Source organism: Alligator mississippiensis, chromosome 4 (genome assembly GCF_030867095.1).
Source record: "Alligator mississippiensis isolate rAllMis1 chromosome 4, rAllMis1, whole genome shotgun sequence".
Classification (NCBI taxonomy): Eukaryota; Metazoa; Chordata; order Crocodylia; family Alligatoridae; genus Alligator; species Alligator mississippiensis.
Genome location: NC_081827.1, coordinates 175,134,442 through 175,242,862, shown reverse-complemented (window position 1 = coordinate 175,242,862; position 108,421 = coordinate 175,134,442). Strand labels below are relative to the sequence as shown.

General features: G+C 43.8%; 3 protein-coding genes across 5 annotated transcripts; 2 read left to right on the top strand and 1 right to left on the bottom strand.

Annotated features, from left to right (window-relative positions):
• The first annotated feature begins 964 nt into the window (after nucleotides 1-964).
• On the top strand, nucleotides 965-5,407 carry FZD5 (frizzled class receptor 5). Its single transcript, XM_006265941.4, has one exon. The coding sequence runs from the start codon at nucleotides 980-982 to the stop codon at nucleotides 2,681-2,683; it is 1,704 nt and encodes a 567-aa protein (XP_006266003.2). The 5' UTR covers nucleotides 965-979; the 3' UTR covers nucleotides 2,684-5,407.
• A 4,263-nt stretch (nucleotides 5,408-9,670) lies between these two features.
• On the bottom strand, nucleotides 9,671-63,236 carry CCNYL1 (cyclin Y like 1). The gene is made up of 10 exons (XM_019492162.2): nucleotides 62,895-63,236; nucleotides 43,587-43,661; nucleotides 38,806-38,840; nucleotides 35,293-35,393; nucleotides 32,896-32,931; nucleotides 29,939-29,990; nucleotides 24,877-24,996; nucleotides 20,767-20,933; nucleotides 14,453-14,615; nucleotides 9,671-11,465 (listed from the first exon to the last, which is right to left on the bottom strand). The coding sequence occupies exons 1-10, from the start codon at nucleotides 63,106-63,108 to the stop codon at nucleotides 11,349-11,351; spliced, it is 1,080 nt and encodes a 359-aa protein (XP_019347707.2). The 5' UTR covers nucleotides 63,109-63,236; the 3' UTR covers nucleotides 9,671-11,348.
• A 26,729-nt stretch (nucleotides 63,237-89,965) lies between these two features.
• Nucleotides 89,966-96,384, top strand: METTL21A (methyltransferase 21A, HSPA lysine). 3 transcript variants are annotated; one of them, XM_019492359.2, is made up of 4 exons: nucleotides 89,966-90,049; nucleotides 91,518-91,682; nucleotides 93,136-93,247; nucleotides 93,637-93,856. In XM_019492359.2, exons 2-4 carry the CDS (start codon nucleotides 91,536-91,538, stop codon nucleotides 93,663-93,665), a joined length of 288 nt encoding a protein of 95 aa, XP_019347904.1. In that variant the 5' UTR covers nucleotides 89,966-90,049; nucleotides 91,518-91,535; the 3' UTR covers nucleotides 93,666-93,856. The 3 variants fall into 3 exon arrangements, with proteins under 3 accessions (XP_019347904.1, XP_014449698.1, XP_019347903.1); XM_014594212.3 differs by lacking the exon at nucleotides 93,637-93,856 and adding an exon at nucleotides 95,634-96,384 and having other exon boundaries at nucleotides 89,967-90,049; XM_019492358.2 differs by lacking the exons at nucleotides 89,966-90,049; nucleotides 93,637-93,856 and adding exons at nucleotides 90,088-90,184; nucleotides 95,634-96,384.
• The last annotated feature ends 12,037 nt before the right edge of the window (nucleotides 96,385-108,421 follow it).

Here is a 108,421-nt window from a genome sequence, read left to right as displayed (position 1 = left end):
CACTCCGTTCAGTGGGTAAAGGGGCAAAGTTAACAGCAAGAGCAGAACAAAAGCATCGCCCCTCTGGGGGTAGGATGTGGAGAGAGCAGGGAGTGGATAAAGGAGAAAAGGCAACAGTCTTTCCCCTTCCTGGGAGGGCCAGGCTGCCCTTCCAGCGGTAATCCATGGCCCTGTCAGGCACTGATAACTCCCCTTCTGATGCATAAGCTAAACTGAGAGCTGTTCAGTACTTTTTATGAAAGAAGGTGTGATGAAGGTGTCAGTCAGGCCACAGACTGCTGCTGAGCAAGAGGCAGGCAGGCGGAGGCAGGCAAAGGTACCAGCGAGTTGGGGGGGCAGTGATAAAATGTGGGGGGGAGAGAGAGTTGAAGAAAAGGGTTTCCAAAAGCGTCCCTCCCGCTCCTTGGGAGGGCACTGTGTTTCACAGCAGAGGCAGAGAGCAAAGGCAGCTGGCCATGCTGTTCCCGAGCAGATATTTCAAGGAAATGGCTAAGAAACCAGGCGGCACCACCGGGCTGGACGGCGCGGAGCGGGCGCTGCCCTTCTGCCCCGCCGGGCTGCAGTATTGGCACACCCTTCCTGTGCCGGGACAGCAGCCGTGCGCCCGCGGGCGGCTACCAGCACCCAGGAGGGACCAAGCAACCAAACGACAAGGCACGAGGAAGGGCGCGGCGCTGGGCAGCGACCCCCGGGGCCGCCGCCCCCACCCCGCTCGCCCCGCGCTCCGGCTCCGGCTCCGGCTCCGCGGGTCCCAACGCGGGCCGCTGCCCCAGCGCCACCAGGAGCCGGAGGGGTGGGCGGGGCGGGGGGCGGCGCCGGGGGCGGCGCCGGGGGTGGGCGAGGGCGGGGGCGGCATTAGAGCGCAGGTGGCGGCGCTGCCCGCACTCGGCCCGCGGCAGCGGCGGCCCCGGCGGGCGGCTCGGGGCCGGCTGTGGGCGCCCCGCGGGGCCATGCGGCGGGCGCGGGGCGGCGGGCTGCCATGAGGAGCCGGAGCCGGAGCCGGAGCCAGAGCCGGGCCGGGGGCATGGGCGGCGGGGCGCGGAGCCTGGTGCTGGCGCTGCTGGCGGCGCTGGCCGGGCGAGCGGCGGGCGCGTCCAAGGCGCCGGTGTGCCAGGAGATCACGGTGCCCATGTGCAAGGGCATCGGCTACAACCTGACCTACATGCCCAACCAGTTCAACCACGACACGCAGGACGAGGCGGGGCTGGAGGTGCACCAGTTCTGGCCGCTGGTGGAGATCCAGTGCTCGCCGGACCTGCGCTTCTTCCTGTGCAGCGTCTACACGCCCATCTGCCTGCCGGACTACAGCAAGCCGCTGCCGCCCTGCCGCTCCGTGTGCGAGCGCGCCAAGGCGGGCTGCTCGCCGCTCATGCGGCAGTACGGCTTCGCCTGGCCCGAGCGCATGAGCTGCGAGCGCCTGCCCGTGCTGGGCGACTCGGAGGCGCTGTGCATGGGCTACAACCGCAGCGAGGCCACCACGCTGCCGCCCTTCTTCGTGCAGCCCACGCCGCCCGAGCCCGTGCTGCCCGAGCCCTGCGCCCGCGCCTGCCGCTGCCGGGAGCCCTTCGTGCCCATCGCGCCCGAGTCACACCCGCTCTACAACCGCGCCCGTGCCGGGCAGGTGCCCAACTGCGCCGTGCCCTGCTTCCAGCCCTACTTCAGCGCCGACGAGCGCACCTTCGCCGCCTTCTGGATCGGGCTCTGGGCCATCCTCTGCTTCCTCTCCACCGCCGCCACCGTGGCCACCTTCCTCATCGACATGGAGCGCTTCCAGTACCCCGAGCGCCCCATCATCTTCCTGTCCGCCTGCTACCTGCTGGTGTCGGCCGGCTACCTGGTGCGCCTGGTGGCTGGGCATGCCCGCGTGGCCTGCAGCGCCGACTCGCGCCACGTGCACTACGAGACCACGGGCCCCGCGCTCTGCACGCTGGTCTTCCTGCTCGTCTACTTCTTTGGCATGGCCAGCTCCATCTGGTGGGTCATCCTCTCGCTCACCTGGTTCCTGGCGGCCGGCATGAAGTGGGGCAACGAGGCCATCGCCAGCTACTCGCCCTACTTCCACCTGGCTGCCTGGCTGCTGCCCAGCGCCAAGGCCATCGCCGTACTGGCACTGGGCTCAGTGGATGGCGACCCAGTGGCCGGCATCTGCTACGTGGGCAACCAGAGCGTGGACAACCTGCGCGGCTTTGTGCTGGCGCCCCTCGTGCTTTACCTGCTCACCGGCAGTCTCTTCCTGCTGGCCGGCTTCGTGTCGCTCTTCCGCATCCGCAGCGTGATCAAGCAGGGTGGCACCAAGACGGACAAGCTGGAGAAACTCATGATTCGCATTGGCGTCTTCAGCCTGCTCTACACCGTGCCCGCCGCTGCCGTCGTGGCCTGCCACGTCTATGAACAGCACTCACGGGAGCGGTGGGAGCGCGCCCATGCCTGCGCCTGCCCTGGCGAGCCACCACCTGCCAAGCCTGACTATGCTGTCTTCATGCTCAAGTACTTCATGGGCCTGGCTGTGGGCATCACGTCCGGCGTCTGGATCTGGTCGGGGAAGACGCTGGAGTCCTGGCGTCGCTTCTCAGGGCAGTGTTGCCGCAGCACCAAGCCCGCTGGGGCCACCCTGGACAGCAGAGCACTGGCAGCCAGGGCGGGCGCTGCCTACCACAAGCAGGTGCCCTTGTCGCATGTGTGAGCCACTGGCACTGGGGCACCTGCTGCTTAGCAAGGCCGGGAGGGCAGGGGTGGCGCGGGCAGCACGGTGGGGTCTGCCCAGGGCTGCACCCGCCTCCCTCCCTGGGGATGCCTATGCGTATCCCCAGCCCTGGCTGCCTCCTGCCAGTGGCAATCCCTTTGGGCTGCTCGCTCCCCTCCCTGCAGCGGGAGCGTCTCACACTTGAGCACTCACCTCAACTGCCCCTGTGGGCTGTGCTGGGGTGTCCCAGAGGTAGCCGGAGGAGCTTGGCCTGTGCACGTGGCTGAGGGACAGGAGGGATGCAAGGCTCTTTCTGTGCGGGCACTAGATGGAGGGGGAGCAGAGCTGGTAGGCTTTTACTTTATCCAGGTTGGTTCTTGTTTTGCACCTCCCCCAGCCTCACTGCTGCCCCAGGGGTGGTAGCACCACTCTTCCCCCCCCTGAGGGCACTTCCCCTCCCCGAGAGGCATTAGCTGTGCTAGCAGACGCTCTTGGTCTGTAGCCACCACTGCCCTGCCTTTGGACTGACGCAGCTAACTACCTCTCTCAGCCCATATGCTGTTAGCCAGCCCTGTCCCTCATCAGAGCTGTGCTCCTGCTGCCCACCCAGAGCTGCTTGCATTGTTGTTGGGTTTTTTGCCCCTGCTCCCAGGTCTCTCCCTGGGCTGATCTGGGATCTCACAGCTTCCCAAAGGGCTGGTCATGCTAGTGGGGACCCACCCAGGAAGGGGCAGCCTGGCAGCTCCATCCTGCACTCCCTGGAAGTGGAAAGAGGGCCAGGGAGGTGCTGTCTGAACAGGATTTGTCATTTTCTCTCCTGTCTGGGGAAGGGAGGAAAAGTCTGAACAGGAGGGGAAGGGAGGGGCAGAGCAGGGCGGGAGTGCAGACGTTACATGCCCTCTTTGCTGTAGAAAACGGGTCCGCAGGGAAACACAGGGTGACTCAGGAGGAAAGGAGCTGAGGGGATCTGTAAAGCCCAAGGAAAAAAGCAGCAGGACATAAATGCATGGGACTGCTTTCCTGGGCCTGGCCCTGGTCGCTTTCCTGCACCTGCAAAGGCTGTGCTGTGGGCTGCTGTAGCACTCCCGCTCCAGCACCCCAGGACAGCACTATCCCTTCCCCTCTTAAACCTCCCTGTTTTGCAGTGGCCAGCATCTCTCACTACCCAGGGTAAATGCTGAAGAGACTTACCTGAGGCTACTCCCTGGTGGCTGTTGTCGGCAGCCAGAGGCCGTTTACAAGTTATTAGGCTCCAGGTTATATGCGCATCTTGCATAAGAGGGGGTATCACTTGCCTACATGACACAGCATCAAGTGCTATGGTAATAACCAAGCAAATAGAGCAAGCAGCTTGTGGGTGGGTCATTTGCCAGAGAGACACGTGCAATACTGGCCGCACCGCACTTAGGCAAGCCCTGCACGTGGGGACCTGTCAAAGTAGTGTCCTTTCTTAAACTACAACTCTGAGTAGAGGCCTTTTCACTTCTGTGCCCAACAAAAGGAGCTGTGGCAAGGTGGCAAAAGCTCAGAAAAAGCTAGGATCTCTCTCCATACTCAACCTGTGCATATCCCCTCAGAACTCAGTTTAGGTCTGTCTATACTACCTCAGGTGATCACCCCAACACAGGACATTAGAGAACAACTGCTCGGGCAACCCATCCCCCTCCCAAAGGGACTGCAGAACTTAAAAGCTGCCACCTCACTTTGAGGAAAAAAGCAGGGGAGGTGAACCATGGTGGCAGTACCCAAAGGATCGCCACACCTTGCTTGTGGGTGTGTGCATGCACACAAATGAGAGAGTCTGAACAGGCAGCCAGGTAACTTAGCTCACCGCCATTGTCATCTGCTCCTCAATAACAGAGGCTCCCAGTAGCTTTGTGACAGGCTTCATTTAGTCCAGCATGCTATAGTATTTCTCCCTGGCTGAACTTCACCAGGCTCTGTTACAAACTGTATATACTTGTAGTATTGGATCCATTTTGTAAATAGGACAGATTTTGTGAACTTTGATACGGGTTTGATACTGGTGTAGTCAATGAGGCGGCTTTGGCACAGATCCACTAAGCAGTAGTGTCATATAGTCCAGGGCGTTAAATAACGTTACACTGACTGCATCCCCCTCTAGGAATACTCATCTCTCTTTAGTGCCTTTTGTAGATACAGCTCAGCACACCTCATGCAATAAATGAACAAAATCATGTCAAAAGTTCACTCTTTCCATGTGTGTGTATAACTGGCCCTGCCTAACCTTTAAAAACCCATCATCAGCTACAAACTGCCAACTCTACTGGGGGTGGGAAGGGAAACAAGTATGATTTCAGCTCTGGTCCAATGACAGGTTGGTAATGCAAGCAGTCAAAAAAGCCAAAACACTGCATTTGGGGCTGGATTCTAGGTTCCTCAGAATTGTAGCCTGTCACACCGCAAACCACCGCAACAGAAAAGGAAGTAGAAAAGAGCAGCTATTTTGTGCCCTGTATAATAGCATAGGCAAGGTGTTGAGTCCTCAGCTACTTCTATTGCTGACACTGCTCAACTTTAAAAAAACAAACAAACAAACAACTATGTATTATATTTTGTGAACAGTTGAAGAAAATGAAATTTTATTCAAAGAAAAAGTATGAAGATTAGTTATTTATGAGAAAACAAAGAAATGTCTATTTTTGTTTGTCTCTTTGTTCCTAATCCTGGTAGAGCAAAATAAAAATAAGGGGGGAAATGAGACCACTCTGGCTGAACGTGTGTTTTCTCTCTTTCCTACTGCCTTCCCTCCACTGCCGGGAGTAGCTGTAAGTCTATTAGAAAGGGCTGGTTAGCTGCATCTACATGTTCATTCATGCACTGTAATTACAGGACATAAGGTAGTACCCGTAATTACAGGTACTACCTTAATACTTAAAGGTACTACCTTAATGCGCCATAATTGGCACTACTGTGCATTAGTGCCAGTGCACACTTTTTTTTGGTGATGCTAATGTGCAGTTGACTATTATTCTACTGTGCATTAGCACCAGGTTTACCCACTGTGCTAATGCAGTTGAATTAGCCTATTGCGCTTGAAGCATCTCATGTAGATGCATCCCTTGTGTAGAATATGGGCGCATCGTTTAGTCAAGTGGGTCCTTTTCCAAGCTCATGACACTGCATAGTCCCCAGAAGGAAACAAGAAGTGGTACAGATCCTTGTAGGAAAAGTGTAATAGAAACAGGCCATGGGGAAACTCAGGGCTAATCTGATTTTAAAAAATAAACAGACAACATTTTAAAGTAATAGGTAGAACAGAAGCTACTGTGAAGCAAATCCGTTGCCCTGGGCTTGTATCTGTAACTGCACCCATAGAATGAAGGAGGCTGACGTGCAAAATCACAGTCCACCATCTGTATGTGGGCCCTAAAACAATTTGGAACAGGCTCGCCTTATCACCAGACAAAGAGCTGCAGAACAGCCCTCTGATACTTACCAGCCTGACAGATCTCAGGCAACTGGGTTAGGGTACTCTGTAGTCTCAGGCCCATTCCTGGCAGCTTGCAGATACAAAGCCTGAACATTTTCCAAAGCTTGAAGGAAGCTTCAAATATTCCAAAAGATTCAAAGTGTGAAACTACCCCAGCATGTAGGAAACACATTTTAAATAGGGAGGCAAGGGGCTAAAACATACTCACTTGTGATTATCTAGATCCATCAAGCTGGTGCCTACACGTTTAACAAGTTGGCAAGATTTATCTAGGACAGAAAGTAGAACCAACAGACACACTGACCCAACATGGTTCCGAGGCCCCAGCCCATGGTTATCCATCCCCCTTCAGCCTCAGTATGGCTCACTGGCAAAGAGTCTGATCGTATCATGTGCCAAGAGCCACAACTCCCACTGGGGATAGAGGGCAAGCAGCATCTCTCAGGACAGAGTCTTTACAATATAGGAAGTGACAGCGTGCCCTTGGTTCCTTTTAAATGCTTGCTGTCTGCATTAAAGGGAAGGATTAGAACAGTTACCCTGCTCGGGACTTGGAGGTCTCAAACTGCTCACACAGCATTAGAGCCTGTATTAAGAGACTGAAAAGTCTCCAGGTGCCAAGAACTGGACCCAGAGTTAGTGACCAGCATGGAAACTGCTTCTTGTAAGTAGTAAGGTGCTGATCATATGGGGTAGACAGTATTGGAAAGTTCTGTGCCACGATTAAGTGCTCCCTGTTTGCCACTGTGTTTGCCACCCATCACTGTATTTATTCAGGTTCATCTTGGCAAATTGCTTTTTTCCCTTCCCTTGCATTGCACCAGTCACAGACTTGAGAGCTGTCATGACCCATGCTGTATGTTATAGCAGCTGCTTTAGACAGCCCTGCTTGGCATGGCTTGGTTGTGTCCCCATTTACTAAAGAGTAAACGTATTGCACTTGAGCTCCCCCCTCAGTTGCATTTCTGTCCAGAACTGCCCACTTGGTTCTTAACATTCCTATTCTCACCCAGAAAAGATGCACTTTAAGGATGGAGTAAATATCAAGATCATGTCCCTTTACCTGCAAAAGCCACTTTTAAAGTAGTTCTCATATGGAATTGCCTTAGAAACTAAACACAGTTCTTTGTATACACAGGAAAAGGACTGTACTTGTAGCAAGTTTGTGCCCTCTGGATTCAACTAGCATCATATCAATGAATGGTTGGCATGGTATTGATCTCCACCCCACCCCACCTACTTGTGGACAGGTGTTGTGTTTACTCTAGATAGCCTGCAATGAGGCCAGCACATACCTGGGCAGCTTGCTGCCAGCTAATGAGTGCTGCTGCCATAGTTAGGACTAGAAGTTGACTCATAGCACATCTCGATACAAATCAAAGTATACAACTGTTGATTTCAGCATTTAGTTAAACTTTACCCAGTGCACGTTACAGCCTGCAAAGGAGGTAAGGAAAGATAAACTTGTCTATTCAGGAACAGTAACATTTAAAAACAGAGGGTATTTCCAAACCATGGCTTTGAATAAAATTTCCTTTCAAGCTTGTGGTTTGGAAACCAAAGTGGTTGCTATTCACCGTCCAAGGAGCAATGAATGATGGAGGGGAACCCATTTTTGGGCACATCTAGAAGAAGCACATGGAAGACATTCCCCTGAAGTACATACCAGGCAGGGCTCTCTACCCTTTCAATGGATGCAACATCATTTTTACCTTTTTGTTATTTGACGTTAAAGATACAAAAAAATTAATAAACCAGTTCTCAAGAGCAGATTTCTAGTTTTGCCTTTCTTGTTACTGGGTGGAAGGAGGCACCACTGAACAGGAACCAAATTTCTACTTAAGATGCGTCAGTGTCTTTAGTTTCTTCCTACTACTTAACTGCTGAATTGACCAAAATGCCTTAAGATGCTCTGGCTACAGCCTTGTTACAGCATCATCCTATTTCTCCCATTAACCACAGAATAGTCTTATAAAAATTAGGCTGGGAAATCTATCCCAGGCCATTTTACATCAGGAAGCAACATAAAGATCACACCTTATTTCCATTTCAACTGTTTTTGGTAACCTTTAAAATACCAAAATATCCAACAACGGGTCAGGAGATCCAATCATCTGAAATATGGTTGTCTCTCCGGCTAAATGAAAGAGACTGGAATGCTCAGTTGAAACAGATGCAGAGAAACTGCTGAAAGAAAAAAGTTGTATAAACTTATACCCTCTCTCTTATGACACTGAATTCACACACAAGATAATTTTTACAGAACCAAATTGCACCTGCACTGCTTGGTTACTAAGGTCCAAAGGAAACACGGCGGACTTTTTTTTGGGTGAGGGAGGGAAAGGGAGCATCTACAGTATGGCAAATACAACCTGAAAGAACAATGCTTTCAAGTTGGCTAAAGAGAGTAATGCACTGATAATTAAATAGTTTATGAAAGTAACAAACTATTTTAACATTTTAATCTTTTGTCTGTTTTGTCACAAAAGGGGTCTCAGATGTGCTACAATGTTGCAGCACCGCACACTGCATGCTGCATTGCTTTAAGCAGCAATTCTTGGTACCTTACAATGCCCTAGATCAAAGTACTTCCTGATGTCAATCAGCTTTGGTAAGTCTGATACACTCCTAAGCTTCTTGTAGGCAACTACACTAGCTGAACACAGGCAACAGTTGGTAGCACATCCTCTAGGAAAGCAGGTTCAGATCACCTCATATCAGGCTGTCTTGTGATTTTACAAGTAGAAGCACAGTCCAGGCTGTCAAGAAGTCATGCATCTACAAGCAGAATTATGAAATACTTAACATGACTATTCCAGTTTCCATTATTTTATCCGGCAAAGAGGTGAATGACTGCCACAGGTGGTCCTTTTCTTATAAAAGACCGGAAGCTTCATGAAAGCTATATCTCAATTAGCAAAATAAGCAGCCCAGGAAAAGAACATTGATAGTCACCTCACATAAACCAGAAAGTTCAAAACCAGGCTTCAGGGTATTAGCCAACAGCCACAGACTTGTAAGAAATGGGTTACAGTTCACTCAGAGTCAGGGATTTAAAGATACAGAAACTAACTTTGTTCCAAAGTAGATTCATAAAGGGGACTAGCACAACACCGTGCATCAAAATCACCTCTAGAAAGAATTTGAACGAATTTAAGTGCAAGGGAACATTATTAGTCCTGATCAGTTGTTTGAACAGTTTTGTTCAGATTTTAAATCTAAATAAGATCTCGAATCACAGAAGTGTCCATTTAAAGTAATACTTTTCCTTCAGCTCGCACCCCCTCACCTCCTCTAGTACACAAAGCTGTTCAAGGTCTCCAAATAATACTCTTTATTGGCTACTAAGACATATTTGAAGATAAACCTGGTAAAATGACAATGCTAGTCAGCTGCGACTGGGGATGGATTAGAACAAACTACTAACATTTAGTAAGATTCCAAAGTACCCAATTCCTGTTCTCGAACTTGCTTAGAAAGCATTTTGAGAAGAAAGTCATGTAAAAGTACAGAACACACTAACTCCCTTTAACTTTAATTAAAATAGAGTTTATTAGCTTTTCTTTTAATACAAATATGAGAAAGAAAAACCACCTGAAGATGTAGCATTATTTTCAAAATTGAATTATGATCAATACCTGAAGCTCCAAGTTCCATAGATCGTGGACTAGGGACTGGCAGATTTGCAAACTTCAGAATACTACGTGTTGCATTTAAATAATTTGAGTGCTGCCAAACTGACTGTTACACTCAGGAGCCCCTTACTCTCAAAGGCATATGGGCTTGGTATTAAGCATAGCTTTCTGGACCCTGGCTGGAAGTGAGGTGGCACAAATGTGCCATACTGAGTGAGATTTGTTCCTAGGACAAAATGCCTAGAATCAATTTACATCCAGGAGGGGAAGGTATACTAGGATTTATAACAGGAAGAGCTTATTAATACTTATTCTGTTTAGAGTTCAGAATTTCAAAGCTTGAAAGTAAACTCCACCCCAAATTCTCAGTGAAAGTGTCAACTCAATTCTGAAGAGCAGCAGAGTTGCACAAACTAAAGTTCACTTCTCAAAAAAAAATTTGATAAGATACGCATTTGGGTTTTCTGCAAGTAATGTGAAAAATATCTTATTACTAAATTGAAAATAGCTGTCTACCTCTGTCAGTCAATTCAAGATCCTCAAAACTCACTACTGTCACATCATGAATGCAAACCCTTGCCTGGAAGCAGAAGTCAAGGGGAGCACAAGCAGATGCACAATGCATCTCACTTGTCAACCTTGTAAGAATCTGTAGTGAAATTCAGAGGTGCATGCAGTATACCATCTATTCATTACTGGCTTGCTAAACTGTTTGGGACAATGCCAGTTTCCAATTTAAAAAACACAAAACCCCCCTCTCATTCGGATCTTCAAAAAAAACCAAACCAAACTGCGTATCTTCCAGAGCAATAATAAAAGTATTAGAAAGTGAGAAGCACCATAGTTCACAAGAAATGCAGCATGGACCCTATGTATTTTAACAATCAATATGTAAAAAACATTTCTCTGCTCCCAAGCCAAACATTCACAATCCTTTGACAATCTCTCCTGGAGCGACACTGGTGGTGCAGTTAGACCTGCATCTTGCTCAGTGGCTTCTTGGCTTAGAACTGATCTCCAATAGCAGAAGCAGCTTTTTAGTAGCAAAACCAGGAGAAACCCTTGGACACTGATCTTTGCTACAGTTTCAGCTCCAGAGTGGCTGTATACTTTGTTAGAATCCCAGGTATGTATTTTTTTTCTTTGTTAGCACCACATCAGCCTTGAAAGGCAAATGCAGCGGTGTTCTGGACAACAGGAGAAAAGGGAAGAACATTGTAACTATCGTCACGTGGTTAGTGTTTAAATTCTAAAATTTAAAACTACTCATTATTAAAAATTCATAGTTCACAGCTATAGGCCTACACAGTAAGCAAACATCTGTGGGGGAAGGGAAGCTGGTTTTTGCACCTCTGGATACATTAAAAGGAGGAGAGTGCTGATCTGACAAGGTCCCATTTGCTGCATGGAATACACTCTTCAAGCCCTGGGGTCCCTTGGCTAGTTTTACCCATCCTCCCATTGCTGGAAGACACCATCACTGCTGGCTTGTATGCATGGAGTGGTGGTATTCCTCATTTCATGTGGATGCTGGCTTCACGGTGCTGCACTCTTTTCTCTCTCTCTCTCTCTCTCCTCAGGAGAGGATGGCATTAGAACGGCGAATACCAACTAAATTATCAGCACTGAAAGATCGTCTCATAGCAGCTTTTGACAAGTCTTTGTATTTGTCCTCACACAGTCTGGAGATAGCCTGGAAAAGACATTCAAATACCAAATAAATGCACAAATAAGAAGCAGGTAGCGTAAGAGTAATGTTGTAGCCGTGACAGTCCAGAAATTATGAGGGGCCAGGATTTCTTAGGGTCATCTCTTTTATTGTACATAAAACTATGTACATAGTTGGTCCAATAAAAGAGAGAACCCTAAGAAATCCTTGCTTCTCAAATCAGCAGCGCTCAGATATTAGAAAGCTGATACAGTGACAAAGCTCTTGACCAAGCAGTTGTGATGCCTCAGGTGTGCCAACAGAAACTTTAAATTGAGGTAAAATAATTAAGGGCCTTCTAGAGTAAGACGGCATCTCTTAGATCTCTCCCCCCCTTTACAAGCATCAGTTTTAGTCACAGCAGTTCGAGACTTTTAAGATGGTGTACCCTCTAAACAACTTCAATCTTATGCCTGCCTTTTCACAATCTAATGGAAACCTTGAATCCAACTCAAGTGTATTCAAAACTGCATCTAAACAGATGGGCCTGGTCTACAGGTTTCTAATGCCGAAGTGCAAACAACAAGACCATGTGCACAAGGCCCAGAAAGAAAAGGCTAAGAGGTCATTGCTCTTTTAGTCCGGCACAACTGCCTGGGACCAGGAGATACAGAACAGAAATTGGAACTTTAATAGGATTTCTGGTTTTGTTACCAGGATGTCAGTCAATTTTTGGTTGAAGTTATGAACAGACAGGAAGACAGCCCAGAGCCCAAGGGCATGGTATGTCCCCTGGTTCAATGCAAGTTTTTAATATTTCCACAGGTAGCACAAATTTAGTAATCCAACTGCTTGAAACAAATTGCAAAATTGATTAACTTTCTTTAGCTACTAAGGCATTGGTGTAATTTTCCAGCAGTCGGCTGCCACTAAATCTGTGGGGGAACTATGGGCTCTTCACAACGAGGCAGTCTCCCCATGTTTCTAAAACAGTTGATATGACAGGCCCTCATTTGGGGCACTCATATGCAAATGAACAAGGACGTCACTATATTTTGTATGTTGAGGCAGATTTTTCCTTCTGTGCGTTCTGTTAATAATTACCACCAGCACCAGATGAACTTGCAGAGCCCTGCATTCAGGAAAAACTTGTGCCTTCCCTTTAAGGCAGCACCCATTCTGAACAGCCCGGCATGCTGAGAGTTCAAAAGGTGAAAAGCACTTCTCAGCATGAACAAACTGCTAAGTGTATTTTAAAATAATTATTTACATTTATTTCTGTCAACCTTCTGGAGGCATTCATTTGGCTTGAGAGTGGCATTCTTTGAGACACTGGCTGCATAAGCGCCCACTGCAAGGCCAGACAGAACCTCCAGCCTGTTTTAAATGCTAGCACATCAATCATAAAGAAACCTGTGTTGACATATTAAGCCTCAGTCCCCCATATGGTATACGTCATTTTTCAGTTCACTAGGATACTAATTCACTTTATATGGGCTCCCAAACTGACTTCTGTATTTTTATCTCAAAAGGCAGGGGGGGGTGGGAAGGTTAACATGAAGTTTTTCAAACAATATTTACAGCTTCATGCCACAATTTAAAACTTAGATACACACACACACAAAATTGTGAACACTGTGGCAAGCCACAGCATACTGAGAACCATTCAATGACATAATATTAATACGAGACACCCACCAGCTCATGGCAAAGAAATACAGAACTGAGGCTCACATCTCCACACATTACACATTTTTACTTCAATACTGAACAACTCAAAAACAATTTCCTACGGAATATGAACTACACTGTAACCACATTATAAATCAGTGACACTTGGTAGACTTAATACTACTTACTTGTCAAAGCTGAGATAGAAAGAGAACGGAAAAGCAACAGCTTTAGGTAAGAAAATGTTTAGGCACATATTGCCTATCATTTTAAAGCCTCAGTGAGCCTCCCTAAGCTTCTGGAAGAAGAAAAAAAGCCAACATGCTGCATGGGTCTTGTGGGTAAATGAAAAAAATAATGTAGCAAACCCCTCTTTTGATGGAAGAGGCTACAGTACTTGTTAAAGTCTACACAAGGTGGACAGGACGCAAGGTCTCTGTTAAGAGACTCATATAACAGACTGTGTTTAAAGTTAGCTCAGAAAGGTTGGTGTTGCCTCTACCAAAAATTTCACCTGGAGTTTCCAGGTCTGCAAGATAATTCAAATAATTCCTCACACAGACTTGTGCAGTAAAAAGCAAGACCTGTTTTAACTAAATATATTTAAATACTGAAGAACAGTACCAGGGCCCCTGTGCAGTCAGCTTGGGACATGTGGGTGGGCGTATTTTTTTTTAACTAGCAAAGTTCTGCTATGTTAGTACCAGTACATGACATTCACTCTCGTGTCTTTGGCTATTTGGGATTTGTCAAAAATGTACTCTTTATTTAATTTGGACTGATGTTTCTTTAGAAAGGTGATTTTTTTTTTTTTTTTTTTTTTTTTTTTTTTTTTTTTTTTTTTTACACACACACTTGAAGTGATCTGCTACCTCCAAATGTTAAATTTAGTAAACCTTGATTAGGGGCATTAAAACCAGTCCTTTAAGCCAGCAGCAGCTGTGCAGGAGGCACTGTGGAAACCTGCAGCTGATCTAATTGAAAATGGTTTGATCATAAGTGTTTGTGGTGTCTTGGAAAGAAGAAGTGACAAGAGGAAGAGACCGAGACTCTAGTACCGAAGAAGCCAAACCTGAAGTATTAAGCAGCCTACCTGACCTAAACTCCCATAAATTAATACTCAGTTTTGAAACTAAGAACTCTTCCAGACTTCTGTAGCTTCTCTTCCTCCTCCTCCTGCTGCTCAGAATATCTGCTTTGGCAACAAAGGTTTAAAAGTGCTCACTCTTGTTAAGGGAATAAGCTCTAGTGCACCAATCTAAATGCTTTTTAGTTTTGCTAATCGCTATTTAATATGATTAGCAACAGATGTAGTTACTATGCAGGTACGGGGCACCCAGCTCACAATCTCAGACCATTACCTCCAGTTTCTGTGCTCGCTCTTTACTAAGAGGCTCCAATAGAAAGCTCAGGTTGTTGTCATCTGCTAAGGAGCGAAGGTCAAAGTAGTATTTGGCGTAAACACTGGCAGGAACATTGATATTAAACTGCAACAACTCCAAGAAGTGCCTTTCCATCTCATTCCTAAAGAGGAAGGAGGAAACCAGAAAAAAAAAGAAAAGATTCAGCATTTTCAAACGAGTCAAACTGAGCAGAGCTCAAGCTCACTTTTAAAATCAGCAAACTCTGTAAAGTCACACACGTTATATATGCTCTCTTTCAGAAAGAGGTAGATTAATTCACTAGTGTTCAAAACAAGGTTCAGCTTTCAAGTCGCAGCACCTTCAGCTTGGGGGAGAAAGGTTATTGCACTGTTGTGCACTCGCTCCGTCAACTCAGGAGGTTCATTCTTCAGAGTTCCATTAGTGCAGCTGTACAATTCATACTCCATTCTCACTCTCTCATAAGGCCCCACACTACAGCCATCAGATGAAAGGAGTGATGTACGCTGTTTATTAGCTCTGAAGAACTTGCAGACATTTTTGCCAGGCTGATAACAGGAAGGGGGTTTATTGAAGTAGAGGCAGACCAACAAAAGGAGTAGGCATATCACCACGGCAACAAATGGATCTATGAAGAGCTGCTGCTATTATTTCCGAGAAAAAAGCCTCTTGAAGCAACATGGATTCATCTCCAATAAATAAATAAATAAGCGACATTAGGTGGGAGAAGGAATTTTCTCCTCAATAGCATTAGGCAGAATAACAAAGTCCTATGTCAAAGGGCGCTGTCTCTAGTTTTGACTCACTTCGCTATTTGTGGTGGGCAAAATATCTGGAGAAAAGTGGGAAGTGTCCTGTTACATGAAAAGGCCAGGTCTGGGCTATTGTAGTGTGGTCAAGTACACCAGAAATATTTTACAGAAAAATAAACAATTTTACAAACGAACCTTAAGTAGAAACTGGTACCTGGGATGCATGATTCAGTATAACACCACCTCTGAACAGCACTATAGTTCCCACAGATAATGGAGCTTTAATTACACAAAACTCAGCAGCTGTATAAATCAACTGTTTTCAAACTGGAGTAATGATTTTTCAATGCCAAGTTGTTCTTGCTCTTTGGAAGCTTTTAAGATGGATGTTTTACCCACCAGAAAGGAAAAAAATGCACTGAGGAATCATTCAGGTTGTGTCTTGTGCTGGATGGCTAGTCTCATAATGTGAATGGCAGCTTTGTATTGTTTCTAACAGGGTGGACTCAAGGCCCATTGAACCTACTGCCAAAATTAATTTCCTGTTCATATGGTCATAAGCCTATAGAAATGTAAATCAGATAATGTTTTGATGATCAGCTGATCAGGCCTTGATTTACCCCATGAATAAATGCTCTTCACCACCCCTTTTGTACTTGACACACTAATACATTTTAATTCTGCAAAAACACAATACTTCATAGGATTAACAAGTCTATTAATAGGGTTTAAAAATCCAGCAAAAGCATAATGCCCATGTGTTTTGTGCTTTATTTACAAACATATGTAGCCAAAAGAATGAACAGCATGTGTCCTCTTTCATGCAATCACTGGATTAGCAGCTGCACAGTTAATTTTTTAGTAATTATGGATGCACTCCATCAAAGCAGGCAAGTTTCTGACAAATAAAGACTTCCAAATATCAATTTAATTTCCTTTGGTTTTTCAATTAGAAAGCCATTTTCTTAACTGCCTTAGGTGCAAACTTTATTTTGGTGGGGGGTGAACAGAGGCATAAGACAACAAGCAGAAGGTTGATGTTTTGATCAAATTGCCTCCCATCAACCTTTCCCATCAAAATTTTGCTCATAGACCCTTAATAAAGATCATTGTAACTTTCCCCCCAAAATTAATTTTCCTACCAGGTTCAGCAGCTGGGACCCCAAAGACTAAAATCCAGTAAAATTAAAGCACATCAGCAGAGTTAAGAGAAGGGGAAAAAAAAGATTTCAGCAATTTCCCTTCTCTTGTGGCTCCTTTTATTTAAGTTTGCACAAAGCTGAAAGCAAAGTGAAGTACCCCTCATCAGTTCTGCAGTTAGCATTCCCAGGTAAGTAGGGACCAAAGGATCCATCACTATCTTGGGTATCCCAATAGTCCTGAGTTCAGACAGCAGAGGAAGCCCAGGCAACACAAACAGCTACTTCTTACATCTGCACAAAGCCTTACCTCTGTCTAAACACAAAATCTGTGTGTAAGAGTGGGAAAGGATCCATGGGGTATGTGGCTCCAGGGGCAGTGGCTCACCCTGGTGTGGCCCCTGCTGACATGGCCCCCGCCTGCATGACAGTTGGACAGCCCTCATCAATAGCCAACTTAACACTTTCTACAAAGCTGTTTCCAACAGAAGAATGTGACCAATTTTTAAAAGTCTTTTTTCCAAGCACTTCCCTCAGCAGGATTACCATGCTGATTCCTCCCATCAGGAAAGTAGTTGAAAAATACAGCAGCTAAGCTGGTAATTAAAAGGATGCTGTCAAACCAAACTGGACCTAAATTAAGTTTTTCTGGCTTTGGAAGTGGTTTACTAAAGGTGCAGATCATTTTACGCAGTGCAATGACTTGGATTTATGCTTCTGCATGAACTCCAAAGCTCAGAGATCTTCTAGGTCCAGCAAAAGCCAGCTCTTGCAGTGAACAAAAAAAAAGGGAACAAAAAAATAAAACCTTCTTCTAGAACTTCAACACACACAGCTACCAACACCTTTTCATCAAAAGGTGTAAACACTTCTGCATGCACAAGGTATTTCTCTAGGACACGGCATTGGTAAGTTCACAGAACTTTCAACTACACACAGGAGAACACTGGAAAAAAAAAAATACTGCTCCTGTTTCTATAAAGCTGACTTTGGCAGGATGATATAGACACCCGACTGGCTGCAGATATTTTCAGCACTAGTTCAATTTGATTTGTTCCAAAGATAGCTAGAGGAGAAGCCAAAAACGGCACTCGCAACCAGCATCAAGGGAGTGCTTTTGGGTGCCAAATATGACATGCATTTTATTTAGAAAAAGGTTTCTCTCAACCATTTTCAATACTCTCTTTTTCATAAGGCACAACTAAGTCAAGAGGAGGAAAACTGAGCCTCTGGTATTCTTGAAAAAAAAATCCTGTGTGAAATCCTGCAGAAAAGATAGGTGCAACTAAGTCCTAGCTTGATCCTGAACAGAAGGAATAACATTTAGTGAAGATATGGAAAATACAGATCTACCAATCAACTGTTAACACCTGGAAGAGTTTAAACCATTGTTTGAAGCACCAAATCCAGTATGATGTTTACTAGATCCATAAAACATCTGTGCACATACCACCTCCTTAGTACTTATGGTACATCCATAAACTAACTAATGGAGAGGCACGAGAAACTCAAGATTAGCTAACAGCATGTAATGAAAATTTCTGATAGCTGTATGTTTCTTAATGCTAGTCTCTAAATTGCTACCCTTAAAAAAGGCAAGTGGGGAAGACAGTGAGAGATCTTTCCAGACCGAGGACTCATGCATTACACAAACTGTTCACTACCTTGAAATTTAAGTTTAGGATGTACCTCAGTCTTCGAGATAAATAAGTATATGAATTAAAAAAAAAACAACAAACAACAACAACAAAAACAGACGGGCAAGATCAGGCTGGCCAAACAACTCAGCATAAGAACTAGGACTTAATGGAGAAGGTGACGAGACAAGGCTGGGATGATGTTTTGGGCAGAAGGTACATCTTCCCTACCACCTTTAGGTAGGATGCATTCATGTCAACTGACCAAGCCCCACAATCTGGAGTCTGATTTGTGTTACGGATGGTCTCTAAACTAAAGGGCCTAATTTTTAAACCTATGAAGATTGCAGCCAGAAAATGTACTATGGAAGACATATGAACGTGAAAAGAAGCGCATGAATGCTAAATATTCTAGGACAGAGATTAGTTGCCTTTGTCTCACTCGGCAGAGATACTTTATGTCAGAAAAGCCCTCCTCCAGACTCAATGTCCAAAATTCTCTAAAATCTTTGAAGCTGCTACCTTCTTCCCAAACAAGTATTGCAGGCTTCTGAGAGCTGAAGCAGCAAGATTACCAGAGCAGTAATCTGTACATTTATTCTTAAAATTACAGTATAAAGTGAGCAAAAGAATCTTAGACAATAATGCCACCAACTGGGGATGGGCGGTGAGGAGGGAAGACACCAAACCTCTATTTCAGAGCATGTAAAGCTTCCACAGAAGCACAAACTAGATCAAGACATTGCTCCAATCAAGTACTTCAAACCAAAACAGCACAGGTTATTCAAACGAAAATGCCACAGGACTGATCTATGCTTCCTGATGACAGAGACTGAATGAACTGAAGGTTTTGACTTGTTACTTGTTGGAGTGGAGGGCAACATGGGCAAATACCGACATGGACTGTCTTGACAGTCCAGGAAAACAATCTCAAATGACAGTAGAGTAGCAAGATGATTTGGGGTGTTCCAGGAACAGCGATGTTGGTGCTCTTGCTAGGTCCCACTGGCATCCTGTCAGTTTCTGCTCCTACTGATGGGCAAGCATCCAAAATGTTGAGTGACCAACTGACTATCTGACCATTTACCCTGGACCCTTCAAGGCAAAGCTTTTGAAGAAAAATCTTCCAAGTCACCTTTACTCATGAGTCAAAAGAAATGTGTGAAATCAGAACAGCTTCAGATCCTCAGACCAGGACCCAGCTGTCTGAGGTAACTTCCTTGAGCAAGCTGTCACAGCACTAGTTATGACCTGTCTTTAGAAGCAGAACAATAACATTTACCTGCAAGGACATAATGCAGCTGCTCAGAACAATATAACCCCTCCAAACTTATCACTATGTCATTTATTTCCCCTTCCACTTGACCCACTGTGTAAGCACAAAGAACTAGAAGAGGTGATGTTTTATGACACAGCATGAACTGGGACAGTCAAAGATAAAATGCACTGAGATTGGATCCATTATATTGGTTACTAAGTTTCCTAAAACTTACAGCTGAAGTACATGAGGCAAAATATGTAATGAACAGGCAGAATGAACAGTCAAACTAAGCAGCTGGTTATACTGATCCAGGAAGTGCTTTCAAGAACTCATCTGAGAAGGAAAGGCAGTAGGCAACACTTGGGAAGTGTCTACATTAGCAGCAGATGTCTTGTGTTCAGATCTGTTGCACAAAATAGCTCTGTACTTTGAGCTTGGGGTGTTCCCGAGCATACTGGGAATACAGACCCAAGACAGAAATCACAATTAATGTTAGGAGCTTGTAAAAACCCAAGCTAAAGAGTCATTCCCAAGTATTTCATTTAAATTTCATCTTAATAGGCACAAAGGAATTCTTGAAAAAAAATCACTTTCAGATTTTGATTGGTACAGTACAGCAATGACATTCATGAGGTAATAAAAAAAAATAAAAATAGAAAATTGATAGTGTGAAAGAAAAGCTGAGAGCAGGCAACACAAATTAGTATAGGTTATTACTAACTTTAATATGCAAGTCACTAGAAACAAGTACAGGTTTCCCTTGCTTTATGCTGTACATGCATTCCTGGAAAACAGCACTTAACTCAAATTCACATAAAGGGAAGCCATTTTACAATGCAACAAATAGGGTTATGTTCCAAAACCATGACTGTACCGACCCCCAGACCCATCTCTACCACTTTTACAAGACAATTTTGGTACTCACCGACAGCAGACAGTACACACAAGCACAGGGTGGTGGTGAATGTTTAGTTGATGTGAAGAGAGGGTGGTGAAGGCTTCATTGATGGACCAGGGAGAGGGGTAAGAGATAAGCTAGGGGGATGCTGAAACCATAGTGGGGATGGCAACTACAGAAGCACGTGTTGCAGACAACGAATGAGGAGCACAGATCCACACAGGAGACTATTTTGGTGTGTGTCACTCCCACAATACACTGCACAAAGCTGCTGACTGCGGGCTTCCACCACACTGATCGCATAAGAGTGAATTTACCTTGCATATAATTAATTTTTTATATAAAAAGAGTCATCGCATAAGAGTGAATTTGCACATACAGAGCCTAGAAAAAGTGAGGGAAATCTGTATATGATTTATTTCCATAAGAGAGTTTCTGCTAGCTGCCCTGTTAGGTAATTCTCTTGCTTTAAAAAGCAATGGAAGCCCAACAACAAACTACTTCAGTTCTGTGTACTGAGCATCAGTCTTAGAATGGACCACTTGACTAGATCTCCAAAAATGATGTTTGAAAAGAGCAGCAAATTGATGACATCTTGCAACTTACATGTCCTCAACCGTAATGTCCTTTAATATTTGGCAGTAATCCACATTCCATACAGCCTGATCATCCCAAACTTTAGAAGCCAGCAGAATAGCTCCTAGAACTATTCTTTTCCAGTTACTAGGACAGATGTCAATCTCCGCATAGGTTAAGAGTCTTTCCAAGTAAACCTACAAAAAGAGAACTGATCTTAGACATCTTTGATCTCAGTCAATGGCTGTTAAGAACTCAAACCGATGTTCTCTTCTGATTTAGCTAATATTCATTCATTTAACAGAGTAAGCCACCAGCAACTATTACTTAGCTTTAAAATTTAGAATTTTAAAAAAGTTACATAAATCCATGTCAATGGAAGTCATAAAGAGAGCTGTCTTAAAACATACTATAAAGTTCTTGAATTTCTAGTAACTTCTGCTGTACCAGTGAAAAACTGAACTGAAGTCTATTATTGGAAATATCAGATTCTCACAACTGAACATCCGTAACTACTAACCACTCATTCCTAAAACTCTCTCTCATCATGGATCAGCTGCAGCATTTGAAGCAAGACAGGATGAACTAGTCTGAACCATGGTCTGTTCTTAGACAGATGTGTTGCACGGTTTTAAATCACGCAAGTCCTTAGATGGTTTGTATGAAACAGACTAAGCCACCACCACCCAACCCTTTGGCAGTTGAGCTACCTCATGTTTCAGCTTGCTGCACTCAAAGACAGGTGGTGAAAAATCCTCAGATAAAAACCTACAGTTTCAAGGTATTTTGTTTCCCCTCATATGGTTTCCAGACCTGACCAGCCCATGAAGCTTGAATCTCTATTGCTTCTTGCCAGCATTTTTCCATCTTTATACACGCAGGTTTATTACAGTTACATGCGCTAAGCAGCTGACACACACATACACACACACACACACACACACACACACACACACACACACACACACACATATATTTTTCAATTGAAAAATAAATATGTAGCGTTATAAAAGTGTTTTATAAAAAATAAAAACACCACTTTTTACACAAAAAAGCAGATTATTTAAAATGTTCCATTCACAAGTACGTACAGGAATTTGGAGGCAACTCTAGCTGACTAACCTCAGTACTACCCTTTGCATTCACTGGACTTTTTGAATGATAAAGATAACTAGGTACCATGCTTACTAATTTTTGTTTCTATTATAGTCTTAGACTGGTCTCTCTAGGAGTTTTTCTATAGGTAACAGAGCCATCTAGTGGCTGAAATCCACTTCAAAGAAAAAAAGAAACCCACAAGGCAAGCATTTCCTTAATCTGTTATTTTTCTAACAACTTTGTGACCTTGGGCAAGCTGCTCAGAACAAGAATCTTGTTTTGTAAAACTGCTTGCATGCTTTACCCAAGCAAAGCAAAACAAGAATCTATTTACATGTATGAATCTATGAAGAACGTAGTTATTCAGCCTTCTCAATCACTGTTTTTAAAAGTCAAATTATGAAATAAAGAGGTTCTCTTTTTTCCCATACTTTTTTTTGGTTATATTTTTTTCCTTCTCTACTCATCTTTTGAACTATATTTATCTTCCAGGAGTAGGAGAAATCAAAATTAATCTAGCAGACGACTGAACTCCAAATTCTCAAAGCAGAATTTTTTTTAAGCTAAGAGTGTTTTTTTGGATATTCCGTATCTCTTCAGTTCCTCCATCTAATCTACTTTTTTAAGTTTTCATTGCATCTTGCTGAACATGTATGCCTTTGTTGTTAATTTAGTTCTAAACAGTCGCATACCTTGAAAAACAGATTCTACCTAAGACTAAATTTTACAAGGATGTTAAAATAGCAGGAGCTGGTCTAAGAGTGCAAGAGCAAGAACTTTCTCAGTAGAGTACTGTTGCTTTACCCTTTGGCAGCTCTGTGTTTTATTTAGACTCTAACTAAAAGGTCCCATCTACATGTTATACATAAGGCATGGGTAACCAGTTAATTATGCCTTAAGTGGTCACTAGGCAAGATGTCCAATCAATTAATGGTGTGATAAAGAGAGAAATAAGTAAAAAAGTTATTCCACAAAATGTGTAATAACTTTGTAGCTGCTTCCTATCAAGCCATTAATTGAACATGCTTACTAGGGCCCCTGTGGCTGGGAGCCCCTGATCAGAGCTTTAAACTGGGGGGAGCCCCCCCATGGGCACTCGTGAACCTGGGAGCTCCCAGCTGATGCTGGCTTCCAGCCCCCCATGGCTAGGAGCCCCAACAGATGACAGTGATCCCACCCCAGCAGTACCCCATGCAACACCATGGCTGAGGCACCATGTCAGCTGTGGTCTCATTGCTATGGGGACCCCTGTGGCTGGAAGGGCTCCTAGTCATAGGAGTACATGGTGAATCCTCACACCTGGGAGCCCTGTTAGCTGAGGGGGCTTCCAGTCATGGGAGCCTGCTTCTTGCCAGTGCAGGGGAAACTGGGGTCAGGCTCCCCCTGCACCAGCAATAAGGAGTGATAGAATCTGATGCGCCATTCCACAATCACACCACATGTGTGGGGCATGGCAGGAGGCATGATTGTGAGGATTGTGCATTAGATCTCATCGTGCCTTTACCTGCACATGTAAAGGGACCCAAAGTAGCTGATACGTTAGAAGCAGCCTACCTCCTCAATGGAGTAAACAGAAAAGATGTTTTTTCTTTCACCCCAGGATTACCCCACTGTTTGGCCTGGCTATCCATTACTATCCTTTCTACTAACCTGCAAATTTCTGCGAGAGGCTTGCACAACCATTTTATTCTCCTCAAACAGCCCCATTGTACCACTAACATTGTATGCAGCAGCACTATAAAATAACATGGCTAGTTTTAGTGTTGCTTATAGGTTCAGATATACTAGTTCAGTGGTGCTCAACCAGATGGGCTGCACCCAGACCATCCACATTTCTGGCTGGTGGTTCCAATCTGGCACCGGGCAGTCTTGGGACAGCCCCACATGACTGCATGGAGGAAGGCAGGGGGCATCCTGGCTTCACAGCTGGGGGAAAGGGGGGGGTGGGGAGCAGAGGCAGGGACATGGAGGTGGGATGAGAGGTTGACCTGGCCCCAAAGTGCTGCACGGGGCTTGGGAATTTGGCAGCATAGGAGGGTGGCCATATTTACAGCCACTGCTCCCCTGGTACCAAAATTTCCTAATCTGTGGGGAGCCTTGTGGGCCAGATACCTAGGGCTGCATCTGTCCCACAGACCAGAGGCTAATCACCCCTATACTAGGTCTCCTGCAAAAGCCATAGGTAATTAGGGCTGCTGCTGCTTCAAATTTGCCCAATAGCGCATGTCAGCTACTTTAAACTTTAATTTATAAATAACCTTAGCTTTTACATTTTGTAAGCCTAATAACTTGTATAAAAGCATTGAACATTTTTGCCTGTCTCCAGGAAAACTTTCCTTTTCACCACTGGTGTATTTAAACCCTTTCTGAATATCCCACAGAAAGAAGTCTCCAGTAAAGTTGCAAATAACAAATTTGGAAATCTATACATGAATTCTAAATTAACATACATAAAACCCATTCAATTTTTTACTACAGCCACTCACTGGCTAACAACAAACCAGATATCACACTGCTTGTAGAACCTGTATGTACAGGAGCTGAAATGATTGAAGTCCCATCTCAACTATGCTTGGGGATGCATGAAAATAACCCACAACAATTACAATAAGGTCACAACTCAGTTAATACTTATCAGTTATAGGATGGGGACTGCTTCCAATAACAAATACGCTAAGCTACATTCAAACCAGTAACCACATATCTCATTAGCAGTTCCCTGTAACTGCATTCCTTTTCACTGCAAAATACGTAGTTGTTGCTGGTCTAAAACAAACAAGTTTCATGGGACAAGTGATTGAGCCTTGATTATTCAAGTATAGGAAAAGAACTGCATAAGTGCCTCTGGAAAGTTGTTAAAAATATTTTCTAATTTATAGTTGAACTGTAATACAGTTAATCTTTATTACCAATACAGGCTTTCAAAGACTCCTTTTTCATCTAGTTATATTTTAGATCTGATGTAGTTTAATTTCATAAATGAAAAATAGACCTTTAAAGCTTATATTCAGAACATATTTCTAATGACCAAGCATGTCTTACTAGTGTCACTATTGCACATTCAGCTGTCAGCTGTGCTGCACTAAAAAGTGTCCGTACAAAGCGGTAGATGTGCTTGTGATCAGGGTCATGCTTGTAGTAGTCATCTGGAACTTCTTCTCGCTGAAACAGAAAGAATGTGCAGTTACTGCAAGTCTTACTTACTAAAAACTTCCACTTACAAAAAAAAAAAAAAAAAAAAAAAAAAAAAAAAAAAAAAAAAAAAGGAATACAATCCTATATAGAAAGAAGAACTGGACATGGAATAATGAGCGTCCCCAATGAAAAGCAATAGTTTTATTTTTTGTAATTTGTTTTAATTCATGCTTTGCTTTTGGAAGAATGAGTTTAAATTAAAATCAGACAACTCCCTATTATCCTGAAGATGCATTAAAGTTATAAAAATTACCCCAAGAATATAAAGTGCATAGTTTTTGACATGCAAGAAGTTTGCAAGAAAGAGTAAGTTCTCTTGTTGGCATACCAAGATTTACATAACGTCCTTGCATATAACATCTTTTATAGATATATCACTACTACTGAAGATATCAAGATAGATTTTCACTCACCTGAATTAAATTCCCTAACACAATGGAAATTAAACTCATTTTTTGATCTCCAAGGCCAACTGACAGACCCATGATCCATCTCTACATGCCACCATGGAAATTAACTGTCATCTATAGAATTTCTCATGTTATTTCCAGATTTATCAGGACACACTGTTTCACTTTGGAGAAGTTGTTTCACACGCACACGCACACACCCAACACTGGCTTTTCAAAAGACAAAACTCAGAAAAATACATCAAAAGGTTCTTCCCAGCTGAGGGGACAGTGATGGAAGAGATACTATTTTAAGTAAACTGATGTCAAAGCATAATTCTTCTTATCTTTAATGATACTGGCCATGTAGGAGCCTCACTATTAATGAAAAGAAAGCTTAAGGAAACCGGCCCCCCAAAAAAGAATCCACGGGCGCTCCCCACATGCAGGTGTGTGCATTTGCTACGGCACAAATAGCAGCAGCACACATTTGTGCCACTGCTTTGTGCCCCAGGGCATGCTCCGTCACATGCCAAATTGTCCCAGGTGGAGTAGGCGAGGCCAGCAGCCAATTCAGCCACATGGAGCATGGTCAGCAGCCAGTGTGGCTCTGGACAGCCAGGCTGTTTCTGGTGGCACACACTGCTGCTGTGTGCACCATACTTTTTTGTGGCAGGTTTTTTTGACACTGGGATCTCCCAGTGTCACATTCTGGCACCACACTACGGCAGTGAATGGTTGCACATGTGCCATGTGTGGTTTGCAGTGCCTCTAACAGCTTTGAGCTACTGCAAACCACACACGTGCTCATCTGGACACACCCCAGGGGCGCATCCAGATGAGTGCGGACATTTGTTTTCCCAGGGACAAGTAGCAGCAGCACAAGGTGCTGCTGCTACTTGTCCCTGGGGAATGCCTGTGCCACGTGTGCTCTGGCACATGGCAGGTTACCCTGGGTGAGGTACAGGAGGCTGGGACCAGCAACTCTGCTGGCCCCAGCAGCCTCACCTGCGGTCCTGGGGACCTCCCGGGGCTGCAGCCATGGCAGGAAGCCCAGCTGGCAGCTGAAGTGTGGCTCCAGACAGCCCAGCTCTAGTTTTGAGTGGTGCACAATGCCACCACATGTGCCACCATGCTTTTTTCAGCATGCGGTTTTTGACCCCGGGATCAAAAAAAAACTCTGTGGAGAATGCCTGCATGAGTGGTATGGGGAGCAGACAGGGCTGTGGCGCCACATACTGCACATCTGCACTTGTCTGGATGTGGCCCCTAATCAAGGAGGAGCAAACTGTTTTAACAGCTTAGGTCAAGAGTTGCCAAACTACTACTGTAAGACCAATGACTACAGCGAGGTCTAAGTTAAAAGTGACAAAGCCAAAAATGAAGTGATTTTAAGTAAGGGAGATGCAAGATATCAGACTAACCTCTCATATCCTGTAAGACTTTTTGAAAACTTGACCAACTCCCCTAAAGGAATCTTGGTATCCCAAACTTGAGGAGGGTTGAGAGTTTGGGCTCTCATACTGAGAGTGGTTTTGCAGGATAAAAATTAAAGGGATCTCTCTCTAATCCAAATTTAAGCTAAACTGCAGTAATCAAAGGATAATACTCTCATGCCTCCTCTGCATGCTCAATAGCAATAACCATAAGGTAGGGAAAGAGCAAGAGCCACAACATGGCTTGCCAGCTGGATCATAATGCAAGGGCACTCAAAGCCAGACAGACACAGAACTGAGTAGTAATATAGTGCAAAGGTGTCATCAGAAGCAAGTAGACTGATGAAACTGGGTCATAATTTGAGAGCACTTAAGATTTTTTAATACATCACATGCTAAGAAAGTATGCAAATTAGAAACAGTTGTCAAAATGATCACCAGTACTAAACGCCACACATGATACTGCATCATGTCCGTACCATAATGCATATACTTTGTGCTTCTCTTGTGCCTAACGGAGAACAACAAGGACTGAGGGCTTTCTCCGCAGAGGTCTGGGGGAGATGCAAAACAAGCAGGTTCCAAAACACACAAAGCAGCACTAACTTTGAGAGCTAAGCTTTAATATGCTGTTCCTGAGGAACTAAGTGGATACCAAACCCTCAGCTGACTAACAAGGTTGCTGAATGTTTTCATGCACAGGTTTCTTGCACTGAAGATTTTAACAACTGCAAGTTAGTGAGCAAATGGTTCTCCTGGGACTCCAAACAAATGATACTGGAGACTCAGCAAATGTTGGAGTTTCCAATGTTGCAATGAAACTACCTGAGCAGGGCCTGTGCAACAAGTGGCACTGACACAGTCCAGATATCTGAGTCAACTTTGACCACTGCACATGTCACTTAAAGGACCACATCTTAGACTGGGAAATACCAGAAACAGTAGCTTCAGGGAAAGTGCACAGGCAAGAAATACTCAGGTGCCTGGCATCAGAAGCAACATTCAGGCCACAGCAGGGTGTTAAATATATGGCCTGCAGGGCAGATCCAGCCTGCAGAGCCTCTTTATGCAGTCTCCTGGGCCACCAGCAGTCACCATGGCAGATTCTGGGGTTCTTTGGGCCTGCTGGACATGGCTGTCACCAGGCCTCTTGCTTCTACTGCAGTGGCCACTGTTGCAATCCCCTACATCCTGAGCTGTATCTGGCCTTCAAGGAGCCCTATGGACTGGATCTGGTCTGGAGCCCCAAGCAAGTTTGATATTTCTGAGCCATAGAATCAGGATTCCTCAAAAGGTTACTGGAGCACAACACAGTGCTGATGATCCTGAAGCAGCAAATTCAGCAAGTGAGCAACAAATAATCTGACTGGAGGGCAGGGAGAGTGATGGGGGGGAAAGAAACCCAAAAAACCTGGGCATACTTGAAACTGGACATGGTAAAGTCAGTAATTAATCTGTTGGTGTAGTTCCTTCAGGAAGGACTTCCCTTGATTTGGAGCAGTCTGCTCCTCCAAAATCAAGGAGGAGCAAACTATTTTAACGGCTTAAGTCAGGAGTTGCCAAACTACGACCCAGATCAGGTCTGGCCCACAGACCTGGGCCTGCAGCAGCAGAACTGACCCAGTTTGTATTAGAGATGGGCAGGCACTAGGATCCAGCTGCCACCACCACTGCTTTTCCCAGTGGCTGCACAAGGAAAGTGCCCACAGTTGGCCTTTTTCCCTGTAGTTGCAGAGGGTTTCATCAGCAGTTGCTTTCCCCTGCTGCTGCAGGGATGAGCACCAGTTGTGGACACTCTCCCCATATACCACCGCAGGGAAAAGTGGTGACAGTGGCTGGGTCCTAGCACCCATTACATCTGTCCACAGGAGCAGAACTGAGATGCTGAGAACGTTTTACCCATCTCACAACAGGGACTCAACTCCTTTGTACTGAACACCCTCATGTATGGTATTTTTAGAAAACTCTTGCAAAATAAGTTTGATACTAGAGCTCAAAATCCAATGCTACAGATACCAACAAATAACTGTAAAATTACTTTAAAAAACCCCACATTTGTCCTTCACTAGTCAATATATACACTGCATCAAGAGAAGAGCCCAAGAGTTCTGTTTCATTCCCCTCGGCATCTACCTTGAAAGTTGGACTGTTGTTTTTATTATAAAGGTGCAGCTCCTAGCACAATGCAGTTCTTTCTAGGGAGCCTACATGATAGCAGAACGAAACTGTAGCCCTTAAGTTACGTTAACTCTAACACTTAATTTTAGCGTCTGGCAGATAAATTAACCATCATCTGCTTAAAACATCCGAACTATAACAGGCTCAACTAAATTCACGCCCGACGAAAATGAGTAAACGACCAAGACTCTGCAAGGCAGTCATAAACCCGACACCACTCAACGACTATCCGCAGAAAGCACACAGCCTTAAGGTAGAATCTATTATTAGATTTTGCACCTTAAAGATTGTATAAACAGGACTGTAATTATAGACTAACAACATGCTGAATCTCCCACACTACAAGGTAAGAAGCACTAAGTGTATTTACATTAACAAATCTGAAAAGGCAAAATTTTAAAAGGCCAGACTCGCTGTCTCCTGCTTTGTGCAATGCTTCATACACCATTTACTCCTATTTGCAGTCACTTAAAAGTAGACATATAGGTTTTCAAGGAAATACACATCTTTCTAAATGACTAGGAAACCAACTGCTTGTCATAAAGTAGCACTAAAACAGACAGGAGGAAAATGGCAAGGAAAAAAAAAAAAAAGTGTGGAAGCAACATGATAAGCCCCTAAATATCAAACCTTCATTACAATGCATTTTGTTTCATCTTATTCTACAGATACCAAAGGGAAAGGGAAAGAAAGCACGTGCTATGCAAATTTATTCAGGAACTAACTGGCTTCTGAAGGTCAGAAGAGATAGTCATATCTTTGTTTGGTGAACTGAGTACAGAGTAATTAAAAAAAAGATTTTACTCTTTGGACCTGGATACTAATGCATGCTCTCTCTTACATGCAAGGCCAATCAAGGTGAAAACACAGAACTAAAAAGAAAGAGACCCAAGAGATGTCACTTACTGTAAGAGGATGTGATTTTTCATCAAAAATATCCAATGATCTGTCTGAATCTCTATAAAACAAGGAATACATGTTTTACCAATAGGGATTAGTTATTGATGGTGTACAGCATCAATAAGCTAAGCTATTCACTCTATTAAAAGGGGATTACAGGTACATTTTATAGTTTCAACTCTTTTCCTGAAATCTGGAGCTAGGTTTTGCTGCATTCCCTTAAGACCAATTATGAAACCTGCCACAATTGAAAGTGTTTAATAATTAGAAGAGAGTAAACCACTAGCTCAACACTAGAAGTTAAATTAGGCATCTAAAATATAAGTACTAGAGGCAACTTAATACAGTTGCCAGTGTTTTTTTCTGAAGATACATTCATTAAAGGTAATCTTCATTCTGAAGATTACAAAAGGGTTCATTAAGGTAACAAATGCTATCAAACAGTTGAATATGATTTAAATCCATGCTGCAGCTAAGGATAAGCCACAAGTGCCAAACCCTTGTAGAACATTTCCAAGAGCTGCAAGTCCATTTTCAGTTAAAGAAACAGTACTAATTATCTACATAAATGAAACATGAATTATCACATTGTAAATTCCTACAGGTAGTTTTTCCATGATGTAACTACTCAAGACCCGCCCCAGATGAAGAAAGATAACATTGCTAGTCAAAGTCAGCACTAAGGTAGCAAAATGCTTACTTCCTCTAGAATTTTGCATTGAGATGGCTAGATGGCTATCATGATATCAAAACTTTGCAATAAAGTTACAAACTGTGATACGCAATTCTGTTACAGTAGTGGTTCTTGACTTTGAGTCTAACAAGGGGTGCCTTGACCCTAATGAAGAAAATGCCAGTTCTTAGCTTTTGCTGCTTTCTTGACTATGGGAAAAAAAAAAAAAAGGAACTATTCTTCTGAGGCAAAGAACTCAGAAAGACCACAACAGGTCAGACTTTTGACACTATGGATTATCTGGGTTTATCTTGATCATATAGAGAGGGAGTCAGCCAAGCTAATCTGAAGCCAGGCAGAAGGCAGGGCAGGGCAACACCTTAGAGACTTGTTCAGAAATGCATGAGCCTTTGCAGACAACAGTGTAACTTCATCATTTAATTCTTAGCACCTGACAAAGGAGGCTGGTAAACGTCTGCATTTCTGAACAAATTCTGAACAAGTCCAAGGCAGCAATTCTTAACCAGGGTGCCAGGAAGTGTAAGATCAGTAGAAAGCAGGCTCAGGCTTCAGGTGTGAGGAGACAAGCAGATATGGGTAGGCTCAGGATCCCCGGTCTAGCTGCTCCCTAGCCCTCCCTGCAAGGAGGTAAAAGCCATGTGATAAATTAGTATTTCAACTGGACTGCTGTTCAAAATGACAAGTTTTGGAGGGGGTGCCTTGAGGCTGATGAGGGGTGCCTAGAGTCTAAAAATGTTGAGAACCTCTGCCCAAGGGTACCACCCTGCTCCATCTTGGGAATCATGTGCAATTGTTTGCAGGCCTAATAGTGGTTAACACTGAATAGCACCCTATGGTGCCACAAGATTCTTTAACGGGTGAAGCAATGCCCTGATTGAGAAACACTGCCTCGAAGCTCCTTCAGGAGCACCAACCTCCTTGAAAAAACAAAGGTGGAGTCATGAATGTTTTAAATATACAGTTTAGGATATGTTGGCCTTCAAAATCAAACCTCTGGCTCTCCATGGTTTAAAAAAAATCAGCAGGCTAACTACAGCCAACTTGTCTATATTAAAGTTACCATGCTATCAAATATGTCAAATAGCATCTTTATCCCCCCCACCCCCCCTGAATTTTGTTTTTAACCATTTTAGCTTCAGTAAGTTGGCTCCTTATAGAAAAGTTCATGCCTGCTCTGAGGTCTTTATTCTATTTAGATTATGGTAGACAGTGTGTCTTGCCTATACAAAGTGTGTTGGTACATGTTGTAACACAGGCTGACACAATACCTCAAATCCAAAGCCTTAAACACCTTCATAGATCTTAAACCACAATAGGTTCAATTAAGTCTAATGCTTAAAGAACAGCCCTTCTTGCGCAACAAAAAAGGACTGTCCTCCTTTTCCAAAAACACGGCAAAAGCTGGAGGGTGGGAGTTGAGATTATAGGCATCTTTCCTCTCTACTAACCCTCTCCCCAGTGGGGCTGCCTATCCCTCACCCTTAGAATATGCTTACACTGAAGTCTAGAGAGGCTAGCCTGGACATTTCCTAACATCTGTTGTTTGCCCTAGAAACTAGTTCTTTCAGGACAGCTAATGTCAGTAGGAACTATTAGTGAACACTGGGCTCAGTGCTAGAGAAGATAACTCCAAAGAGTTAAGGGGACGTTGCTGGAATCCCTCTACCCACAGCTGTTAAGACCACTCATGAATTAAAGAAGTCAGGGTCCTTGTATTCTATTCTTACTATTCCCACTTTCTAAAACTTGAATGGGACTTGCAACTAAAACTGAGTGGAAAAAGTTTTACAAGCCTCAATATTCATTTCTCAATTCAAAGATTATTATGCTACCTCTTAAACAATTAGGTCTTACAGCCTGAGGCAATTCATACATGGTATCTATAGGATACAAAACACAGGAAAGAAGTTCTCCTACATTCACCTAATTGCACACAATTCATTCAGGAGGGAGTAGGACAAAACTTAACTTAAATACTAGTTTGAGAATACATTCAGAAAGGTTTCCCATTTTTGCCACTTTCATTTTTGTTAACATTTTGTTCTTCACCTTGATGTTATGTTGAACACAGGACTGGTTTTAGAAGGTCAGTGAATGGCACCAACAAGCAGAGGGAAAGCATGGGGAGGGGGCTTCAATGAACTATAAAGCTACCAAAACAAAACTATTAGCTATTAAACCAAAGGTAACTCAAATTATTTGGTCATAACTGACTCAATTACAGGACAGTTATTTTACTTAACGAGAGACAGATCTTGAGGGTACTTACCTGTTCTTTATGTGGTAATATATTGCTAATGTCACACTGAAAGGAAAGCAGAGGGGAGAAGAGAAGATAATGTCATTTTAATGAAGCATATTCTGTGCATTCCATCTTGACACACATGCTGCAGCTCAGGAGAGAAACTTACTGCAACCCATTTACAGCTTGAGCCATTGCTGAAGTTAAAATGAAATAGGCTCCCTGACGTACCTAAGCCATTTTTGACACAAGCTCCCCCATCCCTCAGTTCTGATGTTTGCAAAAGTGAACAGATATTAGCCAGAACAGATACCACTCAATTTGTTAAATTCACTTGAAATGCTGTGTGTATGTGTGTGCGTATTCATATCCTCTTATCTCATCCAAGAAGTGAAGTGCACAGATTAAATGCATGCTTGTTTATCAAGGAAAGAGGGGGAGTTTACGATTCAAAAAGTCAAAAAACAACTGACTCACAAGGGTTCAATATTTTCTTGATACCTTTATGGTAAATGCAGTTTATAGGTTGAAATATCTGTCCTTTATGCCAGTCAAGAAGCAGCCAGTCAATAATGGCATTTGGAGTACATTGACAAGAGAGAGTCATATCTATTTAAACAAGAGACTGAACCAAGGGAAGCTGCTAGCAACACATCTTTTCCTCTAACAGAAGAGAAGAGTATAGGGTTTGTGCCTTGGGAAGCTACAGCCTCTGGCAGTAGACAAGTTGAGGCGTGGTCAAAGGTCCCAGCAGCTACATAGGAAAGTGTCCCCAAGCCAAAAGAGTTACGGTTTTGACCTGCTCCTCCCCCCACCACCAGGTGATGCTGAATGCCATCTTGAGTGAAGATATCAAAACCCCTAATCTGATGGTACCCCCATGCCATCACCCCCAGCTCCTTCCCCTGCTCCACAGCCAGAGCCTAGCGTTAGGAAAATACAACCTTAGAGAATTACACTTGCTGAGATTTAGCTCAAGATATAGTGTTTCAACATCTGTAAGAAATATTATAATAACTATAACTGCACAGTAAAGCATCTGTCCTCTCTTAAAAGCTTTTAAAAGTTAATTTAAATGACAAAGAATCACTGATTTAACAGCCCTGGAGAGATTAAAGCCTATGTTTAGCCAGAGGAAAAGTATACGAGGGACCGCTCCAGCACATGTTGAGTCACGAGCCCAGCAAGAAACAATATTCAAGTTCAGTCTCTTGCCCTTTCAGTCCTTGTCATATTTGCCACTGTTGCCAACTAAATGGTCTGAGGTGGATACCTACATACCAGGAATTAAACTAATTTCACACAGGTAATGAAGCAGCCTTTACATAAATCACTACTAGTACTGGCCAAGAGGAAGAGGGAAAATTGTGACTGTTACATTCAGTCAACATGTCAAAGAAACATTTTCCAGCTCTTTATTATTCAGGGTCATAGCTGAGAGGCTAGCTATAAAAAAAGATTATTTTACAATTCTGAACCACGCAGTGTCCTACTAGTTCAAGTTTAGAGATTTAAAATACTTATCAAGTCCTAAACAGGGTTAGGATTGCCCAGTACACCAGCTAACTCACTGCCAGAAGGATGTGTCATGTGGCAGAGACTGGACAAGAGGAGATGGGTTAGCTCAGAACTCTTTACTAACATGTTCACTCTGGCAAAGCAGATAAGCATCACTATCAACCTTAGATTCAACAAGCCAAATCCAAAGTTTAACATGCTTCCAAGTTTTACTCAATCTTTCTGCTGACAAATGTACTGCTTTCATGAAAAATATAGGAATGCCTCTTAACAGCAATCTCAGGTAATGACTGTTCCCATAGGGAAGTGGCTTTCCCTCCACCATCGGCAGCAAGTGGACCAAAAAGCCATCTCAGATGGTGAACAACAAAGACTGAGTTGTTAAAAACATATGCATCTAAAAATAGCAAACATACTTTGAAATATAGTGGAAAGGCTACAGAACCAAAAAGGGAACCGCACTATAGTTTGCTACCATTAGAGGGCAGAACAACATCACAGCTGAAGTAAGACTATTTTCACACCACCATTTCAAGGGATTTTGCTTCTGCTTTTATTTTCAACAATTAAACAACACTTTTTTTATTCAGAGGCTGACACACCCCAGTTCCACACAAAAAATCATCAGGTGAATTGACAATGGCTGTACTGAAATATGCAGAAGTCAACAACCTTGATCTGCAGTACCAGCTGGCAAAAGAAAGCTTTCCCATCATACTTCTATAAATCTAACCTATCCCCCAGACTCTGCAGCTTTTTTCCAAGAGCAAACTGCCAAGGATGAGCAGCACTGGACTCGTACCAGAATCAAATACCTCGAATGAAATATACCAGCACAATTTACTACTCCCAAAGAAAAAGCTTGCAATGCTGCCCTGTCCCTTCTGCGATTAGAATGGTACTTACCATTTTATTGTGCTTCTAAGATTAGGCTGGCTGACAGTGCTGTCATCTATAAATATTGTTGAGCATGAGCTATACTTTTTTGTAAGCTGCCCCGGAGAAACCTTAAAAAAAAAAAAAAAATTAACACAGGTAAGAGAAGTGCTTTTACCAGTTTGGATTTTGGGTTTACAACTCCATTCACTCATCCAAAACGTAAACGTATGAAACCGGAGGTATTTGTAAATGAAGGCTCTTGTCATCTAAGCTATCTGTTCAGTCAAATTACTCAAAACACTACCCCATCTGAAAGGACTGCATGTATGTATGAACACAACCAATATTGTGAAATTTTAGTTTTAGACATGAATCAATGAACTTGAGTTTAGCTATTCATTTATTTAGCCACAGCACATACTACAGAAATCTATACCACCCCCGACATTTCCACTCTACTCCCTCCAGTGCACAACCACTACCATGTCCAAAAATTGTGAGCTTTGGTGAGGTGCATACCACTCTCCCCAGCCTCAATCCTTAAGTATGTTCTTATATTTCCTTACCCCAACTGTTTTTTGGCTCCTACTCCTGCCTATTTTTTTCCACCCTTTCTTTTACATGACATCCTAAACTGGAGACACATTTGGGGCATTGAATACCACATCACTTAAAAATTCAGTTTTACATAAAACCTCACTTTAGTCAATGTCCCACATTTTGAATTATTGTGCAAACTGCCTGGAGAACTTAACATTGCCTAGAGCTATAGCTGAAGGCTAAGGAGGAAACCTTAGAGGGAATTTCCCTCTAAGGTTCCCTTCCAAGGAAACCTTAGAGGGAAAAGTCAGGCACAATGAAGGTTTCAACTGATAAATACCATATTTAACTGAATCTAAGACAACTGTGAATTTAAGACTACCCCCCCACTAGATTCTGTAACTGAAAACATAACACATTTGTTATATTTTGCCACATATAAGATCAAATTATCAGAATGTTGTCTTAAATTCATTCCCTGCGCCCCTGGTCACTTGTCCCTCTGCCTGTTGCCCACCAATACTTGCCCCACCCCAAGTGCCTGCCCCCTACCCCTGTCACTTGCCTCACCCCCAGCACCTGTCTGGAGTACAGAGCATATGATGGCTTTAGCCCCAAGCAAGCCAGGGAGCTGCACTGGTAGCAGCTCTGACTGAGGGCAATCATCTGTTGCAGTTCTGGCCTCAGGCTTGAATCAGAACCAGAGCCACAGCAGTTCCCCTGCTTCTGCACATCTCCCCTGCGCTTCCCCAGCTGTGCATCCCCTGGGCCATACTGCCTCTGCTGCATGAGTCACTTCAGCCCCAGCTTGGGACAGGTAGTGGCTCCAACTCTGGAGCTCAGGCTGGGGCTCAAGTTGCAGTAGCTGCCTCCCCTAGGCCAGTACTTGAATCTTAAGATTGAAGGTGTCTCCCCACTTGCTGCCCCCCCTGTTGAACTGAGAAAAAACCCCCTCATTTTGGAATCGAGTAAATATGGTATATGGAAGCTGGATCCTTCCCTCCAGTGCACTAATATATATTTCACTACCTAGGCTGCTTTTAAAAAAGATTTTCCTGAATTTTAATACTAAAAGTTCAGTATTTCCTTTTTTTCTTGGAGAATACCTCAAAAACTGTACCAAACTTCAAAAAAGATGTGGAGAATCATGAAAGGGTCCAGGGAAGGGCCACAAGAATAATTAAGGGCCTGGAGGACAAACTTTATGAGGAACGACTAAGGGATCTGGGACTGTCAGCCTGGGAAGGAGAAGACTGAGTGGGGACTTGGTAGCCATCTATAAGTATGTAAGGGGTGAATATCAGGAGCTAAGAGAAAAACTGTTCACTAGGGCACCCCAGGGGAGGACAAGGAGCAAGGACCATAAACTCTTAGAGGATGGTTTCAGGTTGGATGCAAGGAAGAACTTCTTTATGGTAAAGGGTGACCAGGATCTGGAATAGACTTTGCAAGGAGGTGGTACAGTCCCCAACCTTGGAAGTCTTTAAGAGGACTGGACAGACAGACACCTTGCTGGTATCACTTGATCTCAACAGTACTCCTGTCCAGAGCAGCAGGGTTGGACTCTAAGATCTTTCAAGGTTCCTTCCAGCCTTTAATTTCTTTGTTTCTATGATAAAATCAAGACTCATTTGTTTTTGGTAACATCTACTCAATGCCATATCTCCAGATTTAAAACAGCTCTCTTGGCAAAAGCTAGAATAGCCTTCAGATTTCTCAGCTGATGCTCAGGCAGAGATCCAATTCCAGTTCTTTAGTCCTCCAGTAAAAACAAGCAAGTTGGTTCTTAAACAGGTCTTAGCAGAGAGAATTGACTTTAAATTTCAAAACAAAGATATCTGAAGATACCCTAGGTAAAATGCACGCTGTTACGTTAACAATGTTTCATTTTTAACAGCATGTTTAGACTTGTTGGGCACCAAGTAGTTTTACAAACCCCATTTTTAAAAAACAAACAGTGGGAGTTACTGGGAGGCATCCCCTTGGCCCATTTATCATGCCATTAATTCTCTCATACTGCTGGTGTTGCCAGATGTAAAGTGATATACACTGTTAATTATATTTTTACAGTCAACATGATCCTTGTCTAATGTACAATAATTGCAAGAGCCAAAATGTACAATAGTTCAGGAAGACTCAAAGACCTTTGAAAATAAATATTTTCATAGTCAATCAATTTTCCATCTTTAGAACACCTTAAAATGCTTGTGACATCCCTTGCATGTACAGACTCACTTGGAGGCGTGTTACATGTTAACATGTTTCTGAAGGTAAGCATGCAGCAGCAGGACAGCAATTCTAAAGTGGAATTTGACAGAGATCTTAAAATTTTCAAAAGACAATGAACAATGATTGAAATCAAAAAAGATTTGCTCTTTAGAATTACGCAATCATACACTGAAGGATGAAAAAAATTATAAGTTTGCATATTTGTATGTTTTTATAGTATACAATAATTTCTGCTAGTTGACCACCTCAGCTCCAGTTTTACTTCCTTTTAACAAAAAAAAAAAAAAAATAGCACTTAAGAAAGGCACTTCACTGAAGACTAGTGGTATTAAAAAATGCCTTTATATAGCAACACTAAACAGGAAGCATTTACTGACTACAGTAAATCTCGTCATCAAAACTTTTTAAAATTTACCTGATTTTATTTCTTATTTAGAGTCATTAAGTCGCATTTGTCTCAATCTTCCCCCCTGCAACTGGTTATAATTACCACACTAGATAAGTGCAAAAAAAAGTGTCAATGTTGTGCTTGTGACATTGCTCTGCTCTATCATACCTGCAGGCATAGATCTTTCACATACCAACATGAGAGAGAGGGGTGCAAATTTTAAAGATAGGCAAACTATATATAAAGCAAGGGAACCAATTAGGGAACTTTTGGTTAAAAAGAGGACCCAAAACTACTTTCAATCTCTTTCTAGAACTTAATTGCTTAAGGAACAATGAAATAAGAACAAAGAGCATTTATATTTAATAGTTTGTCTTACTTACATGGTTGATATGATTACTCTTCCTCTTCTCTCGCACTAGAAAGGGAAGAGAGAGAAAGGGACAAAAAAATTCAGATGGGAGGACAAGAAAAATAATAGCTTTATAAAACATAAATGAGTATTTGCAGCTCAGATTCACCTGTAACTAGTAAAGTGTAAATTCAGTTTACAGTAACTCAAAATTGTATTATTCAGTTGCCTCAGTCATATATGAGCTGTAGCACTGAAAATGTTTAGAGCATAATTAAAAACTATTTACAGCCAGAAATTTTTAATAAAAGCTTTACACGTGAGACATTATTCATCTTACATGTAGAATAAAGACACCCTAGGGTCTGAAGCTGAGTAAGTCTTACAACACCTAGTAGCTGGTCTCCATATTTAGATGGAAATACTTGTCAACAAATATTTCTGACACTACCACACTATGGAAGGAAAAGTCACCTAAGTTTTAGATAGACAGAGTAAATAGTTGGCCCATTCCTCAAGAACTTATTGACCTAACTAAAAAAGCAGTCACTTTACAAATGAGTACCTAGATTCTACAATGGTTTTACATTAAGTAGAGGAGAGAATTAAGCTAGATAATTTGACATTCAGGTAAGAGTTTTCCATTAATGTATCTTCTTAATAGCTTGTGTCTTCTTTGAAGGTAAAGAAAAGCTTGGATCTAGACTAAGGGGGGGAAGCAGGGTGGGCTTTCCAAGGTCTGTCAATTAGCACTTTATCTACTGCCCCCTCCATTAACTCTCCTATGATCAATTTCGTTGTACTTTAACCATAACAAATAACTGAAGCACCAAGCTTGATTGACAAACCCACTTACTGCCACAATAGCATGCATCCAAGCTTGTCCAAACTGCAGCATTTCATTTCTACTTATGCCAGATCTGTATTTTATATCCAGGTTAAAAGTCTGTGGCTTGTAACTCTTCCAAGATACCCTACCTACTTAGCTTATTGTAAGCACACTGGTAAGAAATTCCCATGTTCACAGTAGTTTCATCAGCTCAAGTCCTAATTAGGGTTGTTGTTTTTTTTGTTTTTTGTTTGTTTTTTTTACTGTACCTGCATAGCTTCTATTTTAGTTAACAGAAGTGATAACAGTATATTATATTCTCAGTGTTTTGCACAGCAGGACAATGCCTTGCCATATTTAAATTCACTTCACATGTATAGTCTGGTATCAGGTCAAAGAGCCATGTGATTCTGTCATGATACAGATATTTAAAAAGGTGAAGTGCTTTGTTTTACTGAAGATTCAGGGCAGGGGACAAAGCCATCTAGCCAAAGGAGCAAAATTCTGTTCCATCCATGAGCACGATGGCTGGAACCACTGCAGTTTTACCATACTATGCTGGATCAGTCTTAAAAACAGTAAGAAATTAAAAGTCAGCTATTGCGTTGTAGCAGTAAACAGAATTAGGACAGCCAAACAAAGAAGTATTGAAGGTATTTACACACACGGGCTGTGTCCAGATGAGCATGGCTGTGCGGTATGTGGTGCCGCAGATGTGTCTACAGCACCACATACCACACATTCAGCTGTTCTATGCACTGCAAGGGTGGGAGATATTCAGGGGTCAAAAAATCTGTGCAAAATATAAAAAGCAGAGCAGTGCATGCAGGGGCAGCACACAAAACTGTAGCCTGGCTGGCCAGAATCATGCTCTGGCTGCTGGCCAGGCTCCAAGCAGCAGGATCACTGCTGCTGCAGCCTCACAAGGCCCCCAGGACCCCAGGTAACGCTACTGGGACCAACTCAGTGCTGGCCCCAGCCTCCCCTACCCCATCCAGGGTAACATGCTATGCGCCAGAGGGTGCAGGTATTCCCCAGGGACAACTAGCTGTGGCACGAGACATGCCGCTACTATTTGTCCCCAAGGAAACAAACGTCCACACTCATGTGGATGTGGCCCCACAGTTCTAAAGAGAAAATAAATTGCTTAATAACCCAGTCTAGCCACTTTGCTTTTATAATAAAGGTACCTTGTTTCCAAATTTTCAACTTTTGACTTGGAATTGGTAGCTTTCCAAAGTCAGGACTACATTACATCTTCCTACATCTACCAAGTTACTAGCACTTCAAAATTTGTGTCAAAATGACAGTCCTACCAAATAAAAATTCATGGTCTTGATGATAGTATCAACATACTAGTTACTGATTTTACCAAATTCACACAAGGTTTAAGAGTAAAGCAAACCCAGTAAAATCTAGACTGGATCTGCTCTCTCTCCTCATGGAGAAGTCCCATAAAATCTGTTTTAGTGAACAGTTTTAATAATGAACCATATTTAAGCAACACTGCTCCCAGGCAAGACTATCATCTGGTTCAACAGTTTTAACTTAATAACTGCATACTGGCAATCATACTAGTCATGCTCAAACTGCATCAAGTTTAAAAATACAAATTAAAAGTAGGACCCGTTATGGGTCTTAAATTTGCAACTCTAGACTTCATCCAGAGCCCTCAATAGATGTCTAATTCCTCTAGTCCTCTCTTTGTATACTCTTCCACAAATATGACCAACACCTGCCTCTGCTGCCTGGATACTTCCCAAACATCATAAAGTTGACCTGACCAAATTTTACTACTATTCATAGGATTCTGAATTGTGGCACTGAAACTAACAGACTTATCAATTTAACTGTTCTTCAGGAAAGCTATACAGGCAGCAAAAATATTGAAGCTGTCTGTTAATACAAATGGCATTAGTTTTCCTTTATGACATTATGTTTATTACTATAAAAATACAGACACTTTAGACAAAAACATTGAAAACACCTAGTTTTTTAAACTTATTGTTCCACAAATTTACAGAGGAACGATAAAAATATTTCTCTGCTTTTTCAGTTTAATTTGCATATTCATTTAGGGGTGTACCAATAAAGATTTTCTTGGCCAGTACCAATGGCTGATTATTAACCATTCATACCGGTCAATGCTGATTCAACAGCTGATTTACTGGAATGCAGCCTGGCAGCTTCAAGAGCAGCACCCTGCCAGTAAGTCTGTGGGAGGAAAGGAGCATGGTGGGGTAGGGGGGCAGATCGAGGCTGCCACAGTGAGGGAGGAAGTGGGGCAAGGGCAGGGCCAGGGGCTACCCAGCCAGGGCAGGGAATGAGACCCTGGCACCGGAAGTGGGACGGAGCTGCAGGTGGCTCGTGTGGAGGACAAGGGAGTTTGGGGGGGGGGGGTGATCCCTGCCGCTCCACACACCCCCAGGGGATGCATGGGGGGGCATGTACCTCATGAGATATGTGCGCGGGGCAAGCGTGGGCTACAAATAGGCAGGGTGGGTGACAGCAGTGCTGGAAGGGGTAGCTATAGCCCACCCCATATCCACCCCTGCCAGCATTGTTGCTGCCCACCCTGCCCCCATCTGCTTAGAGCCCAGCCCCCCAACCGGGAAGAGGTGGGTGCAGCCCCTGGCCCCGAGCCCACAGCAGGAAGCCCACTCTCACCCCATGCAGAAATCTGGGGAGGGGCACATACTCCAATCATGCCTTTCCGGGAGGTGTGCATAGTTGCAGGAGCTGCCCCATCTACCTGCGGCTCCATCACGCTCCCAGCTCTGGTGTTGTGTTCATTGCCCTGACTGGGCAGCACCTGCCCCTGCTCCACTTCTTCCCTCACCATAGGGACCTCGATCTGCACCCCCGCACCCCTTCTCTCCCCCATGCCCCTTTCCCCCCTTCTCACAGACTTACCAGCTGGAGGCTTCTCTCCAAGCTGCCAGGCTGCATTCCTGGCTGTGTGCATGCTGCAGCTGTGCATATGCATGTGGCATTTATCGGTGACATTACTGGCTACACCGGCCAAAAAAAGCCAATTGCTGATAGGTTCTCCTTTTATTGGTGCCAATCTGATATGTGACTGATATATCAATGCATCTTTATATAAAATGCTATCAAATATTCAGCTTGTTTCATTATTTAACTATACTGTCAGTTCCCAGGCTGGATCTCTCATATAAAAAGTTTTGTTTGCAATTTTTTTTTAAAAGGAAAACTACCCCATTGGTAGAGGAACTCAAGTATGCTGTGTGGGTTGCACACTAACTGTATATGAACAGGGAGAAATTGATGGCTTAGCCCCCCCCCCCCCCCCAAATCATTAGGGACAGCTTCCTACTTAGGAGCAGATTTTTTTTAAGTCTTGGTTATAAAACCACTATGAAAGTAGTTTCATTAAAGATGAAGAACAGTTCAGATTTTACATTCCAAATCTATCTCCACTAACAGAAAGCTAAATCTGTTACCTAAAATTTAAAATTTGTTATAGGTGACTTTTAATAGGGAAGAGTCACAAATAATCAAGAAAGGGATAAGACCATTTTCTCAAGATAGTACTGTGATTATTTAAGAAGTAAATATGCAACTTCTTAATGCCGATTCATTTTATACACAGACTTTTTTGAAGTCGTGGTTATAAAACCACCATCTCCTTCAGCTGGATTAATGTTACCATGAAAAAAAGACAACCCTGCTCTTTCAAACTAGTAGAATCCCAAAACTAATACAAAATATCAGGAAAATCCAATGAAATGGCAAGATGATGTTAAGGTTAAATGACATAAATTGTCATTATGAAATAGTCTGGGTAAAACATTTCTATAAACACCTACAAATTCTTGTGTTAGTAGCCCCTTTTCAAGCAAGCTGAAATACAAAGCAAGTTAAACTTGACGTGTAATTAAAATAGCCTGTTTTTTTCTTCAATATTCTACCATGCTCCTTTCTCCCTTTTCTGAAAGGGGAAAAAAGCTTGTTAACCTTACCATCAGTTTGGGATTTGCTCAGGAAAATTGTGCTTGCTCTGGGATGATCAGATGGATTTGATTCCAAAGCTAAATCTGAAATAGAAAGGACAAAAATACTACTTGAAACTGATAAAGAAAAAAATATACTATGAAGGAAAACATGCAGCTGATTATAGTTGAGGCAAAAAATGAACAAGTTTGTTGAGGCAAAGACAAAGGAGTTTGTTTTGTTGTTCATTTGGGGTTGTTTGTTTGTTTGTTTTTTGGAGGCGGGGGGGGGCAGGGAAGGAGTTGGTAAGAGGAAGCGCAAAAAGCTGAAGGTACCTGATGATACCAGATTTCTTTGGCTGGCACACCATCTATGCCAGTGGCTCACAACCTGTTAGACTCAAGGCATCCTTTGAAAACAGCCAGCTTAGTTTTTACTCTCTCTTTCTCTTTTTTTTTTTTAAACTACAGAAAAACAGAGCAATTCTTCTTCTGCAAGAAACTCAGACCACAACAGGTCAGAATGTTTTTAACACTATGGAGTCCTATGTGAAAACTCTGGTGCATCTTCTAAACCATGCTTGCACACTTAACAGTACTAAAACTGAATGGCACCCCAAAACACCCATGAAAGGATCATGGGAAACCCTGGTTGTGAATCACTGATCTATACCTATTCGACCTGCTTTCTAGGTCACTGCATGGCCTACCACACTATACAGTCTCTCAAGAGAGTTTATATCCATTTAAAACTATTCTGTTCTAGTTTGCTACAACAATGCTCAAGTTGCAGTATAAACGTGTTGACTTCTTATGAGTAGCACTAGTTACTACAGAAGGACCACAACAGTGTTCACAATTCCAGAATCAGTGTGGATAAAATAAATAAACAAACTAAATTATTAAAAAAAAAAAAACCAAAAAAAAAAAACCCACCAGACTGGCAATGGAAGTAGCTTTGTTAAAGATAATCTTTTTTTTTTTTACATTCCAAATCTGTCTGCACCAACAGAAACAGCTGAATTTGTCACCTAAAACTTAGAATTTGCTATAGGTGAATTTTAATAGGAAACAGTCACAAATATTTAAAAGAGGGATAAAACCATTTTCCCAAGATATTACTGTGATTACTTAAGCAGTAAATATGCAACTTATTAATTTTATAAAATTAGTACCATCATCATCTTAACACAAGACATGTCAGCCATGAGCTCAAATCCCGAGAAAAGCTACAGAATGAATAAAGTCAGCTTTAAAATTGGCTCCAGGACAAAAAAAAAAAAGAACCTGAAGAAGTGAAGTGCAAGCCATGAAACGGAACCAGATCTGGAAACATGTTAAGCAACTAACATAGTTTCATAGTAGCTAGGGTCAGGAGGGACCTGAACAGATCATCTAGCCTGACCCCCTGCCACAGGCAGGAATGAATGCTGGGTTCACAAGACCCCAGACAGGTGATCATCCAAACTCCTCTTGAATTTGCCCAAGGTAGGGGTGAGGACCACCTCCCTGGGAAGTCGGTTCCAGATTTTGGCCACCCTAACTGTAAAATATTGCCTTCTGATCTCCAACCTAAACCTATTCTCCATCAGCTTATGGCCATTGTTCCTCGTCACTCCAGGTGGTGCTGGGGAGAAAAAAGCTCTGCCTATTTGCTGTTGATCCCCTGTGATAAGCTTGTAGGCAGCCACCAGGTCCCCCCTCAGCCTCCTCTTGCTGAGGCTGAACAGGTTCAGGTCCTTCAGTCTCTCCTCGTAGGGCCTGTCCTGCTGCCCTCTCACCAAGTGGGTGGCTTTCCTCTGAACCCTCTCCAGGCTGGCCACACGTTTTTTAGGGGCTGCACTACTTCTGGGTTCATAGGGAAACCCGGCTCTGAGAAATCTAATGGGGTTATGGACTGGGGATCTGCACCAGGGGCACCAAAAAGTACCTGCTGAAAATAACACGCACAGATTAAAACGCATTGCTTTGGTGTGATGGGGTACTGACACAGCAGTCTGGTAAGTGTTCAGAGGGGAAAATTTTTACTGGAGTGGTAACAGATCTGCATTCAAACATGGACACTTAGACTGCTCTCTCGCATTCTTATTTTTAATAGAATTCTAAACCTCCCCCCCTGCCCTCCCCTCAAAACATTCCTACACGGAATATTTATCAGTATGCTATCGACAAGTAAATGTCAGGAGTTAAAGTTACTCTGATCTCTTGACACAGTAAATCAAAGCTGACACAAAATAGCTACAACTCACTCTAAGTTCACAGCAGTCACCATAAAATTTGCTAGCACTAAAAGAGTCGTAACCATCACACAGCTATTTCGATCTGGCATCAAGTTTAGAAGAGGAACAGCTGGTCTGAGGGAATCACATTGTAGACATATCAACCCATGCTCCACAGTCTGAGTGAATTAAATCATTTTCTACTACACTCTCTTGCTCAAGCTGGAAAGAAAAATTTCTTGTCTATGTATGTCATTCTGATGAACCCTATTCCTGGATTTATTCTATATGCCACATTTACTTCATGAACTATGTAAAACCAAACTAGAAGTCTGTATAATATAATGTTTCAAGGCAACGTGTTGATGTAGTATCACACCCTCAGATTACAAATACCAACTATCACTAGTAGCCAAGATAATGCATATTATACAGTACTGTGACAGGTTCTCCTATGTCCCCTCCCCTCAATCAACCCCCCTACTTTTTGCCACAATATACGCATTTCTCATAAATTAGTAAGTCAAGCATGCATATTCCTCTTACACATTTCATTCCAAATTCTCAAATGGTACACAACACTGATTTTCATCCTGGACACTGGCCAGCTATTTGGTATTTAAAATAAGTAAATAAATAAATAAATAAAATAATCAGTGGTCTCTCTGTACAACAGCATTGTTTTGACAGCAGTCCAGCAGTACATACAAATTCAAGTCTCATATAATTTTGAGCCCCTGCTATATAAATAGGATACACAAGAGCTATTCTGGGGGTGAGTTCAAGAATCATCTTCTCACCCGATTAGTTTTTAAAAAACAACCCAGTCTATTCATGCAATTAAGTTGTCTCATCTCCCTCTTTTATAGAGTGAACACAGCATCACTCGCGTATGGGGTCAAACTAACAGCTGTATAATGAAGCACCACATTATCCACAGAAGAGGTACAATCAGCATTTGAAGCTAAGAAGGCATTTTACTTTTCACACTTATCTTTCTTGTTTTTATACTTGAAATTTCTAAGAATGTCAGTTTTAGAACTTTACATTTATATTTTGATTGGTTTCTGACATTAACTCCTACCCACTAGAAAACAGGTTAAGATCAATACCTTTCACATGTGATTGTTAGGTGGACTAAAACAGCAAGTAATGTGACTGGCAGTTACTACCAATCTAGGTCTGGAAAAACAGCAACCTAGGAGCAGAAGCACTCTGCCTCATTATTAGCTACCAGATATTCATCATTAGACAGAGACTATACAGCATGCCATAAAAAACTGATGGTCATATGCAGGGATCCTGGTTTTCTCTGATAAAAAACAAAATCACAAATTCTCTGATAAAACCACCCAAATCCATTATTAAAATTAAAAGCCCCCTGCAGCCCCTCACTTGCCCCCAATGCCCCCTGCAGCCCTGCTGGTGCCTCTCACTCACCCCCAAAGCCATCTCAACCCTGCTGGTGCTCATTGCCCCTACAACAGCCCTTCACCCCACTTGTGCCTCTTGCCCCCTCCCACAGCCCCTGCCAGAGGGGGCCCCCAGCTGCCAGGGCCATGAGACCAGGGACCCAAGTCTGCAGCTCCTTGCCCCTAACAGCAGGCAGCTGCGGAGCTGGCTCCCCCACTGCTCTGCCTGTGCAGGTGGGGGCAGGGCTGGCTCCTGGCCTGCCTCCCCCAACCCTGCTGGTGCCCCCCAGCTATGGCCCGCAACCCTGACAGATGGGCCCCCAGGCCCTGCAAGCCCCACTTACCTCAGGCTCCAGGAGCAAAGAGTGAAGCTGAGCCGAGCCTGACTGAGAGCCTCAGGCCCCATCCTTGTCGCCCCCCCGTCCCCCTCCTCCTCCCCACCCCGCAGAGCTGTTTGCAAAAGCAGGGAATCCACAGGTTTCTCTGCTAAAAGGAGAAATCTGCATTTTCTCCTATAAAAAGGGTAAATCTGTGGTTTTCTCTGTTTTCCCATGGGAAATGGAAAACCAGGATCCCTGGTCATAAGCTAACTGTAACAGAATGCCTTTGGTACTTATGCCATAATTGACATTCTAAGAGAAGCAAATTTTTGGTTTGCCCATAACTGTACACTAGCTCAGTGAAAAATTGGATGAAAGGATCAAAGAACAATGCTTTTTTCTTTCCCTTAAATTACGTCAAGTGACATATACTTCCCTATGAATATGAAATATGAATTTTCATTTCTACCTAGGAAAACTTTTACAATCTCTGCTCTCTCTCCTATGCCTGATAAAGGGTGTGCGCGCCCAAAAGCTTGCAAATAATAAAAAAAAAATTGTTTGGAAATATCTAGTTGGTCTAATACAAGATACCACCTGTTCCATGAGCTTTGATTCCTATATGCTTCCCTAGTGTTTCTTTTACTTTTCAGAGATCTTTATTAGCTTTCTTGGAAAAAATGCTTTATGTTTAACTGATGAGGATAATAAATTTGTTTCTCTGATTATTCTGACCTGCTTCATTCTAACATCTCAGCTCAAGGAAGAAAGATGGGGGGAAGGTCAAGCTAATGCTAAAAATGCTGCAAGTCATATGCATAAACATCTTGCTTCTAACTACAAGCAGAACAAACCACCAAGAGACATGTTGTTCTCACCTGGGACAAAATCTGTGCAACAAAAACCTAGTTAAAGTTGTACATGTACCTAGCTTTCTTATCCCAACAACAGTCAAGGTGGCAGCAAGACTACTATAGTTGCATTCCCCCCAAAGTTGCAAATTCTCTGATAAAACCCCCAAAATCCATGCTTAAAATTAAAGCGCCCCCCAGCCCTGCTGGTGCCCCTTACTCTCCCCATACACAGGCACAGATGCACACATGCAGACAGACATACGCACACACCACAGCAAGTAGGGGGGTGTGTGGGGAAGGGGCAGTGCAGGGCAGGTGAAAAGGAAGGGGATGGGGGAGCCAGATTAAGAAGCAGGGGCGGCAGGGAGGGGAGGGAATGCATCTCTGTGCTTGCTCCCAGGAGCAGGGCCAGGGGGGGCCAGGGCAGTGGTGCCCTTCTGTGGGCCACACACACCTGCCTGGCCAAGGGAAAGGGGAGACTCGCACACGGCAACCACCACTGCTGCCATGCTCCACGCTACTTGCACACAGCAAGTGTTGTGGGAAAGTGGCATGGGGCAGCCACCACTGCCGTTGCCACACCTGCACTGCTTTCCTGCAGCCGGCTGCAAGCAAGCGGCACGGGGCATAGCAGTGCCATGGCAGCAGCAGCCGCCACATGTGAGCAGTAGTGCAAGGCAGTGGTGGCACAGCAGCGGTGGTGCCCGTCACCACGCCGTTTGCTCATAGTTGGCTGTGGGCAAGGAGCACAGGGCACGGTAATGGCCACTGCATGCAAGTCCTCCCCCTGGCCGGGAGGGGGGGAGGGGGTGTGTAGCCCGCACAGGGGCACCACTGCCCCCCCCCACCCCCTGGGAACAGGCACAGACCGAGCTGAGGTGGGGGGTGGGGAGAAGCCGTGGTGTTGTGCACCTGGCGTGCCCTCTCCCGATGTTAGGAGCAACAGGGACGTGCCGGGGTAGATGACACTGCTGTGCCCCACTCCATCCCCACCCACCCAGGCTGAGGGAAGGGGAGATGCTGGGGGAAAGCCCCACATGGAGCATCCACTTGGCCGGTGGGTACTCCATGTCTCTCTGCAACACCTCCTTGCTTCCTCAGCCCCCACCCAGCTTCCCATCCAGCCCTGCCCCGCAACCCCCAGTCCCACTTACCTTATAGGCTCCAGGAAGGCAAACGAGCCTGAGGCAAGCCTCTGGTAAGTGTCAGGCCCGCCCTTTCCCCCGCTCTCCCAGCAGGGTTGGGGGTTTCCCGCCCTTTTTGCAATTAGCCCTTGCAGGCTGGAACTCTACCCGCCTGGAGAGCTGTTTGCAAAAGGGGGAAATCTGCAGGTTTCTCTGCTAAGAGGGAAAATCCACATTTTCTCTGATAAAACAGGAAATCTGTGGTTTTCTACGTTTTTCTGTGGGAAACAGAAAACCCAGATCCCCGATGATTAGGGACCCATCCAAATTGCGACTGTGCAGATTTCACAGAAATTGTGAAATTGGGCAATCTCTGTTGTGGGGGGTGGGGGAAGAGAGACTTACTAAGAAATAAAGTGCTGGCTCCCCAGCAGTCCTTCCAGCCACACAGCCCAGCCCAGGGAAGGGTGGAGGGAGGCTGCTGACAAGAAGGCAAAATGGCTGCTGATCCTCACCGCTGACTGGCTGAGAGGGCTGCCTGTCATGCGGCTCTGTCCCTCTCCAATCAGTGGCAAAGGGCATAGTTGTCCAACACAGCCCTCTCTGCTAGTCAGTGGTGGGTGGTGGAGCCACTCCTCAGCCAGCGGTGTGTGTGTGGGGGGGGGGGGGGGAGGAGGGGCAGCCACAATAAGCAAGCCCTGGAAAATGGCAGCCCTGGAAATGGCAGCAGGACCCATGATCTGCCCACAAATTGGGCCAGCTGCCTTGAGTTGGGAAGAGCCCTAGTTATGACGGAAGCTACCACAGAGGATCACTTTTATCTACGCTGCTATATTATTATTCCTCTACAGTGCATGGTAAAACTGGTCAGCCTTAAGAGTTTCACTTTTCCAGTATTCCTGTCATTGTGGCTGGCAGGTACTATAAGCAGGGAGATCAACACAAAAGAGCAAAAAACAGACAGGGGTGGGGGGGAAGCCGTAAGAGTTTAGGAGAAAGAATATTAAGTGGAAAATGCCATGAAAGAAAAGGCTGGCCTGTCTGGAACGCACTGAATTCATTAAATAACCTAGGCTGCTTACAGACATGTGGACACACACACACTGGAGTGCTTTACTTTCAGCTCGGCACAGCCCTGCACCAAGCACAGTGCATGCCCAGAAGAGGCACTGCATTAATCTGACCTGACTTGCCCAACATCTGTATAGCTCACATGCTTCAAAGGGGCTTTTTGGCACTTTTATCTAATAGCCGATTGAATCAGCTATTGGATAAAAGCACCAAAAGCCCCACTGAAGTGCATGAACTGTACAGGCACTGGGGTCAAACTGATGTGATGCCTCTTCCAGTAAAGCACTGTTTCGTTTAGTTTCCCCCCCAACATTTGTCAGAGCCCTTAGTTCCTAATGTCTTATGCAGATGGCAGTTATAAGCGCAATGCCAAAATACTAGACTCTGCCATGAGAAAGTTGTGCTTTTAAGTTTTCAGTAGCTACCTCAGAGTAACTGAAGGATAAAGCTTCACAGCAGAGTAAAGTGGGGGCAGAATAAAGTGAGGAGGTAAGATGGGTAAGACAGCTATCCCAGAAGAACTGTAGAAGAACAGGAACAGAAAGGGCAGAAACAAGAACAGAAGAGGAAAATACAGCGAAGGCCATAAAAAGGGCTGAAAAAACAAAGTAAAATAGTAAAAAATCAAAGTAAAACCAAACCGAAGTAAAAAAGTATCAAGAAATCTGAATGTCCACCACAGGATGGCTTCCCAGAAGTGAAGGACAGTGGAAGGCAAATGTCTCACCAGATTCACAACTGTGAAATTAAATCTTGGTAGTATACATCCCTATGCAGAACTACAATGCCCAAAATTTGCAGGGGGGGGGGGGGGGGGCAGGAATGGGTAGATTGGGTGTGTGCACATGCATGTGAGCCAATGTCAAGACTTTTCCCCTTTGAAAGAAAAGTTAATAATTCAAGCAGCACCAAAGCTGTCAAGTTATCAGGACCAACCAGGTCAGGTAGAGTAACAGGGAACTGACGTTCACTCTTGCTTCTCTATTTTGCAATATCCATTTATAAATTGTTTTATCTGAAAGGCAAGCTAAAAGTAAACCTCTGTATCCACCAGTGCAGCTGTTCCCTGCACTGATGCTGGCATGTACCTGTCCCATGGGCAGATCATGTTTTGGCAGATCATATTATGGTACCTGTCCCATGGAAGATCATATTATGTCCTTCCCCTGACACCAACCCAGCACCTAGGCTCCAACTGTATTCATATACATGATTACAGAATAAGTTTCCTAGGCATACAAACTGCTTTTCAATAACTCAATTGTTGGACACTGAACATCTAGCAGTAGGTGTTTATACACTGCATTACATTAGCTAGCTTTAGAAGAGAATGCAGATGACAGACAGAGCGTCACTCTTACCTAAGTAACACTCCCTCTGACAGTTTTATAGCAAGGGAATTCACAATACTTTAGAGCCCTACAGTAATTTATTTCCCATGATAGCATTATTACCATCCTCTGCTTCATTGGACAATATCTTTTAGAGAACCAACGTTTTGATACAGCACATATTTAAACCATTAAGTCATAACATCATCTCTTTGCTCTAGACTGGATTTCTTCTCTGGCCCAGCAGGCTGACAGTTTGATTAATGACTGTACTGCCCTTCCTTTATCATCTATCAGAGCAGAAAGGTCCAGGCTATTTAACAGACCCAATAAAAAATAAAACAAAAACAAGAATAAGACTAACAGATATGTCAGGATGCTTGGGAGAGTGAAGTTTATTACTCCCAACATGGTTAGGAATTCAGATAAGGTGGTGTTTCATGGTCCATTTCCTTCAAGCCACTTTAGTGCATTTCTATTCCAAAATTGTGAATAAAGTAGCATTGTGGGGTTCTATTTCCATATCAGCTGTGTGAAGTATACTTTTGATCTTCACCTCTGCAAACTAGCCGCTGGACTGAAAATGCAAGAGGTCTTATTTTCCATGCTACACCCATAATTTCTATGATCCAAGTTATATCCACTGATATGCCCGATGCCACACAGTCTACAGATTAAACCCTCAATACCTGGCATATTCAGTAGATTTGCACAGGAAGTAAAACCAATGCCTTGTTGATTCGCAGGGAACAGAATTCATTTAATTTTGCCATAGACTGTTCCAATTTAAAAATATCTCGATATATAGAACTAGATATACACGCATATCTATCCATCTATCTAGATCTAGCTATATCTATTAGGGCTGTGTGAAGCTTCGGTCGCCGATTTCATTCGGAGGAGATTCGGCTTGATTTGGCACCTGAATCTCCCAATCCATATCAAATCGGGAGACCCAGTAAAAGGTCCGAATCGAATCCACAGCCTCCAAATAGATTCGGAAAGGATTCAGAACGATTCGACTCAGCCAGGGAAAGGCAGGCACAGCCAGGCTACTGCAGATTCTCCCGCGGCTCCTCCAGCTGTGCCTGCTTCTCCCTGGGTGGGGGGAGCCATGGGAGAGGCCCCTGTGTCTGCCCTGCCTGGCCCCAGCCCCACCCAGCTCAGCCTCCCAGCACTTAAATAAATAAATAAATAAATAAATAAAAAGCCCCACACTCACTGACTGCAACAGGGACTGTGGGAGACTCTGTGAAAATATGCACAGACAAGGTCTGAGTAAGGAAGTGCTTTTTCTTCATAGTCGCATCTCCATCATGATTAAAAGTTACCCTTCTTAATATTAACCACAGTTGTGTAAGGATAGGATTCTTATACATTTCTAACCATTCATTCCTTCTCCATAGGAAATCAATCCTACCTGCACAGGACCACATAGCTAGTCATTGTTAAACTGATCATCTTCAAGGACTACAGATCCATTCTTTAGTAAAAAGCAATTATTACTCGTATTACATAATGAAGGAACACAGAATCCTGCTACAAAGTTCTTAAAGAGAATTATTTTGAAATTTAGCATGCAGTGTCAGTTTCTCTTTCAGTGACAACATATTCAAAACTTTCAAGTGCAGTGACACCTCTTGTTCATACATATTTAAAATGGATCAGTGTTTTTATACAAGGAGGGCTGTATATTCCTCAATTCAAAGTGTCAGTATTGGGAAGCAAGTCTTCCTTCTTTGTTACAGCTGGCCTTAGGACAGTTTGACTTGGTAAGTAACTAACTAAAGTAATCAAGGTTCCTTGGGTGAATTTGATATCTTTTATTAGACCAACCCAAATGGTTGGAGAATAGTTATTAAGCAAGCTTTCGGGTTCAAAAACCCTTCGTCAGGCTAAGGAAGCTGCAGCAGTTGCTCCAGGATGGAAGAGCACACAGCAACTGCCGCAGCGTCCTTAGCCTGACGAAGGGTTTTTGAACCCGAAAGCTTGCTTAATAACTATTCTCCAACCATTTGGGTTGGTCTAATAAAAGATACCAAATTCACCCAAGGAACCTTGTCTGCCTATATCCTTAGACCAACACGGCTACAACCTAAACCCCTGTAACTAAAGCAATATCTTTTATCTTTGCTACTTAGACTAAAAAGATACCAGAAAATGAAGGCTGTGGTCTAATATCTGGCAAATGTTTAATAGATGTTCTTTTGTAAAAAAACACAAACATTTCATGGGTTAAAGCTGTACGTGGCCTTATTAACCCTGCATTATCAGGATCCCCATGTGGTAGTCCCACAAGAAAAACCATGCCACTGCTGGTTGCTTTGCAGCAAAACCCAAGTGGATTTCATTCACAGTCCCTGCTGAGGAATTCTGAGACAACAAATGTGTATTTAACTGCATGTAATGGCTTCTGGGTCTATGAGAGTATAAAGGGACCCAGAGGAACAGGCTTCCACCTTCAGCTTCCTCTATAGAAAATGAAGTTTATTTTCTACCTATGGGGACTTTTTATCATCTTTAATTTTCCCTGAGCCTAAGGAAGGGCATGTGTGCCTGAAAGCTTGCAGAAAGAGGTAACTTTTTTTGCGATTTCTTAGTTGGTCTAATACAAGGTATCATCTCTGAACCAAGAGCTCTACAGTTTTGCATTTATTTTTTGTCTCAGACCAACACAGCTACCAAATACATCCCCAAATGGCTTCTGACTTTTCAAGGTTTAAGAGAAAGGAACCAGGCTTCCATAATTTTCCTGTTATACTGTTGATCTGCTGCACAGAGTTGCAAGTATTATTTTATGTGGGCAGAGAGGCAGACTGTAAGAGGGACCACAAATTCCCAAATAGGGAGGTAGACCCAATTTAAAAATAAACAAAACTCAAAGCACAGTTTGAGAGGAGTGTGACTGGGTGGGGAAAAATATTCAGATGAAGCAAAGAACTTTCAGAAAATGTTCTACCTGACCCATTTAATGTTAGGGCCCAACAGATTTCACTGATCAATGTACAAATATCCTGATGCATCTGTCAGCAGCTATTTTTTCTATCTATGCAGATCATAGAAGGCATTTCCCACATCTCATCACAATTTTACCTTGTATACAAGGGATGGTTCAGAAGAGAGAAAGGAAAAAAAAATATTTACTACTATCAAATGCACTGGATTAGTAGTCCATCACACATCTCAAATTCCACTGAATCTCTGAAAGATGAGAACATGGAATAAAGTCAAGTAAATATGCAGTCTGCATATTAGGCCTTCTGACTAAGCAGGTTTAGTACTATTTATTATTGACTTCAGTTTAAATGAGGGAAATGAAAAATTGTTTTTAAAAAGTATATTTTAAATATGAGATTTGGGATTTTATGAGTTATAGGAAGGCTGTTCAAATTACCTTTTAATATTACTGCAAGCATCAACCAATACTTTCCCAATCTAGTGGCTATTCTTAATCCAATTTCAGACTTTAATTACTCTATTTTTTTCCAGAATAACTGCCCAGACCAATCTTGCTAAAAGTTAATTTAACAAATGTCCAAATTCAGTTTTTTGGATTTTATAAGAGACAGGAACCTGGTGCAACAACTTTACACCTGATGTGCACAAAATTGTAGTAAGCCAGTGTTTTATGCCATATGTGATCAAAAAAAGGATGTTTTGCTTCAGTAAAGCCAGACTGCCTGTTCAAAGCAGGTTCCAGCCTCATCTAAACCGGAGAGAGAGGGAAGAGGAAATCAAACTCACCAGGCTCCTCAGGAGTCAACCCTGGACCACCCATCTTCTTAAACAGAAGATATGGACTGCCAGGGTGAGCAGTATCAGGAAGCCACAGGGATTAACACAACTGTTGCTTACTCTCTGCTGAGGAAACATGTCCCTAACAGGATCTCAGATTTTGGTAGGGTGATGGAGCCTGCCCCTTTCTCTGAATTCCTGGCCTCTCAAGGAGCCCCAGAGGCCTGATGAGATGGCTCTGCAGGCTGGATCCAGCCCATGAGTCATGCGTTTGACATCCCTGGTCAAAACCGTCTTGGAAGAGTGTTCATCTAACCTACTCTTATAAACTTCAGGAACAAACTCTTACATACAACTACCAGGCAGAATGCCCAAAACATCAAAATACCCCTCAACTTGCCATATGTATAGCAAGAGGGTGACGGCAGTGTCAATATCCTTCCACTGAAAGGACAGGGGTAAGCCAGGAGTGGTTAAAGGGCTTTATCTGGGACTTATCAACAAATATTCAAAAGGAAAAAACCCTCTGTTTTTCCCCTAAAATTGAATTTGAAAAGGTATTCTTCTGATTATAAGTCAATCCCACAGCATACTTAAATGCAAATTGCTAATCAAGGGTTTTGAGCAGTCTCTCTCTCTCTCTCTCACCCTGGGATAAACTTTCACTGTTATCTTCCTTACAGATATTGGACTGTGTTTTTCTGTAACTTTTTATACCTATTTCAGTACTTTAACGTTCTTTGCCCCTTCTAATTGAACAAAATAAAATGGAAAAGTTAACTCAGAACCCTCCAGATGGCTGTATTTATTGATGGGTCCTAAGCAAGGATGAGGACTGTACTCCAAGTTTTCAGTAGTGTTCTGCTGCATCCTCCCAATCTTATTTATTTAAGGAAGTGTTGTTAGAGGCCTGAAATTACTTCCCACACCCAGCTCCAAGGAATCTCATGTCCCTGCTGATTTCCCCCCCTATTAGTTGGTCTTCTATACAGCATTACTCCCAATAAGGTTCTGCTATGCCAGTGATTCTCAACATTTTTTTTTAGACTCAAGGCACCCCTCAAGACAATGCTAGCTCTTACTTTCCACTCATTTTTAGCTACAGAAAAATAGAGCATTTTTCTGCTGCAAAAAACTTAGACAGAACACAACAAATTGGAATGTTTTTAACACTAGGAATTCCTATTTGATATCTATGGGTTTAATCTCATGAGCAGGTAACACTACTAATGCTGCACGGCACCCTGGAGCAGCTATGGAAGGATCTCAAGACACCCTAGGTTGCCACAGCACCCTGGTTGAAAATCACTATATGCTACACCCTAAAAACTGATTGTTCTTAGCCACATCCCTTGCCGCATCTAGGCATGAAACCTTGCAGCCTGGAGAAGCAAAGCAAAAGAGAAGGGTTTCAAGTGACAGAGTCAGGAAGGAGGTAGAGGTGAAAGGCATTAAAATTCCAGTTCTATTTATCTTAAGTGTTTATTCAGATAATTTTTGTTCCTATTTGTACAATGGAGCTTTCCATACCTTCTGCAGTAGGGTCAGTTTCTTACCAAGAAGCACAAAGTTTAAGCCTGACAGATCCATCAGTCTAATTTTTTTTTTTTTTAATCAAGAACATGAAGCATTGATGCAGGAAACAATACTCAGGCTGTAAACAGACCACACAATCCTTGAAGTAAGGCAACTTGAAATGTAATTCAAAATTTCCCTTAAGTTATGTCAAACCCATCAGGTTACGATATTGTACATTTTCTCCCTCCCCCCGCCCCTCACATAATGAGACAAAAAATAAATCTCTTGACATTTAAATTTCCATTATAGCCAAGACAAAAGTTCTACAGGTCTGAAGGCTCATGCTGTCATCAATGAAGAGGCTTTTTGTCTGTATGAACTTCAGTTGGCTTTTCATATCTAGCTAGTACTTATAACATGAACCTCAACCAAAAGTACATAAAATTTTTAATTCTCTGGCTACAGAAATATTTGGAAATTTTAATGGAGATAAAGCTGAAAGGGGAAAAAGAAGATAAAGGTTGTTTGGTTACCAGTAACATAAAAGCACACAAGCAGAAATGGAGTGATGTATAAACATACAGTATTTTCATTCCCTATTATCAATTCCCAGTTGACAGTGAAAACTTTACACTTATTCCTGGGAAAATATTTCTATACAATGGGCGCTCAGCACATTGCCTCCAGAAGCACCTCTGATCAGATATCTGCTGTCCACCACTTGAAAGAAGCCAATAGCTGAAGTTCTGTGCAAAGATTATATACCACTTGCAATTCTGGGAAGAATCACAAGAGAAAGAGCTTAAAGATTTTGGTTTTGTTTTCAGGAGAGAAAGGGATGAATAAGATGACAGACATAAAAGCCAGGAGGAAAAGAGAAGGGAACAGAGGGAACAAAGAAACAGATCATGGTTGTTTATGGTGAAGTTTGTCTTCTATTCACAACTTCTATTACTTAACCAAGCAAACCCAGTGGTCTACTAAGTTGCATCAAAAAGTTCATATTGGAATTTTGCTTTTTGGGGGATTTTTGGTTTGTTTTTTTTAAATTGAGCTTGCAAACATTTTAGTTGGATGGAAATTCAAATCCCATAAACTTTAGGTTAGTTAACATGAAAATTAAATTTAAAAAATGACCCGAACTTAGATCTTTTGCATCAAAATTTACTGACTGTACATTAGACAGGTCAGACTATAGTTCATCAGTATGTTTCTAGATAGCAATGGCTGCACAGTAGCAATTAAGCACATTAAGAAGAATTAACTAAAGGACTCCCTTCTTGGCATGAGACTGCTTCTGGACTCCACTGGGCAGCCACCTTCTTCTGTCTCGGCTTTTAACTAATAATAGGCGTTTCATATATTGTTCCAGTGTTGATAACACATAATAGGCTAATCCTTATTAGCAAGATTCTCAGCCTGGTTTTGAAAACTTCTGGTCCGTACGCATGCAACTTTCATTTTCCTTTACCCCTCACCTATTTCCTGCCTCTTCCCCCATGTTACCTATACATGGCTACCACAGTTCATTTTGTGCCCCCTGATCCTGTCTGGCTTTCTTTGCCCTTCTTGATTATCCAACTCACTCAGTACCTTCTCCAACTGATCTTCAGATTCTTAAAATAAAAGAGCATCAGTTGATTCCAAAGAACATAGGCACACTAGTTCAGTGGATCAGTGCTCTTTTTCTGCTATGTTTGATTATGTGAATCATGCAAATCACTGTTCAGAAGTGCTGAACTCAAAGGCTGAAAAAAGGGAAAAGATGCTCTCAGAGTAACTGAGACAAGTTTCACTGTAGTCCAGTAAAACTAAGCCAGGCCTTCAAAGCTAGAAGACAAAAAAAACCTAACTAAAAAGTCGGCAGGTGACAAGGATGCGGACAGCTCTAAAAAGTTCATCTAGATATGGCAGTGAGGGTTAGGGTTACATGGGAAACAAATCTAAAACATATCTATTAACAAACTGTAATCAGGGCAAGAAACCTTAAATAGCATGTAAAGAGCTAAAAGCTGGCAGCCATCTGCTATTACTAAAACTAGGAAGAGCCTTGATGGGTAATTAAAAACAGATGCCCAATTTTCTTGGATGCTGCTCGCATACAATCAGGGTGAACACTTGCTGCTCAATTAAGCCATCAGTTGGCAACTACAATGTAATTAACCTTAGCCTGAAACATTGCGTATGACCAAGCTTCATGTACTTGGATGGTGTGTAGGAAAGGCAAGCTCAAGTTTTCCTTGTTCATAATCTTCCATTAGTTCAATATATCACGTAAAGCAAATATAAGTAAGTCAAGCTTTAACAAAAATTTATTTGTTTCTAAAAGTTTACTTATTGATACTGTGTCCCACTAATGGCTGTGGCATCTTCAGCAAAAAAGTGGATTTGTGTACAATGCAACTGTTTTTTCCTCATTATATCTTACTTTGTCTTTTTATCAACAGTAACTAGTTGCAATTGACCCATCAAGATTCCACGTTGGTAAAATGGGAAAAATATTCCTCATTTAAATATACGAGCCTGAGTGAGCACCTCACATTACTCCTCATCATAAAAGAGGTTAAAAGAGGTTCACAACTCAGCTGTAGGCTTTCAAACTCCTGTTACGAATTTTTAACATAATTAAAATTTTGAGTGGAGCTTTAATGTAAGTAAAGGCCAGTGTATTATCTGCTTTGTTTTCCAACCACACTCCAAAGCACTGCATTCAAGCCAGAAATTTAGAAGGAAGTCTCTATTATCACTTCCAAATTCTAGATGCTTGCTGTTGTCAGTAGAAGAATTTCTCAAAAAACAGCTAAGATTGAGAAAGGAACAGAATAATCTTAATGACCTCTACTTCCTTTGCTGCTATTGTTTTAATCACTTGAGGAAAGGAAACTGGCTAATAATAACAAGTTCCAATCCTGCAGTTATTGAAAAGGGAAGAATAGTCAACCCCTTTCATAAATCTGCTAGACTAGTTTAATCAATATCACTAATGCTTTAACAGTAAAGAGTATAGAATTTGTAGAGTTCTATCAGATGCCTGTGTGGCCTGAAGACAGCACAACAGAGCTACCAATAGCCACATTTAGAGTTGATTGTATTTGGAGAATGTCTGTTAAACTATAAATGTCATCTTCCCAGGCTATACCTTCATAAGAACTTCTTAGTTTGATTTTTTTAAATCTTGCAGTGTGTTATGTTGTAAAATCAACTACTTAGGCTGTCACATTTTAGACCTCTGAAATACATTTATAAAATAATCATTCCACAGTAGTCTATTTGCATAGGTATCTCATTCTAAGATTCCAAAAACTCAATTCTTGTTCAGCAGCCCTCACAATTCTTGTTCAGCTCACAAAAACAAATGTACTCAAACCCAGGAGCAGCAGGTAGCCAGGGCAGTCATTTATTGTTGCAAAATCTGTCCAAGGCCACATGAACGTAAAAGGGTAAAACAAACAGAACTTTAAAAATAACTACACCACTAATGTCTTCTATAAATGGTATGAGGAAAGCATCTCAAATTCTAGAATTATGTCCAGCCTCAAGAACAAAGTTTCCACAGCCACAAAACCAATCTGTAGCCACTACATTATCTCTGGATTGTATAGCTGTATCATAACAGCTGCAAACATAAAATTAAATGTTTCCCAGCTCCAAAGCCAATGTTGATATTTGAATGAACTCGCAATTAATACTACAGCCATTCAAAACAGAAACAAGACTGACCTGATTCAAACAGAAAGTAACCCTTATTTCTGACTAGGTTTATTTGGCTTAGGTCAGTGGTTCTCAGTTTTTTTTTCAGGCTCAAAGCACCCCTTATCAGACTCAACACACCCCTCAAAAAATGTTACCTCTTCTTTTCATTAATTTTTGAGTCCAGAAAAATAATAGAACAATTTTTCTGCTGCAAAAGACTCAGAACGGCCACAACAGTTGACAATGGAATTGTCAACTATTCCTAACATTAGGAATTCCTATTTGAAATCACTCTGTCTCATGAAATATGTCTACATGCTTAACTTCTGCAGGGCACTCTGCACAACTCTTGGAAGGAACCGGTGGCACCCTAGGGTGCTAGGACACTCTAGATGAGAATCATTGGTTTAGCATTTCTGTTCGAATTAGTAGAACCTTTAGACAATTCAACACCCATCTCCTACCAAAATGGATTTGAGAGGGGTTTCCACAGGCTCTGTACTGGTTCCCTGCAATCATACTCTTTTCTAAACTGCAAGTGTAATTTCTCCCATAGCTGCATTATGCAGCTGTCTCAAAGGACAGCCAAGAAACTGACTGTTCTATTTGATTTCATTTCTATAACAACAGCTGTGCCATATGGTTGTGTGCAGAACCACAGAAGTTTAACTTCACTTCTACAATTTCCTTGTGCTCTTCTGCAACCAATTTCATTCCAACTGCCAAAAAAAACATGTCCCTAAGTTCAGAAACAAGAACAGAAGATCAACGTTAAGTGTTATTGCATACATCCTACACACCAGATGGCAAACCGGCTGTCTCTCAAACCATGCATGTCTTGCATAGGTGTGGTTGTTACAGTTATGAAACAGAAGAGTCCAGCTTTCTTCTTTGAGTCAAAAGTTAAAGAATGCAAACTCACGTGCCATGTTTCACCCGGCCAGAGGCATGCAATGTATACACTGATGTTCAAACAAACACAAGTACCAGTAAGCAACCAGGTAAGCACTAGACAATTCCCATCACAGCATGAAACTGCCATTGCTTCCTATGTATGGATAGGAAGAAGACATTACAGAGTAATTATTACTAATTGTGGGAATTACCATGTTTAATTGCAAATGGTCTGAACAGACAACATCCAATATCCTTAGTTAAATGGGGAAGTGCAGAATACCAAGAGTTGTGTGAAAAAGAAACTATCAGTGCAGTAAATCTACTGCTATAACTCATCTTCCTGCGGGGCCAAATTATTAGTTGCCCTTGTCCAGCCACGATGTCGTCATGTTGCAAACCTTTGTAATTCGCAATTCCTTCACCCCCACCCCCTTCCTTCCTTCCTTCTGTTAAGCACAGATTGGGAATGCAGCAGCTCCCGTCCCCTTTCCACAAACGTCCAAGTCAACCAGGTTTCCATCACAGCTTAAAACCATGCTGTCTTCTGAAACACGTTGCCTGCTGGTGTCACCCACCCTTTCCCAATGGAAACCCGGCGCTTTCGCATGACTTCATTACAGCTGTCTAGTCACTTTGGCTGCTTTCTGTTTCTTTAACCTCCTCCTGCGCTTGGCTGGGAATTGCACAAGGTATCAGTGAAGGGAAAGAAAAAGGAAAGAGCTGTGAGGCCGCTAATCAGGCAGCAAAATCCAGGGCCAGCGAGGAGACCCGTCCTGCCCACCCACGCAACCGCACCAATTCACCAGCTTCTACCAAAAGTTTCCTTGGTCTGAAACGTGTCTTTGTCTCATCTTGAGCCCGTTCTGAGAAGACAGTGACAACCCGGCTTCCCACGGGGACACGCACAGCACAGGCTCTTGGCTCGCACCCCTGAGAGAGTGGTGGTGGAGAACCAGGGTGGAAAACCTGGACGGGTCAGAGTGGCAGCTCCTGCCTCAAACCACGGGGCCCGGACAGCCGGGCTGTCACCCGCCAGGCCCTGCGGCACAGGCCTCGAGCCCCCGCCCCCCGAGCCCGCAGCTGAGACTGCTGCTGCTGCTGCTGCCCTGGGGCCCTCCCGGCAGGAGCGGCCCCTTTCCCCCGGCTCGCCCGCCCGGCGCTCACCATCTGGGAACTCGCGGTCGCTGATATGCTGCAGGTGGGAGCCGCCGCCGCCGCCGGGGTCGGAGTCCCCCGACTCGGCCTCGGCGGCGCTGGCCGCGACCTGGTAGGCGTCGGCCCGGCCCTCGGGCCCCGCCGCGCCCCCCGCGCCCGCGCGGGCCCGGCCGGGCTTGGGGCTGGCGTCCGGCGACACGCAGCAGGTGACAGTGTTGCCCATGGAGCCCGGCGCCGCCGGCCCCGCCCCGCGCCGGGCTAGGGGCTATGGGCGAGCTCAGCGCCGCATCGCGCCCCAGCCGCGGCTCCGGCTCTGGCACCGGCGGAAGCGGACGCAAGCTGATGCCGCCACCTTCCCAGGGAACCCCGCAGGCTGCCCCGCCCCGCCCGCCAACCGGCGGCCACGCCGCGCCGCACGCGGCTCCGCCCAGCCAATCCCAACGCACGGCGAGGGGCGGTGCCTCACGTGATCCGCTCCTGGCGGCCTGATCTCCGCCCCCGCCCAGGCCCCACCCCTCCGCGTTGCGTCACGCTGGGGCGGGGCTGAGGGGGGAGGGTTATGTCACAGAGGAGCCGAGGTGGCTGCCACCCACCTCTGGGTAGCGGGCACCGGGCTGGCTCAGCCACTTCTCGCAAGGGCGCAGCTCTGCCCCCTCAGAGGGTTGTACTCTGGGGTTAGGGGCAGCCGCTGTAGGAACCGCATGTTGTCAAGGCGCTACACACGCTGCCCTGGGACACAGGAAAGGTATTAGCCTGAGTTTCAGCGGGTCCCCCTGGCAGCTCCCACGTGTGGGGTGCAACAAGCCAGCCCTGCCCCGTGGCCGTGCTACCTCCGTGAAGCAAAACAGCCCCAGCGTGGGACTGGGCGCTGCACGAGCATTGCTGCTAACGCCACAGCCACCGCAGTAGTGGTTCACAGAGTTTTCAGATTCAGTTCAAACGCCTTACAGAAATGACTGCCATCCAGTTCTCTTCCCCTCTCCTCAAATAGCGGCCTCCTTTCTCCGCCTGCGTGGAAATGGCGTTCATCTAAAGTCGCACTTTCAACGTGTTTAGGATTAAGTTGTCTTAATGAGATCGATCTACTAATAAAAGGGATTCCCATTGGAAAAGTCTATCTTTACAGCACGTGGGGACATAAACGTTAAGCCCACGAGCTGTTCAGGGTTAAACATGACCTATTCTGCATTTAGAGGGATAGACACCTCAATGTCCCGTTCCCCCGCAACTCATTCCCACAAAGCAATCCCTAGCCTTTCCTGACTACACGTTTGTTGCGTGACTAGCAGCTATCAAAGCTGCTCAGAGGATAGGAATGTGAGAATAGGCCCTAGGGAAGATGGATTAGTAGGCAACAGTTAAAGGTTCATAATAAATACAAACTAACAACGTGGTCCTGCAATGTATCACCACAAAAAATGTCTAACTTGGTGTACTGACAAGAATCAACACGGATTTTAGAAAAGATTTCAGCAAGAACATTTAAAAATCATTTAATGAAATATAGAAAACAGTTAAAAATACGTACCGATAGACCCAATCAATCTCCATTGTGTAACTGATCCTGACAACTGGATGGACACCTTGCATTGAAAGACACACAATTTTAGAAAAACCATGTCCAGCTTTCAGAGGAAGTCATAAACTCTTAGAAGTCCAGATGAATTAACAGTTTAGAGGTATTATAAATGTTGGAACCTATTGATTTATTTTTGTCCTAGTCATACGGAAGCTAATCCCTCATAATGATAAATGATCTCACTTGCATGCTAGTTCTGCTAAGCTTTGTACCCCATGTCCATGTAATATGCTATTAAAGGCTAAAGCCTCCCTTGTTACCCCAGAGAATGTTGTCCTTATATGGTATCTGTTACAAGAATGATTCATAGTAGACTTACTTTCATCCAGAAGAAAGAACAGTTCAGCCTAAACCAAGTCGGAGTTTATCTTAAACTGCTTATAAAACCAGTTTGTTCCATAATATAGACCTAGGTTTGGGCTTCTTGATCAGCTTCAATTCACTTAATTTCAAGGTGATTCAAGTCATTTTGAATAATCCAAGATAAGATTTAGCCTATGGCTGTAATAATTTTTAAAACTATTTAGCTGAACTATTTAGTCTGGGTCATGTCAGGGTTGATGGCAGTCAGTACACACAAGCTTCAGTACGCACAAGCTTTTAGCATTAATGTGAGTATAGCTTACAAGCATGGTCCAACTATTCATTCCACCTCGTCCCACAGTGGAGCAGTGGTTTTCCAAAAATCCCCCAGAATTCACAGCTGTGAAGTGTTTTAAGAACTGTAGACAAGTACACAGAAAACATTTCAATTGAAGTGGTTTAGAATAGCACTAGTGCAGATTAAAGGCAGAAATGCAAAAGTTCAGAGATTAAATTATCATGACTAATGTAGGCAGACAAGGTTCTTTGGGTGAATCTGATATCTTTTTTAGACCAACTTAAATAGTTGGAAAACAATTATTAAGCAAGCTTTTGGGTTCAAAAACCCTTCCTCAGCCTGATAGATTCACCCAAAGAACCTTGTCTGCCTATGTCCTTAGACCAACACAGCTACAACTTACACCCCCATGACTAATGAATGCACTGCAGGATTAGTGGTTAAACTGGTTCTGTCCAACCAATTCAGTTACAAATGGCTAAGTTCTACGGTACAGAGGCAGCCTGAAGTTTTATTTAAATTGCTTGCCCTAAGCATGCTACAAGAAATGTCCTGTAGTTGTATCACGTTAAGGTGTGATTTTATCAAACCAAAGAGGGTTGAGAGCTGATCACTGTTGAACAGGTGACTCACAGGGGAGGTTGCCACACACAAAGTAGCCATGAAGGTTCAGAAATAAGCAATCTCTTCCATCAACAAGGGAGATTTCTTTTTCTTTTATTCCTATAATAATACTGGTATAATTAAAACAGTTATACATAATGATAATTAAAACAGTTATACACACACTTATAAGTTTGGCACTTTTGCTTCTAAATTTCCCCTAATAGAAAGGGCCTGAATCAGTATTAAACCTATGTTTCAACAAACTTTAAGGATGCTTTGCCAGGGCTGAGGTTTGGGTGGTACAATCTCTGCTGAAGCCCAGTCCAGTTACAGTGGTTAACTACATATTTGTCCAACTAATGATTAGGACCAATCCTATGTTACGGTATCAGTTATATAAGTCTGCAGTACTGGTATGTGTAGGTAGGTAGGAAACTGGGAGAAGTCAAAGTGGATGTCTTCTCCCATAAATTATAACCATAATTACTAGAAGGTGAAAGTTTATGATTTCTACCACTTACACAGGCTGAAATTTCCCACTGAACTTTGCTCCCAATGCATAATGCTGCATAAGGAAAATGATTAGGATTATTCCTTCTGCAAGAGGCTCTTTACAAAGGGAGCAGGGTGCAAGAAGAAACCCAGACTAATCAATAGTCAGTTTCCTTCTGTAGCCTTATTCATTCAGCTCAGTGTCCAAACGGAAATTGATTACAACCCTTGGGAACCACAGACATAGCAAACTGTTCCACATTGTTGTAACTTTAATAAAGACACTTCTCCTAATATATAGTTTTAAGCTTGTCTGCTCACAGGCCTCAATTATAGCCACAAATTATGCTACTCTTCCTATAAGAAGCCATATCCAGATCTGTACTGTACCTAAAGAGGACATGCAGTACAGTGCTTTCAGCTTGTTCCCTAGGTCTATCAAAGTTTACTTTTGGAGGCTGTTTCCTGTTAAAGCCTAACAGCCTCCCTATCACAACCTCTACGTACTCTGTGTACTTTATGTCTTTGTTTGGAACATATTCTTATTTATGTGACTTAGCACTTGATTGACTCATTGCTATAGCGATAACAGCATACCTCCTATTGTAATTTATAACCAGTCCTAGGTCTCTTCTTTTTTCTGTCTTGTCTTGCTGTTCTGTTGTTATGCTTGACCTACCCCAATGAATCATCAGACAGTTCTCACTATAAAAAAATAGTTCTCACTATAAAAAAAAAATCAGTTAATTCTAGTGACAGTTCTTACTATAAAAAAAATCAGTTACTTCTCATCTACAATGGACAGCATGTACCTACTTCTATATTTCACGAGTGGGCACTTAAATGTGATGGATTTTAGTATAATTAAGTCATATGCTCTGCACAGTTTACTATAAGCATTTTAGATTAAAACTGTTACCCTTTTACCTTAATAAGGCAAGTCTGAACCATTTGACCCAAAAAAGAATTTCTGGAGTTGCTGTTATTTGTAAACCCCTTCATTCTGTCTGTATGACAGCCACTAAAGAGCAAATAACTCCCACTCAAAGCCAGGACAAACCACTACACTTGTGTGAAAAACAATTGCCCATTAGATATAGGCAAGGGCAGGCAGGCCTGAAGAGCAAAGGAGAAATTCTCAGCTTGGCCATCCCATATTTATGGGTAAGTAACTGACAACTGATTGACCCCTGGGGTTTTTACCAGGCCACAAGTGTTCACTTTCCCACACTCTTGGTTAAAGACCTCAGTCTGCTCCTAAACAGAGCCCCCTTGCTACACCATGGTAGTTTGTCTGGACCAACAGCACATATCGAGCTGAAACTGCAGTGCAGAGAGTGGAAGAAACTGACACACTTTTTGCAAAAAACTGGGAAAAGCCTTGGGATTCTTGGAATGCAGAATAGGAACATTTTTCAGGTAGGAAAACTGTTCCCATCTATAATACAGCATTAGTGTTACATTACTATATGAACTTTACAGTTAATTTTTTAAAATTCATACATTAAAGCAGCGGCTTCAACTGGGGTGCACCGATAGAGATTTTTGGGGCTGATACCAAATAGCCGATTTTTAAGGAGGCATATTGGCCGATACCAATCTGATTTCTGATATGCAGCCCAGCAGCTCGAACAGCAGTGTCCAGCTGGTAAGTCTGTTGTGGTAGAAGGGGAGCAGGGAGAAGAGGAGTGTGTGGGGGGGTGCAGATTGAGGCCCCTGCAGTGTGGGAGGGCATGGGATGGGGCGTGGGACAGAGCCACAGCTTGTCTCGGGGGCATGTAGGGGGGGGGAGGTGGGTCCTGCCACTGCACACACCCTGGGAAGGTACAGGGGTATGTGCTCCCCAGATCTGCACAGGGCAGGGCGGGCTGCTGCTGTGGGCTGGGGCTGCACTGGGCTCTTCCTGGTGGGGGCTGGGCTGCACTTAGGGTGGGTGGTGGTGGCACTGGTAGAAGGGCTATGAGGGGGCTGCAGCGACCCCAAAATTTGCCGTAGGCCCCCCACAACCCCCTCCTAGCACTGCCGCCCACCACCACCCCAAGCACAGCCTGGCCCAGCCCCCATCAGCAAGAGTCCAGTGCAGCCCTGGTCCCAGCCCCAGCCCACAGCAGAAGCTCACCCCGCCCCACACAGATCAAAGAGGCACATGCTCCCCCCATGCCCTCCCAGGATGCACACAGGAACAAGAGCCGCCCCACCCCACCTCCGGGCCCCCCGGGCAAGCCACAGTTCCAGCCAGCACCCTGCCCTGCCCTCCCCTCCCCCCTCTTCTACCACAACAGACTTACCAGCTGCACGCAGCTCTCCATGCTGTTGGGCTGTGCTCCTCGACACCTATGTGCTGCACTGTGGCTGTGCACATGCACGGAGCATTTATCAGCCACATCAGGCCAATTTCTGATAGTCAATTTTCTTTATAATTGGTGCAGATCCGATAGTGGACCAATGTATCAGTACACCTCTAGCCTCAACCTTTTAGATTTGAGGCACACCTCAATAGACTTGTGGTAGCCCTCAGAAAATGCTAGTTCTTTGTTTTTATTCTCCTTTTTAACTGTAGAAATGTTATGAATTCCTATTTGAAATCTCTTTGTTCATCTTGCAACTCATGTTTGTGCACCTAACAGTGCCAACACCACGTGGCATCCCACAGCACCCTTGAAAGAATCTGAAGGCACTGCAGGGAGCAATGGCACCTGGGCTGAGAATCACTATATGAAAACTTATTTAGCCATTCACTAATTAAATTTTATTGTTTAACATGAACATGGAAGTCCCTTCTGCACAAACTAAAGTACAACTTAAACAGGAAAGACACAAGTTGAAACTGTGGATTTAAGTATGTGCGTTCCCTAAATAAAAGCACACTCTTCCAGTTTGTTTGCATACCTAATAAGTTGGTATCACAAGTACTGCAATTTGAACACAGTGTGGTGGAAACCAAGAACAGGAATCTCAATAACTTCACCAAAAGTAAGAGCAGGCCCTAAATCAGTGTTTCCTAAAGCCTAGGGCATGGCAGAGGGGTAACAGATAGGCCTCAGTGTTATCTAGAAACGCTGTTTTCCTGAAGAAAAAAAAGTAGATTTTTTTTTGTTATGGGTACAAAGAATTCAACTAGAACTGGTACAGCCATGTTTGACACAGTTTGCAAAGAGTCTGAAAAAAGAGCTCAGAGGAATGATGATGACACAATGAGAGTTAATTATCCTGACACTTAAAGTACATCACTGCACATTGTACCAAAGGGACTGCTCATTTTGAGTAGGCCTTTAGCAACATATGGTTAAAGGGAGGTTGTAGTTGGTTTTATTCTCCTGGAAGGCAATCAGACTTACAAACTCTGGGAAATGCTGTTCTAAATGATGCCTGAGAAGCTGAACTTCCCTGATGACTAGTGCAAGCAGCCTCTCTGAACATCAGGGAGGATTCCAAGGTGGAACAGATTTGTCATGTCACAATGACATTAGGAGGAAGAGCAGGACATGTTCTACTAGACCTTTTCTGACTCAAAACTCTATGATTCCTTCAACATGAAAATGCAGTGGGACAAATTCATTCCTGGTGTAAATTCACTGATATCAAAGGAATTACTCCAGGGAGTAATTTAGTCCAGTAACTATTGTGCACAACATTTGGACTATAAGCTTAACTACATGGATAATTATTTGTAGGATGCATAATAAATGATGACTGTCAAGCCTGGCAGGACTAATATTAGTGATACCAGCTGTGTTTTGGCTCATGGGTGTAAAAGAGTATGTAATTTTGTCTTCATTGTGTCTGCCTGCTCCAAACACGTGAGCAGCCAGTCTAGTTACATTCAAAAAAACCCTGCTTCTCACATAAGCCTTTCAAATTCTGATGCCTCATACTGTTCCTAGCATGGCTATCCCTGTATGTAGATTTTTAAATGTTTTCATTAAACTACCTCCCCATCTGTAAGCTCAGCATAATGTTCATAACCACACAGTTAGTTCTGTTCCCTTGCACCCTTACTTCACAGTGTAAAACCATTCTCTCTTCAGATCTGTGAGAAATAATATTCTGGAGAAAAAGACATAGCTGAAACCATAGTTATGAAATCCCAACTGAATAGCATCTCCTGAAAAATTTCAAAAAATTGAAGCTATATATTTTACCTAAACCAACTGCAACAAGAAACAGAGATTCTCCTGCTGTCATGACCTCCTCCGCATTCCAGAACGGTCTTTACAAGCCAACAGGGACTCTTGTAAATTTTGCCCAGTGTTTTCCCTCCTCCATAGTAGTCATTACTCCCATAAATGGAAAATGGCTCTTTGAAAAATGTGTATTGTAAAGAGGGAATCTTGGACATTCTGATATCTTAGCAGCGAGGGTCACCTTCATACCATGCAGGACATAGAACCCGCACTTTGCTTTCCAGTGTGGAGTGTCTCCTCTTTCTCATTCATGGTGAGGGCAACACCATTTTAAGGGAGTTTTTTGGTTCATCTACTCCCTTCTTTGAAAGCACATCAGGTATCAGAAACAACTGCATTTCTGATCTTACTTTCAGGGTACTCTGTGGATAATTTGGAAAGAAGCCAAGAGTTAGTCTTTTCCTGGAAACACGGCTGCAGGAAAATTGAATCATCAGGCTGAACCTGCATAGCCAACTAAAAACAATAGCTTGGGCTTGTGTGTTTCATTGTTGCAGATAGCGTGTATTCTAGGGAAAAGAGGCATCCTGTTTTGCAAATCCACTACCAACTGACAGGACAAAATGTTGTTAGAATGATTTTACCTTGGAAGCTGGGAAATGCTGCAATTAAATTGTATGAAGCACATGACCATTTAAATAAAAAGAGTTGAGCTAAATAAAGTCAAGAATGAAATATGAATTTCCAACAGTTTCATTAACAGTTTTTTATTTGCTGAGTACTTACAAAGGATGCCTGCAACTCATATGCCTGGATACACTTTTCCACCTGGCTCTTGGTTGGTGAAAAATATATCCTAACTGAGGCCATGATCCCACAGCTGGAAGCACAAAGACAGACTGCTGTGCCTGTGTCTTAAATTAAATTGGTACCTTTGTTGTCTCAGCAGCAGCCTAAGGTGTTATTATGGGCAATTTAAGGGTTTCATTGCTAGCACATCAGCAGCTGGGTCATTGTATCGATATGTATAGTACATGAAACTGGTCACATAGGGAGGGTTTTTAATTTTTCTTTTCTGATTCTACTTTCATTTTCTCCTAATTAAGCTAATTTTGTGGGCAGCTAAGGATAAGGAGAATAACAATCTGCAGCTGGTAGAGTCTACAGAGACTCTTTAAAATGCTTGAGAGAGGAACTTGAGATCTATTCAAGCCAAGTAAGCATAAACCTAGTAATCTATATTTTGTGTAAAGTAGGGCAGAGAGCTGATAATGTGACTTGCCAGCTAGAAGAAATAGCTGTTACTGCAGGTCAGGTTCAAAAGTTTCCCTTTCTGTTAAGAACAAGAGAATCTTTTGCAGCTCTTTAGCATAGATAATGTAACAGTGATGCAAAGAATATTTCGAAAGAGCAATACTGTATAAGTAGCTCCTTTACTAACCTGATTAGGGTGTGGTTCTAGAAGGCTGATTTCACCTCAGGGCTACACCTAAATCCACCCAAGATTGGTCAGGGGCTTTGGAGAGCCTCATAATAGGCATGAGGGACTTGAGAGGTATGATTCTCATAAGGAAGATGCCTGCACGTGATTTCTTTTAGTGCGAGGATGTTGTAGCACGCTAACAAATGCACAGTCCTTGACAGATAGGGAACTAAGTCCAATGGCATGGAATCCAAGATGATTGGAGACCCTTGATCTGCTGCAGCCTTCATCCACCTTCACAGTCACTGAAAAGGGGGTTATATTTTTCTTCCTCCTGGTCTGCCGTTGAGGTCTTCTTGGATCACTCTTGGTCAGGAACCTCCCCCTCAACCTTGCTGCCATAGGTAACCCTAGCAGGAGCATGAAGCTCCTGATGGCCTTGCTTTCAGGACCATTGGAACACACAAGCCTCTATGAGGTGGTGATCCCTGGAGAGGATTTAGCTTGGAGGATAGATGCACAAACATCAGCATCTTGGCCAAAGCAAATTCCAACAGCATTGAGGCCATGATCATCGAAAACCAACTTCACTGGACAGGTCACGCTGTTCGCATGCCTGACTCCTGCCTTCCAAAGAAAATCTTTTTCTCACAGCTGAAGGAAGGTCAGCGAAGTAGCGGAGGGCAAAGAAAGTGCTTCAAAGACACCTTGAAGGCAAACATGAAGAGGTATAATATTGACATCAACATCTGGGAGACCCCTGGCTCAGGATTGACCAAAATGAAGGAAGGCTCTTTGGGAGGGACCTCAACACTTTGAAACAGCTTGTCGACAGTCAGAAGAGGAAAAGAGGAACAGGCGAAAAGAACATCAGAACATCCAACACAGCAACACAGTGCCCATCCCTCCTGGGAACACCTGTCCTCACTGCAACAAGACATGTGGATCTAGAATTGGGCTATGGTGCCAGCTGCAGACTCACTATTAAGAGCCTTGGAAGACAATCTTACTTGTTCATGAGTGATTGCCTATCATCATGAGGGAGTTGATGATACCTGTGGACTTGATTATAGCTGGTGGTAGTGGGTGAAGGGGTTAAGTTACTTAGAGGAGCGGGGAGAAGATAGCATTCTTTAGAGTATTTGCCTCTTCTGTAATATCATTTCCAGTAATTCTAATATTATAAAAGCCTTAGTCTATCTGTCCGTGTGTCCATAACAATTTATTTGCACTCTAATTGGTTGTTTGAAACAACCAATCCGAGTGCTCCAAGAGTGCTCCGGACAAAAGGCAGCAGTGGGGGCGTGGCAGAGCGCCACCATGACAGCAGGGATGGAGCGGCACCGCTGGCCTTGTCCTCCCCTTCCTCGGCCCTGCTCCTTGCAGACAGTGGTGGCACGGGGTGCTGGCCAAGGGGGATGGAGGGGCAAGGTTCCTCGCCCCCAGCTCCTGGGAGATGGCAGTGGTGCGGGGTGGTGGGTGGTGGCACTCTGTTCCCACCTCTCCCCCAACACTGTCATTCTTGATGGGCAATTGGCTAGTATACAACATATCATCTATATAAACAAAACTGGAAATCTGGATGCCTAAAGTTAAGCTTCTAAAACTATATTCAGGCTTCTTCATAGAAATGGTCTGTAAGGTGACCTAAAGTGCTGAGCACCAACAATTTTATACCCAGTTCACTCTGCCTTTCAGCATCCACCCTCTGTCACTGAGACGCAGGATACTGGGCACAATGGACCTGTGGTCTGACCCAGTAAATGTCAGTTCTTATGTTCTAAATGTATTAGAACTGATGGGATTTGCAAGAGCTCATCACTTTATCACTTTGTAAAACTAGGCCAAACCTTTATTTAGCTTTAAGGGAATGGGGTTGGAAATATAGTTTTACCATTTTCCTTATAGGGGAACTTTGAGGCCCAACTGACATCAAAGCTAAGCACTACACAAACACATAGCACTTATGTCCCCGCTCCAAAGCATTTATAAGACAAGAAAACAATAATGAAATATTAGTATCCAACTTTAGATTGGTCACTGAGGCACTTCAGCATCTTTTTTGTTTCAGCAATGAACTTTTAGGTGCCTTTCCCATTGAGTGGAATCTAGAACCCCGAGTTTTGTCCCTGGGGCTCCCTGCACAACGCCTAAAAAAAGTTACAGTGGTGTAGGGTGTAGCCATGTTGGTCTAAGGACATAGGCAGACAAGGTAGGGCTGTGCGAAGCTTTGGGTGCTGATTCGATTTGGAGATTTGGCCCGGTTCAGTGGCCGAATCTCCGAATTGAATTAGGGGACCAATTAAGAGGTCTGAATTGATTCAAAGCTCTCCAAATTGATTCAGAAAAGATTTGGAGAGCTTCAGCGATGTGGGCAGTCCCCACCCGCTGCAGCTGGTAAGTAGGGGGCGGGGGTGGGGAGGCTGAAGGAGGGGGAGGGGATCATTGGGGAACTCCTGCCAGGCCCCATCCCCTGCCTACTCCCCCAGCCCCCCTGAGTCCCCATAACCCCCGCCCACTCTCCTAGCCCTCGCCCCCAATGGCTACCCCACCTGCCCCAGCTCCCAGCCCTTTAAAAAAAAGCGCCCAGTCACTGGGTGCTGTCTGGCAAGGGGGCAATCCCTGCTGCCTCCCACTGCCTCATGCCACAGGGGGGGCTCTGCCATGAGTCCCTCAACCCCTACCTGCTGCCCTGTCCAGCCCAGCTCCCGGCCCTTTAAGAAACAAACAAACAACCCCCCTCCCCCCCCGGACTCACCGGCTGCTTCTGGGGGCTTGTGGCAGAGCCACCCATGCAGCCTTGGGCAGTGGGGGGCAGCAGGGATCACCCACCCCGCCCGGCAGCACCTGGTGAATAAGGGCTTTTTTCCCCCAAAGAGCCGGGAGCTGGGAGAGCAGGCGGGGCAGCCATTGAGAGTGGGTTGGGGATGGGGCTGATTCAGAGATTTGGCTGATTTGGCAGCAGCCAAATCTCTGAATCAGATTTAACCAAATCGATTCAGGACAGCGATTCAAATCACCTAATCGAATCACTGTCCCCTGAACTGGCCAAATCCAAATCTGAAGCGAATACTAGCCACTTCGCACAGGCCTAAGACAAGGTTCTTTGAGTGAATCTGATATCTTTTATTAGACCAACTTAAATAGCTGGAATTTTTTTTTCCAAAGAACCTTGTCTAAAAAAAATTAGGCACCTCAGAATGGGATCCACTAACGTTGCCTCATTGAGGAGGAGGCTGCCTAGAGGTAGCCATCCCACACTGCTGTAGAGTTTACATGCCTTAACAAAGGGTTGCAAGAAAGTGCCTCTCTCTTGTACTTCACAGTGTGAGATACAATGTATGGCAGCTCTGAGTAAGAGAAGAGGAGGCTAGGCTGTTTAGATACTCAAATGGTGAGAAAAAGGTAATATTTTGATTCCTCTTGGTAACAGATATTTTTCTAGCTTCACTTATCAAGTCTTTTAGGAGCAGCAACTATAGCCATGTATCAGTTGCTGCTCTGAGGGCAAGATGGTAAAAAAGCACTGGAAATGTGTGTGTAGTTTGTGTTCTAAGTAACAAGAAATGTAGTATTCTGGTCAACAAGCTGTAGCTAGACTTCCTACTGTAGCTTACTAATATATATAGTTAGAGCCAGGTCCACAAAGGGACAAGATATAGTGACATTCTGTGCTGTCATTCCAAATGTTAGGAACCTGGCCCCAAAAGTGGAATTTCCTCAGCCCTGAGATGGGTGCCTAGGTTCCCTACACAATGGATGGAGAGAGTTGAGCACCTCAGAATGGGATTCATAAGTCTCTGAGAGGGGAGATACTCAAATTCATCCCCTCGAAAAGCTGATGAGAGGGTCTGACATTCTGGGACACACCCACCAAAATCCTTGCCTCTTGTATAATTACTGAGCCATCACAGCTACAGCATCACACCAACCCTACCAATATTTTGATTAAACATTAAGCAGATGAACTGCATAAACATTTCTCGAGGAAGTGATCAGACTCCAGGACTCAAAATAATTCCTCAATCTTTTGGTTAGTGAGTCAAGCACAGTCTCCCCGCCTTTCTCTCTAGCCCATCTGATTTTGTATTTTTTGAAATCTAGCAGCTCAAGTCCAACACAAGGTATGCAGGTTTCCCTCAGTGGAGACAAAGAGTTTCCTTCTATGATAAGGTGACAGGTTTGGTGGGTGGAAAGAAGAGCAGTGGATATGATATACCTTGACTATAGCAAGGTTTTGGAGCATCACTACCCACAACATTCTTACTAATAAGCTAATAAAATACCGACTAAGTAAAAGTACTGTAAGGTAGATACATAACTGGTTGGATCCTCATGCTCAATGAGTAGCAAATTGGGATTCCCAAGGGGTCTTTCCTATGATCCAATGATCTGCTCCAACCTAGTTTATAGTCTAATGATTAAGGTATCCTAATGGAAGATGTAGAGTTGAATGCTTCCAAGCCAGAATGGGTGCCAGAATGTGGTACACAAAGGCATGTTGCTTGGCACACATGCCTCAGGGCAGATGGCAGAGGAGAGGCTGGGCTGCACTGCCACAGCAAGGATCAGGCCCCTCACAGCTCCCCTGCTAGTGCCAACCATCCCTGGCATGCCAGCATCTTACAAGTCAGAGTTCTGGGTGTTTTTATTACTTTGCCCAAAAACATTGCTGATCCCTGCTTTTGCATAAAAGGAGGTTACCACCATCTCTACCTTTTGTCATCTTTTTAAATTAAAATGACTGCAGCTGCTATGTTATGTAAATTCAATATTGTCACTAAATGTTAGGCTTGCTCAAAATGCCAGTAACATTCATAGATTCATGGAAAAGTACATCTGGAAGGGACCTCAGGAGGTCATCTAATCCATCACCTTGCTCAAGGCAGGATCATCCCTATCTAAATCATCTAGACAATGCTTATCCAACCTAGGGGTCAGCAACCTTTGAGCAGTAGTTGAGCTAACAATTAGTTAGTGGAACTAACAGAGCTCCCTTGAAGGTGGGTCACAGCCTGTGATCTTGCCCTCACCACTGCCTCCTGCCCTGTGCTATGATTCCCTGTCCTTCTGCCCTCCCTCCTCCCCCACCTCCAACCCCACATGTGCTGCTAATGTGCTTCTAACCCACTTGCTGATGACCAGTTTCCCTTGCCACCAAATGCCACCAAATCACCCCACCACAAAATCTCCACTGCTGCCCTGGCTCTGAATGTCAGTTACAATCCCTTCATAGTCTGTACCTGGCCCATAGGCTCATTGCTGACACCTAATCTAACCTATTTAACAAAAAAAAATTTAGAAATAAGCTCCATGCACAATATTGATGAAACCCAAAACATCAAAATCACCTTTTCAGGGGGTCACGGTACATCACTGGAGCAGATGCCTATCTGAAACTACACCTCCATGAGGGACAGAGCACAATTTGCAAACATTGCTGACCCCCTCAACTCTCAAACAAGAGTTTCTCCTGTTTGTAGAATGTGTACCCTGTATAAGGAGATCACATTTGAAAAGCTATTTTCCCAGAAGAAACTCAGCAAGAAAATCTTCATTCAGAACAACCCACAAAGTCTGCAGAATGAAAGATGTCTGCTGCAGGGGGAAACAGAGCAGGTGGAGCAGAGAAAGAGAACAATAAGATATCCCCTTTTACCAGAGAGGACTTTGGTGAGTTAATCTCAGAAATCAGAGCTTTCAAATCCTCTGGAGACCTGGAGATAAAGATGGAGGGAAACCTGTAATCAGCAGTAAATCTTCAAAGTAAAATTAAGGTGATTGAAAAAAGAAGAAGAAAAGGAGCTTGCAGAGAAAACTGAGATTATAGAAAATTGTGAGAAAAGAAATAACATAAGAGTAAGAGGACTCCCAGGAGGTGTAGGGAAGACAGATCCAGCAGAATATTTAAAACAGGTATTCCACTTCTTCTTATAGCTAAAAACAAAGGCAAACACTCCTTGTAGACAGAGCACACAGAGCTCTCTGCACTCCCCCAGTTCAAATGAAACAAGAGATATGACACTATGTTCACTCTGTTTTGAACAAAAGCAGCAGATTCTGAAGGTTAAAGAGACTTCTGAGTGTGCTGTGGGAGGATATAAAATAAAAGTGTTCCAAGACTTGTCACAGGCTACATTAAGGAGAAGGAAGAAACTGAATAAAATTACTGCATCTCTCTCAAAGAAGCAAATAGAAGATACGGATGGAGTTTTCCCTTTAAACTTATCTTTACACATCTACACATCAAGAACAGTAGTACATTATACAAAGAAAAAGAGGTATTAAAATCCTTGAGAAACTAAACATAATGGAAAGCACCCTGGAATCAGCCCGAGACTGGCACAGTGAAAAGCAATGCCATTAATATTGAATGGCAAACAAGTCCAGGAGAAAAAAGATACTAAACTACAAGGACAAGGAGACTGCATGACCTCACAATATTAGGGATATTCAAGGTGATTTGAGTGGAACTGAGTAAGAGAGAAGAAAATTAAAAATGGAAAGGAAAATATCACAAGGGGAAAAAAGTTAAAATAGCAATGTAGGGGACTTAGCTAGGAAATGGGGCAGTAAAGCAAAGAAATATGGCTCTGCACAACTCCCTCTGGAAAACAGTATTTAACAAACTATGATATACAATCCCAAATAATGGGGGAGAGTGGGGGCTCTAGTAAATAAAGTTAGGTTTAAGGCAAAAATGTATAAAAGACAGATGAATCAGAACTGTATTGCAGGTAAATTAAGTAGACTAAACATAATCCAGATATGCTTTATTTCTTATATTATAAAAGAGGTGAAGGCAGTGGCATTGATATATATATATAAGTTGGAACTGCCTTCACCTCTTTTATAATATAAGAAATAAAGCATATCTGGATTATACATATATATAAAATTCTAATATTATAAAAGCCTCAATCTGTCGGTCGGTCTGTCTGACAAACAGCCAATCAGAGTGCGAGTTTGTTAAAATACACTCAAGAGATCCAAGGAAGAGGATGATGCCTCTTGCTACAGAGGAAGGCATCCCCCACTCCATGCGAGTATGCTCATGAGGTAAAAGCCCTTTCTGATTCCAAATGTGGTGATCAGCCTGGCTCCGAGTGTAGGAGCGAGACCCTCTAATCAGGATCCTCTGGGTTTCTTTGGACCCCTAAGGGGACTCAGGTGCAGGGATACCTAGCGTATGGATCCTGAATGGGCTTAGATGAGAAAGAGAGGTGTTGAGTTGCTCAGCTCTGCCAAGCTGCTGGCAGTTGTAGGCATACATGGGAACAGAGCTGTAGGCACCCAGGGAATTTGCAGTGTAAATATAGGTGCTTACAAATTCTCAAGGACCTAAGACGTTAAATGGGGGTTTTGGGGATCTCTTTGGTGTTTAAACCCAGTCTAAATTCTGTCCATTTCCCTGCCCTTTTGTAGGTCTGAGCTTTTGTCTGTTTTTTTTTTTCTTTTTTCTGTGCTTTTTCCTGTCATTTCTATCAATTCAGCTTTCAGAATATGTTGTTAGTTTTATAGAACTGCAACACCTTGAATTATTAGTCATATGATTTCATTTCAAGCAAAGAATTTCCTTTTGTGACATGGCATTTGAATAAAGGTACGGATAACGTGACTAATTACCAAGGTGAGGTTTGAGATACAGGCACAGTATTATTGAAGGAAACTATGTGTTCTACAGAGGTCTCAGAGATTACTTAAGTTCCAGGTCATGCAGAGCTCTCCATTATTAAATTGTGAATCTTTATATTTTTTCTCATCAATCATAGTTCTTAATGCAGCTGTGTGTTTAAAGGAATCAACGAGATCTATCAGAACATGCACTCCTTTTCCATATTAAATAGTTCATTACAAAAATCTTGCTGAACCGGTAAGGAAACTACCAACTCACTGATGGCCCCATTACCAGTGCAGAACTTAAGCCTTCATTTAAAGTGAAACACCCTGGTCTCCATGGTTTCAAAGATAACCTCAAATTAAACTGAGCCAGTGCTGTCATATATCCATACAGTGCAGGCTACGCTGAGCCAGTTTCATCCCTGCTTTTACCCCACGTGCTTCAACAGGGCTGAAGTTAGTTTAGTATTTTGAATTACCCACAGCCCATTCATCTTAACTGTGCTAATGGCAAGGACAAAAGATGCAAAAAAAGTGTTAACCATTTAACTCCCACACATATAAGCAAAACAATCAGTTATTTTGTAACTGTAGGTAACAGTACTTAAGAAGAATAAACTAATATCTTTTTCCAGTCTCTCTGCTAGCTACTATTGCTCATCTGAAGAACATTTCTTAGCAAAATAGCTGTGTGTTAAATGTTTGCTTCTCATAAATAGTTTTCAAATAATTCAGGGAAATGGGGCACAGAAAAGAGGAGGTAGGAGTTTTAGAGTCTTATTCTCAGGTAGGAGTTGATTAGCATACAAGACAAAATCTCTACCCAAATAGTTGTTCTTAGCCTTGAACAGGATATTTGGAATAAGGGGTAAATGATAAGTTCTGGACAACAGGGGTTTTCAGGTACAAAAATCCAACTGTTTGTCTTATATTACACTTTTCCCTGGTAACCAGAGATTGCATGCTAAATGCAATATTTTTTCTACATCATAGATGGCTCTTATCTTCCATGTACAGTCATGCAATATGTACTGTAAGCAGGAGTCCTTACCATTAGAGGAGCAGTTTCTGTAAAGCACAGAGATGTCAGTTAAGTATGGATAAATATAGTATTAAAATAAACTATTAGGGCACATCCACACATGGAAGCATGTGTGCTTGCAGCAGCTCAAATAGAAGCGGTGCAAATTTGACCTGGGACTTTTTGCCTCAGCACACATGCTCGGACACGCATTTTGTTGTGGAGCAAATTGTGCCACTTGGGGCAAAATAACCCTGTCTGGCTCTTCCCAGATCTGCAGCCAGGGGGAGCTAGAGCCTGGGGCCAGCACCTGTGCTGTCCCCAGCAGTACAAAACCCTGCCCTGGCAAGCAGCTCAGGGCTACTCGCTCTTCCGAGCTTCTGGGGCTCAGCCACTTGCTACATGGGGACACTACCCCTTGTGCCAGCTGGACTGCTGCAGCAGCATCCCAAAATCCATGTTTTTCCAGAATTAACAGAAAAGATCACTCTATACACACATACACACATATCTAGACAGAGAGAGAGAGAGACAGCAATGAGTTGGGCAATGCTTTATTGGTATATTTAAAATGTTTGCACATGATGGGTGTGTGACTGGAGGATGTGGTGTTTGCAGGAAGGGGTGTGGGGGAAGGCGGATGGGTGTGTGGAAGGATGCGGGTTGGTGTGTGTGTAGGTGTGGGACGATTGCTGGGGGGACTGTGGGTGTGGGGGCCTTGTGGGGGGCCTGCTCAGGAGGGGTGGGTCCCTTGGCCCCACAGGGTGCAGCCCCCGCCCAGGGTCCCAGCTCCCCCTGGAGGGTCACAGCCCTTATCCCCCACAGGGCCCCAGCTCCCCCTGGACGGTCACAGCCCCTATCCCCCACAGGGCCCCAGCTCCGCCACTCAGGGTTCCAGGCACCTTGGAGGACCACAGCCCCCCTCACCCAGGGTCCCAGCTCCCCTGGAGGGCCCCAGCCCCGCTGTCCAGGGCCCATAACTTACCTTTAGCAGCAGCAGTGGGAGTGGGGCACTCTGAGCCATGGCAGCAAGACCCGGCATGGCACGTGGGGACTGCGTGCCAGGCCCAGCCAGGTCCTGGGGCCTCTCTGCTGCCGGGGCTGGGCCCTTGGTGGCAGGACCCAGCATGGCACAGGTCCCCGTGTGCCCTCAGGGCCCCTGTGCTGCCCGGCCGGGCCGGGCCGGGCCGGGCCCAGGACAGCAGGACCCAGCACGGTGCAAGGTCCCCACGTGCTGGGCCCAGCCGGGCCCTACTGCCCTCGGGACCCTTGCACCACCCGGCCGTGCCGGGCCCAGGGTGTCAGGACCCGGTGCCGCACCCAGACGGGTCCTGCTGGCCCTGGGGCTGCTCCTGCTGTCCAGCCAGGCAGCACAGGTGTCCCAAGGGCAGCAGGGCCTGGCTGGGCAGGGATTGGGAGGTTTGCGGGGCTAGCGGGGGCAGGGGCCAGGCAGAGCAGGGATTGGGGGGGGCTGGGGAGCAGGTGGGGCCAGCGGGGGTCCCCCCCATGGTCCCCTCCCTCCTCCTCCGGCCCCCCCAACCCCTTACTCACCAGCACTGGAGCCCTGGTGCTGAACACACAGCCTCGCTGGCCACGTGTTTCAGCACCAGGGCAAGGGGCCAACCACAGAGATGCTCTGGCAGCCAGAGCATCTCCCTGGAGGACCCAGCCTCCAGCTGCCTCAGGACGTGGTCTGGGACCATGCCCTACCCCGCTTTTTTTTTGTTTCATTTTTTCAAACTTGCAGTGCGGGAAACATTTTTTCATTCCAGCATGTGCCTCTTGCCCCGCCTCAAAGGGGTTTGAGGTGGGGCAAGAGGCACGTGCACACTCATCTGGACACGCCCCTAGTTTCTATCCCAACTCCTCGACCCTTTTATCTGCTGAATGGTTTTAAGATTCTAACACTTGGGAGAAATGTATAGAAGTCACTTTCACAGCTTACCTGCTTCTGAGTCAGTAGCATTTGTATAGCAAGACCCATCACTTCCTGATCTTCATAAGTAACTGACTGAGTGGGATGAGAATGTATTCAAATCTGGCGGTCTTTCTTGATTTTAAACTGATTTCCACTCACCCTAACAGACAGTTCATGTATTACACCTTTATTTACAAAAAGAACGCTTAAAAGGGAAACCAATTCCAGGAATTTACAACCATACATTCTCACACAGTAGATCCAGTTTCAGGAATTACTTAAACAACTGTTACTTCTCTACCTGGCTGAGTTTAGCAAGAAAGTAGCGCTTTCACAAGGCCAGAATTTTAAAAAGTCAATGATGGTAAACTGGTGCAGAAGGCTGTGTGGACACCTGTATTTTGGCAGAAAAGTGGCACAAGTTGGTTTAAGGTAAACCAAAATAAATAATTTGTACAAGAAAATCAGTCTCCACACAGCTTTTTGCATTGGTTAACTGAGTGGGTTATCACTCCTGTCACCAGGCAGCTTATTTTTCCTGGGGCAAAGCTTGTCCCCACAGAAAACATCATTAATAATAAAAAAACCACAAGTGTACAGACACCAACCAGATAAACCAAAACCAATGGTCCTTCCTCAGACCCTGAAAGGGCAACTCCTTTCTCTATGCTTCCTCCTCAGCACCACAACTTTCTCCCTTCTCTGGGGGTGGAGGTTAACTTCCTCTAGGGCTAGCCATTCACTCCTGTCAGCTGGCTCAGTGCTCCTAGGCAGCTAGGGTATTACCTTCTAATCTAGGGGCGGGCAATTATTTTGGGTGGAGGGCCGCTTAGTGAGTGTTGGCAAGCCATTGAGGGCTGCATGACAGGTAGCCAGGGGCAGATTAATATTAATTTTATAAATTTTTTAGGGGCCCCGTGGGCTGGATAGAATGTCCTGGCAGGCCACATCTGGCCCCTGGGCCGCATTTTGCCCACCCCTGTCCTAACCCATTACAGCTGGGCTCCAACCCCTGAGCCATGCACCTTGTTAACTGTATCAGTTGTAAAATGGAGTGAAGTCATTCTATTGCAACTTTCTTGTATAGACAAGCTTCTAACATACAGGGAGAGTAAGTACTTCAGCTTCAGCAAGTGTTCATTTCATCACTGCCTCCTACCAGTCAAATCTTTGTCAGGCATTATGGGTGGGAGTTATGGATCACTTCCCTACTACCATGACACCCAGGATTACATATCACAAGATTATATATCACATGCTTGGACAAAGGAAAAAGAGGTAAATACAGGCTTAGAATGAGTAAGGGAAAACTGTGGTACTTAAAGCCTAAATTAAAACCCTCTGAAGTAATTGGATCAGGAACCTAATCTGCATTAATCTACATCCTGAGGGTCAGGGGACATCAGTACAAAACAAAGACATTAGCAGGGCTCAAGATGGAAATACCTATGTTCTTCTGCAAAGTACAGCTGGATTGCTATAGTAGCTGCTGAACTACCAGAAGATATCTGATCTGCTCCTAGCCTGATTTTTTTATAATATAATTCCTAGAATTACCTTGTAGGATCTCCCAGGACTGAGGTAGTCAACCTACAGCACACATGCTCTAAGTGACATGGGCGGCTGGTGTTTTTAGCATAAGAGCCCTGGGGACCAAGTCAAAGGAGGAGCTGGCAATGGGAGTCAGAGCAGCACATGGGGAGGAGAAGGGGATCAGGATGGCATTCAGGGAGGAGAAAGGAGTTGGCCAGTGCTAGCTCAAAGGTTTGGCCCCATGGGAGCTGCAGGGGTAGGTGCTGCTGAATTTCATGTTGCCATGTCCTAATGGCAACAGGATTGGGCAGTGATGGTTAATTATTAGAGTGGCATACTTTGGACTTAACTTGTAGTGTGTTTGCCAAAAGGTTTGGCCACCGCTGTTTTAGAAAATACTGTGAACAATGGCATGGCATAACATTTTATGGGGAGCTACTTTTGGACAAATACTGACTAGAGTTATATTAGATCTTCTGAGATACCTCCCAGTAAGGAGATTATTCCTGGGGAAATAAAAGTACCCCTGGCTGTCCTGCTCTGTCTAGATGAATGACAAGGATCAAGTGAATGATTCAAACATTAATCCAATCTTTGTTTTCCTTTCAGGTGCAAACGCTCTTGTCAATAGGGGAGAAACTTTTCCCACACTGTCCACATAAGTATCTCATAAGAATCTCAGCAAAATAATAGCACAAGCAACATAAGCAGTAATAATGTCAAAGAATCAGCACCCAGAACATTAAACTACAATGAGCTTAATTACAATATCTGCCCTGACAGTTTTTTAGGAAGTAGAGGGTAGGGAAGGGTGGCACCTTAGGGTGCCTGTACAAAAGCATGTCAAACGAGCTTTAGTTCAAGCACCCCTGCTGCCATTTTGAAGTGCGGGGATGCTGATGCACAAGACACAGCTGTGCTTTAATTGGAGTGGCTCTTGGAGCTGTTCTAATTAAAGTGCTGCCCCCCACACCCAGAGCATGTGTAAAAGTGCCCTTAAAGACTAATTGGTTCAGAGAGGCACGAACTGTCATTGGCAACAGCTTTAATTGGCAAAGCATCTACTTTGTCAGATTCTAGCAATGAAGTGGCAGAAAGTAAAACTTTATAGAAAGGAAAGATACAAAGGGAAGGAAGGCTGATAAGAGAGGTAACCAAGGGGATTGCTTAGATTAATTTTTGTTGCCTATGAAAGCTCATGCCTCTCTGCAGAAGTTAGTCACTAAGGTCTTTGCCATACCTTCTGATTTCAGACTAACAGGGCTTGCCACCGCTTTACTCGTAAGACAGGTGTAACCTAGTTTTGGGGAAACAATATCCCAATTCCTATATCCATACAGGAACATAACTTTCAGAAGAAGTCTCAGTTCATCTGACCCCTACACAGTCTTGTAATGCAGGGCCCAGCAAGCTTTTCAAGTGTGGGCTGGAACAATGTGGCTTCAGTTCAGTGCAGGCTTAGTGGCTTCAATGGCAGGTCAGCAGTGAGGGGGTCTGCACCTGTGCCAGAGCCAGGCATCTGGGAGCTATGCCAGTGCCACTTGTTCCAGCCCCCAACCCCCTGGCTGAGGCATAAGCACAGCTCACAGGGTGTCAAGCTATTCTGGAGTCAGACAGCTAGAAGCTGCATCTGTACTGCTACTGCTTCTCCCTTCCTCCTTGGCTGCAGCTTGGGCACAGCTGGAAACTGTTTAGCCCTGGCTCAGTTCCCCACCAGCTGGAAGCTGTGTCTATGCTGTAGCCAGTGAGCAGAGAGCAGGGCCCAGTTCTTCGCTGCCCAGCCCCAACATAGCCTCATTAGAGACTAAACCCTCTGGCTCTGCAGGTTAGATCCAGTTGCTCCAGATTCAACTGGCAGGTTGTATGTTGTGAGTAATGTACCTCTGAAAAATTTGCTCTGGTGTAGATTAACTCCCTTGAAACTGATGGGTTTAGAAAGTAGCCTGAGTTTCATCTTCCTTAACATACAAGCTCCTCTCAGAGCAGGAGAGAGAGGGAACATCAGGAATGACATTCCTGATATTCCCTCTTTCCTGCTCTGAGAGGAGCTTGTGTGTTAAGGAAGATGAAACTCATGTGCTACTTTCTAAACCCATCAGTTTCAAGGGAGTTAATGGTTTCACTCCCTAATTCTGAAGGTTGATCAAGTGCAGATCCTGGCCCTGATGAAGTTTAGAGCAACTGAGGAGCATCCTGGGACCTTATACTAGTTGAGGATAGATGTGATGCAGCTCTCTAACCTCATTCCTTATTATGCAGCAGGTTTAGGAGGCTGGCAAATTATATAAGCTTTATATCAGCTGAGAGTTCTTCTACACCAGGGGTGTCAAACATAAGGCCTGCAGGCTAGATCCAGCCTGTGGAGCCCTATGATCCAGCCTGTGGGTCTTAGAGTGATACCATGGCATTGACTATCTGGGATGTGGACTGGACCCAGTATTGTGAACACTGTATGCAGTGCAGGGCATATGCTACATGCAATACACTGCTGGATCAGCCCTGAATGCTGGTTCTGGGATGTGGTCCTGGTCTGGCTTGCAGCTTAGCCCAGCGACCCCCATCCAGCCTGCAGGACTGGGTGAGTTTGACACCCCTGTTCTGCAGCAATGGAATTCCTCACTGGTTCTTTGCAGGTAAAACTAACTTTGCACTGCCAGAGGGAAGTCATTTGAGAATCTGCTCTTATACCATTTAAAGTGATAGTCTGGGCATTTAGGGCTGACCCAAAGCCCAATGAAGCTGATGTGAAAATGCCAGCAAATATTAAGGGAGTTTGGATGAGGTTCCAAATACCTGGATACTGCAGATACTAAAGGAGAGAAACATGTCAAGTTCTGTTACTTTCCTATATCAAACAAGAAGATATTAAGCAGAATCAGAGGCAAATGAACCCCCATACACTAATGAAGCTGTAGGTTTGTTTACACCAAGCAGTCCACACTAAAGCAACACTGGTGTATCCTTTGACCAAGATAAAAGTTCAGTGTAGACATTAGAGCCTGGTAATGAAAATATCCAGGTGCTTGATATCATGTTCTTAAGCACAGAAATGTAGGTCGAAACACAAGGCTTCCCGCTTTTCCATTGAAGCTTCCCCCTTTTCCATTGAACCTTCCCCCAGCAATAACTTCTGAAGAAAATAAATACACCTGAAATCATGAGGAGTCCAGAAGAGTTTCTGAAGTTCTTTAAGAGTTCAGGTACCTCTTTCACATAGTTGTTTAGTGCTTAGGTCTCCAAGCTGTAGGCATCAAATCTAATGTATGAAATACCTTAGGGAGATTTGAGGGGGGAAAAGCCTTCTATACACTTAAAAGGGTTTGACAGCAGAGTTATATCAGTGGAGTCATAACAGCAAAATCTCTTGTGGAGACGCAGCTTGTACCAGCTAACCACTTCTCCAAAAGGAATTTTGTATAACTGCATGCACGGTAGGTTTTTTGATGGCATACTTACATTGCATGAAGGTGTCGTTTTTTTCACACTCCTAAGTGTCATAGCTATACTAGCAAAACTTTTAAGGCTAAACCAAACCAAAGAATCTTTCTTTTGAAAACTAATTCATGTTGCTAAGTAACAAGAACAATACCCTAAGTAACAAGAATGTACTTACAGTACTTATCGCATCATTCACAAAATACCAGATTTTTAAAAGCATGACATTGAATAGTTCAATAAATAATAAATCTTTTCTTTTTGTTCCTGTCCATCAGCTCATCAGCAATGGAGCCAAATAAAGTCTTGTCAGACATTCACTTTCTATTGTCTATTATTTGCCAGATGTTCGTCTATAACTCTTGCCTTGTTTCTAAGGCAGCTGGGATTCCAAAATAATCTCTCATCCAAGTGGTAACTAGGCCCAGGACTGCTGAACTTCCAAAATTAGGTGAGATCAGTTGCATTCAGTTAGACATGGCCACATAAATCTTACACTTCCTGCATAATAATCATATTGCTATTAGGCCGGGATGAAAATTTTCCAGGAATAAAAGTGTCTGCTTTGCATGGAAAAGTTCCATTTTTCATAAAGAATTTGAATACAGGAAAATAAAAAAATTCAATCCAAAACTCAAAAGCTTTGGCTGAAACCCAAATATTGTATCACATCAGCATTTCAGAATCAACGTACTTCAGATTTTTCTCCTCAAACTCAACATTTTTTGTGGAAAAGAAATGTTTTGGACCAGCTTTAATTACTCTTGAATGTCAAAAAATGCATGTTAAGTGACAGCCTAAAACCATATTTCTATCTGCAAGAGGATTTTCTAATAAAAGAATATGACATGTTTTATTATTGGTTTAACTACACCTGTAAAGATCAACTGTACTTGCAAAATATATCTATAGTCAAAATTATACAACCTTCATAGATGAACACAGCATCTGTTTCAGTGGTTTCTCAGCCTCGTTTGGGCTCGAGGCACCCCTTGGAAAATGCCAGCTCTGTCTGCACACTTTTTTTGACAACAGAAAAATAACAGGGCAATTTTCCCGTTGCAAAGAACTCAGGAAGACCACAGCGGGTCAAAACGTTTTTAACACAATGGATTCTTTGAAATCTCTGGGTTGCCTGGTCTACTGTGAGGCAAAAGGCAGGATAGAGGTGCACCTTACAGACTTAAGTCAATGAGGGATGCATAAGCTTTGGTGAGCCTGAGCTCACCTCCTCAGATGCTAGCTGATACTGTGCCTCTGAGGAAGTGAGCTGGGGCTCGCCGAAGCTTCTGCATTGGTTTTAGCATGGAGGTCTCACCTGCCCTGCCTTCTGTCTGCCCTTGCTTGTGAATCACCTTTGCTCGCCTAACATTGCATGGTGCCCATCACACCCTTGTGAGGACCTCAAGGCACCCCAGGCCACCCCAGTTGAGAATTACTCATTTCCCTTGAGGCTAGGAATCAGGTTTTCCCAGTCAAAGGCACTTTTACAGGGGTGAAACTGTGTGCTGTGCCGCTAGGGTCCTCTTGGCAAATCATCAGTGTTGCCAGGTGTACAATAATTATCTTATTTGTACAATCATTTCAATCCTTGTATGATGTACAATCAATCATAGTAAAAGTGTTCAAAATATGCAATAATTTTTGAGGCAGTTAATTGATGCAGCATATGCAAAATGCAAGCCACTCTCAAAGAGTCTTCACCAACTTTTGGGTTACTGTCCTGTCAGTACTTCCTTATGACTGCCTGCCTCAAAATAAAGACATGCTTCAACTTTGAGGACCCAGTTCTCACTCATTCACTGGCAATTTATAGGGAGCAATATAGTCAATAAGAAGACTTATTTGCATCATTTTTAGGGGTGTAGGTTGTAGCCGTGTTGGTCTAAGGACATCGGCAGACAAGGTTCTTTGGGTAGATGTGATATCTTTTATCAGACCAACTCAAATAGTTGGAAAAAAATTCTTTGCAAGCTTACAAATAATTTTTTCCCAACTATTTTAGTCGTCAGTGAGCGAGTGAGAACTGGGTCATCACAATTGAAGCATTTCTTTATTCTGAGGCAAGTGGCCATAAGGAAGTACTGACAGTAAGGCCAAAAGTTGGTTAAGACTCTGCGAGTGGCTTGCATTTTGCATACGCTGCATCAATTAGCTGCCTCAAAAATGATTATTGGGCTTTTGCTCGTAGCCCGGCCGTCCAAGGACAAGGGCAGGCACGATTCCTTGAGTAGATGTGGTATCTTTTATTAGACTAACCGGACCGCAACGTTTGATACCTTCCACATTGCTGGATTTGTGCTCGTGGCCGTGTTGGTCTAGGACACAGGCAGGCAAGGTCTAATGAGAGATATTGCGTTGCCTCAAAGGCCCTTGTGTGTCAAAAACGATGGTGCATGTCGCAGGCTTTTATCGTAGCTGCAAGCTTGCCAAGAAGAATTTCTTTCCAACTATTTGAGTGGATCTAATACAAGAGAGCGGATTTCTTGTCGCGCCTAGTTATCTGCGCCACATCTCCGTGCGCCGGAGTTTTTCAGCACTTTTGTGCTTCCAGCGCGAGCATTTCACAGTTGCGACCCGGCAGCAGGAGGGCCCGGCTCGGGGGCGCTCAGGCAGCTTCCCAACGAGAAGGTTTCCCAGCCGGGGCAGCTGCAAGAGCCGGGCGCAGCGGGCAGGCCCAGGCCAAGCCAGCAGCAGTGGGGCTGAGCACCATCCCCCGCACGGCGCTGCTGCGTGTGTCCGGCGCGGTCCCTTTAAGGGGGCGGGGCGAAGGGGACGGGGCTCAGCGAGGCCTCCGCAGGCGCCGGAGCGCGTGAGTATTCCCCCCCACCCCCCTCCATCGGGGATCCCTTCTGCCCCCGGCGGGCGGGGGCGCTGCTGCCCCGTCCTTGGGGAGGATGCTCAGGGCGCGGGGAAACTGAGGCACAGGAGGGTGGCGCCGCCAAAGGTGCCAATAAAAGGGACCCCCCCCCCAGATCCTCCCCCAACACCCCCGTGGCGATCCAGGTGGGCGCTGGCCCCAGGGATGCCCCCTGCCCCTCCCCGCGGGCGGCGAAGGCGGAAAGCGTTGTGAAACCCACTGGAATGAAAGGCTGGCGGGGAGGGAGTGGGGTGGCTCGGCCCTCCCGGCCCCCAGGCCGAGGCCGAGGCCGTGCTGGCGGGCGCGGCAGGCGCCGGAGAGGTGACCCGCGTCGTGGCAGAACTTCCTTTCTCTGCACGGGTATTGCTCGCCCCAGCTGATTGCCTCCGCCCACCTCTGGCTGCACAAGCAGCCAATGCTAACCGGGCACGAGTGCCTGCTTGTCTCGCCGGGTGGCAGCTGGGGTGCCCCTTTTCACCGACTCCCCTTGGTCCTCTGCTAGCTCACCCAGCCCCCTCCCTGGTCTAGGCTCTTTGAGGTTTTTGGTCTCCTTTGATCTTAAGTTCAGCTTTGGGAGAAGTGATGCGTTTTAGCCAAAATGGAGCCATAGAGATGACTTCTCCCTCCGGCTGATAGCCCAGACACTTATCTCAACTCCTCTGAAGGCATATCTCTCTCAGCCGTTTTATCTGTATCTTTGGCCTAACTTTAAGAGCTGCTTTGATTTAACGGTATGGATTCACGCAGGCAGCAGTGCACAATTGAACAGAGGAACAGAAGGACAGTCTTTCATAATACTTGAAACATTTTCTCTGTACATCACATGGGCTATGGTACATTAAATCTGATGGTTGCTAAACTCAATTTACAGGCGGCTGAAAAGCCAATGACCCCTCACCTTACTCCAGTAAAGAGATGCTAAAGAACAATCTCATTTAAAATTTTCGTGCGTGCTACCCACTGACTGCTTATTCTGACAATAGTACTCTGCCTCCAGGGTCCTTTACTGCCTTACAAAGTAAGACAGTAGGACAGTTAGTTAAGATGGATTGCAAAGCAAAAACTCAGATTGAGTTAAGGTCAGATTTATACCCTAAATGCCCCCCATGAACTGTAATCTAAATGTTAATTATTATTAACTGGGGTTTATCTTTCTTAACATATTTTCCCCCTTGGAAATCCTCTAAGGACTTCTTGATTCATTGATGATATTCCAACTGGAATCCGTTTGGGTTAGGGTTTTGTGATCTGGGGGTTTGTGGTATCACTGTATGCATTTCAGCATCTTGGGAGCAGAGGCGGCATTTGGAATTTCCATCAAGTTAGTCAAACAAACAAAAATAAAAACTTTAAGGCAGAGGAGAACATGCACACGTTTGTCATTGAAGCTTCACATAGACTTGTTTTTTGTACTCCACAGGTCAGAGGGTATTATAAAATGGCTTTGATTCCCTATGATGAAAATGCTGTTTGGGGATTGCAGAAGTTGCATAAATCATCATCTACTTACCATTTTGCCAACCACACAATCAAAATCAAACAAAACTGGAAACAACTGGGTGTAGCAGCAGTAGTATGGGATGCGGTATGTAAGGCCAATATCTTTTTTGTTTAATTTATGGAGGGGAAGTGAAGCAAATGCACGTTTGGGGGTTCACTTTCTAACATTAGCAAAGCTTAACACAATTTTTCTTTTATGGACAAAGGGTTTCCTTAGTTGAAAAATGATTTGTTTTCTAAAACAAATCTTTTTGAGATACGCCGTTGGGATCATTAACGTTTCTTGTTTTACACAATTTCCTGCACTGTTTTTAATCAATATTTTAGTCCATTGTTTTCAGAATCAGATTGGGGTTTTTTTTTTAGAAATAGATGGTCGTTTCCATGGCTTGTTTTTTTTTTTTTTTTTAAAGCATACCAGAAATTGTTTTTTGGTAAGAAATGCATTTTTGGAAAAGTGAGAAATTTTGACAATATTTTAATTGATTATATACTGTAATAATTTGAGAAAAAAATGTAACAAACATTGAGAAAAAAATCGACCATTTTTTGATCCCTGCAAGCAAAACAAGGAGCTTTTGAAATTTTCAGGGTTTTTTTTACAATCCTCTCTTACCCACCTCCACACAGTTTTTTTTTTCAACTAACTCTAAACAATGGTATTTGGCATATACAAAGCACTTATTATTTTCAAGGCACTGTACAGCCACAGCACCATGATTAGGGGCGGAAGTAGTTCCATTTTACAAATAGGGAACTTGAAGCAGAAAGTTTTGTACGTCTTATCCATGACCAGAGACAGGTGGACTCGGTGGCAGAGCTTGTTCCTGGGTACTTCTGCTCTGCCCATTACTTTGTGTTTCTGTATCTGGTCATAAATAATGTTTAATTATTTGTATTAACTACCACATATATTTTAATACACTTGTCAGTTGTCCTAAGGCAAAAATCGAATGGTAAGAACATCCACTACAGAAAATTCAGCTGCATCCTAAGTGATGATTTGGGTTTGGAAGATTTTACTGTTGCTTATATTGGATGTAATCTATACTTGTCGAAATGCTCTCATCTCAGTACAGTCAACTGCTTCACTCTCACTCATATATTTTATGGAAGAGAGCATGCACCAAGATTAAATCTAAATCTTTTCAATAGTCATAAACATATTTATAAGGACTTAATCTACTTTTCAACAGTTCTGCCATTTTGCATTCATTTTAGGCTCCTCATTGCATGACCAGAACCCTGGCTTTTCCTCTCTTCATGCTACTGTTTTTTTTTGTTTTATATCATATGATGGTTTCTTTCTTTATGAAATCCAAGCCTTCACTTTAACTTGCTTTTTCTTCTCCTAAAGTGCAGGAGACAGTCCTCTGCTTCCTGTCAGGCTTTTTATAGAGTTGCTGGCAAAGAATAGCTGTATACTTGAGGTGCCTGATTGTCCATACCCTTCCTGAAACCTTCTCTACTGGTGTGTATCAGAAATACTACAGTTAAGAAGTCCCATTTTAAATTAATCATTGTGTTTCCTGGCTTAGGCTGTAGTCCTGTGTTCTTATCTGGAGACAGGAGCTATTGATCTCCGAGAGCGCTCAGTGATTGAACTAGGAGCAGGGACTGGATTACTGGGAATAGTGGCCACACTCTTGGGTAAGTTCTCTAAGAATTTGGTGCTGCAGCTAGATTCACACATTAGGCCACATGGTTGTTATGAAGGTTAACACAGAGGCTGTGTGACACTTACTGTGACACTTCCCCTCTGAGTCATCTTCCTTTCTTGTTAATCTTTGGAGCCTACTGCATCATTTATTGTGGGGATGGTGCCTCAGCAGGTTTGTTCATATCAGAATCCTCTTATGCTGACTAATTACCATGGTAGTTAGCTCAATGGTATTAAGTTCAGTAGCTATTCTCCCTCAAGGGAATAAATACTGTGCTTATGTCACTCAGATGTATTAATACACAGTACTGCCACAATGCTTCCCATGCATAGGTATCCCAGCATGTGTTGCATAAGCATGATTAATTCTGTTTTACAGGCAAGGAAATCAAGGTCCAGAGAGACTAAATAATGGACCCAAGGTCTGACAGTGAGTTGGTGGCAGAGCCAGGAACAGAACATAAGTGCTCTAACTCAGTCAGCTGTCCTGTGTGCTTTGCTCTGCTCTGCTCTGTTGCTTCCCCTATTAGTGGGGATGTGCATAATGAGCCCCTGCAGTTTTAAACCACCACTGGTATCAGTAATAAATCTGTATCTCAGCTTTGGGTTTGTTTTCTCTGTCTCCATCGCTCATCTCAACATTTATTTAGACACCCCCGATTTATCTCACATTAAAGGAATAAGATATGATGCTTCATGGTGTTTGAGCCACTACTTCAGAATTTATAGTACATTTGTGAATGCTCAGCCTCATTAGTATTAGTTTGATTTTCAGTTTAAAATAAATCTGCATTTGAGTGCTTTAAAGTTAGCTCCTTAATAACCAACATTAGCTGAGAAACTTCTGTGTTTTAATTATCTTCAATGCCTTGTCTGTGCATTAGCAATACTTCATATATTCCTCACCTGTCATACTCTTTTTTTTATTATTATTATTATTATTACTTGTGGCCTTCAAGTCAGATGCTACAAGTAGATCCATGCAGGTAGACTTGATTGAAGCTGTTGGTTGGGATTTTTTGGGGCTGCTGAAATCAGTAGTAAAACTCCTATGGACTTCACTGGGAGTATCAGAATCAAAGCAAATTAGGGTTGGAAGGAACCTCAGAAGATCATCTAGGTTCAGCCTCCTGGTCAAAGCAGGACCATCCCCAACTATATCACCCTGGCCAAAGCTTTTTCTACCCAGGTCTTAAAAATCTCTAGGGATAGAGATTCCACAACCTGTCTGGGTAACTTGTTTCAGTGCTTTACTACCCACCTAGTGAGACAGTTTTTTTCCCTAATATCCAACCTAAACTTCCCTTGCTGCAACTTGGGACCATTACTCCTTGTTCTGTCATTTGTCACCACTGAGAACAGTTTAGCTCCATCCTCTTTGGAACCACCCTTCACATAGTTGAAGGTGGTTATTAAAATCCTCCCTCAGTCTTCTCTAGACTAAATAACCCCATTTCCCTCAGCCTTTCACGAGTCACGTTCTCCAGCCCCCTAACCATTTTCAGGGTCTGGAGAACATGACTTGAGGTGAGGTGGAGTAGAGTTAGGCCAAAAAATAGTGCCAGTTCATACCAGCTAGGGATCTACTCTGCTGGGCAGAACTGACCTAATGATTGCACTGGAGTCAGCAGAGCTGTGACAATTTACACTGGCTGAGGATCTGAGTTAACTAGCACCTATACACTACTGTAGAAAGCGCATGCTGTTGTGTTGTGTCTAAACTTGTGTTACCAACTCTCACACAGATGTAAAGTCTCACTGAGCTGAACTCAAATTTACCTTTTGCACATTGCTATTTAAATACAAGTTAAGGCATAACTACATTCAAAAGTAGCCATACATTTTAATAACAGTTGAAGGAGCAAGTGGCAGGCTCCATTTAAAAGAGATTAAAAAAATGTGAACAAATATTTTAGGTAAAATAGCAGTCATTAACATGCTTTAAAAATAATATCTGTGGAGAAAGCTCTTCAGCTGTCCATCTGCTTTGCCTGGATCTCTGTTGCTAATTTGTGTAATCAAATACCACATCAAGGCAGAAATTGAATCTGAGAGGATTATTTTTGTAATAATCTCTAATTTATTCTGCCTGTAGCTGCCTGTTGGAAAGGCAGAAAGCAACTTTTTTTTTTTCTTTAAAGAATTGTTTTCTTAAAAAAAAGTTGATTTGAGTAAAGCTCTCTTAGCACTGGAATTAAGTTATTTCAAGTGTCTCTTTTTAAAATCAAGTAGCTCAGTTTGGTAAATTTTTAATTTTGTTTGGTAATATTTTTAATTCTTAGTGGGAACTGCTTGCTTTGCTTAAAATATACTCTGGAAGTCATATTGATGGATGTCAATTATTTTGTCTTGAGACATATGCTCTTTGTGTCATAGGTGCTCATGTCACCATCACAGACAGGGCAGCAGCCCTGGAATTTCTTGAGTCAAACATTCAGGCTAACTTACCCTCTGAACACCATCCAAGAGCTGTGGTAAAGGAACTGACTTGGGGAAGAAACTTGGAGAATTTCTCTCCAGGAAAATTTGACTTTATCTTGGGTGCAGACATCATTTATCTGGAAGAAACATTTGTGGATCTGCTTGAGACACTAGAGTATCTTTGCTCAGAACACACCATGATTCTGCTTTCATGCCGGATTCGTTATGAACGGGATCAGAATTTCCTGAAGATGCTGAAGGGACATTTCTCTGTACATGAGGTCCACTATGACACTAGTAAAGATGTACATATATTCAAAGCACAGAGAAGTTTTCATAAGGAAGACCTTTGACTGTATATAATTAGGATCAAACAGTAGCTGGTGTCTAGCTACCATTATTTCTATTTCTATTTGTACCAAAAAGCATAATTTTAAAAGTATCTAGCTAGCTTCATGTACCACAATGTACTTCCATCTATCTGCTGGCATACCTTATCATCTCTGTAGTCTGGGTAGCATACTTTCACACTTTTCACTGTTGTCAAAATTCAAAAAGGTCATTCTTAGAGCTGGTTTAAAATTTTTAACTGGAAAATTTTTCCAAGCAAAAATGAGTTGTAGTTGAAAACATTTTGCAGGAATAGCTTTGATTTTTTTGTTCATGTAACTTGTAGTACCTGTAAATTAAATAATGATTATTCTCAGGTTTGCTTTGCTTCTCTTTTTTTTCCTCCCCTTTTTTGAATGTTGAGGTGCTTCCTTGAACATTTTGGTTTTTTTCTCCTCTGCAGCTTTTCCAACTAGAAAGGAATGGACATATGACTAGCTCTCCCAAGCTGGCAGCTGCAGTAGTTGCTACTGCAGTACTTTCCTACTAGGTGTGAGAACTAGTTTGCACTGAGCAAACTCAGGAATAAAACTGACCGTTGGAATGCATGCAGGCATGGATGTGCATCCCCGCCCCACAACGTTTCACTTAGTAACTTTCCCATGTAAGGTTACTACATATTTTTCAAGGGGTACTTTCCAGTTTGCCTTGGAACTGAGCGACTCATTGGGCACATCTGCATGAGATGTTTACTGCAGAGCTGTCTAATTGACTCCAAAGTAAAGATCTCGGTGTCTACATGTGTGGCCCTATTGGGCAGCAGGCAACTAATAAACTTTGCAACAGGGAAGTACTTGTAAAAACAAATATTACCTTGCTGCAGAGTTTTTTACTCCGCAGTAACACGTGTAGATGCTGAGGCACCTGGCTGGGGCACAAGGGTGCTTCTGTGTGGGGGCTGACTACTGACTAGCCATGCACTGAGGTACCCTTGTGCCCCAGCCAGCCCCTTCACAGCATGCTGAGTTGGGCAGGAGCAGGCCTGGGCTGGCAAGCTGACCCCTGGGGCTCCCTGCCAGCTGGGGCTGCTCTGCCCTGGCTCAGTGTGCTGCGGTCCTGGGCACATGTTCAAATGTTGCATCTGGGAGCAATAAACTCTGGCATGTTAAACACTGGAATTTATTGCTGCACCTTAATTGCACATGTAGATATGCCCACTGTGTAGTTGGGCTGCATGTTGTGTGTCTGTTCCACTTTTACTGTATTAAATCAATTTACCACTGAGTAAGCATATCATGTCTACACCATTAACAGGTGCAGTTACAGGAAATTATTATTCTAACATGCAGAGGGCCAGGTCATCTTTGTCTTAAAGTGCTTACAGTCTAACACACTGATCTTGCAGACTCATGCCCATATTTAACTTTATGCATTTGTGAGTAGTTCCATTGCATTCAGTGGAATTACTCAGGCTGTGTGGAGTGAAGTACACATGCACAAGTCTTCGCAGTATTGGGATCTAAAAAACCCCCAAGTCATCAAGTTAACACAGAATTTCTTAGATTTCTTAGACATTAGGCCTGGAAGGGACCTCGTGAGATCATCGGGTCCAACCCTCTGCCCAAAGGTAAGGAAGGCAGCAGGGGTCAGATCACCACAGCAAGATAAACATTCCAGGTGTTTCTTAAAGATATCCAGAGTAGTATCTTTCTTAAAGATATCCATAGTAGGTGCTTGCACCACTTCTGAGGGAGTCTATTCTAGACCCTGGAGACGTGGACAGTAATTTTTTTTTCCTTATGTCCAGTCTAAAACAGTCTTCCAGCAGTTTCTGACCGTTAGATCTTGTCTTCCTTTGAGGTACTCTGGTGAACAGACCTTCTCTCAGTTCCTGGTGTGCACCCCTTATATACTTATAGGCTATCACCAAGTCACCCCTGAGCCTTTGCTTCTCCAGGCTGAAGAGTCCCATGTCCCTCAGCCTGTCCTCATAAGACCTGTTCTTTTGACCTCTAATCATGTGTGGCTCTCTGGACTCTCAAGCTTCTCCACATCCTTCCCAAAAGCCAGAGTTTTATTTGCTTTGCTAGCTGCAGCTTCGCATTGGTAGCACATGTTCATCTTGCGGTCAGTCATGACCTCCAAGTCTTTTCGGTTGTGGTGCTAGTGAGTGTAGCACTGCCAAGCCTTTAAGTATAATGTGGGTTTTTTCTCCTGAGGTGGAGCACCCTGCATTTCTCCATGTTGAATGTTATCAGGTTTTGATCCACCCACCTTGTGAGCCAAATTCAGGTCGGCCTGAATTGCCAGCCTATCTTTCAGAGTGACCATACTTCCCCATAATTTGGTGTCATCCTCAAACTTAATCAGTCCGCTTCTGACACCTGAATCCAGATCATTTATGAATACAGGCAGTCCTCAGACTTACGACACAACTGGTTCCTGAAAACTGTGTCTTAAGTTGAAAAGTTGCAACTCAGAACCAATTTTCTCATAAGAAATAATGTTATAAATGAGGGATAGGTTCCTGAACCTTATTTTCACCAAAAATACCCCAGAATTTTGTACTTTATCAATAACAGATGAGTAATATAGCTACATTAATGCATTTATATTTTAAGTAGCAATCATGTTGATTTGGAAGGACTTCTTTGAGGTAACTTTTCTGGACTTCTTGGAAGACTCTTGGTTGGACTTTGTGAAGGGTTCTTGGCTGGAGTCTTCTCAGGAGTCTTGGCTGCTTTCTTAAAGAAAGTGTCCAAGGAAGTTTAGACAGATGTTCTCCACGGAGATAGGTGACGCAGTGAACTTGTTCGCTGGCATGGTGTTGCATCAGATCAAGCGTTGTAAAGTCAAAACTGACATCATAAAGTTGAAACAGGGTGTTAATTTATAAATGTTATAAGTGTGAAACGTAACTCGAGATGCTGTAAGCCGAGGACTACCTGTATATTAAAGAGTATTGGTCCAAATACTGAGCTCTGAGGAACGCCAGTGGTCATCATGTGCCATGTTAATTCAGTTCCATTGACTATCACTCTCTGGATCCAACCACAGAGCCAGTTCCTGAGCCATCAGACCGTGAGGTTGTCAAGGCCGCAGTTCACCAATTTTACCATGAGGACACCATGGGAGACCAAGTCAAAAGCATTGTCTAAATATATTACATCAACCTCTTCTTCTTTGTCCAGGTGATCTGTCACCTGGTCATAGAAGGAAATGAGGTTGGTCAGGGAAGACTTACCTGCAACGGAGCCATGTTGGCTCTCTCTCGGAATGTTGCCTTCCGTTAGCCTGTTGTTGATCGGTTTTTTTGATGATTTTTTCCAAGATCTTTCCAGGGACTGAGGTCAACCTGACTGGCTTGTAGTTCCCTGGATCCTTCTCCTTTCCCTTCTTGAAGATAGGCACATTAGCTCTCTTCCAATCTTCAGGAACCTCGCCTGAGCTCCAGAGTTCTCAACTATCCTTGCCATTGGTCATGCTATGATGTCAGCCAACTCTTTTAGCACTCTTGGGTGCATACTGTCTGGGCCAGCTGACTTGTGGATGTCCAGCCTCTTAAGCTGTTCCCTCACAAGATCTTTGCTAGTTATAGGCATATTAGTCAATTGCCCATCAATAATGACAGGGGGGAGGGGGCAGAGACAGAGGCTAGTTTCCAGCCCCTGCCCCTGTCCCCCCACAATGCTTCAGGTCTGGACCTGCTCCCCTGTCCCTCCTTGAGTCTGGGCCTGTTCCCTCCTCCCTCCCTTTGGGTCCATTCTCCCCCTCCCCCCACTTTCAGGCACCTCTCCCCCCACCCCTGTGCTCTGGGACTGCCCACCCCACGTCCATCAGCCTTCCCTCCCCGCTCCCCTCCCTCCCTCCCAGCTGCTGGCAGGGCCCAGTGGCGGCGGCGGTGGGGCACCATCACCGTACCCCCCTCCCTCCCCCTCCATTTCTCTCCCTCCCTGCTGGCTTTTGTCAGGGCCTGACAGTCGTGGGATGATGGCAGTGCACTCCCCACCATCATGGTCCCATGCCCGGCCCCACCTCTGCTTCTCATCCTGTTGAGAGAGGGGGAGTGGGGCCACTCCCCTCACCACTTTGGGGCTGCTCCCCCCCCTTCCCCAGCTGTTGTTGGGGCACAGCAGCAGTGGGGCACTGCCACACCTCACCCTCTTCCTCTCCTTTCTCCCTCCCCATACCTGTCAGCTTGTGTTGGGAGCCAGCAGCTCCATATCCCCCCAGGTCTGGCCCCACCCCAACTTCTCGTCCAGTTGGGAGGGGGGGAAATGGGCCCCCTCCCCCCACTGCCTGAGGGGCTGGGGCAGGCCAACTGTGTTCCCCCCCACACCCTGCTCCATCCCCCCCGTGTCCCTGTCGTCATGGCGGTACTCCACCATGCCATCCCCTCTCCAAACGCTCTTGAAGCACTCTGATTGGTTGTTTCAGTCAGCCAATCAGAGTACGAATAAAGCGTTACTGACAGACAGACAGACTGAGGCTTTTATAATATTAGAACGATCACCCTTACCCTGGTAGTCCTGTATCCTGTCAGGCAGGGTGATCCCCTTAGGGATCCCCTTTAGGCTGGCGGAAAACCACTGCAAAGTAATCATTGAGGGGATTAGCTTTTTCCTGGTGTCAGTTGTCAGCTGCCCCATTTGGTTCAGCAAGGGTTCGATGGTGCCCTTGGTTTTTTTTGTCGACTTCCCACGTGTTTGAAGAACTTTTTATTGTTCTTGATTACCATATCCAGTTTGAGTTTGGTTTCAGCCTTGGCTTTTCTGGTCCACTCCTTACAGGTGTGGGGCAGTGCTGCATAATCCTTAGTGGTGGTTCCCAACTTCCATCCTTTATAAGCGTCTCTTTTCAGATTCAGGAGATCTATGAGTTCCCTATTGAGCCAAGTGGGTCTCCCAGTCCTTATCTACATTTCCTACAGGCTGGAATGGACTTCCCTTGTGCTTTTAGGATTATGTCCTTAAGGACTGAACACTCATTGTGGATGCTCCTCCCTGTCAGATCACAGTCTCAACAACCAACCTCCTGAGCTTGTGAAAGTCCACTTTCCTAAAGTCAAGGATTTCTGCATTGTTGACTGATTTGCCAGCTTTGTGATGGATAGTGAAAGTGATCAACTCATGATCACTGTCACCAAGATTCCCTTCAATCCTCAGGTCACTGACTAGATCATCTCCTTTGGCCAATCCAGAGGAACCTTGCTTCTTGTCGGCCCATAGATTTCTTGAGCCAATGAATGGAGAGCCAATCTAGAGCCAATCTAGAGCTTGTCAATGCAAGCAAGGAAGCTTCGCGACCGATCACATTTGGCTGCATGCTCTTCCCATGAGATGTCAAGGTAGTTGAAGTCACGCATGATGACCATGCACAGAGAGCATGCAGCCGCTGCCAGTTCCCTAGCGAATTTGCAGTCAAGCTCTTCCTCCTGGTTAGGAAGTCTGTAACAGACTCCTACAGTTACATCCCCCCTTCACTGTGTTCTCCCTGTATTCTAACCCAGAGGGTCTCATGTCACCCTCCTTGAGTGACAATTTCTGTTTGTAGGGAAGTGTACTGCTCCTTCACAATTTAATTGGAAAGAAATGGTGGGAGAGGGGGAGAACCAAACAGGAAATAGAAAGGTGACAAAGAAAAAAAAAGGAGAAAGGTGAGAAACCAAAAGTATTCAAATATGTAACTAGGAACAGCTGTTATTTGTGAAACAAAAGGTACACAAATGGTTTATAATGGTGGTGCACACACTATGGCTTGCGGGCTGGATCTAGTATGTAAATTGACCAGATCCAGCAAAAGGGATCAGCAGCAAGCAGCTTGGCCCCATATGCCTCTTCTGCTCTATGTTGCTGACCTCCCTTCACCCCCTGCAACCTTCCCTGCTCTCTCCTTCCCTAGGGCAGGTGCTGCTTACCCACAGGTATGCTTATCTCCCTCCCCACCCTTCCCTCAGTCTGACATTGGCAGCCACCTCGCTCTCCCCTCTCTGTTCCTCCCTACCAGAGGGGAATCAGGGTGCAGCTAGGTCACAAGCACTGGGCCCAGTCCTCTAAAACAATGTTTCTCAACCCATATGTTGCAACAATATTCAAAAGTGTCACGAACCAACTTTAAAAGTGGATTCTCCTTTAAAGGATTAAAACATGGGAAACTGGCTTTTCCCTTGTGAGCTGGCAGAGTTGTGCACCACACACTGGAGGCCTGCATCCTGGGCATGAGGGACAGGTTGGGAGTGAGGGGCACTGGGTTGGGACCCGCCACTGATGTTTACAAATGCATCCTAGTACAAAAAAGGTTGAGAAATGCTGCTCCAAAGGTTGAGCTCCACTAGTTTATAAGATTAGTATTACTTGCCTTAATTGAAAGTCTTTCTTTTGCTGGAGTTCAAGATAGGATTTTAAATGCATGTTCATCTTTAAGGAGGTGGGTAAGTCGACTTAACCATATGCTTTATGTTTTCCTGGGTCAAAAATCAGTCGGGACCACATTTCTTAGCACCAGGGATTCCATGTCAGTCCTGTTAGTTAAAAGTTCCCATGAAGTGCTGGAGAAGAAATCATCCTGTAGGCACTTTTCTGTGGCTCTGTTCTTTGGTGTATTGGTGCAGTTACCTCAACAGGCCACATGATGCCACTAAAGTTGTAAACACATAGTTTAAAGACAACTAGCATCCAGAAAACAAGGGTTAATTCCAGTTGGAAGAAGGGGAAACTTTTATCAAAGAATATCCTCTGAACTAAATCCGTAACTTAACACAAAATGCAATTTATTCTATAAATAAATGTTTGCATCAGCTAAATAGAGTTAGGAAAATTATAGAACAAACAATAATAATAATGGCTCTGGGCCATCTTGTCAAGCCTAGCTTTCAGTTAGCTCCCCCTCGGCCCCATTCTTGTTGCCTTCCATCCTTACTCTTCTTGCACTTATGGCCTTTGGTTACCGTACATTTAATCTTTCTTTTAGGGCTCTATCTGCAGAGTTAAGTGACTAACTCTAGGCTGGGACTTAAAACCTTGAATCTTCTGAAGTTAGGTACTGGCAGGTGAGTGCTGTCTCACGAACAGCTGAGAAGGGAATGCTACCCCCCTCCATTTTGGCTAGAACACTCATTTGGTATACACACATTGTAAACGCACTCAGATACCCAGGTTCAATTCTCTCCTCCTTTGATTTATTTTTAAGCTCATGTCTCCCAGCTCCTAGAATACCATAATGAGGGTACAGTGGCTGGTTGGGGCTTGGTGAGTCTCTTGTGTTAAAACTTTTCCACTTTACCTGAATAATTAAATATTAATTGCACTAAGAATTTGAATTGACTCTCCAACTTCCCAGCTCAGCATCCTGACCACTGGTCCCTTCTCTCATCCAATAAATATTTAATATGACCTGTAACAGCTTCAGTAGCAGAGGTGGTGATAGATCAACTCTAATACTTCATAGGTTCATATAACCAGGCACTCTCCTAGGAGATGGGAGAGCTGGGTTCAAATCCAATCAAGCAGAGGAGACTTGATTTCAAATCTCCAACCTCCCCAGCAAGTACTCTAACCACCAACAGCACCTCTCTTCCTTGGCTTTGAGTGAATTGGACTGAGCCCATCAGGTAAACTGGGGCAGTGCCTACTTTGCGTATCCCACTGATCAAAACCTGGGTGGTCCTGCACATGGCCAGCAGCAGGAGTTTAGGCTCATGTAGGGGGAAGGCAGGGATTTACAGGATCTGCATTTTGGAACTTAGTTCCTATGTCCCCCTTAGTAAAAACTAATTCTCTGGTCCAGTTAAACACAGGTGAAAAACTGATCTGGCAGGAACAACTTAGAGAGTAGTGAACAAGTACCCTGGTCACGTGTGTACAGTTCTGCTGCACCCAACTTGCTTCCTGCTAGGATGCAACAGGTCTTTTCATAAGGGGCCTGATTCTCCATTTCCTTTCAGCTTGTGCAGTCATTTCCATGACAAAGGGAACATAAAATGCTATCTTTTTGATCTGGCAGCACCACTTGCTTTATACTGATCTGCACACAGTGCAAGAAAATAAAGGATCAAGCCCCAGAAATTGAATTACTGCCAATAGAAGATGCAGCTGATCGGTGTTTAAACTCCTGAGGGCACTGGTGGATCTAGTATGAACAGCATCAGAACTGCCATCCTGTCTTATTTACCTTTTACTCACAAAAGAAAGAGGACAAATTGGCCACCCTGGTCTCATTTGGCTAAGTTTAGCTTGGCTGGTTGTGTGTCAGCATACTGCACTTTGGGGAAGAGTACAGATGGCTTACATATACACTATCCTTTTAAGTACAACTTGGGCTCAGCTGCTTTTCAGCACTTATTAGAAAGACCCTAATACAGAAGGCAACTTTCATCATCAGCCTTGGGGAAGACATATCATCACTCAGTTCCCCCAGGATTTTAAAGTAGGGCTAAGATCAGATACATGCCCTTGGGGAAAGGAAATGATTCAAAACCACATAGGAAGCTTCTCTCCTCCTGACATCAAAATAAGTTTCCCAGGAGAAGCGGGGGCAGTATATTGGCGTCATCACCAGTACAGACTACTCTTGACACACAGTGTATGAACATGTATTCAGCTTGCCATCTGTTGGTTGAGAAGAGATTATGTTGTAGAGCTCCTCATGCTGCCGTGCCTAGTCTTATTACTTACTCTTTCTTTTTTTCCTCTCCTGCTTGGATGTACGCTTTGAACTTACTTAGGTACCATCCCTGCAGGAAGTTTACGAGGAGGTTATTGTGGTTGAATTCCCTCATATTTAAATTGAATGAGCAAGGTGATAGAAGCCATTAAGAACATTCATCTGTGCAGGTATTTTTCTTTACTTTTCAAATCTTCCTTCTGACCAGAAGGAAATTAAAAAGGAACAGTAACACTGACTAAAAATTAAACAACCATAGATTCATACATACCTCATTTTTCTAAATCTTTGTTATAAAATAATCACTCTCAGACAGACAAATCTGAAGTTCAGTTTCCTCAAATTATTTTTCTTAAATGATAGTATTCTAGCCTGGCTTTATTGTTTCTGATGCATAGAAAAGTAACTACTTTGTAAGGAAACAATTCCCCAAATTTGAAGGGTTTTTTTTTTCTTCTTCTTCTTCAATTGTCCCCCTATTACTCCCAAATAATTGTACAAATCTCCAACAAACCTACAGCCAGTTATGGCTTGTGACTGGAACACTAGTACTTAAAGTATACAGGCAGTGCTACCAAAAATGATCTGCATGAAATTGAAGCCTCTCTCAGATATATTCCTTAAGTATGTAATCAGTTGCAGCTGCTGATGTCAGTTACAAGGTATTTTGTCTGGTTTTTGTTAGCCTTGCTGATCCCTCAGAGCTTAAAGGGTAGCAGTGGATTCCATTTCCTCTTGTACATCATCACCACCATGATTACTTTCAACGTCAGTGGTTCTCAACCTTTTTAGATTCAAGCCACCCCTGGGAAAACGCCAGCTCTGCGCTTTCACATTTTTCTTAATTATGGAAAGATAATAGAATGATTCTTCTGTTGCAAAGAAATCAGAAAGATCATAACAGATCAGAATGTATTGGACACTATGGGCTACTCTATGCAAGCAGATTAATCGAGTTTGTTGAAGCACGGAAATAAACATGCTCCAGCGGACTCTAGCATCACATGAAAAATGGCAGCCAGGCACTTTCAACTAAAGCTTGTTCGATGAACTTTAGTTCAAAGTGCCATGCTGCCTTTTTTTCATCAAGGGGGACACCGATACATGTGACGTGTGGGTATTTTTAATTAGCGTAACTCACTAATTAAAACACACCCCACACCTCCCAGAGCATGTGTAAAAATTCCCTAAGGATTCCTATTTGAAATCTTTGGGTTTACACCTTGTGAATCATGTGTTGGTGTTTGTACACCTAACAATACTAATATTGTGCGGCACCCTTAAAAGGCAACCTGGTTTGAGAATCACTGCTCTAAGACAGGGGTGGGCAAAAAGCCTGCAGGCCAGATTAGGCCCGTAGCAGGTTCCTCAGTCCCACTTGGCCCATGGTATGTCCTGCCATCCCTGGGCACACAACAGGGCTGGGCCAGCTCTGCAGCTGGAGTGCATTTCTAGGTGGTGGTTGCTTCTTCCAGCTGCCACTGCACTGGCCCTAGCCCCATTGTACTGGCAGGGATCCATATGCACCCCCCTAACCCTGGCCCACCCTGCGCCTGTTCCCGACTCACCCTGGCCAGAGTGGACCAGTTGGAACCTGTGTGTGCAGCTCCAACCCTGGCCCACCCCTGCTGCGGACTCAACCACCCATGCTGAGTAACAGCAGCAGTGACGTTGGCTAGGCAGGAGCTGCTGCTAGGCATGAGGGAAAAGTGCTTGCCTCTCTCTGACCGAGCACAGGCTCCAGGCAGCTGCAGCAAGAAAAGCCCAGCAGCAGGGAGAGAGAGGGCAGACATGTATGCCCCATTCTTAGCAGCAGCTTCTGCTCAGCCACTGCTGCTGCTCAGTGTGGGTGGATGAGTCCAGAGCAGGTGCAGGGTGGGCTGTGGTCAGGGCTGTGTGTGCAGGTTCCAGCTGGTCTGGAGCAGGGTCAGGGCTGGGGCTGTGCTTTCAGCTGCTGCTGGGCACTGGTGGTAGTAGTGGAGAGAAGCCACAGAGCATGTGGGCTCTGGGCTGGTGGGGGGAAAGTGTTGGGGTGTTGACCGGGCCGTGACAGCTCCCCAGAACTGCCTATGTGGCTTGCTGCCCCTGTTCTAAGGTCTGGCCCATTACACTTGAAGCACTTCAAAGCAACATTATATATATATATAGGTGTCCCTGACAACAATTTGTTCCAAACCACCTTTAATTAAATGATGATTTACAAGAGAAGATAGACACGATTTGCAGATCCCAGGTTGAACATAACAAAAATCCTACCCCCAGTTCTATACTGAATATCTTTTGATCTGGATACCACTAAAAAATTACAGAAATGCAGTTCTACATAGAGAGGCTGTTAAGAAAACTGTTTTTGCTTTTTAAATTAAATAATATAGCATTGAGTTGCAACAGCAAAGAGTGATCAGCCAAAAAAAAAAGCATGAGTGAACACAGATACCATAAAAGTCTCCTGAAGGAACAATAGCCATGGTCTTGGCCTTGCTTGGAGCTTCGGGAGTGTTGGTAGAGGAAAAAAAGAAACCACAAAGGTAACCTGCTGAAGTACAAAAGTTGTAAATAAAAGTAAGTACCAAGGTAAAGCAGATAAAAGTTAATGCATACTTAAGAATAATTTTTTAAAGCAATCAATCCTATTTAGCAGTTAACACTTTTAAGAGGAAAAGAGAGAAAACAGGCATGTGTCCATTTAATTTTATTACATTTCTATTTTAAAAGCTTTGGATGTTTTGACATTAAAGTTAGGCATGAAAAAAGACCCCACATTTTCATCTTTCAGATGTAAATAAAACCAAGGAGAAAGTGGACAAGAACAATTTTTCTTTTCCCCAGAGTTGGCTTGATATCGATAGTTTGGCTCTTACTGTACCCTCACTGATGAGATGATGAATTGTAGTTAAAAAAAAAGAAGTGTTTCATTAGAAAATTGCTAGTTACTGAAAACCACAGCCACAGACATATGTTCCAGAGATTAAGCAGGCCTTATGAAGTCTTGGGGCTACTACTGAAAATTTAAGCAAGCCATTCAATAAAAAAAAGAGCAAACAACTGAAATGGTAATAAGATTAAGATGACATTTAATAAACTTTTAACAGTAAGTGCCAAATCCAGCTCTTTGCCAAATGCAGTTGGCTGGTTTAATCAAATAATGTGTCTGAAACTGAAGGGCAGTATTTGGCCTTATCACAGGAAAATGCAGCTTGTATATTATGGGGTTTTTTTGGTCACACAAAGAAGCCATTCTAGTCAGAAGAACAGCTGCAAATACCTGCAACACAGGGGTAAAACTTTTAATATTTTAATTAGCAAAAAAATTATATGACATGTACAATCTACCAAATATGCAAAAGTATAAATTAAATGACCCATTGTTGGCTTAGCAGTTGCCACTGCTGACTTCATACACTACATCATTACCCAGTTTCTTTCAAATGAATTTCAAGCCATCTTTCGCTTCAATACTCACTAAATAACTGCTTGTCTTTCTCTCTGAAGGAACGATGGATTTTCTGAAGAACTACATGTACCATTATGAAAATATGTAGTCGCTGAAAACTTAAAAGATCTTACCCATAAAGAGGAGATGATGAAGACCATAGTGCTCTCTATTGACTTTAATGGAAAGGTACCTGTTTACATAGATGCTAACTTCGTCTAGTGGCTTTTATACCTATAGTCTGAACTAACTTTGTAGACTAAACAATCCAGTTATGCACAATCACAGCACCTCACTGTATTTATTCTGATGTTTAGTT

Bases quoted from the DNA above. Each gene is read 5' to 3' on its own strand.
- FZD5 (XM_006265941.4), top strand. From the start codon at position 980: ATGAGGAGCCGGAGCCGGAGCCGGAGCCAGAGCCGGGCCGGGGGCATG.
- CCNYL1 (XM_019492162.2), bottom strand. From the start codon at position 63,108: ATGGGCAACACTGTCACCTGCTGCGTGTCGCCGGACGCCAGCCCCAAG. The intron at 32,932-35,292 runs GTAAGTACCATT...CTTTCCTTTCAG, and splicing joins CTTAGAAGCACAATAAAATG to TGTGACATTAGCAATATATT. The intron at 20,934-24,876 runs GTAAGACATGCT...CTCTTTTTGTAG, and splicing joins AATGTGCAATAGTGACACTA to GTTTACTTGGAAAGACTCTT.
- METTL21A (XM_014594212.3), top strand. From the start codon at position 91,536: ATGGCTTTGATTCCCTATGATGAAAATGCTGTTTGGGGATTGCAGAAG. The intron at 91,683-93,135 runs GTATGTAAGGCC...TTCCTGGCTTAG, and splicing joins CAGCAGTAGTATGGGATGCG to GCTGTAGTCCTGTGTTCTTA. The intron at 93,248-95,633 runs GTAAGTTCTCTA...TTTGTGTCATAG, and splicing joins AATAGTGGCCACACTCTTGG to GTGCTCATGTCACCATCACA.